This window comes from Haemorhous mexicanus, chromosome 6 (genome assembly GCF_027477595.1).
Source record: "Haemorhous mexicanus isolate bHaeMex1 chromosome 6, bHaeMex1.pri, whole genome shotgun sequence".
NCBI classification, from domain to species: Eukaryota; Metazoa; Chordata; class Aves; order Passeriformes; family Fringillidae; genus Haemorhous; species Haemorhous mexicanus.
In genome coordinates this window covers 55,294,819-55,438,997 of record NC_082346.1, presented here as the reverse complement: position 1 = coordinate 55,438,997, position 144,179 = coordinate 55,294,819, and the positions used below count along the sequence as shown (strand labels likewise).

General features: G+C 39.8%; 6 protein-coding genes and 1 non-coding gene across 22 annotated transcripts in view; 3 read left to right on the top strand and 4 right to left on the bottom strand.

Annotated features, from left to right (window-relative positions):
• TECPR2 (tectonin beta-propeller repeat containing 2) overlaps positions 1-24,298 on the bottom strand; it is a 42,847-nt gene extending 18,549 nt beyond the window's left edge. The window contains exons 1-17 of one of the 4 annotated variants that reach the window (XR_009487043.1): positions 23,789-23,955; positions 21,761-21,909; positions 18,425-18,709; positions 18,183-18,311; positions 17,644-17,775; positions 16,575-16,732; positions 15,162-15,474; positions 14,228-14,360; positions 12,491-12,922; positions 10,898-11,895; positions 9,328-9,511; positions 7,365-7,538; positions 5,042-5,222; positions 3,460-3,601; positions 1,996-2,236; positions 1,180-1,269; positions 139-372 (exon numbers count right to left, since the gene is read on the bottom strand). Coding sequence is in view for 3 of the 4 variants with exons in the window: in XM_059850356.1 (XP_059706339.1) it covers positions 139-372; positions 1,180-1,269; positions 1,996-2,236; positions 3,460-3,601; positions 5,042-5,222; positions 7,365-7,538; positions 9,328-9,511; positions 10,898-11,895; positions 12,491-12,922; positions 14,228-14,360; positions 15,162-15,474; positions 16,575-16,732; positions 17,644-17,775; positions 18,183-18,311; positions 18,425-18,658 (3,775 nt within the window). In the remaining variant the exon portion in view is untranslated. Of the gene's footprint in view, positions 1-138; positions 373-1,179; positions 1,270-1,995; positions 2,237-3,459; positions 3,602-5,041; positions 5,223-7,364; positions 7,539-9,327; positions 9,512-10,897; positions 11,896-12,490; positions 12,923-14,227; positions 14,361-15,161; positions 15,475-16,574; positions 16,733-17,643; positions 17,776-18,182; positions 18,312-18,424; positions 18,710-21,760; positions 21,910-23,788; positions 23,956-24,181 lie in introns of those variants that run through there. The other 3 variants (XM_059850356.1, XM_059850355.1, XM_059850357.1) reach the window with 3 other exon arrangements.
• Positions 24,230-42,624, top strand: CINP (cyclin dependent kinase 2 interacting protein). Of its 3 annotated transcripts, none has more exons than XR_009487046.1 (6): positions 24,230-24,348; positions 25,566-25,734; positions 26,934-27,060; positions 28,594-28,723; positions 30,189-30,466; positions 42,165-42,624. XR_009487046.1 is itself a non-coding variant. In XM_059850360.1 (5 exons), the coding sequence occupies exons 1-5, from the start codon at positions 24,342-24,344 to the stop codon at positions 30,389-30,391; spliced, it is 636 nt and encodes a 211-aa protein (XP_059706343.1). In that variant the 5' UTR covers positions 24,230-24,341; the 3' UTR covers positions 30,392-30,514. The 3 variants fall into 3 exon arrangements, 1 of the variants encoding a protein (XP_059706343.1); XR_009487045.1 differs by having other exon boundaries at positions 34,191-42,624; XM_059850360.1 differs by lacking the exon at positions 42,165-42,624 and having other exon boundaries at positions 30,189-30,514.
• ZNF839 (zinc finger protein 839) lies at positions 33,240-44,063 on the bottom strand. Of its 2 annotated transcripts, none has more exons than XM_059850358.1 (8): positions 43,480-44,063; positions 41,658-42,563; positions 39,664-39,915; positions 38,787-38,879; positions 38,283-38,435; positions 37,025-37,165; positions 36,225-36,363; positions 33,240-34,618 (listed from the first exon to the last, which is right to left on the bottom strand). In XM_059850358.1, the coding sequence occupies exons 1-8, from the start codon at positions 44,026-44,028 to the stop codon at positions 33,627-33,629; spliced, it is 3,225 nt and encodes a 1,074-aa protein (XP_059706341.1). In that variant the 5' UTR covers positions 44,029-44,063; the 3' UTR covers positions 33,240-33,626. The 2 variants fall into 2 exon arrangements, with proteins under 2 accessions (XP_059706341.1, XP_059706342.1); XM_059850359.1 differs by having other exon boundaries at positions 41,658-42,560.
• Positions 44,064-44,875: 812 nt separating this feature from the next.
• TRNAI-AAU (transfer RNA isoleucine (anticodon AAU)) lies at positions 44,876-44,949 on the bottom strand. The gene has a single exon. It is a non-coding gene; the product is annotated as a tRNA-Ile (tRNA).
• Positions 44,950-46,496: 1,547 nt separating this feature from the next.
• MOK (MOK protein kinase) lies at positions 46,497-67,018 on the top strand. Its single transcript, XM_059850354.1, is given in 8 exon segments — positions 46,497-46,902; positions 54,356-54,383; positions 57,790-57,843; positions 58,717-58,868; positions 58,870-58,887; positions 61,203-61,302; positions 61,745-61,930; positions 66,881-67,018. Coding segments are annotated over 7 exon segments (576 nt in total). The 5' UTR covers positions 46,497-46,855; the 3' UTR covers positions 61,922-61,930; positions 66,881-67,018.
• Positions 67,019-68,699: 1,681 nt separating this feature from the next.
• On the bottom strand, positions 68,700-114,649 carry WDR20 (WD repeat domain 20). 10 transcript variants are annotated; one of them, XR_009487041.1, is made up of 7 exons: positions 114,348-114,647; positions 86,868-87,050; positions 80,873-82,150; positions 79,067-79,133; positions 75,840-75,970; positions 74,458-74,543; positions 68,700-69,691 (listed from the first exon to the last, which is right to left on the bottom strand). XR_009487041.1 is itself a non-coding variant. In XM_059850350.1 (5 exons), exons 1-4 carry the CDS (start codon positions 114,594-114,596, stop codon positions 75,881-75,883), a joined length of 1,800 nt encoding a protein of 599 aa, XP_059706333.1. In that variant the 5' UTR covers positions 114,597-114,647; the 3' UTR covers positions 68,700-69,691; positions 75,840-75,880. The 10 variants fall into 10 exon arrangements, 4 of the variants coding, with proteins under 4 accessions (XP_059706333.1, XP_059706335.1, XP_059706334.1 ...); XR_009487037.1 differs by lacking the exon at positions 79,067-79,133 and having other exon boundaries at positions 114,348-114,648; XR_009487039.1 differs by having other exon boundaries at positions 79,067-82,150.
• Positions 114,650-134,614: 19,965 nt separating this feature from the next.
• On the top strand, positions 134,615-141,764 carry HSP90AA1 (heat shock protein 90 alpha family class A member 1). Its single transcript, XM_059850348.1, has 11 exons — positions 134,615-134,766; positions 136,367-136,525; positions 136,619-136,985; positions 137,430-137,563; positions 138,023-138,331; positions 138,901-139,066; positions 139,349-139,539; positions 139,670-139,817; positions 140,144-140,412; positions 140,533-140,866; positions 141,027-141,764. The coding sequence occupies exons 2-11, from the start codon at positions 136,367-136,369 to the stop codon at positions 141,134-141,136; spliced, it is 2,187 nt and encodes a 728-aa protein (XP_059706331.1). The 5' UTR covers positions 134,615-134,766; the 3' UTR covers positions 141,137-141,764.
• Positions 141,765-144,179: the final 2,415 nt, after the last annotated feature.

Genomic DNA, 144,179 nt, shown 5'->3' with positions numbered 1-144,179 from the left:
TATTTTACAATCACCTGCCAGTAGGCACTATTTAATCCAGTAAATGTTATATTCTACATCAGTAAACTTCTGGCTAAAAGATACTTCTGGAAAATGTGGTGTGCTTAAGAGACAGTCTACTCACTAAAAATGTCATACCTAGTTGAGAGAGATCCAGTTTTGTCCAATGCATCCCTGTTGGGCAGCTGGAGGAAAGTGTTCTGATAAATATCTGCCCGAGACTATCCAAGCCCCAAATGGCATCCTGGCAGGCAGAGTAGTGCACCATTTCAGCCTCTGGTGGCAGCTGCACCGTAGAAGGACGAAAATGAGGATTCTGATCACTGACACAAAACAGATCCTTGGTGCTTTGGCACAGCCACAAAAAGCTTCCTATGGAAAGGACACTTCTGTTATTAAAATAATTCCTAATCCACTCTGAGAAAGCTTACACATCTACTTTTTCTGGAAAAAAATTATCAATACATTTGAAGACAACACTAAAGCTTCTTGGCTATGCTCACAGGGTAAGGCTTTGAAGTACAAACACACATCCTAAGCCCTTATTTAGGCACTTAAATACTCCATTTCTCAAATAAAGGAAGTAGTAAGTGATATCATTTGAAGAAATGTTTCATTTGAAGGAACTAATAGAGAGAAGACACATGTAACAGTGCACTATCACCTCTCTTTATTCTTTGCTCTTTTATATCCTTGATAATAGCCTTTGAAAAGCAGCATTCTTTTTCAGCTCTAAACCACATTTTTGCCACTAAAGCCAGTGTACTTAGATAATGCACTGCAACCAGCAGCTCAATTCCCTGACAGGGTCTCACTTTTACTAATAATGGGCAATTTTGCTGCAATAACTGCACTGACAAGAGAAGCACTTGGTTACTACAGGCATTTCAGCAAAGCGTGCTCTGAAACTTCCAACTACAAATTCTGGCAATTCATGCTTTGGCAGTTTAGGAAGTTGCTGCTCCCAAGGACCACCCATTTCTCTGTTGGATGCTACTCCACACCAAAGGTGAGAGTGAATAATACGTTATTTTAATCTCCAGTAATTTTACAGTTAGATGCCTGCAAACAGAAAAGGCAACCAAAATCTGAAGTAATTCAGGATATTTAATTACTTACATCATTAATTCCACTCTTTAAAAATCAGATATTATACAGCTGCATTGCTGGTTTACCAACCTTCTTTAGATGAAGCTGGGGAAGCCAACACAAAAATCCATTTTGTGGCAGAAGCAGTACCACGAGGCACAATATTATTCCAATACGTGCCTTGAAAGAAAGAATGAGTGGCATTAGTAGGAAACACAGTTTTTTGTTAAAGTTTGTTATTTCAAATTTAGAAGAAATTCTATTGCAATCAATTATTAAATATATTTTTAGAAAAGATTTTCTATGAAAATCTTTCAAGATACTGTTGGGGGCAGGGGGAAGTCTCCTTCCAACACACAGAGAAAACTGTGAATGCAGAAGAGGATAAAGAAGAATATTAATGGTCTTCAACAGGGGTCCGGTTTGGTGATGAGGTATGTTAGATGTATTGTTAGAGTTTACCTAAACAAAGAAATGTACCAAGTAAGTATTCTATTTTGAGAACTGTAGCAAGAAAAATAAAGCAATGCCTCTATTAGCACTATAAAACCGTAACATTAATGTCTTGCACAGTCACACTGATCAGGAGCCAGACTCCACTGCGCGAGGTAAAATAGCTTCAGGAGCTTCAGATTGCCTTATCCCAGAGAAGAGACAAATGTAGGTGTTAAAAGCAGTAACTTGTGCACACTTCACTGGTTGATAAAGACTTTTCCATGAAAAATATTTCCCTTTAAAGGAGAAAGTATTTAAGACCAAATGCTAATGAATAATTTAATTTTTAAACAAGTTAAAGCTGCCCTGACTTGCCATGGGTAATTTCTGTAGTGACAGAGTTGTAGTTACTTATTTCCTTCTATTTAATAATCTTAACTTAAAAAAATTAAGATGCAAAAGCACACCAACCTACTAAGTTTCCCTTTGCTACATGGAATTCATTTTTGCCTGAAGAGATCCAGACTCCACTGCCATTGACTCCAAGGAGGCTGGGCTGACACTGAAGCTGCTGTGACCAAAATGCCATTCGAAGCTTGTCAGCCACCTTCTCCACAGGTGCCTGAGCTGCTGTTGCCACCGTGTGAGTTGCCTGGATTATGGTCTGGAACAGGCTGCACTGGTCAAACACTACATAATCAGTGATGCTTACCTGGGGGAAAAGAAAACAAAGTGCTCTTGATAATTAGTTAAGCTCTGGGGTGAACTGCACAATCTTTCACTAGAAAGTTTTTTGGAATTCAAAGTTTAGGAAGGGAAAAATAAACATGGTACGTTTTGAGTGACTGTCTTGCTAATAAGCCAAAATCAGTATTAAACCAGCTTACAACTCTTTTCTATCCAAAAATCCATTTAGAAATCTGCATTTTAAGATAGGCCTTTGTTTTAGGATGTGTCCCTCTAAAAAGATGCCAAACTCTGCACAGTAAGAGGTAAATTTTCAATTTCCTAAAGGAAGATAAACTTGCACAGTGTAGCAATTCAAACCACATGACAAAAACTTGAATGCAATACTCCTCTGCAACTACCTCATGGACATTTTAATTCACAGTGAAGAAGGAGGTCTAAACAAACAATTGCCCAAGTTCTGTCATGGACAACTAGGTTGGCAACACTCTGGGATACTCCTAGAAAGGAATGAAATTTCCAAGAGCACAAAAAGAGCAGCAGTTTGCCCATAACCTCAAAGCCAAGCTACTCATGATGCTCACATGCAAAAAAAGGGATTATACATGCACATAGACCAAAATTCTTGTAACTAAGGTAGCATGTTGACAAATTTTCTGTAAGACTGTTTTTGTACTCCCTTCTTCCCCACCCCTATCTCTGGAGAAAACAAGAAAAGCTGGAGGAACCAGAGGCAGGAATTCCAAATCAATACCAGACAATAATTACCAGGCAGTAAGTGAGTTGGTTTCACCCACACGAACTGTGGCTGGAGCAAGCAGCTCCACATCACTCAAAGAAACCTCAACTGAATGGAAAAATGTGAAACACATTCTTTTGCATGGTGAGTTATTATTTATCTTCTCTAGCTAGGGAAAAGGATGGGCACTAAAAGACAAGAGAAGAGGCTGCGTTCAGCAGCCAGACTTGATGCTCTGCCTCAACAGCATGTCCTATGACCTGGCAGAGCATTTCTTGTGTTCTTGAAAGCTTCTGCAATGCTGCTCTGAATGACCACAGGATGGTTTTCCTTCCCTCTTTACAGCGGACACAGAAAGGAGATTTCAGCCACAGCCACACAGAAGCTTTAACATACTGAATAAAGTGTACTATTAATTGAATTGTTTCTTAGAAACTTGTGGGAAAACAACACAAATAATCAACCCAAGGTAAAAGGCTAAACTGAAAGCAAAATAAAAAAATGCCTACTTGCCACCAATGGTTATCATCTCCTTGTGGTTTCTTTGAAACTATACCAGTCCTGAACCAGAGATTGCCATGGATATCCAAAGCCCATAACGTCTGCTGATCACCAAGGGTTATGCACACTGGTTCCAAAGCTTGCATTTCACTGGAAATGCAAACAAGTAAAAATATTAAAAACCTTAATACAAATTGATGTCAATGGTATTTTAAGGAAGCTGTTACAATGCTAATAGTTTAACATGGTTGAAACTCAGTGGGGCCAAGCTAAAAAACACATTTGATATTAAATTTTCAGTTATTCAGTACTTTATATTTTATTTGTTTAAGTAAAAAACATTCAACAACAACTACAACAAAGAACAGGAGTTCTTCAAAGATCACTCAAGATGTGAAACTTCGTTACATAACAATAAAACTAAACAAGCTCTATTTTGTTCAGTAAATAAGCAATCAAGAGCTGTGTTCTTTAGGGTTTTGATAAAACAGCTTCAAAAAAATCTATCTCCTCAACTTCCTTGACCTATTCTGAGAACAATAACTGCAGTTCAGGGACCACAAAGAGAAAACTCAACTTAACTATGTGGCAGAGATAAATGCTGAATTTAGGACTGTAAGTTTCCTGCATAAGTAAACGATTTTCAAGCTCAGAAAGTCAACAGGGTCAGGTGATCATATCAGACACTGAAAAGGTAGCAAACAATGCCAGTTCTTTCAGATAACCTTTCTTGATAATTTAAGAACAAACAGTCACTGCCTTCTGCAATTTTAACACAAAGCCCAAGAACATGAAATGTACCTAAGGTGTAGGTCAGCAGGTATTTTCATTAAACAAACTCATTAGAGTATGAGCAAATTTCACATTTGAACAAAGACACAGTAGTTTCTCAGACAGTTCAAGAGCCAAATACCAGGCTGGGAGGTAGCACCAGTTTCACAATAGGATATTCAGAAGATAAAATCTCCTGACAACAAGAACTTCAATTTCTTCCTAAACTTGCACCAGGCTGATGTCACAAGAGACACTAAATTTTACATCTCGAAGCCAGCAGTAGAGACTTAGTGCTTTTAACTTTACCACAAAGGAACTACCGTGGGCACAGGATGAACTACAAAGCTAAACACCAACTACACAAAGTATTTTTATAAAAATCTGGGGCTGGGGAGTGCTCGGGTAAAAAAAAAAAAAAAAAAAAAAAAAAAAAAAAAAAAAAAAAGGAAAAAACCACCTCAAAACCTGGAAAACTGGAGAGCTCCTTAAAACCATTATGTCACAGATTAAAGAAGGAATATTTAATAGAAAATCACATTGACAGACATTAGAGAGATATTTTAAAATTTTTTTCTCACTCTTTAAACCTGCTTCTGTTTATGACAATTCCTTTCATTACATAGCAGTCATGGATGGATGGATGGATGGATGGCTGGTAGGAAGGAAGTACAGACAGACAGCTAAAATAGACATATCCACACACACAGTGGTACACAGACACACAAGCTCAGGTAATACTTTTCCAAACATCAAGGAGCTCCAGCACAATTATTTGTGTCACTCAGGTTATGCCCAGCATGTCCCAGCAGTCATTACCTGACAATGTCACTCTTCCACTGCTCCCCCTCAGGACAGAAGCTGCGCACTCCCTCGCGGTAGAGCAGGGCGCGCTGCTCGCTCAGAGCCCACACCACATTATTCCTGGATGTGACCTGTGACAGTGGATAAGGGCAGTCAACCTTTACTGCTCGGGCACAAGGACGATCCACACTCAGGCCTAGAAATCAGAAAATGAGGATTGCTTTACAAACTTTGGCTTTTTGCAACAAAAAGGAAAGAGATAAAGCAACTCAATAAAAGAAAATGCAGAAGGGAATCTTCTTCACATGCTAACATTTGTCATTTGATCACAATTTCCTTGAGTTCTTTCTGTAAACTACTAATAATTTCCTCTAATATAGCTGATGTTATATTTTAAGAAATAAGACCCTGTACATCCTTCAACACCCTGCACAGTCCATGTCCAGTCCTGTCATTTCTGTTCCTTTTCTCCCTCTAGTGTCAGCACCAGGAATCTCCATTTATAAAACCTCTAATAGAGCTGACAGAAGCATCAAACAAAAAGCCAGTAATGGAAGAACTTTTGCCCAAAACATGCCAGGGAAAGAAGCAACCTGTTCTGAGTAGTGACAGCAGAGCAATTACAAAAGAGCATGCCACAGTGTGTAGTACTGAAAGGAGCAGAGAGGTTCTGGTAGACTTACAGGCAGTTTGCACATATTTCTGCATCTAATCTAGAGGAACATGTCTTCTTTACAACTACACTGAAGCTTGATTTACACATATGAAACTGCATGTGAAACATCTCAGTAAACACAGCTTTTGTTTCATCTCCTCATGCTGCCAAAACCCGTATGAACAGACTCATGTCTATAATATATTCTAGACTAACAAGAACACTCATTTCAAAACCTCTGAGCACACACTTTTGTTAAAAATGTTACACAAGACAGTGAAGGGAATGAAAAGATCTTGGAGAAACAATTTTCACTGGCTGCCTCGCATTAGGAAGACTCATGAACTGAGAATTTATTTTTTGCATCAAAAGACAAATTTGGAAGCCTAAGAACAGCAGAATGTAAGCTGATGTAATCAAACCAATCTCTCAAAGAGAAGGAAAATATTGATTCAAACCTCTACAGAGCCCTGTATTATTAGCATCCAAAATTTACTCTCCATCACCACTATGCATGCCTGCTGGCAGTATGCATGTGACCATGGGCAGGCCACTTGATTTCTCTAGGACTACTACACTTAACTAAAAAAAAAAATAAAAAAAAATTTAATACAGTGTCTTTGAACAGTGATGTGTACTTAAAACAGTTTTCTTAATCACAAAAAATTTTTGCATTGTGCTACAGTAACTAAAGCTAAAATGAAATTACTAGAGTGCCAAAATTAAATGAAAGGTAAATAAGAATTTTGATAGCCACTCAGACATGGTGCCCTGTTTGTATATGTCTTATACAGTTTGCCCTTAACCCAGTCCTCCTCTTCATTCATCAGTACAGTAATTCCTTCATCATGTTATTGGTAATTTTTCCTTAGAAACTCTGTGCAAGCCTCACATGCCTGGGAGTCCTTGGTACTTTTCTCCCTTAACTCTAACACTAGTACTACCATCCTTCATCCTAGCTGCTTGCATTTAGCCTGAATATTGTTTGCATAACACCTTCCAAATACATCCTCTTCTATTCACTGAAGAAATTAAAACTAAGGCCAGGACTTCAAAGTTGCCACTGCACTACCCCTTTTTCTAGTTTGTGCCTCATTGACATCCAGGAAGAAGGCAGCTGCAGATTCCTACTCCACAGCCCATTCTATTCCCCCATGGCTTTCCTTTCTCTATCACATAAAACACCATTTGTCTATACTTCCAAAACACTTCACCATCTTCTGTCTCAGAATACCTTCCTGTCATTATCAAGTGGTAACTCTTACCTTCTAGAGATCTGTGCTTTTCAAAACATAAACCTTCTACCTTTCCCTATTCTGCCCACTTAAGGCTGAGTTGTTCAGTGCACCATACCACTTTCAAAGCAAGGGTATTATTTTTATATTTTCTATAATCCCTTTCCATTTATCTCCATCCATCTTATATCTTCCCCATGCCATAAATTCTCTGTACTGCATGTACTCCACTTGGTACACACAAAACAAGTGGCCATGAACTTGCTTTTCCACTCTCCTAATTACACAAAATCTCACAACTGTTTCCAAGTGTTTCTCAAGATAAAAAGGTTTCCTTATGTCCTGGCTGTGGATAACAGTTTACAGCAAATTGCCATCGTCCCATAGACTTGAAATCTAATAATTTCAGCCCACAAAAATTCAAAGAGCCTGCAATTAATTCAGGTACCTGTTTGTAGATACAGATCTCCATTTGTTCTGATAATCCAGGCAGTGTCATCACTTAGAGCCACAAATACAGCCTGGGGTAAAGCCTCATACCAGTGCCGTTTTCCTTTTATCGTTACTTTTCCACAAGCAAAAGCTTTGTTAGTCTTTTGTTCAATCTTCCAGAGAAGAGTCCCTGTAAGAGAAGCAAAGAAAGAACATAATAGCACTCAGCAATTACTGCAACAGTCACAGGTGATGTGTCCTAGCTACAGCTAAACTAATAGGAGGGGAAAAGCAAATCAATAGCATTAGACAAAAATGCAAGTTTAAAAAGCCCTTACAACTTTTTTTTTAAGCAAGACCAGAACAGTAACTGACTTCTAATATATAATAATATCTTAAAAAAAGAAAACCAAATGGAGCTCCAAACTTAACTGCTGGCTTGTACCAGAACAGTACATTGTCATATTAATTTCCTTTGAATGATTCCACAAAGTTGCATTTAATTCTATTTTGACATGTTGTGGTTAACATGCTCCTGCATTAACACATCCATGGCAAACTGGGGATGCTAGAAACTCGCACAGATTCAGTGAAAAGCTGGGTGAATTCCTAGAACTGAAGGATAAGAAATGCAGAGGAACAACCTTTTTGCCCAGGCAATTTGAGCCACCAACAACTGCAGCCTGAAACTACCACAGGCAAATATGACACATGCCCATGCCTTTCACTTTTCTGCAGGGACCCTGCTGGACCACTTTTAAGGGTAAGACACTGGGCTGGATGAACCCACACTCTCACCTACTACAAGTACTCTCAAATTGTTTTGGCTACAGCAAAGCTCAGCTACAGATCAAACAGAATTTCTTTCTTCTTAAAACAGACAGCCAAGTCTTCCCCTACAGACAGAAGGGAAGACTGACGTGTGCTTTTAGAGATAACAGGGAAGAACAGTAGTGGCAAGGCAGGAGACAAGGAAATTAAAATGGCTGAGAAACTTTGTATTTTCACTCCAGTCCTGAAACAATCTGGAAGGCCAAAAGTGACACAAGCTTATAACCAAAACCTGCTTAATTTTAATCCAACAAAATTCTCATTCACAACCATCCAGAACAAATGCTTATGCAAATGTACGAAAACGTCAAAGTTTTTTTCTTCAGCATTTAAAAAGAAATCAAATCAACCAACCCACGCATACACCAAGCCAGTTCTACACTTACAAGAAAAAGAACTTTAAAACTGTGAATCACAGAATGGTTTGGGTGGGAAGGGATCTTAAAGATCATCCAGTTCCAACCCCCCTGCCAGGGCAGGGACACCTCTCACTTGACCAGATTGCTGAAGGCCTCATCCAGCCTGGCCTTGAACACTTCCAGGGATGGGGCATCGACAGTTTCTCTGGGCAACCTCTTCCTGTGCCTCACCACCCTCACAGCCAAGAACTTCTATAGTTCTGTAACAAAAACCAAGGTTTTGTATAGACAAGGAGCTCTTCTCTGCCTACCACTAAACTGCTACTTCTGAAGTTCACTTTAATCAGGCAAATAAATGCATGTTGAAAACCTCCCAATATGCAATGTGAACCTGCTAGAAAGACAGCCATTTAAACTAGAACATGGGATGCAGAGGTAGTGAAGATGCAGTCATATAACTATGACTATTTAAAAAAAGCAAACAAACAAAAAGAAATACAAATCAACACACCACTATCACATGAAACAAGCCCTAAACAACCAAGTTTCTGGAAGTAATTGATTTGAAAAAACAAACAAACAAACAGCCTATGTGGAAATTAAATATGCTCTCAATTATATATGTAATCTCACAAAGATGACAGGTTACATCTAATTAAATAATAACTGATACTTAAAAAAAAAAAAAAAAAAACCACAAAAACCAAACAACCAAAAAACCAAAGAAAATGCCCAAGTCTATCCAAGTTTTATATTTACAAGGCAACAGTGCAGCAGAAGCCAACCTACCTGAGGGGGAAACTGCCACTTGCTGGACTCCATCCTCAAACTTCTGCCAGCGCAGGCCGGCTGCAGGAAGGGCACTGCAGTACAGGCTGCCTCGGTAGTCCAGGCACCAAATGTATTTTTCTGAGACAACCAGGCTCAGGATGCCATATCCAGGGCCAGAGTATCCCATCCAGCTCTCTGCAAACTAAAAACTGTAGAGTCAGAACAGTGTCAGGTGTCTTCAAACTGCATAAGAAAATGGGTATAAAAGAAGAGCAGCTCCCACGTTTTGATTTTTAAAAAGCTAAACTAAAAGCTAAGTACTTAAGTACTTTAATCAATGAATAAATTTGTCTTGTGTAAAATGAAACTACATCTGTCACTGTTCTCTAAGGCTGTATGTGCACAATGAGACTGCTCAAACAACAGATTTAGAAAAAAAATAAACCCCTCCACCCTGTCATCCAGCTCCATAGGAGGAGGAATATATAACAATGTACAGTCTGCCTGTAGTTCAGGAAATTATTCATTGCCTAGGAAGTGATGAGCAAAGGGAACAAGACAGCTGAATATCCAACTCTGGTACTCTCTGCATGGTAGATGAGCTACGTCTTGCAGAAATCTGGTTTACAGCCTGCTCTCTTAAATTTTGATTGCTTGCATGAGGTGAACTCAAGCACTGCATACATTAGCAGGAGAGATTTCTGAATATGACAGAGTGTAAGAATACCATAACCTGAAACAAAAGTCTTCTGCACTTTGGGCTGCAGTTGTCAGTAAATAGGAGACCAACAACTTATAACTCAACTTTTATTTGGTTGATCTCAACACAAGGCTGTTACAGATCTAAAAGAAACAATTCCCCCACCCTACAAGAATTGTATTTCCTTCTTAAGACTTCTGCTAAAAGTCCCAGTGATTCTGGCAATTTTGCAGATTTTACAATTAACTTCAGTACTTCTTTTCTATAGTATCCATGAGGATTGCCCACAAATAACTATGAAGGAAAGAGGGATAAAAGAAGAAGCAAACTGTCAACATTTTAAACAGTACTAACTACTGCTGGCTAGGGGGCAAAGACTAATCCTTATTCTGAGTATTTAGAGGTAAAATAATCCTTAAGCAGAAGCCAGCCATGTGAGATAATTAGCATTAATTCTTCATGAAGTTAGCTGAATTTGGGAACAGCATCATGAAGAATTTGGACTACTGGAGATCCAAACAAGCAGCAGCCTTTGAGCATGACTGGGTTTTACTATTCACTCTTTAATGGATGGGTTTCTAACAGCATTTTTGTTGAGCTGGGAATAACACAGCCAGAACAGCTTCTTTGCATTGCAAGCACACATCACCCATTTTGAAATCAGATTCATCACATTTTTTAAGACTTACAACACATACTGTTGCTTGGCTTTGTATTTTACTTGTGTATTGAATCAAGTAAACAAAAAATTGCTCTCCTAAAGATGTAAAGGACAGTAATTGCAGGAACGTTTCTTTTGAAAAGCAGGAATTGCAGTTAACTGCAGGAATGTTTCTTTTTGCTTCTTTTTAAGGTTAAAGGTACTTTAATTAAACCAAAAAGAAATACCTGATCAGATTTTAACAGCACCATTTCATCTAGGCTTATCTTGGCTACATCCTGTGCACCAGGCACAGCACCAACTTCAGGCATGCTGGTCTCTGAGGATGAATATGGTAATCCATGTCCATAAATATCCTCTTCATCACTTGAGGCAGATTTTTCAGTCCTACTTTCATGAGTGTCTGCTACCCTTTCAGCAGTGCTAGTACTACATTTAGCTTTGATTGCACTTTCAAAATTCCACCCAGAAATGGAACAGTTATCTGAATGAACACTGTCAGCGATGTCACACTGGAGTGCAGAAGGGTCTGACAGAGCACTGTGGATTAGAGACAGCTGCTGTTGGTCTTCCTCACCAGTTTCATCACTTTCCTTTGGTGTCAGAGATGTCTGCACACCAAGTATACTGTCACATTCCAATAACATCTGGTCTGTAAGGTCTGGATCTTCAGAAGATTTTTCAGTATCCTGCAGCTTCATTTTAACCAAGTCTTCATCTATTTTACACAATGTTGAAAAATCCTGCTCCTCCTCCTCCTGGCTCAGCTTTCCAGGACAGCATTCATTGCCTGCAGAAACCACCTCACCATTACATTCACCACCAACACTGCTTGTCAAGTCTTCTGTGAGCATCAGAGGAGATGCAGATGTCAAAGTATCAATAACAGCTGAAGTACCCATGCCACTGTCACTGTTTGGAAGTTTCTGTAAATCAGCCACATCTCCATTTTCTTCATTAATTAGTACATTTGCTGACTCAGGAGACTGCAGGACACTGAAAGTTTCTGAACCGTTATCTTCTTGCAAGATTGTATGGGACTCCATGCTGAACATACTTTCCTGATCTGGAGATCCAGTACTCAAATGATCAATGCTGCCACTCATTATGCTGGAAGTCATGGAAAAGGAGTCTGCATTCAAGGAATGTGGACTGTCACCAGAAAGCTGACGCTCATAAATTGGTGTGCCTTCCAGAGAGCTGTGGTTTCTCCTTGTCCCACTTTCTGTTATCACACACACACATGAAAAAGAAGGAGAAAAGTAGTATTAAATCCCAGTGTCAAGCAAGAAATTAAAATATTTTTAGAACTGGAGGAAGAACAAAGCTAAATCTAAATTTTAACCATACTGATTTTTTTTCAACTTTAACATTAAATAATACATATAAAGCCAAAAAAAGTCTTAATACAGTAAACAATTAAAATAACTGAGTACTCACACTACTTCATGAAACTAAAGAGGATGTCTAAGAAAGACACTGCCAAATATTCTGAATAGGATGAATAGATATTACACAATTCCAACATAAATCTGGACACAGAGTCCACTGTATGGTCCCATTAACAAATACATTAGAACTCAAAGCATGTTTACAGAAAGCAAAACAAAAGAAATAAACTCCAAACAGATCTAAGAAGACTTTATCCATTTATCACTTTTAAAGGAGATTTTCATCTTAAACAGAAATGGCCCACCACAACCCCTCAGCCATTTCAGGAGCACAACACCACAGTATACAGGAAGCCTGCCCAACACAGACTCCTCCATATAATGTGCTCTCACACCGTGCAGTGTCAGGGAAAGCTCTGCTCCACCTACCCTGTTTCTTCTTTTTTTTCTTTTTCACCTTAATTGGCTTTACAATAAGTTCTTGATCAAAATCTTCAGAGCTGATGGTGCTGAACCGTTGTGAAGAAAGCTGGCCTTCCCTCTGAGCTTCTGGAAGTTGGTCTGCACACATCAGAAAGCTTGAGCCACTGTCCACAGAGTTCACAGAGCTGCTCCTGCTTCGTGATTCACTTACTACAGAGCAGCCCCTTCTCCTGACTTCATTGCTCAAGTCTCCCACTCTATCAAAACTTTTCTCGGATAGTGTTGGAGTTTCCAGATCATCTTTCACCAAAGAAGAAGTGCCATTTTTATCATCAGTAACTGATGGGGAAGTAACCATTTTTCTTTCTGTTTCCACTGAAGGGCTGGATGATACAGATGAAACTACTGATGATGGGGTCAGCAATTTAGGACTTGTATCTGTTAAAGAATTTGACAATTTTGAATTCATGTCTGAAATTGTCCAAGAGAAAAATAAAAGTATAAATAGTTCAAGTATAAATACTAGCATCAAATGAGTAGGGGCATAATTTTAGAGAGTATTGAATGAAAAGAATATTTATGCAAAAAAAAAAATCTAAGCAAACAACGTTTAAAAATAAATACCTGTGTGTTTGCATGCACACTATAAACTCCCTGCAAATTAATAAGAAAGCACCTCCTCCAAACCCTGTATCAAACTTCTATTAGAAAAATGCTGAATTTATGTTTTTGTAACAAGAACAGTACAGGTCTGCAGCTTGGAAGATCCAATTCTATCACACACTGAAGCACCATCCTATATCTTTAACTTCTTCATTCAAACATTCAGTAGCTTGAAAAAAAATCAAGGAAAATTATCAGATAAATCACTGTAGTGACTGGCAGAAAATACACTTCTAAAGGGTCCTTTCAAACTATACTTGAAAGTTGAAATTAAAATAATGAACAGTCTCTAGAAGTTTGTGAATAAAGACCTGCCTAAATTACTAAAGCTATTGCCAATATGCAATGACAAGAAAGTTAAGTTTTCCAGCACTGCATGAGACTTCATAGCACATTTATTAGCATTTTGCTAAAACAAAGCTAAGATGGAGCATTTAAATGTATTAGTAGCCCTTTTTACAGAGTTCTAGTAACATAAATGTTTAACTCAGATGGCAACAAGTATGAAACAGTCAAATTATTTTTGGAATTTTAGTGAGCATTCTTTGGATTTATTTGCCAATTCTTTCTTTTTCATTGCTAGGAAGGCTGAGATTTCCCCTGGAACGTGGCTGGTGACAGGCGGCACAGAATCAACGTATTCAGCTGCTGAGGCTGATCCTAAAGGGATAACCATGATCAGGAATCCAGACTGCTTCAGCATCATGGTTCAGGAATGAGCTCCCAAATGCACAGATGCCTCATTAGGTTAATGCTGATCCACTCTCAAAAAAGGCAAGCATATTTAATTTCTTAATGCCCCCATTCTCACTGCAGCCAAAAGAGAAGCTCAGATAAGCAGATAAACCAGATCTCTAAATACAACCTATCAGAACAGATGAGTAACTCTACAGGACCTGGCAGGTTTTTGTAACAATCTGAAGGGATTTGTCTGAGGTTTGATGTGTTTCAGCTTTGTTGGTTTTGGTTTTTTTGCTATTAAAAAAGTACAACAGGCACCATGTTGAATGAGGTACACATTAATTTCTACATACTAAACTTATTCATTTCTACATAGTAAGCTTACTAATTTATACAAACCTATTGATGACAGTCCTTCAGGTCTATTTGAAATTCTTATTATGTCTCTATCTCCCTTTAAGAGAAAAATCTCATTGTTGGTACAGGACACAGACACAATATCACCATATCCTTCCAAGCCACCAATCAAAGCCTGTAAAGAGTCAGCAGAGAAGGAAATAATTGGCATTAGATTAACACAGTGTTTGTACAACGTGGTACTCGTAAAAAAGCGTTCTCTGGATTTTAATCAACAAAAACAGTAGAGGCTAAAGATTTTTATCTTAGCAAAAAAAGAACACAGAAAAAAGAAACAGAAAAGAACTCTTTAATCATGATGCAGCTCCATTCTTATACTAATTTAAATTCCACAGATCCATTCCTTTTCCAACTAAAAGCAACTAAATATAACAACTTAAGCAATATACAATTTGGTGGCAGAAGAGTGCCACAGTATGAATATTTAATATCATTTAGACAAAAATATACTAGCTTGTGTCTGCATTCATATGCGTTTTTAAGACAACAAGATAGCTAACACTTCACTGTATACCAAATAAAAGGTAATACATCTTTTTAAAGACAGCAGCAGTGGTAGAAGAGAAAGAATAAATAGTTCCAGGCACATTTTACAGGCTTAAAATATCTTTCTGCACTAATTCCTAGACTGTAGGTTTCTATAAGTTTCACTAAGCATCAGAATGAATTATGATGTTAACACCTTAACTGAAAGCTTTAAATATATGTAATTTTCATAAACAACATAATGAGCTAGTTGTTGGGTATATCATTGCAATGACAGCTTGAGAGGGGAGACAATAAATATTCTTTTTTTGTTGCTTTAAATAGGGATTTAAATCACAGCCATAGAATGTATAACTAAAACAGAGTCTCATGGCATAGCATGAACAAAAACATGGAAGAAACTAAATATGCAGCCACAAGATTTATCTACCTGGTTCACAGTGTCCAGTAAATAGATGCTGTATTCGTTCCAGGTCAGCACCCATCCTTCTTGGAAAAAGCACGAGACAAGCCCAAGGTGTTTCTCTGGAGAGCTGTAACTTCCTCTGTCAGGTGGTTCTAAACGAGGATACAGTTCAAAAGTTTTTATTCCTCCAGCAAATACATCTTTCAATATGAATGTGGCCTGAACAGTCCCATGAACATCAGACTTCCACAGACGAAGCCCAGGTCTGGCAGCAAATAGTGTCAAGTCACTCTGTTTACACAGGCCAGGTATAAAACATGCTCCAAATTTGCCAGTGCTAAAATGCAAAAGAATTTATTTTAAAAGCTACATATACAACCTTGAAACAATTTAAAAACTAATGGCACAAATTCACAAATTATCAAAAGTCTTTGATTAAAATATCCAGTCAAACATCTGAAGTACAAATTTAGTTACAGTAAGACATGAGCTGTAATTCCAAATAACAAGTTTCCCCTCAGCTTTGAATGTCACACACTGCATCAACTGAGCAAGTTATATTACTCGTCCTAATAAGCTTCATAGCCTTAATAACACTCTGTCCATCTCAAAAAGATCCTACTATGCACTCTTCCTTCTCCCAGAATTTATAAAAAACAAGCAAGACATTACAAACTAATGCTAAGGAACTGGCAGCCTTTACTTGCAAGAAGCACAGAACAGACCTCAGCTGTTAAACCCTTCATTTCACAGAAACACCATTACTATCATCCAAGAAAACCCTTCACATATAAGATGGACCTTGGTATTCCTCTTACTATTCATATCCCTGAAAGATACATCATAAACCCTCCTTCAAGGGTAAATTTCCCCTCCTTAAGAGAAATAGTCAGTCATGCTGCTCTATGACTGGGTTCTCTTTTCCTCACTCAAGGGGGATTACATAAGAGATGTCAAAGCCATACAAGAGGGTCCTAGTCTTCAACTCAAATTTAAGTGCTTACCATACATTCTCCCTATTAATTCACTTCAGCACATAAGAAAAACAGGAATGATGACTTGCTTTTTGCATCAAATATTACATCACCCATTAGACAGACTAGATTACAATGCCTGCTCACTGCAAGTCACAGTAAACAAAGAGGGACTGCAGAGGAAGTTTGGCACTGTTTTCAGCTTAGAAAATGAAAAAACATCTTAAATATTTTTGCCTAAGAGTGCCTTGAAAATATAGTCGTGACACACTTGCAACCACATACTTTCTAGATAGTTATAATTGTCATTTCACATTCAATCACACACAGCTATGGTAACTAGCTTTTTATGAGCAGACTGCTGTGTTGTATTAATTTTACTGCCTAGATCACTCTGTCTGTAATTCACTTTGAAATGCAAGAATTAATAGATGAGCCTGCATCAGGATTTTATGAGGGTTACTTTTTTCTGGGCTGTGTTCCAACTTGGTTGACGGATTTCTCTTCTGTGTAAAAAAGCAGAGTCCGCTGCAAAGTAGAGACAAGCAGCACCTTCTGGTTGTAATCCAACTGGACAATCGAAGATGGCTCTTCCAATACAAGGCTGGAGTTGCAAATACCCTTTCAAAGATACACACACAAATCACAAGAGTCAAACCTTCCTAAAAATGCAAGGTGGTAACTAACACTTCAAAGAAATTTATAAGCCCAAGAGAAAAAAAGAAAACAAACAAAAAGCTTTTGAACTCCTGTTGCATGAAATTCACTTAATGAATATGGACTTAATTTACGTAGGCAAGAGGAGAGTGACACACTATGAAATGTAGTTTCTCTTGCAATACTAGCTAATACATTTCTCTTGAAATCAACAGAAACTTTAGGAACTTCAGGACACACTTTCTTCCTTCTTCCCCACTGCCAGCTCATGCCTTGCTGAGACAATCATTACTTCTGGTGATTTCTGTCAAACCAAATTGACAGTCACAAATAAATAAGATATTGTTTAAACTTTTCTCCCATTTAAAAATTCAAGTTAGCATTAATCTTCTTGACATCTCAGGTCTGTATTAACTAACCAGATGTGAGAAAAATTCCATTTACGGGTAACATGCCAGTCAGCCAGCACTACACCCAATTGTTACTTTCATTCTATGCTCTCGACTAAGATGCTGAACGATTCTGGGAGAAGTACTTCACCAATAGAGCCACATCAGTCAAAAATATCCCTTCCAAAAAAAAGTGAAAGTACTGGCTGAAAGCTGAAGAAAGATTTGATAGTTATTTCATGAAAACTGAGAAGGATCACTACTTCTTTTAAAATACACTGATTTTTAAAAAAGAAAAGGCAGTTCTGAAGGAAATCCAGTGGTTGCCTTGCTGGGTGTGCACACACTGGGCCAAGTGTAAACATACCAATAAAGCCATCCAACTAAACCCATAACACTGAGCAATTAAGTAACTGCTAAATATTTAAACACACAAGCATCCTTTCAGAAAGTGCAAATATGAATTAAGGTATAACAAATGCTCACCTGGTCTAGGTCTAGTGCAGAGTAGACAATCTTTCCTTTGTCATCTCCAGAGAATAATTTCATTCCATTGGGACTCCAAGCTAAAGCTGTAATGCTACTTTTGTGGATACCAGCAACATCAAATCTACGAAGCTGTGAAACAATAAAAAAGCAATAGAAGAATGAGCTGAAGAGAAGATGGATGCACAAAGCGTATTCAGTGACTCCTAACTGGTTTAACTGGAGATCAAGTACAAAAGTGCAGGCCCTTCTAAAGTTTATTCAGCACAGAAAACCCATAACAATCCAAAACTCTCCTCCACCAAAGAGATTAGCCAATCATTACACATGAGAAATCTCTCAGAAACATATTTGATTAAATACAGCTTTTGTAATGCAAAGCATGCTTTAATATTATTGTTTTAGAAGGTTAACATATTCACAGCTATTTCATCAGGCAAGACTGGCTGGGTGTAACTCTTACAAAGGATCACGGTAACACTCTACTAGAACTGGCTATACTAGAGCTCACAGAGATTTAGGCAAATGAAAATATTTACCTGTTTGTTCCTTCCAGGTAATGAAGACACAAGCTGGAAAACTGCAACCCGACCTGAGGCTGTGCCAACAGCAACGAGATCATCAAAACAACTTAACAGCTTTACAAAAGTTATAGATTCACACCTCCCCTGTTGAAACAAACCATACAAAGAACTCACAAGTTAATGAGACACCAACAGAGAGCTCAGTTCTGAGCAACTCAGCTTTATCAGAAGAGACAACAGTAAAAGTTAGTATTTACCTCAAAATTATATTTTTTCATCTGGTTTATATGTCTGCAGTAGAGATAAAGCATTCCAATGCTGCTCCCCACAGCAATGTAGTCTCCATTGGTATCAAGAGCTGTCAGGTAAACCACAATAGAGCGAAAGCCTTTCTGGATCTTTGTAGGAATGGCATTGAGGAGATAATACAAGGGACAAAATTCCTTAAATATAACTGGTGAAGCCACAGATGCCATAGCAAGGATTTGCATCAGCGATTTTAAGGCTGAAATAAACACATCTACATGACCACATAAGGAAATCTGAAAGACAAAAGCAAGAAACATGTCATTAACTTGTGTGGAGAGAGTAAAAGGGTAACAGCCACAATCTAGCAATAAAGAAGAAAAAATTCTCAGATTTTGCTTTGCATAAAGAAAAAGCAAGTTAAACTCTTGTAGTGAATGAAACCTATTCTTAGAAGAAACTTTTTTTTACTAAAAAGTGTATTCCTTAAGTTCAGCTAACACATAAGGATGTATGGTAACCACTAAATACGGGATAATCACTTTTTCTTGCATCTGTAAATTTGTCAAAGTTGAGTTGGAATGCAGTGTTTCTTTTCATCTGCCTAGTGAAAAAACCATAAGGACTCTGACACTGAACAATCCATGTGATGTATTTCTTCATCTTTCTGCAGCCTCTAGCCTCAATCCAACCAGTGCCCAAGAGCCTGGGATATTCTCTGTGCCAGACAGCACTGTAAGATCAAAGCAACAGACTAACATTTGGGCTCCACTCCTTAATGCCCCAAAGCCCAAGAAAAAACACAGCTGAGAAGCAGTTCAGCTAGAGCTACATCTGCTATACATTCAAATAGCAACCAAAAAATTAGAATAATGTGGGAAGAAAGGGGTGAGTAAAAACTTAAAAACTCCTATTTTGACAGACACAGGAAAATATTCATGTAGCAACTGAATTTAGAAAGATAAGGAGCAAACAGGAAAAAAGTACCATATGTCCAGGTTTCCTTTTATGGATAAGAAAATAATTTCATGCTTGTGAGCAATACTGTAAATATACTTTGGGGAGAATATCTATGAATACCAGAAACAAAGAGTCTGTTTGCCTTCTCCAAGGAAAACAACATAGTCAGAGCTCTTCACAGTAATAACATACTGGCACCTTCAGAAAAAGCTGATCATGAGCAACATAAAAATACTCAAAAAATTTAATTATACTCAGTAATTTTTCTCAGCACTACAGTCTTGACAAGAACATTTTGCAGCAGTAGCTGCTGCTTCTCCTCATGGGTGACTTTGAAACATGGAAAAGAAAAGAAGCCTTCACTCCTTGAGTTTTATTTTGCTATGAACAAGTGCAGTTAACAGAATGGTATAGAGTCTTGCAGTTTTCCAACACAAGGATGTTGGGTATCTGTAGACAGGAAAGTTTTCTATGGTTGTTTAAGATCTCAACACTTAAGATTTTCTTTAGCTTCAGCACAGTTAGAACTTCCTTAGAGAAATAAAAAAAAGAGATCTGCCAATTGAAGTTAGAAATGCTTCCAAATGCTCACAATTATTCTGTGAACTACTCCTACTTCAATTTGTGATATGTCCTACTGTGCCTTGTTTTTAATTCTCTAAGGATGGGAAATGTATTTTGTTTGGCAGCTTCACACATTGTTTGCAGTGTGTATCAACTAAACTAGAAAAAAAAAAAAAAAGGCTGTTCTAGTTTAATATCTCATTACTGTGAAAGGCTCTATTTCAGTTATTATGCAAGAGCATTCAGCACACACACTTTGGGCCCTGCAACACTTGCTGTCAATGTAAAATTGCACTAAGGCCACAGGGACTGTTTGCATGACATTGCCCATGCATGTCATAGACAAGACCACAGGAATAAAAACTGGTTTAGTTTATATTTTATCTGCTACAAAAACTGCTAATAGCTACACTAGCACCAATTGTTAGAAGTTCCTAATTGTGGTAAATTTTACTGCTTGCTAGAGTTTAGAAATTAATTCCATTCTCCTCCAATGTTTACAACCTGTCCTGATGTATTTAATATCATCAAGACCAGCTGATACATCGGTCCAAACTATTGCTGAATGAAGAGCTCCTTTTAGAGATATTTACTAAGTTAACAGATAACCTTAGCACATCATGACACTTCCACAATATTTTCACAAACCATCTATTTCCTATCCTATATTTTAAGTCTCCTACCCCTTCCTTAAGCATTTTCTGCTTTCTATCTACAGTCAACTAAATATAAAAAGAATCTACTGTTAAAGTCTCATTTGCTGTTCTAAATGTGTTGTTTTGCCACTTTAGTAATTTTACTAGTCAATGGTCTTTTTTTCTTTTCCCTAATAAAATAAAATCCGGTCTTTGTCTTGAGTCTCACATTTTCTAATCTTCCTCTATCTAACCTCAACTTCTACCACCTCAACTTCTACCCAGCTGCTGCATCATAGATTTGACATATTTTGGGTTTTAAGTCCCCTTTGTGACTCTTGCAATTTACATCTGTCAGCATCCAAAGCTGCTCTTGTAGCTGGAACCACCTCACACTCCTCAGTTACCAGAGGACTTTCCAAGCCCCCAGAATTCATCCTCTTAAGTCTCCACCACTTATTCTTCCAGCTAAACTAAACCACTAAAAACAGAGTAACTGATTACCAGCTATGGAAATATGCAAATTTTTATTATCCAGAAAAAGACTTTTCTTTATTCCTCTACCCTATCTGCTACCTGATGCATATTTTGGAAGTTTACATTTAATTTTAAAAAAGAGAAAAAAGGAAAGTTTTATAGAGTCTTTTCTTCCCAACCACAAAAAACATGGGAGGAATTATTTCTTGTCACATACTAAGATAAATTTAAAAACTCTGCTGTTAGGTAAGGGCTCTCACTCTTCGTAAAATTTATATACAATCTCTGATGGCAAAGTAATCAAAAAAAACCTTAAGATTTTCTTCTCTATAACCCATTCACCCTGTACAATCGAAAAAAAGGAAAAATTTATCAATGAACTATAATTTCTTGACATTGCACACAAATTAGTTTCATCTTGAGCCGTTTACAGACTAACAAAACACTTTGAATGTGTAAAAACATGTAAGTGAAAACTCAAAACCATACTTTTATTAAAAATACTACTAATATTAGGTAATTTTATCTACACTAACCAAATGTATAAGGGACTAGAAGACCTTCCATACGGCCTATACATTCAAAACAGCTGCACAAATGCCACAATTCTCTACTTTTGAGCCTGAAGTCTTTAATATCCCTCTAACAACAGCTGTGTATCACATGCAGTCTGTAACAGCTTTAGGATTAATTATTATCTGTTTTTCCTACCTCATTAATCAAAGGCAAACAGCAGATACAATCTATTTTCTCAGGCAGATTTTGGAAGTGGATGCATGTGTTCAGTCTGTGTCAGCCACAGTTATTCTGAAGTACATAACAGTCATATAGGGCAAAGCAGCTTGTGCTAAGCAGCTGTCCTGCAGAGACAGAGTGGAGAAAAATACCACATCAAAAACAATCACCAGAGTCCTTCCTTCTCAACTCTCAGACTTCACAAGTTCTTAAATACTGCATTCAAGGCCATGCTTTGAAAAGCAGCTTTTTAATTTTTTTTTTCCCTGGTCTTAGAAAGAGGAATAAGGCTCAATGCTGCCTAACAGAGGCAACTAAAGTGAGAGATAATCCTGTGGTTCAGCAGACAGGCAGCACCCAAAGGTTCATTGCCAGGATATGCCCCAGACTGACTGCAGGAAACTAAAGCTGTCACTGCATCTCTCTGAGCCCCAGGGTCCTGTTTGTACTAGAGGGACAACAGCTCCATTTTTTTTCAAGTCTTTGACATTAAAATTTACATTTAAGTTCTTCAGAGCACAAACAAATTCCCATATGACCACAGCTAAACACAACAGTCTCTGTTCTCAGCTAGAACCTGCCAACTAAAGAGAAAAGCAGTTTTCTTTTCTAATACTTCTCACAAATTCAGCCCCAGAGCAGGATGCCCCACTGTCCCATCTCCAGAGCTTTTCACAGCACAATGCTGCAGAGCAGAGAACACAAACACACACCCTGTCAAAGGACCTCTGCTTCACATGCCCTGCACACAGGTCATGGTTATCTGATTAACACACACTTGGCTTTACACAACCCATTACATGTTGCATTTTTGGCTTGTGAGAAACAGAGCTCACTCTCTGAAATTTTAAAAGTTTAATAAGGGATAAAAGGGACAATATCCAGCACTGGGGTGTTTGGCAATATGCCCAAAACACACAATTAGCTTAAAACAGTGTTCTTATATACTGTTACATTACAGGGGATACATAAATACTCATAAGAGTTTACACATACTCAAACATTCCTGTGAGTTTAGGAACTCTTTTGCTTGGTTTTAACCTTTAACTTGTCTGCATGCCATCTTGTAGATTAAATCAATATATTTTATTTCTTCTTGAGGCTCCATTCTATTGTTTTGACACTTCCTAATAACCAGAGAATCAGTAGCAAATTTTTTCTCTTGGTGTCCTGGTTCTTGTCACTATTATCTTATCATTCAGATAAGATGGTCCACAAATGTGAGAAACAACATAGCTATTTCACACCATTATCTGAGCTAGTTACACAAGTAAAAGATTTTAGCATTATATAGTTTTTATTTTAGTATTATGTTAAAGCCTAAGATATATACTGATCACACTATTATTTATATAAGCAACACAGTACATGCATAAATTGACAGGTTATATTATACCAAAAAAAGCAGTTAAAAGGAATTACAAATTGTACTATATCAGAATCTTTGTGATCAATAACTTGCAAAAGCGAATATATAAATGCAAAAGCGAATAACTACATTTGTCATTTATAACATGGCTCATGGTTTATTTTTTTTCTCTGTGACATAATAAAAAATAAATAACAAAACAAAAAATCTAGATAAAGGATGCAGAAAGGGTAGAAAAGGGGAACCTGCAATCACTGCACATCCTTATAGAGATGGGAAAATTGAGCTGATGGTCTTGTGACACCCTATGAAACCTACACACAATTCTGGAATGGTTTGGGTTAGAAGAGACCCTAAAGACCATCCAGCTCCAACTCTCCTGCCATGGGCAGAGACACCTTTCACCAGCCCAGGCTGCTCTGAGCTCCCTCCGAGCTCGCCATGAACACTTCCAAGGATGGAGTACCCACAGTTTTTCTGGGCAACCTGTTTCAGTGTCTCGCTACTGTCATAGTGAAAAATTTATTCCTAGTAACTAACATAAACCTGCCCTTCTTTCACTGTGAAGCCGTTCCCCCTCGTCTTAAACTCCTCTCCTCAAATGGAATTCTTAAACATATTCTACTGAAACATACTCAGATGTTTCAAACCGCTCCTTCCCAACAGGTGTCTTCTCGCACCAGTGTGGCTGCAGCCCCTGCCAGAGAAGGACAGAGCCCGTGGCTCCCGGCCGGACACCCACGGGGCTGCCTCGCCTTCTCGCCGGCTTTACCTCGGCTTATGCCGGATTTACCACCCAGACACAGAGCCCCGGCAAGGGGAGGGCGACGCAGCCCCTCCGGGTAACGCAGCGGTCGAGCCCCCGCCGGAGCCCGCCCCGAGCCCCCTCACCGAGCGCCGCCCGGGAGCGCCGCCCGCAACAGGCGCCCGCAGGCGGCAGGCCCCGCTGGCGGCGCCCGGGGAGGGGAGCGGGACCGGGCCGGCCCTGAGGCGTCCCTCCGGCTCCGCGGGAACGCGGCTGCACTCACCGCTCCGGGGCGCGGGCTGCGGTTCGGGGAGGGCGGCAGGGAGCGGAGACGCCGAGCCCCGAGGCAGCGGAGCGGCGGCGGCCCCGGTGCCTGCGCCGCTCGGGGGCCGGGCTGGGCGGGGCCGGACGTGAGCGCACTTCCGCGGGGCGGCGGGGTCGCCATGGCGGGTGAGTGAGGGGGGAGCCGCAGGGAGCGAACGCGGGAGTAGCAGGGGACGGCCAGAGGCGGGGTCCCGGTGTTTTCTCAGCAAACTAAGGAGGTTTAAAGTGCCCGTGGTGTTCTGCTAGCCCGCCGGGCTGCTGCTGTCACAGCCCTGTGTGCACCGTGTCTAGCACCTCGCTCGTGTGGAACGGAGGGCCCCATTTTTTTTACCACGTCTCTGTATAAATATCTAAAGGGTGGGTGTCAAGAGAATTGAGCCAGGCTCTTCTCGGCGGTGCCAGCCAACAGGACAAGAGGTAATGGGCAGAAACTGATGCACAGGAATGATGAACATGAGGAAGAACTTCACTGTGCAGTGACCGAGCCCTGGAACAGATGAGCCAGAGAGGCTGTGGAGTCCCCTTCCCTGGAGATATCCGATATCCCTGGAGAACCGTCTGGACGCAATCCTGTGCCGTGTGCTCTGGGATGGCCCTGCTTGAGCAGGGAGGTTGGACCAGCTGACCCACTGGGGCCACTCCCAAACTGACCCATTCTGTGATTTTGTGTGGACTATATGTATCTTTCGATGTCATGAACTCTTTTTCAGGAAACTCTGTGGATAAAAGTTGAAGCCAGCAAACATTCAGGCAGGGCATTTGGCTTGGCTTTGAGCCCTGCTTTGGCTGCCAAGGCAGGGCGTGAGGTGCAAAGGTGGGGCTGCTTTGTGTGATCAGAGGAGGAGCAGAGGCTTCTTACAGCTGTCTGCCCTCCAAGGAGATACCATGAAACGAGGGCTTTGTGCTCGGCAATAAAGCACTCACCACCTTCAGCAGGACTCAGCCTTTCCCCAAACTCTAGGAGCTCACATGTTGCTGTGAATTAATTCTGACATTCATGGCCTGAGCACTGCGTACATGCCATTGCTGCTGTGATTTCTCTCTGTCATGCACTGCATTAGCAACTGACTGTCATTTGATGTCAGAAGACTGCCAAATCTGCCAGTGCTACAAAGCCACTGCTGTCCGTGCTGCAACTGCACAGCTCAGAACGTGCTTCCACTCTTTTAATAACATGGTTTTCTTGCAAATAGCAAGAGATGAGGAATTAGATTTCATGACCAAAGACAGTTAATGTAAATTCCATTTTGTTTTAATCAATATTTACCGCACAAATAGCTGATGGACACTGATTTGTTTCTATATGCTTTAAATGGCTTTAATATCTTTATTTTCTCATACAGCAAAAAGTCCTCCTGATAGTACTCCAAGAAGGCCTGTTTTATCTGTTAGTGCAAGAAAAATTAAAGATAATGCAGCAGACTGGCATAATTTAATGATGAAATGGGAGAGACTGAATGATAATGGATTTACTGCAGCAAACAAAATAGTCAACATGAAGATCAATGAGCAGTAAGTATGCTAATACACACGAATAAAGATAGCATAAAGATTGCTTTTATTGAGAGATTAATCTGCTTTCTTCACTAGAAAGTTCTTTTGGGGGATGGGAAAAGAGCCTGTCACGGTGGATAAGCTAGCTCTTAGGTCAAACTCAGCAGTTTCATTTTTTTGGTTATATAAACTATTTACATTCAAATAGTGTCTCATATAGTAATGATATTTGCAAGAAATGGGAAATGTTTATTTTACATAGTCAAGTGTAACATATTTTAAATACTTTCATAATGTACTAAGTTAAAATCTAATTCTATAATCTCAGCCTATGTGAGTTCCTTTATTCTCTCACATGTTTTATAGTGAGGCGTCAAAAAACTCAAGTCAAAAGTTCAGAAGACTTTAAGGAACAATCAGTGATTTGTACAGACAGAAAGTTTTAACTTTTTGGTGATAGCTTGAAACAAAACCAACAAAGAATCAACAAAAATACCACACCACAACCACCATTAAAAAAAACCCACAGAAAAACTGAAAAGAGCCCCACTTTGGTAGAGCTTTTATTTTCATGCTGTAATGAAAAAACCTTAACTAACAGGGCTGTGAGCAGCTTCTCCAGATTCCTGACAGCTGAAGAGAGTTTGTCTGACAGGGTTCTGACAGGTACAAGCTGAGGAATATTTTCCTGTAATGGTGCCAGATGTTGCTTTTGCTCTTTAGCAGCTCTCTCTCTCCAGTCTAAGTTTACAACTGGTGTGGGAAAGTCTGCCAGACAGGGCAGGTGTCTGCACACTGGCTGCTCTGGGGTCACAGATAAATGTCTTGGCTCAAATTTGCACAAAGGTGAGCTTGTGGTGAGGTGTCAGATTGTCCTGTGCAGCAGCTGAAGCCTGGGCATACCTTGTTGGTGATGGGAGGACAACCTCCAGCACAGGGGCAAGGTAAAGAGGGAAAAGGTGTTATCTTAACACCTGCAAACGTTTTTTCAAGCACGTGTTCTAAGGTACAGTGGTTCTGTTTTTCTCTGAAGATTGTGGTACTAGCCCCATTCGCCCACATAGCCAGCTATGCTTTGTGCTGTTTTTATGTTTTAATTCTCATGAACAGCCTGTGAGTGAGAGATTTTGTAGGGTCAAACCACAAAGATTTTAAATCTGCACTGCTCAAGTAAACCTATATGTAGTTGTTTACGCTGCCTCATGTTTCTGTTTTAGATTTCAAGACAACAAACTGGAGATAGCATGTGATAACAGTGCCACAGAACCTGAAAAGTCCACCCCAAAATACAATGAAGAGCTAGACAATTGCTGTGCAGAATTACTTGAGACCTTAAAGCATATGGTAATACTCATTTTTCAGACTGTAAATATGAATCAATTCCAAGTGTGCTCAAGTAACAAGGAAATGTCCTGAAGTATTTATTGTAGGCAGAAAATTGGGATTTTCATTCATATTTCTTTGGCTTCAAATCTAAATAAGTATAAATCCAGAGTGCACCATTTATTTGATTGATTGGTAAACTTCAAAGTTGGTTTTATATCTTCTGTCAGCTTATAGTTTTACTCCTCCCTTTATAAAGTGATGTGGAAACATAGCGTACAAAGAATGCATTCCAAAGCTGCACCTGTTTTCTGTTTCTCATCCTGGATATTCCCTCTGTTTAGAACAAAAGAAACAGCAAAGCATAAAGCAGTGCTCTACCTGCCACCATATCCTTGCAGCTGTCTTTGATCAGACATAATGCAGTCGTATTTTTAGCCTTCCTACCTGTATTTGCTGTACAGATCTTCTCTGGAGAGTGGAGTAAGATAATTATGTAACCCAATACTTTTTCTCGATACCTTGCTAGGAATTGATGTCACCTGTCAGTTTGACAGGAAGCAAACATTTTTTTTTTTCTGCCAGATACTGTAATTCAAAATTCTTATTAAAAATAACTTTTACAGCCTTTTGCCAAAGTGGAGGCCCATTAAAAGAATTGTAGATCTATTTTTTTTTTATACACAGGATACAGACCTCCAGTATTTAGAAAAAGCAAGAAACTGGCTAGATTTCCTTCAGATTTTTTTCTATGACGAAAATGTTTGGGAATTTTTTTTTTCCTTCATGTGCTCTTGTATTCAGACTACAAATGCATTGATAAAGTTTTTACTCTTCCTGAGAAACAGGAGCCTAAGCAGTCAGTGTTATATTGGATACTAAACATAGCTACTATGACCTAATTTATTTTTCATTTCTTAGGAGTTTATACGAGCTTACAGGTTCATAGATGTGTCTGTGGTTTAGCTGCCTGATGTAAAGATACTGCCTGCAAGCTTCATTGTGGTGTAAATATTCATACCCAAATGCACAAAGTCAGATGAACATGAAGGAAGTGGATGGAATGACCTATTTTTTGAAGCAAGCTGTTGGATCACCCTAGATATATTGTCAGTAGTAGCTTGAGCTGCTTTTCTCACCTGCTGCCGATCTTTTGAAATTAAAGTCATCTTGATATGGTAATGTACAAAAAGATCTTGATAGGGCTTTTGCTATACCGGTGTGATGTTATTCCCCAGTGCTAAATTAGCCTCCTACAGGTAGCTTCTGTGTTGCTGAGGTGAAAAAGTGAGAGGGCTTTAGTATACTTCTACATGTGGGAAACAAAAGAATGTCCAAAACAGAGTCATATCTGCAGTGTTCAAAATTTCCAGGTATCTCACATTAACTGTATAGATTCCAGTTTTGATTCCTGTCTGGAGTTAAAAAAATGTGAGTTAGAAATATCAATATTAAATAGCCTTCATAAATAGTGTGTTTTCAAAAAATACTTAAGATTATGGTAGCCTAATATTCCTGAGATATTCATTATCATTCCTTGTTCATCATTTTCAGACAAAAATACAACTGAAAATGGAAAAGCTTACTTCAACTACTAAAGCAATCTGTGACTTGGAAACATTCCACCATGGAGCTGGGAATTGCAAGGCTCCCTTCTTTCATACATGGCCCACACCATATTTCTGTAAGTAAAATATTGATTATCTTAGCTAATTACATTGTGTCATCTGTGTCATCCAATTTATGACTGAAAAATAAGCCCTCTTATCTGGATGTCTTGCCTGAGAGGGAGAGAGTGCTGTCTCCTTTACAATTGACTAATCAATAAACACATGAATGCATCACTTGGTTTAAGGTTACTGCTGATGACTGCCAAGCATTGTCTGACATGCAACAATTACAGCATAGAACAAAATTTGTCAGCAGCTTACAGTGTCCAAGCTGCAACAGCCACATCCTCTGCAGGCAGAGATGAATTTGCAGCTTGCTGGTATTAAACTGCAGGCTTAACTACTTGACTTGTTACTTGACATTGAAATTAAGTCCTTGAATGCAAAAGCAAGCTATACCTCAGTTAATTCTCAAGCAGCCAAAGAAAAATACCTCTGATCTCAGTGTCAACCAAGACAAGTAAAGAAATGTTACACTCTACTGTTAATATTAATTCTTTTAGCGTTCACTTGATGGCAAAAGGTGTACTGCCTCCCAGCTGGCATTACCCCAGTTTTAAAATTGTCTGAATTGAAGAAAAACCTGACTGCATGGAAACCAACTGCCTTCTTTGTGAAAATCATACCTCTGTGAAGCTCTGCCTCTTAATTCAATACAGCAGTTTAGCAGGAATCTTAATGTATTAGTTTCTGCCAGCCTCAAAGAATAAGAATGACAAAGACAACTGCTGTCAAAACACCTATTGTGACTGAACCATTTAGTGATGCTGTCTACTCCATGAAAGACTAAATCATTCTGAAGGCAGTGATAGTTCAGACTAAGTTAGAAGCACAAGATCAGTCTCTCTTTAAAAATACTTTGTGTGATTATTTTTTAGGAATTCAAACAGTGAAAGATTACAGATGCATTTTAACCCCCCTACCGGTTTTACTAACATAACTAGTAACAGGTTTTACAATAAATGCTTCAGTTTTGGTCTGTTGGAGTTTTTTTACTGTTGCTTTTCACTATTGGTATTACTTATTGGTGATCATGCATTGCTGAAGTGCTTCACAGCATGTGAGGGCATCCTTAAGATTAGCTAAAATCAAGAGCGACTCTAAAATGTGAAGTTTGTATTTCAGGATAGCATTACCAAGTTTTAAAATTAAATTTCAGTTATTTGAGGAATAGCTGTAACTGATTATTTTACAGTGGGTGCTGAGAACCAATACCACTGCTTATTCTGTAATTAAATGTGGACTCATGTCAAAATCAGCAGTGTGTAAAATACATCCCAAAGCTGAGGAAATTGTTTAGCATTTTATATTCTAATGTAAAAACATCATTAATGCTGTAAAAATAAGATGGCTAAATTTGGGAAATAGCTTATGTAAGGTAGGGTTTTTTATGAACCACGTATTACAAGTATAATTTAGCTTTTAGAGAATTGCTGAAATGTTCTGGTCAATGTGCTTGGTTTTTCAATCAAATTTCAGATGAGGTTTCTCTGAAGCTATCTGAAATGTACAAGAAGGAGCTACAACTCAAGCAAACAATTGTACAAGACATTGCTCATTCTGCTGACCAGGATCTGATGATGGTGTATTTGTCGTCGTGGCTCTACCAGCCTTACATTGAGAACAGCAGCATGCTGCTGCTCGAAGCCATGCTGCTGGAAACAGGACACAGGCAGTGCTAGAATTCCAAAGGTTACATGGCTGGCTTCTAGTGATGCTTATATGAAACTGAACTGGCATATTGAAAGGCTTACCAAGTAAGTTGATTTTTTGTAAAACTTATTAAAACTATTTTTCTCTATTCATATTCCTTACTTTGTCTCAGCTGATACTCCTTTTTCTGTGTGGGACAATCTCGTTCTGGTTGTTTTTATCTGTTTTAAGGGCAACACATAGGCTACAGGTAGGAAGCTAAGTCCTCTGTACTCAGAGTTAAGCACTGCTTGGTAGTCTGGGGGATTCAATGCATTTAGAATCTACAGCAAAAAATGTTACTTCCTCCCAAGTCTGGATAGCCTAAAGTACCTACACAGTCCCTTTTGCCAAGAAATTGATCACTTCTTGACCGTCCACGGGGTTGTTTTTTTTTTTTTGCATGAATTAACAAAGCTAATGTTTCTGTACTTGATTTATAAGTACAAAAAGGAGGAAAGGAAAGCACAAAAAGAATCCAAAAGGATCCACATAGTTTGGTATGTGATTTTGAAATGCTGCTGCAGACAATAGTATAAATTCTGGTTTGGTTTTGATTCTGGTGGTGTTGGGTAAATCACCCTCAAAGAGTCATCAAGCCTGAACCAGCACCCAGGGAAGGTTTAGTACAACTCAGCACTCTACAGTCATTATATAATAAGATCTTGTCCCTTTTAATTTATTTTAACTTTTTTTTTTCCTTTGGTAAGAGATATTTCATGAAAGCATCTGTGAATAAAACAAAACCTGCTTTAGTCAAGGCTGTTTCGCCTTGACTAAAGGCATCTTGTTTGCTCCCTGTCATAGGGCTCAGTGAGTTTTTCCTTGGGTTACTGGCACTGATGTCAAGTGGTTTTGGTTTGAAAGTGTGTCTGTCCGTCTGTACTGATAAGAAAAGCAAGGTCACTTACCTAATTAGCTCCAGGCTGAAACCTTGGGCTTAGTAATGCAAATACATCAGTTTCCTGAAGTAACAGGACAGACAGACATGACAGACTTTTTCAACAAAAGTTGTCTTGAAAAGTTGTTCTGTTGAACAATGAGGTTGTTTCTGGCAGCTAATAAGAGTTCTATTCTCAGCCCACAATTCCAGCATCTAAAAAGAAATTCTGCTGTAGCTCAAGGAGAATAAAGTTAGGAACACCTCTGTTGGGTTTTGTTATTTTTTCAGTGGAAGTGTTCCACTTAGTTTAACAGCCACCTTAATTCATCTGAGTTGGGCCAGACCTGTGTCACTATGGAAACATCTCAGTACTTCAGAAATATTTTCCAAGGAGAAAAGATTGATTCACATATAGAACTGTTCTTTTAAGATGAGAGTAGGTGTATTATATTTCCCAGCATGTGCAAATTGATAGGGAAGGCAAAATTGAAGCAAGTTTTCATTTTCTCCCCAGGTGGAAATTGTGGTTTGTTCTCATTTCTTAAGAGGAAAAAGGCTCTTCAGGAAGGGGTCTTCATATTCACAGACCCTCTTGCTTATTGGCTTTTGTTGGGCATTGGAAGATTACTGCAAAATGATTGCAGAGATGTTTTGTCATTCTAGCTCTAAGCAGTTGATTGTTATATTTGTAGCTCTCAAATATAATTATTAGACAGTCAGTACAAAAGAGTATCATAAGGAATTGCTCACTGCAGTGAAAGACTTTGAAAGACCAGCAGAACTTTGTTTTGTATGCTACCTTCACTTACAAGGTAGGTCTGTAGCCTCTGGCAATTACCACCTCCTAAAAAAATAGGAGGGAAAAAACCCCAAAACAAATAGTAACTCATTAATAATTCATTAATGTACAGTATCTTTCACAACTACTCATAAAAGGCAACGTTTTGGATAATCAAATTCATCTACTACTTAAGCAACCACAAAAAAACCCACCAAACAAAAAAGCCTACTATGTTTAAAGGGACATAGTAGGGCAGTGTATTTAATCTGTAAATTGTCTTCTGTTTAGATTCATTTTTAGTGTTTTTTTAGTGGTAACAATACCATGAAAAAAAAAAAAAAATCAGTATTCATACTCAATTTAAGAACAATTCTCCTGTCCTTGGCAGATTTGTCTGATTGTCCCAGTAGTTGCATCTATTCAGCAATGAGGTGATACACACATTTTAAGGATATGTTTCCACTTTTCAGTAATGTCTCCTCATTTAATGCTGTTCTTTTTCACCTGCTAAACTTCTTGAAAGAAAAGACAGTGCCCTGGACAAGATGCTGGTAGGAGGTCTCCACAAAAATATAATCTGATCCAAGGATCATATTGAAAGTATGACAAAAATTCAAGTAATTTGCCAAGTTTTCTCCCTGCCTCCAGCAACAGTCCCTTTGTATTGTGATTAAACAGTACAAGGTAGCGTGGAGTTACTGGAAAGGTCAAAGTGTAGAACTCAAAGGATGCATCATCTGAAAGGGGAAAAAAATTGTAATACCACTCTAACAAAAATAGCCATGACAGACTAAAGCAAAAAAAGAATTTGGTACCTCATTAAGAAAAATTAGATCCCTACTGATGCACTTTCCCATTTATGTCTACATAACAGCAATTTTTAAAGGTATGGCTGAACATTAGACAAGCAACTTAAATACATTTCCAACTGTTCAGTACAAATCAGATCTTGTTTGAGGCTATTTTTGTCTCAACTCAGTGAATGCTTATTTCAGTAAGGATCAGCTAGGCTGTCACATTATTCCCAGAATGCACAAGTTTGTGGATTATACTTAAACCTGCTCATTTTTCCAGGCAGATTTATGTGCATCAAGTCTGGATGCTAATGAATATTCAAGACAGCTTTTAAAAAGCACAATAACAGTGTTTTGTAATCTCAGTGGCACAGAAAATGCACATTTTTAATATAGCTTTTATTTTACCCATATACAGCTTGCCAGTACACAGCACATCACTGCTGAACAGCAGTACAACTTACTGCATTTTTAGATGGCTAGAGAGAAGAGGAATTACGTAACAAAAAGGAACAGTGCAAGTTTTAGGGTTGACAAGATTTCCACTTTCCACCCATCCCCAACATATAAAGCAAATAGAACAATGTTAATTCTAGAATTTTTGGTTGCAATGCTGCTAAATTTATATAAACATAAGTTATAAAAAGTACAGGGCATAGAAACAGTTTACAAATAAGTTAAATTTCAATTATCTCAGTATTCACATTAGAAAAATATACATTTTATAATCAGTCTGTTCCAGAAGAAAGCTTATAAGGTTTTCTAATTTATGGCTCCAATTCACTTTGTGAGAGCAAAATATCTTCACTTTGGCCACCTGCTTCCATTGCCAGTAGTGCTTCCACTGTTTCCAAAGGTATCCCTTCGGGTGTGCGAATGTGCATTGTAGTACCGTTGGAATCAGTCACAATGACGATGCCTTCTGCCTGAGACAAAACAGCAGTGTCTGGATGAGACAAGATAAGCCCATCTGAAGTCTGAATAAAAATCTGTTCGTGTCCCTGAGACAAAAAATCATGGCTCTCATCAGAAATCTCAAAAGCTACAGTTTCATCTACAGTAACTGTATTTGCCAGCTCGTGTGCTTCCTCTGTCCCACAAGAATATTCACTCTCGTGTTTGAAAGCATTTTCCTGGTTCCCATGAGCAGACAGGGAGGCTCCCTGGCCAGCGTTCTGGTGTGACTCAGCCTGAGCACTCTGGGGGTAGTTTATTGGCACAACGTTTGTTGAAAAAGCCTTCTCAAGTTCCTGTATCTCATCAGTCATATCAGCATTATGGAGTTGCTCAGAACGTTCTTTAATTGCAAAATTCGGGTTTTCTTCTTGCAGTTGATGATATTTTGGACTGTGGCAATTTCCTGCACTCGTTGGTAGGCCAGTGCTCTGCCTGGCCCCTGCCTGCTCCATCAGGGAGCTGCGGAGCTCAGGAGCTGCCGGTGCCCCTGCCGCGCTCCCGCTCACAAAGCGCGCCTGAACCAGCCCGGCTGAGCCAACTGCTCCCACAGGCAGCACCACTTCAGAGTGCAGCAGAGATCCTTCACCTGCCACACCTGCTCCCTGCATCCCTGCAGGCTGGGGATACTCTATCCTCATTTCCACTGTTTGGGAGAAGGTACCTGAATTTTCACCATCAATTCGAACTCCTGAATCAGCAAGTGAATTATGTTCCTCTGCTGTCTTTAATGTACTTCCAGTTGTACAGCAAGTGATATGCCTGTCTTCTGAAAGCAGGATTTCTCCATTTAATGGATTAAAACCTGAAAAGGAGGAAGAAATATTATTATTATTATACATGTCAAAAACCCTATATTTCAGCAAAAATTTTGGAGGAAAAGCTAGACTACTTCTCTGCTTTGCTTCCCCCAAATTAGCAAACCTGAAGCACATTACAGGAGTTTCACAGAACTTCCCACTGAGAAAGTCACTATAAAAATATTCAAGGAATTTTTGAATAGTGATAGTTTATCAAGTACTTCTGTATTAAGAGACCTTACATTTAGAGGCAGCATTTTTCTGTTCATCCTGAAAACAACCTGGGCTCAAAGGCAAACTCAATTTTCTTCCATCTGTCATGCAGCTAGTAACATTAAAAGATAAAGACTTTACCAGGCACAAACTTGTGAGCTGCTCACCCTGATCACTTTTAGTAAGTTGAGGGAAGCGTTTAAACTTCCATTTAAATTTCTACTCCTAATCAAGCTCATCCTGAACTCTGATATGTCATCAGGTTGCTACATATTAATTAGCTGTGCTAAGAGCCCCAGCAACACTTTTGTCCTGTGCCAGCAAAGGTCAAAACCACAAGAAATGCAGTGTTCTACCAGTTACTTGACCTGGACCTGACCAGGCTGCCAAACCCTGAAAGTAGTTGGACAATAACTTCTAAGCTGCAGTAGTATGAGCTGTCAGTCTTTATTATTAAAGGTCAAAATTAACAAGTAAGTTGGTTTGGTTTTGGGGTTTTTTGTTATGAAAGATACCACTGCACAAAAAAGAGACTTAAGACTGCAGAGAGGACTATTTTTAACATTTTGCACTGTAGACTAGCAAACACCCTACTAGCAGGTGCAAACAAAATGTAATTTTAAAAATTCATAGCCCAGAAGAAAATCATAGTGCAGCAAGAAGCAAGCATGGTCATGCAGAGAGCCTTTCAGAAAAAGAAAATCTAATGGAGGGAAACAAAAATAACCATTTGACTGAAAGACATACAAAGGGCAAAAGCAAAGGCACTTAGCAACACCAACACAAGGTATTTACAAAGTGGATGGTACTGACAGACATATCTTACCAGAGATTTACTTTCCTTTCACTATTGCCCTGCTAATCTGAAGGGCAGCAGGATGAAACATGAAGAATGAATAAAAACAGAGGCAACCACCTGAAGACTGTGGTGCCAAATGGTGCCTCAATTCCAATACAAGATGTATTCCAGTGATTGATACAGAACAGCCTACACCAGCTCTCCCTTTCCCCCAGGTTCCACAAAGCTCTGGTAATTCTGCTATGGTAGCTGGCTGGGGCCAGGAGGAAAGATGTGCACTCTGCTTCCTCTGCTCTCCCACAGCTGCCACATAGTTGTGCACTCAGAGGGACAGGACAGACAGGAAGCACACAGCAGAGGACACTACTATGCTCATAAGTACTATCAATCACTGATTATCATGTATGCAGCACTACTACTGTCTGCATCATCTGTAACTTTTCCCTCCTCATGAGACCTTTCCACTTAAACAACTGCTTTTGAAGGACCTGGGCAGCAAGTTAAGAGATGAAACTGTAAGACAAAAACCACAGTAGCTTGAAGAACAAAGATTTGTTCAGTTCCTCCATGAACAGAACTGGAAAATCTGAAGAAGTTACCATCTTTTCCAAACAGTGTACACAAATTCCCACTCCTTTCTTTCACTTCATCTTGACTGGCATAAGCATTGTTCACATTTTCTGTTACATCTTCTAACTTGGTCCTTTTGGCTGGTGGCAACAGTTCTTCCCCTGAGCCCTGTCAATACAAGAGATGATTAACTGCAGCCCGTAACAGTTGACAATACTGGAAAAGAAAACTGTGGGAACATCATGGCAGTGAACTGATGAACCTTGAAAACAGGATTTACACTAAAGGTCTTCCTAAGAGGTAAGGATTTAAACACAGCCCTTACACTTCACCAAAACTCCAAGGGGACAAAACACAGCTCTCTGCTACAGCTATAAACAAGACTGAAGCTCATCAACTGACTTGTCAGAAAGAAATAACCTGTTTTCATGCCCCTCTACCCAATTAGCATATCAATCACTTCTCCAGTGTCTGAACCTGCTGTAGATTAGGCCATTTCCTCTAACACAGGCTGGAATTTGTGGAGTTTCCAGTTACCAGCACCTCAATTAAGTTCTTTTGTCCCTGTATCAAACACCTGTGAGTCTTTGATACTCTGTCCTGAATGCTACCAAGGGTCTTACCAAAGCCCATACTTAGTGTGCTAGTTTATATGCCCTGCTATGATAAGACAGCAGAGAGTATTTTCAGTATTTCTGAACACCACAAAAGCCTTACTTTAACATGACTCAGATAATACCAGCATGATTTTGTAAGTAATAATTATGTATTTTTAAAAGTTTTAATTGGTCTTAGTTTCACTGTTAATTTTCACAAAGGTGTTCCATACCTCAGCTAACCGTTTTTGTCCCAGTATGTCCACAGGCACTTGCTCACTAACCATTTTAATTACACATTGTGAGTAAGAGTCTGCACCTTGCATCTTCTGTTCTCCATTGAGCATTTCTGTGATTCCTAGAGATTCAGCAACCTTCAGAAACAGTTATAAAGAAAAAAGTAAAAGTTAGCTTCTCAGATCTGAATACATACATGCTGAAATAGATTCGTTTTCTTAAAACTGAACTAGAACTACATCATGACTAGTCTGACAATCACCTCAGCTCAATGTAAGTATTTAGACTCCCATGTTTTCTACCAGCCTTCACACTGACACATGACCTTCATCTGAAGGTGACTGTTAACAGGCAAACTTGAAAGAATTATGGTTATGTATAGAATCCAGGGACAGTTACTCAGAGCAGTGTTTAATAAAGATTATTGAGACTCTCCACCATATAAAAAACATTTAAGTTTTCTGTTTAGAGTATGTCTACATAGTTAAGGATTTTCCCACCTCCTCACATTCCATTCCTGTGCTTAATCCTTACATAGTGTGCTATCATCCAGCTTCTCAAGACTAAGTTGTTCTGGGGTTTGGTTTGGTCTGGTTCTTTTTTAAAGAGCATCATTCTGTATTAAGAATGTACATGAACACAGGAAAGAAACAAGAAACAGGTTCATCTGTCTTTCCAGATACAGCTCCATAAACAATGAATCTGGAGTCACTGAAATAACAGTTTGCAATTTTATTAGTGTAGTCACTACCTTTCATGTTTATTAATGTGACTGTGAACTGCATAGATGCATTCAGTTTGCCCTCATTTTGCAATTAAATTTTTACTTACCTCTTTAAATCAAGGTCACTCATTTTAAATATAGACCCTCCCCTCCCTTCCTGATCAAACATCAGGATGTACTTTGATTAGTGGTTAATGCTAAATAAACCTTGCAGTAACATGCAGCTTCATAGTACTCTAGATATGCAAGGCAGGTATCAGCACTGCTAGAAATGTTTTTTATCTTTCTAGTTGTATCCACTGACATAAACTAGAATTAAAGTTTTATTATGGATTTCTTTTTCTTCTTGCTAAGTTGTTGGACTTTTCACAATAATGTCTATTTTTGCTAATTAAAAATCTTGTTGTTTTCAAATAAATTTACTTGCACGAGGAAATTAATTATCAGAGAAAATTAAAAATGCAAGGCATCTAAAATAAAACAAGCAAACAAACCATCCAATCATAGTTCCAAACAAAGTGCTTTATTACCTTAGCATCTTTTATTTCAACAGGCTGTTGGCAATTCACAGAATCAGAATTACTGAGGTGATCATAAGCCATTTTCTTTACCATGTTATGCAAATCTTCAAACTCCCTATACACATCTGGAAAGTAAGCTTTGGCTGGATGTCCTTTTTCCACCTAGGAATAAGAGGGGAATAAAAAAGGGCTTGTTTCTCCCTCTCCTATACTTAAAAAAAAAGATTAAATTAAAATCTGTCAATTTTCTTCTGTTCGACATTTTAAAATAGAAACATTCAAGTCAAAAGACTATGGAATATTCAAAATGCCACTGAACCAGGCAGCAAAAAGCAAGGCTTTGAGTTGAGACCTACCAGAGTTTTGCCTCTGTGAGACTGAAGTGATGTATGGAACATCTATATGCTGCACAATATTAATTTAGGAAATTCAATTATGTCTCTAAAGGAATCTTTTATGCATACTAATGGACATGTCCCTAAAATAATATAATATTTCTATGTAAAAACTCACCTTCATCAAGAGGAATTCATACACTGTAACTAGCTTTGTAAGACGTGGGAGAGCCAGCTCCATTAAGTCTTCATTATCGCATTGTTGTATTAGCTGTCAAAAGCCAGAATGAGATTATTAGGAAAAGCAGCCAACACATTGTGCACCCCATTTTCAGAACATAAAATATCACTACTTTTTTTTTTTTTTTTAAGATATGCTGTATGTTTAGGCAGCATTAAGAATAGATGTAAACTAACTCCAAAATGGGGTAAGTTACAAAACCTCAGAATAGTTACTAGTCATGTACAGACAAAATTCAGTCCCACAGATGTTGCCAATTCATAGAAAGAACAGCAACCTCGGTAGCTTTAGTAGCCATAAAGGATCTATAACACACAGAAAACAACAAGTTGTGTTACTTGGATTTTAATCCCCATTCTATCCTCCCCCAAGGCCTTCTTTGTTGGTTTGTTTTGGTTTTTTGGGGTTCTTTTCATTATTTTCTTTTACTGTGTTGGAGGAGATCCGAGTAGTAGCTAGTAACTTTCCTTCTCCAGAAAAAGGGTAACAAGAATATATCTACATGTCAGAAGTCCCTTTCCAAACCCAGTCCCCATTTTCCCTTTTCCCAGTCTTCTGCTGGAAGTATTTTTTTCTTAAAAGACAGCGTTTTCTTCTTAGAAGCCATCTAAGGCTTTCATCCTGTCCATACATGAGGATGCAAAAAAAAAAAAACAAAACAAACAAACAAAAAAAAAACCAAAAAAAAAAAACCCAACCTTTTTTAAAAATGATTCATTGAAAATAAGTGATTAATAAAAAAATGGGTGGTGGGGGGGTGGGAACTGGGGCAGGGTAAAAATACTTGCAAAGTAATTGCAGAAGAGAACCATACCTCTTTTAACCTAGCTTTTCTTCTGAATACATTGTGTTCTGCTGACACACTACTAAGTGACTTTGAAGGGGACTGACCAGGTCTGCTAAGCCTTCCAGAACACCTGGATCTTCCACCCATCCTGGGTCGACCACGTCTCTTTGGTCGTCTGGGTCTTCCAGGTCCTTTCGGGGTTACAGGTCCCCTGCGTCCTGAACTGGTTTCATTTGGTTGTTCTGCCAGCAAGTGTCTGCTTTCCTCACACTCTGATGCCTTAATTAAAAGGAAAAGTGTTTATTCACCATTTTAAACAGTTTTGAGGAAGACAGTTTTAAAATTAACTTTGCAATCTATGCAAACAACAAATAGCACATTAAAAATGCAAAGCTAGATACAAGCATAACTTGCAAAGAAAGTTGTGGAATAAATCCAACACACAAGTAAGACTACTACTTTTGCATCACATATATTCCATTATTAGCAAAGTTAGCATTTCTGAACCACAAGATATACAAAATAAAAAGATTAAATAAACATAATAAAAGAGGTGGTTTAAGTGGGTTAAATACATTAAATATTTTTGAAGTAAAATATATCCCCTTTAGATAAAGAGGTTGTAGAAATAAAACTTAATTAGCAGTAAAACATACTCAAAGAATAATTTGAGTTTCGTTGTAACTATGTCAAAGCATGAAGACTTTATAAGAAAGGCAAAACATCTGACACCATGAACAGTGACAAGGCCAGTAATTAAATTCCAAAATGTACTGCCCAGTTACCACATTTCAAAATCCCATTTTCCCTAGGAACACAGGTAGGAAGCAGCTTCTGTTATAAGATCATACAGAAAGTCAAAGTACCTTTTATATGTTTAAGTTATGATGATCATTTCAGTGTAAAACTTTTTAACTGTTCGAAGCAGTGACTTCTTACATAAGCATCTTCCCTTTCCAAGATAGAATTTCTAAGAATGTTCCAGATCTTTCAAGAAATTAATTTATAATAGTACTGAGTTACATCAGGCTTCTTTGCATAATCTGTACCTTTGCATCCCAACATTCAGTAACTCCCTACTATTTTACTGATTAGGAAAGCTCTATAAATGGCAAATTTATGTCAGTTCTATCCAGGGATTAAATTACTAAATTAGTTCTATATTCGACACAGGATTAGGGGTTGAGCATGGGGATCTTGATTGGCTTCCTGTCTGTATCAAACTACAATAATTCAGAGAGCAGACTTCAGTACTCTGCAATTTTCTTTTTCCAGAGATGATAACTGAGTGTAGAGGATGAGGGAAGATTTGTTTGCTGTACATTTTCACTTTCCTGAGAACAACTTCACAATTACAAAGTCAAGTAATAAATGTGACATCCCTCCACCTAAACAAGTACTTTTTCCTAACCAGCAGCCGAATCAGCTCTTGCTGCAAAATATTAAGAGTCATTTCAATATTAAAAGAGAAACTTTTCTTTGAAGTGACCAGCTTAAAACATCACAGGAATAAATTTGCCGCTGAGGCAGCTTCCACCCTAGAGACTCAAATTTCACCAGTGTCTGGTGTGCAGGGTTTCAAAGCCTCACTTTGAAAACCTGCTCTAGGAAAAGTTGCAGTTCACTGTTGTGTTCCAAATAAGAGCTTTTTCTGTGATGACAATATTTCAGCAATGGAAAATGAGAGCAGATGATGTGTTGCTGTCATGCTAAAGGCTGTAACTGAACAAGTTTTCTTATCCAAATGCAGAGAAGAATGTCATTTACGCAGACAAGGTGGAAACGGTATGTCAGAAACGGTAAGAAATGAACACTCAGTGAACATTTAGTTGCATGTGTCTGTGCAAGAGTACTATTGCTGCAGCACTGCAAGAGACAATTTGATTTTTAAAGTACTTCAATGGGAAATTTGCTTAATGTAGTCTATCAGTGGATATTTCTGAGCAGTACAAGACTGTGCAGCTATAGAACTGCCATTCTACTTTCCACAGAATTGACAAATTTTCTAAGTAACACTTTACCTGTTCTCCAGCCTTTGAATCAACAGTTTCTTCCAGACTGGTAGCTAGTGCTTTTTCATGACTTAAAGTGACAGCAATTGAATCCAAATGTGCTGGACTCATCATTTCCTCTTCCACAAATATACTTCCATTAGGCTTATTTAGAGGTATTTTCTGAGGTGAAGGCTCCGGTTGTCCATGGTCTGGGTTAAGTTTATAATGTCTTGCTAATCCTCCTTTTCCTATGTAAGATTTTTCACAAGTCTGACATTTAAACGTTTTGGGTTTCAGATTATAATTTGAAGAACTGAATAATGCATCCTTTCCCTTCACCTTTCCTTCTTCATCATCTTCTATACTCAGCTCAGAGTAGTCATCAGAATCAGACTGATGACCATCAGCCAAATCCTCCATTTTAATGAATTTATAATCTTTAGCTTTGTATTTGGGAGGGCGTGAAATCCGTCCAGAACGAGTTTTCACCTTCAAGGATTTCTTTAACTTGTCATCCTTTTGCTTTTTTTCAAGGCTTTGTGTACTTGCTGAACTGGCTGCAGCCACGGTAGGTTTTGGAGACCTTGAAGCTGATGCTGTGGCACAAGAAGCCCTCTGTCCATTCACCATTTTAGATGGGGGAATCTTGTCCCCAGACACTGACCCGTGAGATGGTAAAGGCCTCTGCATAAGCAACTGAACCGGAGACTCAGAAGAACTATGCAGGAGTAGCTGCTGCTGCTCAGTTCCTGAAACAGGCTGTATCCTAATTATCTGAGGATTAATAATGCCAACTCCTGGTATGCTAGATTTCCTACCAACTGGCTGACTCAGCGTTATAGTTTTGGACTGGATGGGTGCCAATGATGTCATTGGCCCTTCAGTTTCCTTCATCTGTCCTGGCTGAACTTGGACACAAATGGCTTCCAGCTGCTTTTGTGGAAAAAAGGAAGAGTTGCAATTACACAAATACAGTATTAATAAAAAAGTACAATACTTTTTGAGATAATACACACATTCCCTTAAAGCAAAGCATGAAGAAACTGCTGCACATCATTAACTTTCCATCTTAATGCATCAAAGCAGATTCCCTTCCTTCAAGCTACGGGTTTTCCTGCACATTTTCTGCTGTGACTGTGGTTACACTAAAGCATGTAAAGTTTGCTCTGAGGCCATGTCACAGCTTTGTTTCTTGCTAGCAGGCCTGTCTGGAGTAGCAGAGTCAATGCCATCACCAAGGCGCGTTCATAACCTTCAGCAAACCTCATGCATGGGAAAACTACAGTCTGCTACATGACACAGGCCAAATACCCAGTCCAGCACATAGTATAATGTGTGTTCAGTTCACAAAAACTTTGTGGTGATGATTCACAGAATCAGATGCTACTGTTCTCTCCCTCACAGTTTCTCTGCCTCATCCAAATTTCTGCTTCAGTTCAAATCAATCACTTCACAACCTACACCCCAAAGGTGGGTTGAAAGCCCAGAGACTGTCACCTGCAAGAGGCATGCAGTAACTTCCTGGCTATCACCACTTAAGCACTAAGAAACAGCTCTTCTAAGCTGTTCTGGGCTGCACGTGTTGTCAGACCGAAATACTGACCACAGCAGCTATTAGCTACGGATTTTATTAGCTATTCAAACACGGATTTTCCTAAACCACATTGAAAGCTGTGCCTTTGAGCTATGGGAGTGAAGTCTACACCCGAGGGCACGTGTGACTGAGGAGAACGGCCAAAAAAAAAAAAAAAAAAAAAAAATTTATTAGAAAGGATTAAACCCGCCGGAGCCGTGGCTTTCATCACCAACGGAGCGCCGCAGCCTCCCTCCCCCCAGCCCCCGGGGTTACCTTCTGCGGGAGGAGGCGGGCGGCAGCGGCCCTGCCCTGCTGCAGGGCGACCTGCTGGGCCACGCTCTGAAGCTGCCGGGCGGCGTTCTGCATGATGTCGCCCGCGGGGCAGGGCTGCGGCGGGGACGCGGCGGCCGCCGCCGGCTTCAGCTGCTCCTGGGCCTTGCTCACTTGCTCGATGACCCGCCGGAGCTCCGCGGGGGCCAGCGGCGCGGCGGCGGGACGGGGCGGTGCGGGTGGCCCCGGGCTCTCCAGCAGCCGCTCCAGTAGCCGCCGCTGCTCGCCGGCGCTCAGCCCCGCTCCCTCCGCCGCGCTCCCGTCCGCTCGCAGGTACAGCACGGTGCCGCTCGCCACCCCCCCGCTGGCTTCCAGTGCGGCCAAGCTCTGCACCAGCTCCTCCGTCACCGCCAGCAGCTCCGTGCCACCGCCGCCGCCCTCCTCTCGCCCTGCCACCGCACCGGGGGGTGCCCCGCGGATCCCGGGGGGCTCGTCCTCAGCGGGCGGAGGGGGCGGCAGCGCCCCGGCGCCCCCCGCCCCGGGAGCCGCCATCTTGGCAGGCGCGGGCGGGCGGGCGCCGCATCGGCGGCTGCCCCCGGCGGTGTCGGCAGCGCGGGCGATGCGCGGGGCACCGGCAGCGGGGCCAATGGCGCCCCCGGCAGCGCCCGCCGCGCCCCCCGGGGCGGGGCCGCCCGGCGCCGACGGCGGCTCGCGCGGGCAAAAACCGGCGGAGGTGCGCTTGGAGCTCCTGGCTCCGGTGGGGCTGGACGCGGGACCCGCAGGCGGAGTTATCGTGAGTTGGGTTTGCCTGCTGTTCAAGCTGAGTCTGTACCGAGTCGCAGTACAAACAAGAGGGACATGGAGCTCCTAGAGCCGGTAGAGTGGAGGGCAGTGAGGGATAGTTGAGGGACCGGAGTGTCTGTCTTACGAGAAAAGGATGAGGGGGTCGCGCCTTTCCAGTCTCGAAAAGAGACGAGTCAGAGGTGACCTCGTGTCTGTGTACAAACGCCTAAAGGGGCTTGTGCCAAGAGAATGGATCCACGCTCTTCTCGGAGGTGCCAACATCTGGCATACGAGACAACTGCTGCACAGAAAGTTCCACCTAAACATGCGGAAGAAGTTAACTGTGCAGGTCACCAAGCACTGGAACAGGTTGCTCAGAGATATTGTGCAGTCTTCCTCAACTGGAGATATCCCAGAACGGTTTGGACGGCAGAAAAGAGCCCGAAGGGGTCACCCGAGCACGCTGTAGGCGACCCCACACACACCCAACCCCACCACCCGGCCGTATCCTTGTGCAGAGATCACGCCGTGTCTCACCACAACCATAAGGCGGGGGGAAATCGCTGAGACAAATCGGAGAGACGAAAAAAGACGAGAGAGAAAAGGGTAGTCCTTGTGGCCCGTACGGGGATCGAACCCGCGACCTTGGCGTTATTAGCACCACGCTCTAACCAACTGAGCTAACCGGCCACCTGATATCAGTGGTCACTTGTAGGAGTAATAAAGACAAGGCTGTCGCCCGTGGCGCTATTCCTTCAGCCGGAGTAGTAAAGGCAACGGACTGGGCAAGGAACATCCTGCGTATGGAAACACACGCTTAACTCCTCAGCAAAACTAAAAGCAAATCGGAAAACTTTTCCCTGCCTATAGAGAGATGCAGCGCCTGGTACGAAACAACCGTAACGCGGGATCACGGACAACTTCGCCTCTAAGTTAATAGGCTAATACTTCAAGTTTACTAAGATAGGATTCCAGTTTCTTTTGATTAAAATATTTGAACATTCTTTAAAAACATTTACTATTCTGTTTAACGCACTACTAGGATCTTGGTTTTCACGGACAAAAAGTTCACCTTTTCCTGGTGTTTTGATTTTTTACAACATATGCTGCATAGAAAAGAATTTTTCTGCTCACCTTTGAAGCCTACGTTAAAGCACAGGATGTCTGTTTAGCAAGAGACAAACACCGGGAGATGGGGACAGGGAGGGCATGAGACAACTCTCCAAAATGCAGGTTTTTGGAGACAGCTCGGTGAGAACACAGCCCCGAGTCTCTTCCCGGGCTCTTCTCGCTGCCGGGCTGGCGGTACGGCAGCTCTCCCCATCCCGCAGTAGCGCGCAGGATCCGCCAGGGATCAGGCCATCACCGGGGATGAATCCGAGCCCGCCGGGGCGCTGCTCCGGCCACGGGAGGCTTTACAGCAGACAGGGCCCGCCGCTGGATTTATGGAGCACGTCTCTTGTCCCAAGGGCTCCCCTCCTTAACCCCTCACCCGCAGGCGGCTCAGCCCCGCCATCCCCGGGAAGTCGAGACGCCAATCGACACCTCGAGGCGAGGTATTTCGGGTTTTATTCTAGTTTGCGCAAAGCTGGGAGCTGGGTGGTATCCCACCAAAGTCTAGCCCAGTGCTATACCTTTTAACAAACAAAGGTACCAGCATTCCTCGGTTACCATCTACGTAAGTTTTCTATTAATTAATATTCAAACCACTATTTGGTAGTAGCATCTCGCTTCTCATGCTTATTAGTCCCTTCTGGGTAGGTGGCCAGTGGGTTGCGATCTCGCACTGCCAAAATTACGTTTCCCCCAGTTACTGCTCCATTCTCCTGACTTCAGACTTCAGTCCTGGTGGCTCTCGTCCAGGCAGCCCGTTCACCTTGGGATTGTCTTCCCTTTTTCTTAAAAAAAAAAAAAAAAAAAAAAAAAAAAAAAAAAAAAAAAAAAAAAAAAAATTATCCGAGGGTGCGACATCCAGAATTCTCCCGCACCTGGGCGCGCACCTGGCGGGCAGGGGCGGGGCGCTGGCACGCCGTGCACAGTGCGCATGCGCGCCCCGCGGCCGTGCCGTGCGCAGAGGGCCGCGGCGCGGGGCCGGCGCGTGCGCGGTTGCCGGGGCGACTGGAACACAATATGGCGGCCTGAGGGGAGCGCCCGGAGCGGGGCCGGGCCGGGCCGGGTCCGGCCGCTCATCCGCCAACCCTGGCACCTGCGGGACGGCGCGGCAGGCACAGTAAGAGGGCACGGGGGAAGGCCTCGGGCCCTTTCTAATGGGTGGTGAGGGCCCAGGCCCTCCAGGGAGGCTGGCGGTCACCGAGGGGGCCGTGGTCTTAGGGAGCACCAGCGCCGAGGGGGCTGTGGGTGCTTCTGCAGCCCCTGGAAACGCCGAACCTGCGGCCCCTGGGCAGCTCCCGGGTCTCGCATAGCAAACGCTGGTCTCTGCGTCCCACTCCTCCGCAGCAGGGAGCGAATAGGTCTTTCTCTGGGCTCCTGCGGGGCATCACCCCGGCTGCTGGTCTCTCCGAGTGCTTTCTCAGGAACTGCCAAGTTTTCCTGGTTCGTCACGCCTTGCCTTCCATTGCTTAGCATCCTTCACATCATGCCGTGTCACACCCTGCATATCTGGCGTGTCTCTAAGTGCAGTAAGTACGTACCATGGCCTTGAAGCTCAACTTCATTTCTGCTTCCTTCATTTCTTTGGTTATTTCTTCCCAAGTGTATCAATGTCATACTTAAACATCATAGCTTTTTCTTCCTCACTATCTTGGCATTTTTATAACAAAGTGTCTGCTTTAGATTTTTATAATATCCTCTTTTGACTACTGTAGTGCTGTCTTTTGTGTCATTTTGTATTGAATTCTTTAATTCTAAATTATTATTAATTTTCCACACTCTCTAGTTACAATGATTGGGTGTTGTCTTTGAGTTCCATCACTTGCCCATAATTTATATTTAGATTGTTCCTTATTTCCTGCGTTCTCTAGCCTCTTGCACATTAAACTCTTGTTCTTTTGAATAATTTGTGGCTACTTTTTTGGGGTGTTGGATGAGTTCATGTTGCTGCAACTTATTCTTCCCAACCTTTATTTCCCTTTCCACTAACAATTCTAAGCTTGAACATCTGTGTGTGCTGAAACAGAGGGGAGGGAGGGAGGGGAGAGGTTAGTTCACATCTGTGGTTACAGATGCATGAAAAAACTACCCAGTGATCAGGTCTCTTTTATTCTTTAGTGTTCTATGTAATTGGAACACTTCCTTTAATTTATCCTCCAAGCTTTCAGTCTTACAATGTTCTTAAAAATTTTAACCTTTCTTTCAGTCTTCATCTTTGACTACAACAAATTCAGGTAATCCTAACGCTAGTAAGTTTTGGTTTGTAGCTGTACAAATTTTCATAGCTTAAAGTTGCTCTGACCTGGCCATTTTTGTTCAGCATGTGTTTGAAGCCTTCTGTTTTGGTGGGTTCTTTTCGTCTTTATGAGGATGGTGCTGAAGTGGATTTTTAAGAATCTCCAGAAATCTTGGCTTGTGAATGCAAAATTAAAATTTGTTAGTACACCTGAAGTCTAAATTTTATTTCTTCTTATTCTATATAAACTTCTGTGCTGTTGTTCTTGCAATGTCTGATTTTCTTTCAGTTGCTCATAAAACAATGACTAACTTATCACGTGATCATTATAATTTTGTCCCTAGGAAAAAAACCTGCTTATCTTACTGACCTGTTTTGTTCAGAGTTTACACATTGACTTTATTCATCAAAGAGGCATTTTAAATAATGCCATTTTCATTCCTAATTCCACCCTTTATACAGTCAGTTAAAATTATTCAGGCCTTTGCTTCATTCTTTTAACTGAGTGGCTCTCATAAGTGCCAGGTGAAAGCCTCAGTTGTTGGTTATGTGTGGGGTATTTATTTTGTCTACAGAGCTCCCTGTTGTGAAAGAATTACAATAACAAGTTTTACAGGCTTATGTGGAAAAGATCTTCAGTACTGTAAGAATATTCTAAAATGTGTAAAGGATTAAGTCCTTTCACCATATCAGAATTCTGCAATTTAAAATCTAAACAACTCAATTTATTTTGAGCTCTCCACTCTCATCTGGACTTCTCTTTTATGTGTAAAATACACTTATAGAAGAAAATACATAAACATAAACAAATAGTATAAACATATACTATCTGACTTGTTTAAATACCTGAAGATATTTTCAATAAATTTGCTCAATAATGCTTTCCCTGCATTTCCCTGCCCAATGCCAGAGAATCAATTACTTGCATTTAAGGAAAAAAAAAATACAGAATGGCCATTTATTAGAATAAAAGAGTAAATCAACAAGTAACTAACTTTTTTTTGTGTCTTTCTTGTGTCTATTTTGGCCCCAGGGCTGGCTCTGACATTATAAGAACATGTAACAGAGCCAATGTGTTTGTGACTGGTTGGAGGGTATCAATTGCTACCAAAAAAATGCATTTACACTGAATCCTGAGGGAGTGGCATTTAAGTAGTCTGAATTTACAATCTCCATCTTATATTTAGCAATTTAGATATGAAATTAAAATTTAAGGTGGGGATAGAGAACATGGTGATTTTTCCTGACAAGATGTTATTTCTTTAGTCTCAGTTAGTGAAGGCTGAGGGTCAACTCACATGAAGCACTAACTGCCCACTTACCAAATTACAGCCAAAACAATTAAACTGTCTGTGGTCTCCTCCCATGTTGGATTCTGTTAGAGATTGGCTCCTTTACCCACCATGATTTTCAAATTCAGTTTGTGCTTTTAAAATAGCTCTACATGTAAATTGTCTCTATTGAGTGTATGAGATGGTGTGGTTTATTTTAAATTACTCTGCTATTTCCAATTTTTCAAATGTAGATGGCCCAGTTAGTTTGTTTATGATGCAGCATGATTGATAATGATCAGAAAACAGAAGCAGCAGATGATAAAAATGAGAAGAGCACCTGACAATTCTCATCTAAGTGCTGCTACTGTATTGAAGAAAGAGGGGTTGCAAGGGGAAGGTTTCTAATAATGAAAATACAAGTATTTGGTTCACAAGGAAAGAAAACACTTTTTTATTATTTGGGTTTCTTTTTTTTAAAACTGAAGCAAGTATAAAAGCTGGGGAGATCAAAAGAGAATAAGAAACACAAATTGATTGTTAGTTGGAAGACAGCATTAGAATGTCCCTGCCTAAGTAACTTTTCCCTCTGCAAAATTTCTTGGCAGGCTTTCTCCATTTTAAGGCTGTGTTTATACTTGTAAATTAAACATATCTGGAAATCTTGGACACAGAGAGCAGCTGGCATGAAATAGCCCTCATCTCTGCTAGTAAATTCTCTTATCTTCCAAAACAAGGCAGTAGGACAGAAACTGCTTGAGAACTGACCTTAGAAGGAGTCCTGACACCAGGCGGGGAAGGTGCCTCACAAAGTGCTGATTGTCACAGGCCAAATCCCTGCCAGGTACTGTTGTCACAGTAACTAATAACAGGCAGCTGCAGTTTACTGCTATCACAAAGCTTGAGACTCCCAGTTATTCTGACACCCATAAAGGGCTTAGTCTGATAAAAGAGGTTTTCTGCCCTGCCTCCCTCAAAATGACTAGATTTGCATCTTTCTTGAATAATAAGACCCATGTCAAAAGCAATAGCAGCATAAAGCTAACCAGAATTGGATTTTGCTCAGGTGAAATTACTGAAAAAATTACCAAGGATAGAATCTGTAGGTGCTAAAAATAAAAGGAAATAGGAGGATGAGGTGGGTGAAGGGAACTAGGCACTGGGATTGGTAAGGAGCAGTTAATCACAAAGCTAAAGGAGGAAAGAAAAAAGTCAATTCTGATGGAAATTAGGAGACCTGAAAATTAATATAAATAAAACTTATTTTGATAACCCATATCTGCTTCATCCCTTAAAGTTCTGCAGAATTAGAATTGACTGATTTTTCACATCTTTGTATTTGAAGCATTTAATTATCAAAGCCAAACATTACATTTGGCCCAGTGCAAATCTCATATCTGAATTTAATATGGGAATAAAGCTTTAAAATCAGAAACTGCTTTGCTTAAAATAAAATATTACAAAAAAAAAAACAAACAAACCAAACAATACCTCCACAAAAAACCCCAACAAATAACCCCCATGTTGGAACAATGATTCCATGATACACTTGCTTTCCAAGATAATTTTGTTTTCAGTACATTGTAAATAAAGGGAGAGTTTTGTTTTGGTGAAAGAAGCAAAGAATAAATTCAAATGTGAGTTGCTAATATGCTGCAGCATAAAAAAAGGTAGGAAGGTCTGTGTGAAGAGGCATCATGTCTCTGAGCAAGGAAGTGGTAGTTTATTGTCTAAGAATTATTGTCTTCTACTTTCTGGAATATATATTTCTGTAACCTGGGCAGCAAAACTTCATTTGCTGTTTTTCATTTTATTTTCTCTCAACTTGCATGTTTACAAAATACCTCTTTTATTTGAAAGTTTTCCATTAGTCAGCATTTAACAAGTAAAGTAAGGATTGATACACAGTCTTCATAATAATTTCAAACATACTGAAACAGTGTATTTTTGTTTTTAAAATACCAGTTGCTAAGATAAGGAGAGGGAATATTTTCTGATGTTCTGGAGAAAGTGAGCCTTAGGGAAGGAAAGTACTATGCAAGTAAACACATGAAGCAACATTTTGAAAGGTATGCATAATTAATCATGGAAATTCTACAGAAAATCATGTTTAAATTCAGTGAGGGAACACAAAATTAAGACTAAGTGAAGCTTTTTAAGTACACATGAATTAAAAAGGTTTGCATGTGATACAGAAAGGGAACTCTGCCTTCCTGTTTGGCACTGGGGGGTTATTTCCTTGGGTACTCTAATTGATGTCACCCACTGTATTACATGGTGCCTGGCCTCTGGGTCGAGGGTGAAATGATGAATGAGGAGTAAATAGTTGATTTCTGCCTTGCCAAATGCACTAAATATACTTGTGCTATTTTTCTTTTTTCTGTAAATAATAATTGGAGGAAATATGTCAGTCCTCTTCTTGGGTAATACTTTTTTCAGCCTCTTTAAGTACTGTTGTAATGCAGGTTAAAAGCAGTGCATTTTTCCATAGTCAATGTATAGCATTAGTTCTCCTTCATATTTGCATTTATATTTACATCCATCATCCAGATGTGATATGGTCACAAAATAGGTTCTTTTTATCAGTAAGGAAAACAGAGGAGAGGGCTGTGTGTATGTAGACATAGACTTGACATTGTCCTCCAAGTATATAAGTGCCAACCAGTGCCTCTTGGGTTACTGATTTTATATCCTCAGTTAAATATATCAAGTTCCTAATGAAATCACTGGGAATGACTCATTTGTACATACAAAGTGAAATGGGACATTTTGCTCTTAGGTGAGATTTCAAAATGTAACTCAGAGCTTCAAAGAATATCAGTTAAAAAAAAAGAAATATCTTCAAGTAATGTGGGTTCTGATTCTTTGTTACATTTGTAGAGATCTGTTGGTCCATTTATACACTACCTACAACTGACAGAATTGTCCACTTTATGATTAAAACAGGATTTAAACTGTTATTTAATTATATTTAGTATTTAAACTATCTGCTTAACTGTATCTAGGGCAGACGTATACAACTCAGTGGCAGGGCACTGCAGACTCTGTCATCTTTTCATCTAAAATATCTTTTAGGCCTTTAACCCTTTGATAAATTGACAAATTCTTTTGATGAAGTGAACTCTTTCAACAACAGATAATAGTACTATTTTAAAGAGAACCTGCCCATACATGGTATTCTCATTTCAAAGTGGAAAATATTGTTTTGGTGTTTAGCTGTACGTCTGACTGGGAAAAGACGTATGTCCTGCTCTGATCCATTCAATAGTGTGCAAAGCTCTTTGTTTCCTGCTTCCTCCCCAGAGTTTCTGTAGCATGGGTTTTTTGTTTATTAAAGCTTAGGAGGGCAATGAAATCATATACACAATAATTGAATAGTGTCTATTTTTCATGTAAGAAGTTTCCATCAAAACTTAATTTTAAATGTTAAATTTGGCAATGCATCCCACTGAGCAATGTTTGGAATGTATGCTACAGCAGCACAGAGTAAACAGTATCATCCATACTCTTATGCAACACAAAATTCCTGCTGGGAGCTCCTTGGTATGGTAACTGGTGTCTGGGGCAAAACACATTACTACTTTTCTTCTTGGGGTAAGCCCAGCTACTGCAGGCTGCAGGAAGGAATAAAGCCATTTACTAATTACTGATCTGCTCAATAAAGGAACAGGAAGGAAACAATTTATCAGGCCCTGCATTTGAAAGTTCAGTGACAGACTAAAGTTCTGACAGCCTCATGGCAGGGGAAAAAGTCAGCTATAAATCCAGTCCTTGGCTGCAAGACAGTCTTCCTCTTTTCTGTTTAATTCAACTTTAGTCTAGAACAAGTGAATAATCTGAGATAAATACAAGCACTAAGGAGGCTGACTCTACATCCTACTATCTTTATGTTTACATTAAGTTGTTTTGTATGCATGGTGCATTGATTTCTTTCTTCTTTATTCCTGTATTTGAACACTATCCAGTAACTTTTGGGTCTAGAGAAAACCTGTAGATTCTTAACCAGCTTTTTGAGTTTGAAAAATCTGGGTTTTTTGAGTTTGAAAAATCTGAAGTCCATGTCTGCTTTTGTTAGGAAAATCTGATGTAGCTCTTGATTTTTGTGTCTCTTTTCCAACAGACTAAAATATTTTAACATCACTATTAAAATGAAAATCTAAATATATGTTAAGCATAGTTAAATTTCACCTCATCATATGTAAGATTTGCTGGTGATTTCAACCCACATCCCATATCCAGTTAGTGCTTTAACTGTACTCTGTGGCTCAGTACTCTGGTTAGGCACACTCAGAGCTTATCTGCTGAAATAGCCTCTGGTACTTAAGGATCTTGGCTTGACTTATCAGTTTGAGCTAGGGATCAAAGCACACTATTTTGCAGTATCATTTCACAGGCAACTTTACAGACACCCCTGTGCAAGTAGTTGAAGTTTAGGTCTCAGAATTAGGCAGTAGCTGAGCTATGCTTTTGGAGAGAGGTGTCAGTGATAAAGTTGGATTCCTTGCCTCATTAAGCACTTCAGTGTCTTCTGGGGACATGTTCTGTCTCCCAGAGTGATCACGTTTTATGACAGCATTTACTCCATTACTGCATGGTACATTTCATCACTGTGCAACAGCAGACATATCCTTCATTATTCAAATACTTGACACAAAACTTGTTGACTGCTCTGAAACATTTTTTCTTGCCCTTCAGGCTGTCTTACTTCTCTGTTCAAGGCTGTACAAGTAGTACACTGTTATTGCCAGTCCGTTTTCTGCAGATACACGGGAAGGTGCTAATCGTGTCAGCAGCTTGGCTTTCTGCAATCCTCAGCCTCAGCTGCTGTGCTGTTAACTAAGGGTAATCCAGCTGGCCAGCCAGCTTGCTGAGCTCCTGCAAGCTGAACTGCAGATTGTACCCTCAGCCTTTTACTGGCTGGGTTAATACAACATTGCAGAGGAGATGGACCGTGATGCAATTATCTTACAAGAAAACTGAAGACCTAAAGATGTCTGCCTCTGCAGGGCAGTGAAATGGAAAATAAAGCGTCAGATGTATTACATCATGATTATACTTTAAATTGCTGTTGTCAGCAAAATAGTGATTCCAGCCAGATACTCATTGCCGTGCAATAGAACACTACTGGAGTTCTAAGTAGAAAGTATTTTCACATATAGTGCAGTGGCTTCCCTCTCTTTTGTTCTAAGCTTGTATCAGTTAATTTACTGGACATTTTTTGATACTGAACAGTGTGATATGCCCAGAAAACATGCCTTCAAAAAGTTTCATTGAATAAATCAGTTGACTTCTGCAGTGGGTGCTTTGGATAGCATAAACTAAAACTATGATACCTCAGATGTAAGTTTAAAAACTTCCATGAAACAGCATCAATTAAAAATGAACATGTCAATTTTAATACTTAGTTTTTTCTACACTGTTGACAAATCAATGTTCAAGTTTTATTTCTAGCTTAAAATCTCCTTATTTGTTTCTGCAGAGATGAATACCCTGGCTCCCTTTCACTGGTATGTGAATTTATGGCTGTGACTATTTATGAGCTGATAAAAGGTATGTAGCATATGCTTAAGAAACATAAACTCTCCTTGTGTAGATCACAAAGTGGAATTAATTATTTTTCACTGGGTTGTTCACTGTGACAGATTATAGAACTCACAGGGAATCTTGTGCTGTACTGCTTTACCCTTTATTTCTTGCCAGTGGAATATACCAAGTTGTTTAAAGCATGGGTAGATGCAGTCCATAGCCATCTATTCTACAGTCAAATAACCTTGACTGCAAAACACAAAATAATTGCTTTATGTTACAAAAAATAAAATTTAAACAGATTCTTTGTTAGGTCAGGGCTATTGTGAGGTATTAAGAAAATTATTCCCATTTGTTTCAAAACTATTGAATCAATGAATAAGGATTTGTTTCAAAACTATTGAATCAATGAATAAGGATTTTTAGTTTTTATACCTAGTAAAAAGGTATAAATTTTCACTAAGTTTTCTTTATAAAATAACATTGTTCCTTCATACCTCCTATATTTAAAAATTCTGGAGCTGTTTGTCAAAGCAGGTCAGAGATCATAAAGCTTAAAGAAGAGTTCCTCCAAAAAAATTGAGAACAAAAGCTGATTTAAAACCAGTTCTTATATAAACAGTAAAGAATTGGATACAGCAAATGAAGGGACTTACAATTCATGAGTAAAAAGAGGATTTTTAAAAATGAAAAATTAAGAATTTGTAATGTCTTAACACTTGGGAGTTTAATTTAAATAACTGAACATGTGTCATTCAGTGTACTACAATAAAGACTCGCTCCTGAACATTACATTGGTGACACTGACTACTCAGATCTCTAAGAAAAGGAGTAACTCTGTTTCTGACCTAGATAAGAATGTGAGATTAAAATTGATTTATTTGCTGATTGCTGACGTAGATATTAGTGTGTACTAGTTTTAATAAGACATTTTGGGGTTTGCTATATTTAGCATGGTATTCAGATGGAAATGAGAATCATCATTTCAGTATGTTCTGATTTTTTTTACTATTTAAAAATACAAGTTCTTTTAAAGTTTTCCAGAAGATGATTGTTTTAACACCACTTAGTTGTAGTAAATCCTTTTCTACGCCATGGTGAATCAGTTCAAAATGAAATCTCTGTTCAATAGTAATCTGAAACGCTGCAGTTAGGGATTATCTGAACATTCATCTGGATTTACCTGAACTTCTCTAAATTGCTGATTCTTCTTTATGGTCTGAATTTTGAGTCTGGACTGTATTTACCATGATACAGTGCCTTTTTTTTAATGTTGTATAAGGTAGTGGCACATGGGATCGAGCTTGTCAAACCATAGAGTATAATAGGAAAGTGAACTGAAGTGGACTGAGAATGAATTTTTAATTTGACAAGGGGTATGGAGACACTTCTGTAATTAGGAGGACAGTTTGCTGTAATGCTACTAATGTGGAAAGCTGATAGTTTTGTGTTTTTTCCTTTAAAAAACTAGAGATCCATGTTACTTCAATCAAGCCTATTTGTCTTTACACAAAGTCATAATTGTCTTGCTATTAATTTATAGCAGAAGCATTTAATAACTGAAAAACAGTCTTGCCCTTTATTTAATCAACAGCAGTTTGGTAATTTAAAACAATGAAAAAAGTGGCTGAGAGAGAGGTGTGGAGGATCTCTCAAGAGAAATGACAGAAGCCTCAAGTGCCACTGCCTTAGGATTCACTGCACCATTACTGCCAAATAAGGTTTCTCCAGTGATAAATCTGGAAGTAGAAGAGCATCTGCTCCAGATTTTTCTAGTGACATGTAATGAAAAAGCAATTGAGCGTGATTTCTTTTTACAAAGGCCCAATTCCTTAAATAAGAATAATAATCTAAATTGATTTGAATAGCTGCATTTTATAATATCTTTTCCACTATAAATGACAAAAGTCCTGATGTTGAAAGCACCATTTATCTCTATGGGGGCACTACTACAACAATTCCCGATGTAAATGGTACTCTGTTCCAAGTGCTTTGTGATCTAATCCTGCTCAGTGGATTATGTGGCTGCCTGGAGGAGCACTGTAATCAGCTGGGAACACAAGTCTGGCTCTGGGGCTCTGGCCTCAATGAGTTACTGTCCTGATAATCTCCCTCCTCCTCCCAGCCAATTACTCATACTACTGTCATCACGCAGATCAGTACCTGCTTTGTTTTTCAAAAATGTGATCATTTCTGCCTCCCTTGATGGCATTGCAGCGTTACATAAAGGCATTACAGCAAGATTAAAAGGCCTTTGGAACCTATAAAAGAAAAAAGCTGAGCAGTTACTGAATGGCTCTGAAAAATAGATAAATTTTATAACTGTAGTTATTGCCTAACAGCAACAGCAAGCTAAACAACATAGGTTAGCCTTGAATTTGCAATTCAGATGTGAATCTGAGTCTTTTAACCGTTGTGGTAACTTGAGGTGATTGATACAAATCTTTAACCTGAAGGACAATTACTTTGAGTAGAGAGGAAATGAGATATTTAGAAGTGAAATATTGCAGTTCTGCTAGAACTTGGGGAAGTAGATACTGCAAGTAATACATGCAGTAAAAACTAAGGCATCTTACAGAATATTGAATTGACAATTGTTAGTTGAGCTATTCTGGTGCATACTGAAATATAAATTATGTCAGAAGTCGAGTGGAAAATGAATTACAAAGCTACCTAGAGATGACATATAAAAGTAGTATAATTGAGAAAGGTGATATCAATGCACCTCTGGAAGCTGAAGACTATGATATTTGTATTCTATTTGCTCTTCACGAAAAAGGATTCACACAACTTGAAATTTTATTCTAGGAAGGAGAAAGCCATTGCCTTAAAAAAAAAAGAAAAAACAGGAACAACATGTAACAGATATGCAAATCTCTAGGTTGTATATATAGGTCAAAGACCTGGTTCAGCAACAGCTTTACAGCAAATGTAGCATACTTTTATTTCAGGGTCTTCTCTAGGCAGAAACAGAATTGTCTGGGGCAGCCGCCAACTGCTGCAGGGAGAGAAAAGGCCATGGCCCAGATAAGTCTTTGCCTGCAGCAGAGCCCTGGGAGGCAGCAGGCAGCCAGAGCTGCTGCCAGCACCCTAAAGGAGGTGCAGGAAGCTCTTCTGGGAGGGGATGGCCCTTGCAATCCTCTGGTAGCCCTGGTGAGAGCAGAAGCAGAAAGCCTGGCCTCTCCTTCCTGGACTTGCCCATTCCCCATTCCCACATCTGTAGCTATTGTCTCACCATGATGGCAAAATTTAATTTTTTACTATTATGTTGATAAGTGTGAAAAAAGTGCTGGTTTCTTTAAGTATTTTTTGTTTTTACAAATAACTGGAAGCACTGATAATGTTTATCTTTTTACTGAATTCTTCTCTCTGCTGTGTTTGTATTAGTACAGAAATGGGATATTTCAGAGCGATGGGCAACAAGAAAACATAATAATAAAGGTAATGTGAGGGTATTTAACTAAAAGTGAAGGATATAAGTATTTTTCTCTTTACCCTGAGAAGGTAATGTTTATTCATGAACAAAAGTACAGTTTTTTAAGAAATATATAGACAGTTACTATATTCCTGATCTAGGGGAATAAACAAACAATTTTGTTACTGGCTAAAAACTGAAATGACTGAGTTGCTTTACACCCTGTATGTGTTCCCTCCAAGCTAAAAACCTGTTCTTTATCCTCTGTTAATATATATTTTCATTTCTGTGTTAATCTAGACACAGGAAATAGGGTTCAGTTTTGCAGCTCTTTCTTTCTACATTCAATTCCTACTTTTAGTGGAAGTTATACAAACAAAAGAGAGCAGAAGATAGTGGCTTTCAGAAGATTTAATTGTAACCATCTCTCTTTACAGTTCAGAAAGTTATTTTGCTAATGTTTAAAAAGCAAGGATTTTTAAATTCGGTTTATGAAATTTTATTTTCTAAAGATAAATTTTTGAGTCATAGAAGTGTACAGGAGAAGCCAAAGCCACAGTTCTTCTGTTTAGCCACTGCTAAACAGAAGAACTCTAATAACTTAATCTAGATGTCCTGTTTAGCTGCCTTTCCTTCTGTGATAGTCCCTATGCTCTTAGACCTTTCTTTTCATGATGTACATAACAGTATTTGAATTACATCCTATGGACACAGATATCTTCATGCCTGGACCCTACTTACTGTTTTAATGCAGCTTTACTGCTGTGATACTACCCCTGGATTTTGGAAAGTTTCTTCTTAAAGTCATCTGTGATTTCTTTTACAATGACTATTTTACAGACATTGCTTGAATATTTTACTGTTTGTAATCTGTGGAAATACTTTATTTATTTTTGCAGCAGAACACCCTGAAGTTAAGAGATTTTGGATCTTGTAGGAGTATCTATTCTCAGCAGGCACACAGTACCTCCCTACACTGGTACTGAGCACCTGAATGTTTGCTTACAAAAGGGCTCTGTAGTTACAAAATTGGCATGTGGAGTCCTGGCTGTTTTCTATGAAATCACAAGGTACTGTGCTCAGTAGAGCGTTTTGCTTATCATTAATCAAGATAATCAAAGGTAAATAACTCAAATTAGGAGCATGTGGTTTGGATAATGTGATCTTCGTTTCCATGGATTTGTAGAAGAAGCTTCTGTGCTTAGTGTGCAGGGTTCATGAGGCAGTAATCCCGTCTGGTCTGGCACTCTCTTCACCCTGTGGCAGGTTAGTAATAAAGCAGTTCAAGAGAACACAGCACAAACAAAAGTGATTTACAAAGGAACATTTTTGAACATTTTTCCCCAGTCGCTTAGTATTTAGTAAAAACGTATTTTCTCTGCTTTATCTCTGTGTAGAGTATGGCTCATTTCTTCTCATGAACATCACAAACTATCCTCAGTCTTGTTAATGCACTTAATGGTAACATTTTTCTCACATTTTTTGGACTTTCTAATACTTTCTGCAAAAACAGAGGAGATTAGAGAATACACTTTCTCTGATTTACAAATTTGATTTACAGTATAGTGTATCTAAGACCCCTGTGCTCTTAAGATCTTGTGTGCTGGTATATTTTGAAGTCAGGTTCTGATGAAGGAAGGGTTCAGGAAAAACAAAGTCTTTTAAGATTTTTGGTGATGATGAAACTATAACTCAAAAAATTTGACACTGGTCTTCAAGAAAAAAGCAAAAATACCCACCATGAGTATTTCTCCAATATCTTTGTGCCCTAGCAACAGCAGCAGTTCTTTATTCTCCTCCCACACTGCTGTCTCTGATATGCAACCAGGACTGATAACATTTGCTTTGCTTCTTTCCTCCTCCACATGGCAAGTGCAGCTGCTGCCATCACCATCACATTAAATGACAACCATTATGCTTTGCCTGCTAACTTGTAGAAACATTTCTACTTCTCCAGCCAGAAAACTGTTAAAAGAAAAATCCCAAATGTGGCAGTACTCTTGCAAAGTAAATTGGTACCAAAAGCTTTAAGAATGCCTCATTTTTTCATTTCAGCTTGAATCAGCTGGGCTTTGTAGCTTTGTAAGAAAATTACATGCTGCAAACTTAAGTTTTCTTAGGGAAAAAACCAAACCTGAAAGATATTTCCATGTAGTCTCAGCTTAATGTAAAAAAATTTCACTCTTTACAACCACTGAACGTTTTCAGAGACCTCACAGGTGTGTTCAGAGAGGAAGGAGGGATGTTTATTGGAAATTAATGAATTACAAAGGATACAGTCTTGCCAAACAAAAGGCAGTTATGGACAGGTTTGTTTCTTTTTTCAGTGCCTCCTGCATTTGTTGCTGTTGAGTGGTTGCATAAGCCTTTATGCTTTACAGCATATTGTGTAAGAACTTTTAGTCTTTTATTCAGCCATGCTGATCTTTGAAATCTTGTTTCCCTTTCTGTTCCCTATAAATCATAATTCCTGGATCACACTTTTCAGTGGCTTGCACAGTTGTTCTTGAATTTGTTACAGTTTTACATTTGACAACAGCACATTTTTTAGTTCACACAGAAGCTAGTCCCAGCTGCATTGATGCAGCTGCACAATGTGAATCAGATCTTTTTTCTCCTTCCTCTAAGCTTTATGAAGACACCTGGAGCAGTGTGTAGCCAGCTGTTTAATTGAATTTGCAAACAGTTAAAAAGAAGTTTCTCGTGTCTACAAAGGGCCTGAGTGTTTTGCTTTCAAGAGTTATGTGGTGCTACTGAAGTGTTTCTTGAATTATAAGCCCAAAGAAAAAAGCAACAAGTGCAGGAAATGTTACTGGACCCGACTAAAGTCAGATTGCTCTAATATGATAACAGTGTTTTCAAGGACTCTGTGCAAGTTTTATATTAACTGAGGATCAAGCTCAGGAATGCAGTTCAAATTACCATCTTTCCAGTATTGCTGCTTGCAAAGAACCTGTGTGTTAGGAATGGAGTGTTATAAACACATTTCTACATGCATACACAGCAAGAGGGACTGCTTGGTTCTGCTGACTTAAAATGAGGAGAACACATTGTCTTCTAGGATCTGCCACTTTACTAGAAGCAAACACAATCCCAGATCCATTGCCCTTCACCACAAGGGATAATCTCTTTACATATTTTTCCCCAAACCAGCAGGAGAGGGCAGCTACAGATTTCTGTTTAATAACCCAAGCTACTCCTTCAATGCAAACCAGCAGCTTTGTTGCTCTGCTGCTCATGTTATCCTCCAGCTGTTGAGAGGTATTAAACTGTCCACAAATGAATAATTCTAACATGTTATCTTCCTCACAAAAAAGGGGTTTTTTAATCAAAAGTGATAGTTCAACTGTTTTGTCTAGTACTAATACCATCTCTTACCTTGCAGTTTCCAGCCTCTCTTTCTTGGATATAATGAGCTGGACCACATCTCAAAAATCCATGAAGTGATAGGCACTCCTGGTAACAAAACTCCCAAAGTTCAGGCAGTAAGTATGCATTCCCATAGCTACTAATCTCACTGTTTCAATATCCACAATAGAGCCCTACAGCTGTGTGCAATTTCTGCTCAGGGAACCACCACAAAAACCTAAATTTGTTGTGCTGACACAAGAGCAGTGTCTGCTGTCCCTACCCAGAGACGGTCACCCATTCATGAACCTTACAGGCAGAGCAGAGGAAATCTGAGCCTGTCTTCATCTTATCTGGCCTTTTATTTCCATAGTATCTTTAAGGTCAGTGACATAATTTTTTAGGAAAGAAAAGGGTTTTGTTCAAGTACTACTTACTTTTCCCTAATGAATGATTACCTAAATCAGGTGAATTCTTTTCAGTAAGTTGTAATCCTCTCTGAATATGCATGATTAAATGTTTTTCTCAGCTTGCTTAACACAGGTCAAGAATTTTGATTTTTGAATCCTCTCTTTAAAGAAAGGAAAAGGAAAGTCTTCTCTTGTGCACAACTTGCCTTTTAAAGGTTTCCATTTCCTCTGTGCAATCATAAAATATGAGCCCAGTGAGAGAACTGCTGCCCATCAAACCTTACAGCACCCTTATTTTCAAGAACTCTGGCAAGTGACTTCAAATCACTCCAGTTTTGAAGACTAAAGTCAAAAGGTGAGGGGAGCATTGTGTCCATGTTTCAAGAGGAGTGAAATTAAATTTGTTTCCAGTGCTAGTCCTTGTCTTGTCAACCATTAACATAATTCAGTCAACGTAGTTCTTTGCATTGAGTCCAAAGCTTACCTAAAACACTACTGATGCTTGTCTCTATTCTTTTTGCCCCCACCTTTTTAAGACAGCCAATACGTGAGCTTTAACCATGCACAGAAAATCAAGAGTAGTAGTAAATACGTCAGGGCAAGTACCTCAGGATTTGTGGCAAATTTCAAAGGCAAGTCCAAGACAGGTAGTATTTAAGTGGAAGAACTGTCAGCCCATTTAGAGAAAGTAATTTGTAGCACTGAGCTTGTTAGCTAGAAACAAATGTTTTACTTAAGCTGATTACTTGGGTTTATTCTGTCTGCCTAAACACAGATCTTTATTTGGTCTGATGCAGTTCCCCCTCCCCCCAAATCCCTGACATACACGAGTTAGAATTTAGAAGCTCTCATACCTCATAATCCCCTCGGTAGATTCTTGTTAGAGTTACTGTTACTTAAAGGGTCAGCTCCACCTTTATTTTCAAATATCATCCTGTTTTTGATGGCTGCTTTGAGTTAAAAAGTTTTCCAGATGAAGTGTGGCAGAGACAGGAATTATGCTTTTGCCTTTTCAGGGCTTCAGTCTACATTTTGAGTAAATAAAAACATTTTTTAAAAAAAACTTAATTATTATGTATATAGATGATATCAGGGAAAATTCTAAACATGTATTCGACATGAAATAATAAATAATGAAATTCTGATTAAAAATTTTGGCCAACTAAAACTTTGTTTATATATCAGCTATATAAAAAATACTCTATGTATTCACTTGCTGTATCAACGAGGTGGAAGTTAGTACCACATGAAAAACTTCCAAATACAGGTTTTTCTCAAAAAAACCCTCAAAAACTTCCACAAAGTAGCAAAGAACAATTATAAATTATTTTCTGCTGTACATTCAGCTTTGAAAGCATGAACTCTCCTTCTACAGGAGAAGCCACTTCCCACAAATTTAGTTCTGGGATTCATCAGTGTAGGTTTTCTATGAAGTTCCTTTAGGCAAGATTTCAAGAAACATCAAGTAAGGCAAGTAATTTTTCAAAAGGAATGAGGTGAAGTTGTAATTGGCTAAGGGTTTTTTAATTTCTGATTATTTGGGGTTTCTCTTCTAATTGTGTTCCCTAAGATGTTCAGAAAGAAATTGAATCTTGTTTATTTATTTTAAAAGCATTCTTTCAGGAAAGTCTAGGGAAAAAACCAAATCAACAACATGGCCCTCCGCTGGGAGAATTACCAAAATTAATTCTTCTGGAGTGGCCAAATTGATTTCCTTTCCTACTCCTACACTGCATTCAGTTGTCTGGGAACCTAAGGAAGGTGGTGGAACCCCTGTGTTCCAGTCTGTCAGATTTACTGGATCAGATATTGAGGTGTAGACTCTCACTTGCCCACTGAAGCACATTTGAAACTTCTGTTGTTTCTTCAACAGTCTGAGAAACAGAAGGCACTTCAGTCTTCCCTGAAACATTTCCATTTGTTTTCTATAGAAGGAGTAGAAGTGAGGCAAAGCCTGGCTATGCAGTGAGAGAGACCCAGTCATGCTTCTGTTGTTAGAGATCTAACAAGAACAGCAGTGCCTGATTTTGTCTTGCTCTGACAATTTATAGGAAAACCCCACAAGGTTTGAGGGCTGGTTTCCTACCATTTTGATATTATGTTCCTGAAGGGGGTCAATGTTTAATTAAAGCATTGTTCTGGCAGAGCACAGAGAGTGTTCTGCATTGAACTTCCTCAGTACTTGTTCCTTTTAGAACCTGGTGGAGGAGGAGGTTGGTTAAAAATAACATGAAAGGATTCTTTGAGTTCAAGTATTAGGAATGGAATGCTATCTACAGAATTTAAGTTTTCAAATTGTATTACAAATGACAGCTAACTGCTGTATTTTTTTTTTTTTTTTTTTAGATTTAATGGTTTGGGGTTTTTTTCAGTTAGCTCTGGAAATTATTCCTCTCCTGTACTCAGTAACTTCTACCTCAGGTTTTACTGAGAATGTGCAAATTGTGCAATCATACGAGATACTTGATTTTGATGCAGTTTCTGTAACTGCTGAATATTTTTATGTAACTATAATCTAATTCAAAGCTAAACCAAATTTTTAGCTGATTCAAAAGCAAGTAAAACTTAGTCATAGTTTGCTCCAAGCCATTGATCTTAACATTAATCAAAAGTCTTAACAGGGACTGGTATTGCAGCCAGTTGCTTCAAAGAGCAGTAAAAGCACATGGCTGATAATGCTTCAGAAATCTGGCACACAGATCACCAGCAACAATTTAACAGAATATTTCCTATTATTAAGTAGGGTGAGAGTTAAAAGGCAACATTCTTATCTTACTAGGAAAGAATCTTTATTCCAAATTGATACCATTGATTTTTAAATTTCTGAGATCTAAAAACTTGCATTAAATAATTTGCAATACTTAAATTTGGTGATGTGTTGGAGAACGTTAGTTAGAAAACAAAAGTCTGTGCAAGTCATACTTGGCTGGGGGTTAAAAATCTTCTCCCTACTAAGTGTGCATGCAAGACAGGTTTGGCAAATAACCTTTTTGGAGGTTTTAACAGTTATAAAAGTTACTCTGCTCATAACTGGGAAGTGATCATCATTTTTTTCTGGAACCAACACTGGGCTCTGGTGCTGCTGCTAAAAAACCCAGCCATGAGCAGGAGGCAAAGTACATTTTGTGTGAGAGGTACTGCTGCAGGGAGGCACCATGGAAAATGGGGCACTGGGAGGAGCACATCACATCTAAGTGTCACTTAGCCAACCCTTAGGCATCAACCTGAGATTTGTGCTCTAGATCCAAACTATCTGTGTATTCTAACCAATTAAGATACACAATGCAGTAAAATACAGGTTAACATAAAGATCTTGTAAGAGTAAAAATTAAGCCTGTTACATTCTCACCTCTCCTTCTGAGACTCCACAGGGCTGTGCATTTGTGAAAATAATTATTCTTCTCACCCATTTGAGCTCTTCCAGTAAGCAGGCTTTTTGCTGTGGTTTGTTGATTGGCTGCTTGTTTTTGTAAGAAGAGGCATCTCAACACTTGTAGGGTTCTGTTGTGACTGGATTAGATCCTAATCCTTGTTCAGATCAACTCTGGACAACTTTGAGCATGCCCAAATTCCACATTGTAGCTTTTCTGTGTGGACAAGCTCATGAGACTCAAGTTCTTTATGAATCCTTTTGACATTTACTGCTTAAAAGCACTTGTCTAACTTATGTTTGTCTTCATGTTTAGAAGATGGTATTATTATAACATACTATACTAGGATCAATGTGACATTTGTAAGGAGATTCTTGAAAATGTGAAAATAGTCACAGGGTAAATGTGGTGCAGACTGTGGGAGTTTTTGATATTGATTCAAATTTGACTATCCAAGTTAAATATCCTGCACCTGCATCATGTACCATTGCTCAATTTATGTAATTTCTTCATAGCAGACTTTCAGAATCTCAACAGCAAGAATGGAAAAACATCCCAGCCTTGGCAAGAATTTGTATAGAGTAAGACTAAAGCATTTGAACCAGGCTCTGCAGGGAAATCTCTACTGCTGCTACTTGCACTAGGTGTGCCAAAGGAAGAGCAGATTTCTGTTACTAGGACTGAACAAATACATGAGCTGAGTTTTAGTGGAGGAAGTGCTTTACACCAGTAGAGTGAGAACACTGTAACAAGGGGAAACAGCAGAACACAATGGTACAGCTAACTGCTCCTTGTCATTTTGTTGAAAACTCTTACTGCATGGATGCTGCTTTCCTCCAGATCCAAGCAAAAAGTGGATGAACTGTGTGGAGATACTGTGTTCAGTGGATACTGAACACAGTATCTCCAAGTGCAGTGAAGGTATGTAAAACTACAGTGAGTGGCTGAGGTTTCCTGCCCTGTTACATTTCAGCGAATCATCTCCCCACATCTGTATGCTTTCATGTTAGCAGCTCATACTGATAGAACAGAGAACTTCAACAAGGAGGCAATACATTATTTGTCTGAATACTTACCATAGGGATTTTTTATAGACAGACAGACAGATAGGTGTGTGAAAGGTATGATGCTGCACTTAGAAAATGAAATTAAGGACTGTAGGTCTATATAGGCAGACAACACAGTGCAACAGTAACCTCCAAGTTTTTACCTTTGGAACACTGAGCAAAAGGTGCCATGAGCTTATCCACTGTTTTTTCCAGAAAGGAAGATGGCGAGTTGCTCAGTGCTGATATATTTGGAGTTGAGCATAATGAGTAGCATTAAAACTGATGGTCTAAAAATAGGTAACCAACTGGATCCAAGGGAGCTTACTCTCCACTGTTGTTATTTTCTTACAAAAAAAGAGGACAAATCCTACTACCCACATTTGATGGATTGTTCTGACTCAGATCTCCCTTACCTAGCACTATTCAGGAGGTCAAAGCTCAGATTATCAAAACTATATTCCTGAGGGGGGATATATTTATTGTATTTGTTGCCTTCCATAATCAGTTTCTGGAAGCCTCAAATCACAGATGCTGAAGTATTTTGACTAAAAAATATAAAATTCCATCAAACTGTGTTTGCACAAGGTACCTTTCTGATTTCAAAGGTGTTATTGCCACTGTTTGCTTTCCACATTAATATATCAGGTAAGTGATTATTCATACACCAAGAAAAAGATGAAGTCAGAATCTTTGTAAGTTTTTACCTGGAAAAAAGGGCTACCAGAATAACATCTTGTGTATTATCCCATTCTGTGTATCTGGGGCTATCCAACTGTTGTAATGAGAATGACAATTTCATGTTCAAGAGATCATTTTTGCTATAAAATTGCAAATCTGAAGTGAAGAACCATATTGGAATTTTTCTTCATTTTTTTATACTTTCAGGTGGATCTTACTCAGTTTGGCACATACAGTACTTCAAGGATATTGATTTCCTAACAAGTTCCTTGCTGTTAAACCTCTGGAGACAACTTACACTTCTCTGGCTAATGGATGAATAGGCAAACTTGAGTTTTCCCACCTGCTTTATAGTTAAAATACACCCAAACTTTAAACCACAAACTGGCAAGTACAGTTCCTACCCTCATTATTCCAGCTAAAATTCCATACTGAGATTATCTGTGTTCTGCTCACTTTTATTTTTTTAATGTAGTAGGAAAAATATTTTTATTAAAAGCTGTATCTGCAGTAGAGGTCCTAAGTTCCTTCCAGGTAAGTTATTAGTATCCTGTTTCTTAATAAAATAATTTTCTTCCATATGGAATAGTGTGTGGTATGGGCAATTCAAGCTTCTAGATGATTGCCCTAATAGTAAAGAAGAGGCTGAAAAAAGAAAACCCACACACATTCCTTGTGTGCTGCTGGACTATGATTTGTGGCAGGGACATACCCTGCCAACACAGATGTGAGTAGCTGCTGTTGTTCCCCTGATGTTGGATATTGCAATTCTTTGCCTACTGGTTTTGTATTTTTCCAGCTGAAGGAAAAAAAGTCTTTTAAAATGTTACTGCATATTTTTTCAACTATTTCATTTTGACTCAGACCATATGAAGCACTTATCTAGAAGAAGTCTACGGGGAGATAACTACACTAGTTTTCAGTGATGAGGTTTATCTGTATTTTAACAGTTAAACCCACTATGTTAATAAAACAAAACTTCTGAAAAATAATCCTGCTCAGTTTCAGTATTTTCCCTATTCCTTGTATTTTAGAAGAAGACAGATAAGAATTGTAAAGCACAGCTACATCTTGAATAAAGTAGGGAACTAATTCCCAGCTTATAAACGGATCTGGCATTTCTCTACACACTGGCTGCATTGCAAGGATGAGACTTAGTTACAAGCTACTGCAGTTGCTTCTCCCCAAATGTTCATTCATTTCCTGAAAACAAATCACTTTTCATGCCAGAAAATCTTAAGTTTGCTTGTAATTAAAAAATCTTAAGTTTGCTTGTAATTAAAAATATTCTACGCAGCTTTATTGTTGGAGAGCAGGAACGGCATTGGGCATTAACTCGTGCCCGTGGATACAGTATGTACAACCTCAGGCAAGTTCATGGTTCTGGGCAAGCAGCCTCTGTTCTACTCTGCCTGCAGAGTTCTGCAAATCCCAGTTGTGAACGTTGCTGCATAAGAAAAAGGGAAGCATATGATGGATACTTCTATTCTCTGTCAGTCTGGGGCTGGACATGGAGGATTAGTCTTTGCAAGAACTACTGAAAACAAGTTAAGTGGTGTGTTGGCTGATTAAAAATGACAAGTGTTTAGACAAGCAGCATTAACTTCTGCAAATCCATGGATATGTCTATCCACACCACACTTATCAGTTTAAGACCGCTGAATTATAAATGAGATGCCTGATGTAAGACAAATGAGTCTCAGAAATGCTACTCCAATATGTTAGCCCAGTTTCTGATTGACAAGTCAGAAAGTGTGTACAGCTACTACTGTGGGATCTTCCACTTCCCAACTCCAAATGCACGGGACTACCTGATAACAAAATCCTTACCCCATGAAGTTGCCTGTCTGTGAAGTTGCTGCTGTATGATGTATTTAAACTGCAGGATGTGTTTGGAGAGAAGGCATTAAGAACAAGAACAGAGCAATCATATTTCACTCTCCTAATTGTAATTCAATTCTATTAAATATGAAGCAATGTTCCAGGTAGGATATTTTTGAAAGGAATTTGTTCTACAAAGTTTAGGTAGTATTTCTGTACCAAACATTTAATTCAGCAAAGAATTGGTTACATCAAAAGTGATTGGATTTGAACAGAAAGTAAACAAAAATGCATATTCAAGATAGTTTAATATGTATTTTCTGAATTAGAAATATCACTTTCTTAAATGAATGAGAATTTCTAGTGTAATGATCCATTACTCCCATCCCCCATCACTGAATTACATTATTTATACATATAATACAGAGCCGATTGCAGTTGGAAACAACAATATTAAAATAAATGTTTAATAGATACAAAGGATCTTTTCTCCACAACATAGTTTTTCTGGTGTCTGGACACCAATTTTAAAGTAATTCTCTATAAGCATTAAACTATTTAAGTGCAAAACAATTTTGTTTTAAAAAAATCTATGATTGCAGCATCCATCTTCCTGAAAAACATTTTGAAGCCAGAAAGTAATGACTTTCATTTTCCATGAGTGCATTCCAGGCTGTCTTCTAGCCATCTCTGGTTAAAAAAATCAGTGCAAAATAAACAATGGTGAAGTACTAGTTTAACCATTGAACTTACTTGAATTTAAGAAACATATCTTATTTTACACTATATATATATATATATTTATATCTTTTATTTATATATTTATAGAGAGATTAAATTACACTGGACTTGAAAAGTATAAAGAAAACAAAAACGTTACTACTTTTTCCTGCAATATTAAAGGAAGCTTTTTGCTTTTTCTCCAATGCAAACTCTTCCTTGGGTGAGCAGCCTAGCAGGATCAGCTGTAGTGAGAACTCCTTACATTTGTCCTTTGCAAGTCACTATGTGATTCACATAATTCCATGTTTACACTCTGCCACATTACAATTTGTGACGCTCTTTGCCTGAAGAACAGCTCGTGGTTCCACTGTCATTACTTCTTGTCCTGCGTTCAGAGATTTGCTAGCAGTAGTGTGATGGCTATACTACAGTTCCACTTGGAGAATTGGCCTGGTTTTGGGATGACAATAAACCCTGCAAACAAAGCAGTTTACATTAATCCAGCAAGAGAACCTGTCATGAATTTTATAAAGTTCTTAACCTGAACCTACAATGAGTACAGTTGATTTTTACCAACACTTGCTTATACTCCAGACATCAGCACCTTCTCTCCTACAAAGGCTCTAAGCCACCACGATCTCAGCCAAGCAGCGCACAAAGAGCTCTCAGACAGGAAGAAATGTGTGCATTTATGACACGGAATGGATCTGATCCCAGCATTTGGTTTAATCTACCTTGCACTTGGAGTCATAGTGAACTGTGAAACTTTAAAAATCATGCACCAAAAAAATGATCAGCATTTTACTGGGGTGGTGTCAAAAAAACCTATTCCAATACCAATATGTTTGACACCTGACCCGATACAGGGAAACACTCCTTCTCTTGAGTATTACAAGGTTTGAATAGAAAAATAGATTGTCTAACCAAATATTTGTTTTGGTAATTTTAAAACAGAATGAAACACTGACAAGAGTTCAGTAGAGATTTCCTATTACAATTTAAGTTCACACTCAGGAAAACTTGGTACCAGCTCTTCTAACTACCCTGCCATTCAAATCAAGAGACTTATTTCACACGCAGCCCCACGACTGCACTGTGCCACTCACCACACAGAGGCTGCTGCTCTGGATTAAAGCAACTACACCTTACAGATTAAACCTATGGGTACCAATGGACAGACTCCATTTCAGATTTATGCATAGTAGCCACTTTTTAATAATTCACATAAAATAACTTTATCAGGCTTATTTAGGAAAAGCTTATTGTCAAAATACAATTTATCCTTATAAGGTCATTAGTTAGTTCTACTGAGTGCCAGCAGGCCAAGGAGCATGCTGGCAGCTGGAAGCACACCAGCAAGTATCCCCATGCAACTCCTCACCTTGTAGGAATGATAAATGCACTTTCAGCAACTCCTCTAAGCAGCTCCCAGCTTATGTTCTTACCTCAAAATTAAGATCCCGGGACTCAGATCCATCAAACTAGACAAGATCAGGCAGCAATTAGCATACAGATAGAAGACAGAATTATGTCACTTCTTCAGAATCTACAGGAGCTCTTTCAAACTTGGATCCAAGAACTGAGAAGTCATGATGATGGAAGTAAACCCTGACCTCAGAAGAGGGGGAAAGAGGGGAAAGAGGGCCAGACTGACTGGATTCAAGTCACCAAATTTCTGTTTAAACCAAAGCCCTTCTTTTTAACAAAAAAAAAAAAAAATCTGATCATTTCAGACATGTCATGAACCTGAGTAGTTTGCAGGATTTCTGGCAGACTGTATTTGCATATGGTCCATATGACATTTATATGTAACAAAGCACATGGAACTTAAACTTGGTGCCTTCCGTAGACCTCACCTGAAAGAACCTGAGCACTTTTATTTGTTTATTTGTTTATGCAGGGAATATCTGATTCAAACACTGTTGAGGTAGACTGAAGTGGGTTGTTCTTTATAGTTGACATTCAGGATGTGCAAAGATCCTGCATATTTCATGAGAACAAAAAGTTTCCTAATTATTACTTATGAACTAGATGGTGAAAGAAGACAGAACTTTAGAGCAAACAAGCCACTGAAACACTTCTGAAATTTTTACCAGGGAAGTTTTGTTGGAAAGTGACAAGGTTGAATCATAATTCACTAGTTCAATACTAAAGCATTCTTCACAAGTCTATTAAATCCAGCAGCAACTGGAAGGTCTTTCTTGTCAGAAGATTACATCCACTAAGCAACTTTGAAGTACCCTGGAAAAAGACGTCCAAAGGTATTATTTTCAGTCTTAATTAAATCAGCAATCCAAACTTTTCATATGCAAATATGTGCTTTATAAGCACACAGGAAGCTCTAGGGATGGCATAACGTCAAGTCTTTTTCAACAGGCTCATAACCACCCTATACAGGAGAAATAAGCCCTATTCTAGCATTGGATTTACATTGTAATGCAACCAATTCTTGGGAAACAAAATGAAGTTATTTTCCTAGGATTCCTCTAGAAACTGGCAGCACATACTGAAATTCAGTGTGTTGCCTTATTCCCTGTGAACTACCAGGCACTCTAGAATGCAAGTTCCAAGACTAGGAACAAGGAGTCAGTCCTGGTTACACCTCATAGGTGGTGAATGCTCCCTGCTTTGAAGAGCAGCAGCTCAGTGCAGATGGCTTTCAATGAGTACTAGGAATTCCTTGTATTTCAGTCCTTGCTCTGAAGTAATTCTGCAGCTCTGAGCAGGCAAGCCACAGGAACACCGAAGTGGAAATAACCTCAAGACCAATATCCTTGTGCTTCTGCAGATGGAACAAATGTATGCAAGTACTGCCTTAAAACTTGGACTAGGCTATGATGCCATTCAGAAATTCACTCCCAAGGGAGAGACCAGAAAGTTTGAGAGTTCTTTCAAGTACTTGATTTCAGAAGACATCTTAAATGTTCATACAAGAAAAGCAAAGAGTATGAATTTGTTCTTTAGGCACATAAGTTTCACCAAAGGTGATGAGTTCTCAGTGGGTCCTGATTAAAACAAAAATTCTACAGCATTTTGCCATTGTACCAGAGCCTTCCTAGCAAGGCTATTCACCAGGTTGTGTTCAGTGTAACACAGGAGATAGAGGAAAACAACTTAAGCAAGTGAGGGCTCAATTAAAGTTACTGCTTTGATACAAAAGTTCACAGTACATCTCATATGTGATACAAAGGGTGTGGGATTGGAACAGTTGTACTTGTATTCTCTGGAAGAATATGATGGGTAAGGTAATGAAAAAATATAAAAAGCTCCTGCCTGTAAAGAAAGAAGAAAGCCATTAGAGTGTAGTGCTTTCTGTGATGGAACCACCCAGTCTATCAGGTGGGAAAAGATGAAACAAAAGCTGCAGCAACTTATTAGAGCAACAGCCAAGCCAGCCTGTTTAACAGCTGTGACAGGAAACATGGAAGAGCAGAGCCACAACAGCTGCAGCTCTGCTGCATAGTGCAGCAGCTTCAGGCTTGAGGACAAACGGATCCCACTGAGCAAGCAGCAGGAACAAATTAAGACACTGCTCAAAGTTTTGTAAATAAATGTAGTGTTTTATTAGCAGTAGTATTTTGTCAGCATATGAGTCTAGCAGGCTTGGGAAATGGAAGAGTTATGAGATCCAAGACTGGAATTTAGTAAAGCAACATTCATCCCAACCCAGAGAGATAGCTGCTGTCATCTTAATGGGACACTCCACAGCTGAGCAATGCAGCTCTCAGAGGACGGGGTCATTTTTCCTAAGTCAGTTAGCGCTGTGAGTATTGAACACAGGCTGCTTCAGCTCTAGCTGCAAGGGCTATCCTGTTTATCCATGCATTCTCTGACTTCCTGAAACATACAGGACTTTGCACATCTGGCAAAAATACGCTGGCATGGGTAGGGGTGGAAAGCCATAACAAATACAATCAGGAAGGCCATTTGCACCCAAGGCTCAGCACTCATTTGCTGGGGTCTGTTCACTGCAGCAGCACAAACACAAACCCTCCTCCCCATTCATGGGATTGTGAGGAGAGGGGTGAGTGTATTTTTAAAAATTCCACATACAATCCAGACAAAAGTCTGGGGCTTTTTTCCAAAGACATGAAACAATGTTTCACAAGAGAAACTAATTCTATGAAAGATCAGCATGTGATTGCTGAAAAAAACAAAAAAAACAAACAAACAAAAAAAAACCAAAACAAAAAAAACCACCAAACCAGGAAGATACTGCAATATTAAGTAAAATAGTCAACAGTAGCCACAGGAGTGTTAATATTTTCTTAATTTAAATTAAAAGATGTTTAATTGGAGCCAAAGGTGCAATCAAAAGCAGTTCCACTAATCTAGATAATAAACAGCAAGTTTGGACATGCAAGCAGGATCCAGAAAGTGCATGTCTCCTTCAGGGAAACAGCTCCACTGGCACTCAGAACATGCTGGATGTTAAACTGCTCATCTTTGTACTTTCTGGTTTGAAATTGAAAGGTAGAAAAAATAAAGGAAAGGATCCAACATAACAAGTAATCAAATGTAAAAAAAGAAGTCTCATAGTACACTTCACTAATGCAATTAAACCAATTAAAATATGGCTGAATTAACAAATGCCCATGCAAGAATGGTACTGGTTTGTTAAACCATTTCTACTATTGCCAGTATGTAAAATAATGGGAAATTATTATTTGAAAAATACTCCAGGAGTAGTTTATTCTTGTCCAGAACCGTGACATTCCTGAAGTAATTAGGGTTACTACATAACTGGAGTTACAAAGTAATCTGGACTGAAGCTTTGCTTGAGAAAAGAGCCCATGGTCCATTACGGTGTTTGAGCAATAATACACCAAAACCAAAGTGAGATTTCTCACATTTGTTTAAAATTCTGTAGTTAAATTAGCTGAACTGGTTTTAAGACTTGCATGAACAAAATCTTCAAGTTCTTTATCCAAAGAATAAGTGTTTAACAGCAAAAGTTTCTGAACTGCATATACTCACTAAATCACATATTAATCTCTAATGGAGTAATAAAATTAATAAAAATGCTCAGGAAAGCACATGCTGTTCATTCACATAACATGCTTCAGAGAAATATTTTGTATGGGATTTAGGGGGATACAGCAAAGCTGATGCCTGTCTTTACACAGTTTGTGTGTTCACTAAATGGGCTTTTAAATTTGTATTCCATTTGCCTTTTTTTCCTCTGTTCCTCTGATAACATTACACAAAAGTATAAATACATAAACCATTTGACACCAGACCTTATAAAAGACTGTAGCACCTTTAGGGTTTCACTTGCAACTTCTCTTCTGTGTATATAAAGGAGTTTTTCTCTTAACAGAGGTCACTGTCAACAAAAAAAACCAAATTCAAGGCTTGTAGGAAACCATCAGTAACTAAAAATCTGTCCAGTGGTACTAGGTGAATGGAAGATTGTGCAGGTCCAAGAGGGGGAAAAAAAAAAAAAAAAAAAAAAAAAAAAAAAAAAAAAAAAAAAAAAAAAACTAAGATGCAACTACTTGGGTGCTTGAAAATGCAAAAAGTCTTTAGCCAGCAGAAATCTGAGCTGGGCTCAAAAAATAGGACCTTAAGCTTTAATCAAGCAGTAAGGGCTCACAGGTTTATAAACTGTTGTTTCCCTACTTTCCTAAACTACAAAAGTCAGTAAGGTGTAAAATTTTCAGTTTAGAAAATAATGAAATTGAGATACACCAGGGAAAACCTCAGGGAAAAGCATATGACTTAAGGCAACCCCACGTGAGTTGACCGTAAAGGGACTGTGGTCTTAGCAGAAGAAAGGAGCCAAATGAGTTTGATAAGGTTGAGCAGCACCTACCTAAAATCCAGCTTCAAAACCCAGAAGATAACATTATCTTAAAAGTTATTTCCTTGAGAAGTTTGTGCAATATTATTAAAGACAAGCAAAATGACACCTTCATGTTTCAAGACATATTTTGCCAAATACCTTCTCTGACCACAAAACCTGTGGAAGCCGGGTTTTGTTTCAGGCTCACACTGACTACTGAGAAACTGGTTTGACCAACCAGTTCTTGAATCATTTGATATAACTGGATGTTCCAGAAGCATTCAAGCAGATTTCATTTTTTCTTTCACTAGCTCCTGTTCTTAAATATGCATCAATGTTCTATGTATAGACCATCACAATGGTCAATCAATACCTTGGAAGTACCACAAAGTTCTCAAGTTTACATAGATGACTGCCTCAGCTTTAGTCTACAGAGTATTTTTGCATAAGAGACCAGCGAGTCCTCCCTGTCAGACTGGACCCAAAGTAACTCACTTTTACACTGAAATTCCTCAAAAATGCCTCTGAAACACTTCAGTAAATAGCATGGGCTTGGCTTTTCCTTTGTTACCAAAGAATCACCGCTGCAAAGGTGAGACAGTGCCTAACCCCTCAAAAGGAAGGGCAACATCTGAAATCATCACCTAAATTTGCTCCAAGAAATTTTGCAGTCAAAGCTTTAGGCTAGTTTATTTTAGTTCAGATGAGTTTCGTTCTAGACTATTTTTTTCTAGACAGAAAATGCTTCAATCATCTGCATGAGCCATATCCTCGGGGCTGTAAATTCAGCAATCATTAGGTAAACACCAAGATCTAAAGCTGGAATAAAGAACATACCCTGCACCAGAGTCCACAGAGGAAAGAGCTCCTGTAGAGTCCTAGAAGGAATGACGACACTCTGCCCCAGCTCCTACCGGACAGGTGTGCAGAGAGAATCTAGAGACAGCCATGTCTGTGTTCTGCTGAATCTGAGTTTAAACAAGTTTGAAAAGTGGTTTGGTAAGTATTCTGTTTAATGTTACTCTAGTCCTAAAAAAAAAATAGCTACCTTGAGTCATGACCTTATCAGCAAGCTTTAAACATCAAAACATCTGCATAGTCTTGAGATGAAACATTTTCTCAGAGCAAGTTACAGATGCGATCAACTTCTTACTTTAAAGCATGGCAAGTTAACAGTTTCATTGTGGCCATTTGTTCAGCACAGTGTGAGAGCATAAGACCACCTAAGCACTGCAAGATAAATTAAAACTCAAATGTGGAAAGGACTATTGAAAGTTATCTACATTTACAGTTCAATCACACATTTTTATTTAACATCAGTATACAGAGGACAACCCCAGCAAGTTATTTTGTAATGTCAAGTATTTAGTAAAGTTCTTCAGCTGTAACAGTGACAATAGAACAGCTAAAAATAAGCAGTATGAAACAAACATGATCTTCTTAAAATTATAAATATACCAACAATACTTCTTAAAGCTTAATTATTGCAACAGTTAAATTAACAATAGTTCATGTTAGAAAGGCTCTATGAAATTTATTCAAGTTGTCAAGAAATTAGATGGAAGTGTAAAAAGGAAATACATATGAATTTTACTTTTGATTTTCACTAAAGGTAGTCAATACAATTTTGTACAGTATCACCTAACATGTCAATCTTTAACAAACTCCAGTATACAGAATCATAAAATGCAGAAAAAATAGTTTAATCTTTACACGTAAATTGACAGTAAATTAACTGACACAAATTTTATTATTGTAACATAAGCAGGCCAGCATTTTAAATATTAATTTAGTAGTTTTATGTTGTTAAAGGGGCAGACATATACAGTCATTCCAAGTACATACTCAGATTTTAAGAGGTGATAATTCAGAACATGGGTTTTCTAGAAAGTGTTTAGTAAAAGTCATGTTATTTCCTAATCCAGACATCCTCATCATAAAGCCTTTACAGGGTTATGATCTCTCCTGGCTTTACTGGAGCCACTTGTCACACCTCCTCACACACGCACACACACATACCTTGCTATAAATATCTCACCAGTGTACTCTAGGTTTAATTCACCCTGATAATGTGGGTATGACATGTGCAACTTTGCTATTGTGCACATTACAGAAAGCTTCAAATTTTAGCATGGTAACCTGAAGTTGTATAGCTGTGTTTCAGTTTAACTATAATCATCCCTGAAGTTTATACAGATACCGTATCACGTTGAAAGAAATCTATTTGATAGTACTTAAATACCAGCAATTGAACTTCAATTGTAATGATGAAATGCTCCTTTCCACTGAGGAAGAATTAGTATGTATAGCTGCTCATCTCACTCAAATATAGTACATGAATGTTTAAGTACTTTCACTAAAACAGAAGTCATACTAAAACATGATACTGTACTACAATTGTAGTTAACTAGAAAATTCAAGGATGTTATAATTTAAGTCTAAGTTCTCCTGTACAATAAGTCAAATAAATAAATTCCATGTGCATTTGTTTTACAAAGTGGTAGGATGTTTCTCTTGCTAGGTTATACACTGCCATTTCACCTGGTGCTTCTGGCCAATCTTACCTCGAGCTTTCTGACACAGGGAACTCACCAGCAGCTTTCACTCCCATAAAATGGAGTCACTGTACAGACAGTGAACAGTCAGTTCTGAAGCCCAAGACAGAAATCATGTAAATAGTTACTCTGACCACTGAGTTCAGAGAACACTTATTTTGCATATCCAAGTACCACTTTGGGGTTTTGTGGGTTGCTTTTGTTGGGGTTTTTTAATTGCTTCTGCAGATCCTGTAATTCAGTCTGATGCAGCTATAAAGATAGCACAATAAAGTTTCCTTTTGTTCCTTCCAAATTCTGTTTCTATATTTCCAGATTAATCCAACAGTTCGGCAATCCCGTTTAGGTTTCCCATCAGGGCCTGGCAAACACGGGTGAGAGACGACAGCTAATTGTCACCATGTTGAGAAGAAAAGCTCTTACTCTTGTTATGGCAACCTATTTTTCTGACCACCCTGAACCTTCTTTCACAGAAACCAGCTCACCAAAAAAAAAAAAAATAAAGAAAAAAAAAAATTGAAACTAATGAACCTGAGCCTCATCCAACTTGTTTCTAATTGAATTTTTCCACTTCACTTCACTGACTGGGAGTTGGCAGAGCAGTTCTGGAAGTGCAGTGCAAGAACGGTACATCCCGTGAGAAAGCTCAAGGTATGATTTTGTACACACCGAAGCAGTAATTTGGAAAGTTTATAAACAAACTGTCAGGACAATGTCAGCACTGTACAGACTATCAACTATCACAGGGAGCATGGCTGAACAGACACTTCTGGATTTATTTTCCACTCAGGGCAGCACAAGCCCAACCAGAAAAATAAACAGAATTTGTCATACACTGTCAAATTATCCAGCACATGTTTTGATGGCTGTTGGAAATGAGAGGGAGAGGTAGCACTGGCTCAATGGAAATTACATTAGACACTGCAAGCCTCCTTTGCTTTTCCATCCAATTCTTTCTTTAGGCTGGCAGTGGCATCAATTTAATGAAGGCCTTCTGAGGCAATGATGGAAGCAGCAGCAAGATTCAGAGGCTTTTACTCTATAGAGTTGGCAGACAAAAAAGTGACAGAGCTTTAAGATCACTTGGGGAGCCATATGTCAAAGGAAGACTAGAAATAGCAACTTTAAACCCCAATTTAATGGGACATCCTAGGACAAAACAGCTGCTGAAACAGAAATGATGGTATATAACCCAGTAAGAAAGACATCACCATGAGTGTTTTATACTTTGACAATTCTCATTAAATAAAATTAAGTGCTTTCCTATAAACAAAAAGGATGCTCATAATGTCCTTCTGGCACAAGTATTTTCCTAACAAAGCCCTGTAAACATGCCACCAAAATTTAGTTTTTACCAGCAGAGTGAGCTCACTAGAAATGCAAGTGAAATCAGAAAAACAAATTAATTCGTAAATTTCTAAGTAAATACATCCTAAAGAATATGGCATTTACATCAGTGTGCAATATATTAATTTTGAAAGTGATAACTTCAGCATGAAAATTACTTACCTGTAGTTAAAGTTTCCCATATTGGCCAAAACATAAATCCTGATTTTTGGTACTGCATACTTTATCTCTGAAATATTTGAAATGTCATATTCCAAATCAAAGTCAATACACAAAAATATTTAAGTTATACTCAGTCTAACAAAACCCACCTCAGCCACTGAAAAATAAATGTGACAGTGTAGTGTTTAATAGTATTCAAAGGAGCTTTAGAACAAAAGGAAAATGTAGCTCACAATAAGAATCTGAGGCACTGCTGTAATTAACAAGATATGAAGTGCACTGAGTCACAAAAGTATAATTGCTTTAACACTTTCATTTTGAACAAACATTTTAAATAGTTTAGTGTTTTAAGGGAGTGTTGGTTTTTTCTTTTTTAAATTAATGCTGGATTTGTAGTTCTTAGGCAAAAAATACTTTTAGGTAACACCCTCCTCCCTTCTCCCATAAAGGGGTTTTCAATTTTAGGTTTTAGATTTAATCTTTAAATATGCATTAAGATGCAGAACAGACACAGATTTTTACGCATACGAATGTTGTGACCAATTTGATAAGATCTCAAAAAAGCCTACATTATACAAACAATTTTAAGAAAAATAATTGAGTTTTACTTGCAAGTTTATAGTAATGAAGATGTGGTATCTAAATATATACAGTACCTCTACTTCAGAAGTCAGATTTATGAACCAAATGGTTAAAATCTAACAAACAACAGATTTTCATTTAAGTTGCTCAACATGGCATTATTCAGGTATTACCAGATCATTTCTCTTACTTCAGGTGATAGTCTACATCCCCTTTCAGAAATTTTCACAAAAATAATGTTTCTTTTTCTCAGATCAACTCTGAAAATGTTTTCATAGCTGTATTCCTTTAAACAGTTGCTGGCAAGCAGAGCTATTGTAGCACAAAGTACTTTTTAATGTAAGAATCACCACATTTAGCTTCAGTCAAAATTTAGCTATCTATACATCGGACAGAAGAAAAATAAAATATTATAGGTGTTCAAGTGCATCAACAACAAGAGTGAAAACTAGTAATAGACTAATGTAGGTTCAGCTGATGGAACAGGTGCTATCAAAAACACGAGCTTGTAGTGGTTGAACTGCCTTAACAAACCTGACAGGAACAGAACACTGAAACTACTGAGAGAAAGCTTGCAGGATTTTCCCTAACTTAAATACATAAATCAAAACCTGGCTATAATTAGAGTTCCTTGTTAATACTGATTCACAATTTAAGAGCATAAACTACAGTCAGTACAGGGCTCACAAATCTGTGCATAAAATGGCTGATGTTTTAATAAGAAGTGGTTTCACATTAATGGCAGGCCACCACAGAAAAGAATGGAGGAATAAAACACTTTGGTTTTCACTTTTTCAGAGGCTCACGTTTCTCATTAGACTTAGAAGCAGCAGCTTTTCATAAGCTACTCTCATTGGGAGTGCTTATTTTTTAGAAAACATTAGAAGGATTATGATTATTTTAGTGTTTGACAGGTTTTACTTCAATTTTTACATAAATAGCTTTCACCATATTGTGGTTATGCTTAAGTATAAGAACACTGATCAATAGTTTAGATGCACAGTATTTATTTCTTCTGCTGGAAGGCAACTATATTTAATAATTGTATCCAAGACACTTCAAATCATTCAGAAATATGGCATGCAGTATCCAAAAGTATGGCTCTGAGGATATTTTTTTACATTAAGCATAAAGAAATTTTATATTCAACATTCATTATATTTCAAGAAAACTATCTATTCAGAGTTCTAGCTCTTTGATGCAGCATTAAGGATTAAAACTTACCACTTTACCAGGCCTTGCCCATGTGCAAATAAATCCCTCCTGACAAGCAGTGACTATACAGTCTTCAAGAAAAATTAACACAGTCAGTCTTTCATGTGCTATCTTTTTACAGATAAGAGGCTCTAACAAGGGAACATCTTCCATTCGGGGACAGAGAGGTGTTCCCAAAGTTTTAGCTGGGTCCGTTTTGGTTTTAGTAACTAGGTTCAGTTTGTCACTGCTCTTGCTAGATATATGTCCCATGCTATGGTTTCTCTTGTGATCTTTTTCATGGTGTCTTTCCTTCCGATCGTGTAGCGATAAGGTTGCAAATTTACTAACGCCAGAAGCAATGGCACCATCCATGACACTGCTTTTACTGCCAGCATTTGAGACTGCAGAGTGTGGAAGGCTGTTTGACCGTGGAAGAGGAGGGGGTACAGAGTTTCCAGGTGTTGTGATACTGTTTCCATTACTTCCTGGGTTAGTTCCACCACTTCCTGCAGGTGGACTTGTGGCATTCATGACATTTGTATGTGTCCTTGCTCTTGAGAGAGGTTGGTGGGGGAAGAGGATATCTTCTGTAAGATCCCATAAACAGAGCTGTGTGTCCTGGCCTACCGAACCAAATCTATACGTAACACTTACTGGACGACTGTCTGTAGAGTTCCTTTTGGATAGTCTAGATTGCGTGCTATTTGCTCGATCTCTGCCAAAATGAAGGTCTTGGAAATCCTCATCGCTTCCGCTAAATTCCATCGGGTCACTCTCTTCTACACTAGTGGTATATGGATCAAACGCAACGACACTGACCCACGATTTGTGTCCGTGGCCTCGCGCTATGACTCGACAGTCCACGAAAGACCAAACTGTCACCAAGTCATCCTCTCCACCTGTCACTATGTATTTCCCATCGGGGCTCCAACACGCACACAGCAGTCCTCCAAAGTAGCTTTTCATTGTACCATGCAATTCCACCGAATCAAAGTTAAACACGCGAAGAAAACCATCCTGGCTCACACACGCCAAGAACTTCCCATCAGGGGAAAAGGCAAATTCATTCAGGGCACCCTCACCTACTGTCCATTTAAGCAGAGGGTTTCTTGTGGATTTACTCTTGCAAGTGTGCACTGCAAAACTCTCTCCTTGTTTAAGTAGCTGGTAGTGCGGGGCTGTGGTACCACAAGTGTGCTCCACGTTATACAAGTACATATTGCCACTGGAATGAGCTACTAGGAAAAGGCTTTCCGAACCTGGCACCCATTTTACACAGGTTACTCGGGACTTGTCTATTAGTCTCTGTGAAAAACAAAGAAGATACACATCAGAAACTCTGAAAATTAAATTTTCCATGATTAACTGTAAATCTGAGCTTTCTGAGGGATGAGGAACAATGCTTAAATAAAGTGAACTTAACTTTCTAGGAACTATGTTAATTACTGTATTTGCTAAAACTTATCAGGCAGTGAAGAGTAAATTATTTTCAGACAAAGTACTTTCAAAGGTTATTATTATGGTCCAGTCACATTCCACAAAGATCATACTTCAGTTGAGCCAATCTGTTATGAATCTAAAGGCAGTGCTCTTTGGTTTACTTTTCCCTGTAGGTTGAAGAGCATGAGAAGGACACAAGAAAACACTGAATAAACTAAAGGGGAAAAAAGTAGTTACTCATCTGAATTATACAGCAAACAGGTTACAAATCAACAACAGTAAATTTAGGCTCTGATTTTATAACAAAACCCAACCTCTGAAAAAAAAACCTACCAGCTTTTAATGATTCAGGGAGCAAAGGCTGCAAGGCTGTATACACAGTGGCCCTGTTATCATGTGGCTGCAAAGTCAGTAGGTGAATGCACGGGCTGGGTGAATTCACAAGGCACCACCAACTTTTCACCTTGGAACCCCAACCTCAAATTGTTTTTCTTTCAATAGCCAAAGACCTGTCAATATCCTGTTACCATTTGATTAAGCACTTTCCTTTAAAACAAGATGTTTTAATAGAGTTCATCATTGCAAAAGATGAATGTTTGTTTAATGTGTGTTTAATGCACACACATTAAACAAACATTCCTGGTCATAATGTCTTCAAGTGCTCTAAGAACTGAGAGGTGAAGTCTGACTCCTTTGACTACTGTAGTTCTGGTGGACTTCCACAACTTACCATGTTGTCCATGTAACCACTCAGCTGTAACTTGCAGACAAGTAATTCTCTACAAGCACTTTCAAGATTTGTATTTGGCACATTGATTGAAAGCAGAAAGAAGAGCTGAGCTACACAAAAGACAAGAGTGCAAATATAAAGAGCCCAAGGAATACCAGAACAAGTTGCAAAAGCCCTAAAAACAAAGAAGAAAGAAGAATCTCCCCCAAACCTTGCTATGCTGTTTATCACACAAACATCAAAACCACCAAATCAAAAAAACATCAAACTAATGGATAATACATCCACTGTTATCTGTTGTGGAACTGTCACTGGAAAGCAGCATTTGGCCATTTTAGATTACACTTCTGCTGCTGTCAACCTCAGTATAAAACCAGAAAGTCTCTCTCCTGTAAATTCTCAAACAGCCATGGTATATTTGAGAGCTGAGACATGTAACTAAACACAGCAAAGTTCCTTCAAATGGAGTAGCTTTAAAATAATAGAGTCTATGATTCTGTTGTGATATTTTAACTAGTCTGTCATATCCATGATATATATCAATGAACCTATCTCAATAATGTGGCATCAGAAACATTAAAGAGAAAGTTACCTGGCACACACTAGGAGAACATGGGCAGGGAACACCAGCCCAGCTGGTTTCCTGTAGGCACCAATCTTCTCATTGCCAGTATGGCAACGAAAGCAAAATTTCTTGCTCTCTACTAAAGCAGCTCAATCTGACATACAACCTTTACTTGTAAGAGCACCTGCTCAACTTTTATACCAAAAATGGCACTTCATGTCTATAACCACGTTGGCCTACATGATCCTAAATACTGCAGAGAAACTCTGATCTTTACTTCAAGGAGGCTGTGAAAAACAGATTACAATTTGCAATGAGAACAGATCAGCTCAGGAAGAGAAGATACAGACAGACTTTAATCTGACATGTACAAGTGACCACAATGCATCCCCTTCTCAAGATACAAACTCTGAAGTTATGACTTTCAGGAGTTTTAAAAGCTTTCAGCTGTGTTCACAAAGTTCTGCAGCACAAGAAAGCCAGACCTGCAGTCAGCAGGAGCAGCAGATGCATTACAAGAATGGTCTGAATACAGTATCAGCACATCAGTGAGGGGTGTGAGATAAAGAGCTTATGTTCAGTTTGATGGAAGAAGCTTCACTCACCAGGCAGAAACACTTATCAAGATTATCTTGGTCGTGTTTTGAAGAACTTGAAGGGACAAAATTACGGACACAGGCCAGTAATGACTGAAAAATCTGAGGCAGTCAAAGAATATGCATTGAGGTCTTACACAGCTTTGGCAACAAAGATACAGGACAAGTTTATTAGGAAAAAAATGCAGCTCAAGGCTTCAGTTTAAATTAAAAAAGGATTAAAAAGTAAGACGAGAAAGCACTGGCTAATTTGATAACAACCAATTACTGCCTGGAAACAACTGAATCTGTGAAGTATATTTGACTGGTTTGGGCAGTAAGAAAATATCACTGGTTTAATTTTGACACAGCTGGAAGAAATACCACTGTGGCTACAGATGGATTTATGCAGGCAGCCACAAGCTGCACAGTATCTATCACTCACCTCAGCCTTTCAAGTCCCTATCATCCTCTACATCAACAGAATTTTAAAAAAATTAGTAACAAGTTAAGACAATGCTTTGGCTATTGCATTTTATGTTCAACATAGCCTATCATAACAGGTTGATTTATTTCATGTATCATATACCTTCTGATTGCTATTCTGATAGGCAAAGCAGAGCTCTGGGCTACCCGAAGCACCAAATTTCTCACAGGACAGGTGGTGAATTCTGTTACCTCCAGCATGAGGGCTGGAGCTGTAGAACAACGTTCACATTCATTCAGACCACCTTATGCCTACAGTTATTCCTAAAGACTATCTAAACTCAAAATATATTCAAAATCCAATAGGCACGTTCATCTTGAAGCAAATGAACTGGTTCAAACATCAGTGCTCACTAATTTTTCTCTGAAAGGGGCTTTAAATACAAGCCAGAATTTACAAAAACATCTAGGGCAAACTTCAATACTGTAATTGACAGAATAAAAATATATTTCAGTTTCAGAGCTGGTTGTAACTGCAGATAAGGTCAGTATGGGAAACAAGAATTTGTCATTTAACTGTAGCCTACTGTATGGAGTTTTGGTAGCACTGAGCAAATCCTTAAATTAGCTTGGTAGAAGAGAGATCAGCTCATTTAGATTTCCACCAAACTGTCAAAGGCCACATTTCCATCACACTGGAGTAATCTGACAATAGCACTGACAAAAAGCAATATTGGCTGATTTGTGGCTTCAGTGCTTCCAACAGTTGGGGAATACCACAGGAGCTATTCAGCCTGCAACACAGCTCGGCACTGTAGCCACCAGACAGTAAACACCATCAAGGCCTGGATACGTGCACTGGGCCTTGATATAACCATTCCACCAGAAGTTTTTCTCAAAGGAACTATAGCTCAGCTACAGGAGTGGGAACTACTCTGTGATATGAAACCAGCTGCTTAGAGTATGTCTGCTACCCTTCTTAATACTTACAATATTATTGTACAAGAATAAATAAGACACTTTTGGATGGGTGGGTGGGGGTGGTAGGACAATGCTAAAATTAACAATTCAACTACTTATACAGAGGTTTTTACCAACAGACAAAAGGTTCATTAAAAGATTCTCCAGCACTATTTCCCACTCAACACAAGCAGAGGCAGAGCAGTTGGGACAAGGCCAGGTAGGAAGAAAAACGCCCCTCTTCTGATCTACATGTTGCTACTTTTAGAAAGCTGAGGAGGAATTAGATCTAATTATAAAACATCCCCAGTGAGAACAATACTTCAATCTTCTTTGCACAAGGAAGGAGGAAGGCAACACATCTCTCTGAGGCGGGAAAGGTATACTTTGAAAGCTGAGCAAGGCTTAACTTCATCCGTAAAGTTTGAATCCAGATGTGAAATTTCAAAAAAGAAGAACAAAGAAACAAAACCAACCAAGAGACCTGCAAACCTCTCTACAGAACTGAATTAAAACAAAAAAGGAGCAGAAGAACAATGTCCAAAAGAAAGTTACCTCCCCCAAACCACCCAAATTCCCAGAGCTTATCCTCTGCAGAAAATGCTGTCACAAGCCAACCCAGTTACCAGACTTCTTTCCTTATTAGCATCTGGACACTCACTCCTCTAAGAATGTCAATGCTACCAGATACTCAGAGGCAGTGGTTCTGTAACTTGGCATTAGTGCTCCCCATAGTACTCCTTCTATCTTTCCTTACTGCAGCAACAGAAAAAGCAGATGGAGAGTTTCCTTCTGAACATCACATGGCCAAGACATCATAAACCCTCAGCATTTCTGTGCACTCAGCTTTACAGCCTACTCTTATCCAAGGAAACCTTTAGGAATATAGGCAGTTTCTGTTGTAATGCCCCAACCATAAAAATGTGTATTTTTAACTTATTTTGACTATAAAATATGAGTTAAATAGAGGCTTAAATTGTTCTTCTTCATTAGCAATCAGAAGCCTCAGAAACAACTGAATTCAGAGCACACGCAGCAATATTTAGATTTGTAGACCTTATTTCCATCTGTAAACTGTCCTCAACTCTAGTTACAGTATTACCCAAACTAGAAAATGCTAATTTTTAATCTTAAACTCCACAAGATGCCTTAATCTTTTCACAATAAATAACATTATTATGTAAGTACTCCAAGCTGAAAAACAAAGGCAGTGACTAAACAATAAGCTACACAGGCAAATGGAGCCACATCTACTGAACTTTGAAAATCTAGGCACTTCAATATCACAGATACATGGCATGCAACAATATTAAGATTTCTACTTACTTCCTCATTAAATAATTTGCTAGTTTCTTTTTTAATAGGGTCTATAAGTTGGACCTGGCCTGCAGAGAAGCCCACTAGAAGAGACACACTTTCTGCTGTGGCTGTTAAATGATTGAAGTCGTGGCATGTAGGCTGTGTTCCTTTGTATATCCTTTTGTCTATTGGTTTACTCAAGTCCGCAGCCTGCAAAGAGAGCAAACAGAATTCAGACAGTTTATCACAGTATGTGCACATAACCACATCTGTTTGAAAACAATGCTCATACCACACTACAATTTATGCAGTCACAAAACCCCACTTTAAAAAGGAGCTCTGCATTTATGAGACCTCCAAGATCTTATGAAAATGCTTCTCTCTTTATATTAGGCAAGTGTACAAACTACTCCTGCCCTTGCCTTTGCACCTACAGCACATGACAAACCAATGACAAGCACTCCGTAGCACGAAGGCTCCTGTGAGTCCTCAAGATACCAGAAGGCTTCTCCTGCCACAAGAGCCATCACAGAGACAAGGTATCTTCTACTTTTCTAGTAGCACTTTCCCAGTATTGAGTACAACCAATTTTGCATTAAAAATACCATATTTTCAATCACACAACTCTGGAACTGTAAGTCTATCCTTTAACAACAGGCAAACAAATGATATTGTTCTCCATAATCACAAAAAATTATCAACCAGCTCCAAAGAGAGCATTTTCTAAGAACAGTGATTCAAGATACTGATCCTGTGATTATAAAATACATTTTACACCACTGAGCTACAAAGTAATTTGCTTCTGAAAACAAAACCCAAATATAGCTCAGACAAAATAAGTGCTAACAAAACTGAGGAATTTCAATATAAACAAATTAAGATCTAGCACTAAGTGTCTTAAGAATCAAAAGGAACAGAAAAGCAATTTAAAATGCTCCCTCACTTGTGTCACCCGTGTTTATCCCCATATCACTTCTGAACAGACAACAGATCTTTCATCATCCAGAGATTAAACCCCACACATTTAATATGCAAGATCATACATCAGGTTCAACCTTGTTTTTTAACCTCCCTATTTACTAGGTTCAGAGTCTGTAATTAGAAAGCTGCAGATACTCAATATTACAGGCCTCAGATGTAGCTGTGATTTGGGGCTCAGATTCTAATTTTGATATATACTTTTTCAGTTATTTAGTCAGAGGAAATCAGGCCAGCAATAAAAGAGAAAGTAAACAAGCTTCACATAAAACAGAACTGCTCCAGAGCATTAAACCTTGGAGGACAAGGACTGAAGAGTAGCACATCTTTGGTATTCAGAGCTACACAGACAGAAACTAGACCTGTCAGTAGGGAAAAATCCTAACCAGCTACACAGGTGAGCCATTTCCAAGGCAAATTTAACTACAGGATATGCATGACAAGCACTTATACACAACAATATTAAAGCTGCACTTACGTTTTGCAGCATATATTATAAACCAGTTTAATCAGGTGTACGGTCTCCTAGTTAAAAACTCCAAAAGGAGATTATGTATTACAATTTTTACAGTCAGCAGACTAAAAGGTTATTCCTCAGAGTACAGAGATCCATTTTAAGCTAAAAGAGAATATTACCAATACCTCTTCAAGGAGAAATTAAATAGAATACTAGTTCTACTGGGAGATGGCAGAATAATGTGCATGCCTGCCACAGAGCATTCACCAGCTCACAGGCTGATGTCAATCTGTGATTTGAAGTTGAAAGATCAAATCCTAAAGGCCTTGCAGTTATGTCTTAGACTGTGTAACATTCCCTTGTCCTGTATCTCTAAAAGCAAGTGATGTCAAGAGAGAACTCTCAGAATTGGGGTCACATTTCTACCTGGAAGAGCAAGCTACACAAACACATAGCCATACCTCAAATAAAGCAGAATTAAAGCAAACCAATGAGACTCAAAGTTCTCTCCTCTGGACACAAGTTGCAGCAGGACTCAATGCTAAGAACAAAGATCCATTCTAAAGTAAAAATTACTTGGCCTGAATCATACTAAATGAGCAGAGAAGCACAGACCGTCCCAGCCAGCAGAGGATACAAGCATTACCACCTTCTTCTGAATCCTCATTGTCCCTTTAAGCAGCAAAGAATCAATAAATAGGTGGCTAAGTTCAGAGCCAGCAACACCTTGCTCTTTTGTCTGGGTGAGGTTTTACATCACTAGCTTTTGTTTTTGTTGTCCAACAACTTTGGTGTGACAAGTTCCCCATCGCGTGAAATTGTGTGGTAACAGACCTAGCAACACATGAAATTCTGATAAATCTAAGCACAGACTTCACTGTGCTTATTCTAGCTGTTCTCTGGGAACCAGATGGCAGTGAGAATCAGTCTGAACTTAAATGAAGTATAAATAAACTAATTCAACCCAGAATTAACCAGGCTTCTACTGACAGGGATGCCTCGCCTTTTATTTACATGCAGCCACTGCTTTCAGTTACAGCACAGTTGTCTCATGGAGGTAAGTCAAATCTACAAGCACTAAAGTGCTGCTTTGGTCTACATCTCTCTTAACTGAAAGAGAGTAGAATCAATGGGCACAGCAGCTAGGAGACATTTTCTTTATTTCTGCATTAAGGTTGCTATTGGATTTTGCTAAGAACAAGAAAAGTGCTTACTCATAAAATTCAATTGCGCATGGAAGTCAGCTTTTCATTACCTCACCACTAAATCCATTTGTTATTTTGTGAAAGATGTGATTCTCAGAGAAGAGCTTTTACATGAGATTTTGTCCATTAAAAATTGTCAAATCCTAGGATCTGACACTCTTTACTGATCAAGGTGATATGAACTGCCCCCCGCTTAGAAGTAGTGATGTACTTTGAAAAAACCCAGAAAAACCTTGGGATTAAGTGTTGCCAGGCATGGAGATTAAAAGCACACCCTCCCCACGGCAGCTGGCAGCAAGCTATTTGCACACTTCCTGTCCCAATGCTTTTAAAATTTTCTTCTGAAAAACACTCAGCACTATCCCAGACTGTCCACTCTGAGAAACTCCCTCCATAGTGGATGATTCATGATGAGAGCAACACTTTCGGTAATCACAACTGAAAGCAGAATGGGGCAGCTGATGCAAGGCAAGGAATATCAAGACCATCCTTATCTGTGCAAGCTTTGAAGAACATCTCAGTTAATCAAGGCTCTGGGACTGGCACCTTGACCAGCTGATACCTGTGCTATAAGTCTGTTCCTTCCAACATACAGAGGTTCTGGACCCCCCGGGCAAAGAGACAAGGAGTAACAGTTTTTGGGCAACAACAGGAACCTCACACACCTGCATAAAGCCAGTGACACAGCTGAACAAAATTGCTGTACCTTGGGCATCAACAGCTCCCAAGTCCTGTCTCTGAGGAGATTAAAACTCTTACCTTAAGAGAACCTCACACTTGCTCACAGAAGAAAAACTGAACATATAGGTTTGCATGATGAATTCATACTCTAGAAATAAAACACGAACCATGTAACTGTTAGGGGGACTTCTTATTTATTAAAGTCTCACAGCACACTGTTTTAATAAAACTATTCCCACTCTGCTGGGGAGGGAAGGAAGAAAAAAGAAATCTAACAGTCTAACAGTAGCCCATTCACCCTGGACTCATGACTTCAGTAGAAGGGCAGTCAAATGGAACATATTAATCACAACTTTAACTACATAAACATTAAAAAAAAAAAGGCAGAAAAAACCCAACAAAAAACAGTTGCCTTGGTCTGAAGCAAATTTTAAGTATTCAGATTCTGATGGCTGAAATGCCTGATTAGGATGCACATCAGTAACTTTAGTTCTGTAGCTGTGTGTAATTCTAAGGTCAAAGCCAAAGATTAATATCTATCCAAGATTTATTTTATTGATCCAAGACTTAGAGCTTTCATAATAAGATTGCCTAAACAGTGAATCACATTATTTTAAGTCACTGTTTAATCACACTCCTTGACAGATGTTATTTTTTCCTAACTTATATTTGCAGCTTTCTGCAAATTTTACTTGAATGAAATGTGTCATACATGATACAATTCTTTCCAAGCTGAAAACATTGCCAAGATATTAAGTTAACTATTTTATTAATTTATTCCAGGTTATTTCAATTGTATTCATGAAATGGCTTCCATTAAATACTTAATAGTATTTAATATCACATTTGCCAGGAGACTGGCTTTCAATGGGTCATATCTCTAAGTGAGATTGAGACAGAATAGTGAAGCATTTAATAAAAATTTTACTGCCAAAAAATCCTCTTAAGAAAATCTCTCTTGTCCAGAGAATTAATTGATCTTGAACAGCAGATTACAGATTGGCTATGTATGTACAGCTCTAGTGCACAATAAAAGAGAAGACACACAAGAACCAAGACAATATATTTTTGAAAACAATTTCCTCAGTATTTCTGGAGCTTGGAATTTGTAACTGCCTACCTGTAACTTGCTATCTCTTCCACACCTTGCTATCCAGGGATTTAATGGTCCCTGGTCTAGAAACAGAATGATTTGAGAAAGCTGTGCTTAATATGCTTATTGTGTTATAATACTGTACAGGTAACAGAAGAAATCAATTCTTAGAATTATTACTAAGGGATTTTCTTTGAACTACACAGATGCTCTTTAAAACTTGGCAGAAAAAAGAGGCAAGGCAACCCTCGCTGGAGACCTCTGCTTTAACACAACCTCCTGTGAATAGGACAGAACCCTCCATGACTTCCTCACTGCACTAGCAAGGACAGGGAACACTAAACTTGTTTATTCTTCCTCCATGTCTGCGCTGGTCTCCTCCTTCCTGCAGAGCTAGCCAAAGGACAGGGACCACTGGGGAACACAAGAAAGCAGAGCTACCCCAGGCACTTCTGTAGAATTTTCTGGCCAACTGCATTCCTTGTTTCTGTACACAAGTTTCTGACAGAAATACCAGCGTCAATACTTCACACTCTCCTTTATTAACACAGGAGCAGACTTCGAGAATTTTTGGTTTTATAGCCCAAACAAAGATCACTTAATATTAGCAACAGAATAATTTGTAGTTACATCACTGTTGCTTCAAGCTGATCTGATCTCACAGCTGACCCTGCTTGGGGCAGGTTAGACTGGAGACTCTCAGAGGTTCCTTCCCACCTGAATAGCCCTGGAATCCTAAGCTTAGGATCAACCAAAGCAGCAGCAACAGGGCCACTCCCAGCTTACTTAACAGGTCTGGTTTGCATCACAAAGGAAATTCAGGAAGCAAAAAAACTCCAGGAACAAGTTGGTAGTCTTTCCCTGTAAAGACCGTTGATGTAGGGCAAAAGTTCTGCTTAGTTTATATAAAATACACAACAGAAAGTCCAGGCAACACTTCCTGCAAGTACAAAGTCCTAACAAAACACTCTTCAGTGCAGCTGACAGTGCCACAGCCAGTCAGTAGCAAACTGGCTGCTACAAATACAACTGCACGTAAGCTGACAGACTGCTGATTTGGCTTTCTCGGCAGAAAGTTTAAAGTCTGGCAAGAACTCACATCATCCCTTCAGATCCAGCATCCCCTTCAGGTACACAAACCTTTCAGGCAGTGTACAGGTCAACACATGTTCACTTCAGAAGCCCCCCAAAAAACTTAAAATAGTTTAAAAGCTTCTCAGCTTTCACTTAGAAACCAAAGAGAAAAAAAGAAAAAAAAAAGGGTAAAAATTCTCATTAGGATTCAATAAAAAGCCAATAGATAATCACCATTTGTAAAGCTGCCCTATTTATAGCCACACTAGGTTTCTTAAATAAATGAGAGCTGCTTTTCCCATACCTGAGTGATGTGCTTAGTTTCAAGGATTGCATAATAGGTGTTGTGTGTGTACACATACTAGTTTTAAATGTCTCCTGAGCCTTGCAAAGCCATTAATGCTAAGGAAATTTTAGGTCTCTACATTGCATTCAACATACTTGCTTTATATTAAAGTCACATTTCTAAACTTCAATAAAAATTTTATTTTTAGTTTTCCATTTCAAATTTGGCTGATCTTCCAACTCCTTGAACTGAAGTATCAATAGCTTGCTACTCACTATACTGTTCCTCATAAATGGGTTCCTGTATCTTTGCAGAAGGTTTTTTATAAGTTACAAAGCACTTCATTAAATGCTGAACAGGAACACTTAAGGCATGTGACAGTTTCTAGGATACTCTGTAAGAACAGCTCTTCTAGTAAAACAGGGACACCAAGTAATTTTATTTAACCTAATTTTTTTTTTAAGTGTTCCACACAATTCATCCATAACAAAGTCTTAAAGATCAATTTTGTACAAAGCCGCTTGCAAATTTGGGAAGCTACTTGATATTCTTCTCCCTTCTAGATTTAATTCCCACTTGGGGCCATACAAGACATACATGACTTTTGAAAGGAGAAAAACATTACTTAACAAGATTTAAGCATTTATTCATACAGCAGACAACTGTGACCACCTACATTTAGAGAAAAGCTCTAGACCAGATAACTGGACATAAATCCATATTTAGGCAGAGATCAGTGCAGCTTTCTGAAGGATCCAATAAAATAATCATATTCTGTTTCCAGAAGAATTACTCTAAGCACTCAAACAGAGCAAAGAGCACGCACTGGTTTGAAATAAATCTGTGTCATATTAACTGAACCGATGGTTATATAATTGACAAGATCAAGAAAGTAGATGTGAACACCATAAAGAACACACATAAAGGACTGTTTGATTTACAGCTTATCATAACAATGTTAACTCCATTTTAGTAAGGCCATAAAACAAAACATTTCTGTGGTTACAGTATAGATCAGCACATTCTTTTGAAAGTTGTCTAAGGTGAAAGCACCAGAGTATCAATAACCCTAGAAAAAGTAGATATTTTTATTTCTAAGAAGTGTTCAAAACCTCAGAACAGCAGACTCAAAAATTGTTTGCAAGACCCCCTTCACTTCACAGGTGTATACAGCATCAACTTACTCTTCATTTATAAGACTGAGCAAAGGGCACTAAAACAGTACAAGAGTACAAACACATTTGAATTACTGCAGGCCAGGGAGGCTAAGGGAAGTTGAACAAGGTTTTGAACCCCTCCACACAAAAATTCCTCTGTCTTCTGAGGACAGAATGCTGTTGCTGCCTCCACCCATCATAAGTCAAGAGAGGTCTGAAGTCCCTGAAACTGTTCCTTTAGAAACTTAAAGGATCTTCAGTTCAAGGTGTTATTCACTTGGTTCAATTTTCACCCATGCTGACACTGCTTCTTTAGAGTGGAAGACCAAAACACACAACTTGTGACAGCGCTGTTCCAAGAGCCAGGTGAGACCCAAATTGTTCTAATGAACTGACCATGGCACAGCTCTCCAGAGCACGTCCTGGTCAGTCCTGACAAGGTCTGAGAGCTTAGCACCTCCAAGAGAAACCCAACAGCCTGCCCACAGAGTTGACCAGAAGCACTTCAAGCAACTCCAGCATCTTCAGCTGCACTACAATCAAACCACTAAAGCTTCAGGCAAGTGACAGGACACTGTAACTTTTCAAAAGGTGTTTGTTTCTCCATATTTAACAAAATCAATCTTTTATTACACTTGCAGAAGAAAACCTGCTCCCCTTGCTCACTAAAAGCACTTGAATTACACAGTTTGCACAACACTGCTTTACTACGAGACAAAAAGAATATATAAGCTTTAACTTCTCCCGAGCCTCTAAACAATCCCTCAGAGACCCACACTGAAGAAGAGCTAACAAAAGGTATTCCACAGTTCCTTTTGCAAAGCTCCCCTCATCATGGGTGCCAGTTAATGACATGATCAACTCAGATAAAAAATGAGACTATGACTCCAGTGTTCTGCGTTTGGTCACACTAAATCTGTAAACCAGCTAATTAAACAACTCTGAATAAAGTCACTGTATCACACATTCCCAACAGACACGAACTGAATTAGATGTTCTATTCTGGTTTAAGCAATTACTTGCCTTTTTTTTATTAGGAAGAAGAGAGAAGCAGCTCTGATATCAGCATTATTGTCTCTTCCCAGTGCCTGGTCTGCAGAACTTTGGCTCTACTGTAACTTAGCCTGCTGGATAAAAACCTCTCAGCAGAACCCTGATTCAGAATCACGTATGTTGTGCATGTGATGCAGACACCTTCCTCCTCTTCTCCCCCTACTCAGCTCTTTTTAAGAACATATGTAAGAAAGAGATCTCACTGTGCAGTTTTAAGTCCCAAATAATGATCTCTCGGGGTATTTATAAACCATTGGTGATAGGTCACATTTTTACACTGATTTCCCCCTCATTGGCTTAACAATTTAAGTCATAGAACAGACATACTTCATAATCATGGACTCCAAACTGGACTTTTTTTGCCAGGACTTTTTACTCCTGTATAATTTCTTCAACAGTGCACAGGTATAAGTTCCAGAAGTTAACTCACGAAGTCAGCTGCATTAATGGATTATTTTCCATCCTAGATTTCTTTCATGAAGCCATTTATAATGCAAATATGGAAGTTCAATAACACTTACAGGATTTTTTTTTTGCATTAACTACGGTACAGAATTGAAAAAACTGTCAGATTTTAACTCCAACTTCCTGTTCATTATTCACTTATTTGACTGAAGCAAGGTATCCTGATGAGTTAATATGTGGGAAAAAGGTGTAATTTCTGAATTTTGTTTCCTTCTGATTTTACTGAACACCACCTTGTTCCCAAAAAGATACTATGATGTCTACTATTCCTCATATACACAGCACTTCTATTAATTACTAGAGTAAGCAGTCCTGTCCTCAGTATTTACACAAAAGTTTTGAGATGTCAGAATTTTCACCACTTCTCTGAATACCTCTGTAATAATATATTTTTATAGACCTATAAGAAGAGCTGGACCTACTGATTTATACAGTGCTGTATGATTTATTAAATTCTTGTTTCTAATATTCTTCTCCATTCCATTTCTTAAAGAAAGAAATATTTATTAGAACTCAAGTACTAATCAATTAGGGCAATCAACAACATCAATCCACTCTTCTTGTGCAGTAGCTCCAAACTGACTCAAGTATTTTCCTCCACTGTGTGCCACCAAGAGATTAGTGGGAACACATACTGCTGCTCACTCAAGTATCCTAACTGCATCTCCCAAGTTTCTTACAGTTGCCTCTTGCCAGTTAGTCAGTCAAATCAGTCCATCTTCAACTTCTGCTGCTCTTCCTCTTTCACTTCTTTTCCTGAAGTTACAGATACACCACATAACTATAAATTATCATGCTAAACTTAGTGGGATTAAACATTTTATTTAGTGTGCCTAATCAGTGTCACAATTCTTCTCTTCCTGTGGCTTCTAAATTCTTACTTTCCTTTGAGTTAAGCCCTAGTATAATCTTCCAGATGTTTTCACATTCCACTTTTGTTTTAATTAAAAAGTGCTCAGTAAGTCCTTTTTAAAGAGGTCAGCAAAAAGCAGACTAACCTGTAATTCAATATAACAGCTACTGTTCACAATCAGAACTCCTGAACAGCATTTCATAAACTGTTTGTTCCATCACCTCCAACATTTCACGTTCCAGTAACAACAACAGCAAGCCTCCCTTCCCAAGAGACCATGAGCTATAAAGACAGAGGCAAATTCATCATAGTTTCTCAGTAATAACCTAAACTACTTTCCCTGAGCCTCCAACTGCCTACCATAATCTCCAATCCATGTTATGCAATGCATAAAGTGATGAGGTAGAGTCACATGTTAGGGTAGGTGCTCATGATCACAGTGCCCAATGCCAGCTCTAACCTTGATCTTCAGGAAATCTTTAAAAGTAGTGTCTCCCTCAAGCCACAGACTGGCTTTCTGTGTAACAGCTTCCCTTCAGTGGATGAGACTTTGGAGAAGATACATGGAACTATACATACTATTTACATTCAGAATGAGAAAAATAACTGCATGATTTGCATGTGACCACACCTATGGAAAACTGTACAGCAAGTCACATGCAAAAGGATCAGATTTGCCACAACATCCTGACAGGACTACAATACCAAATACTGTGTTCACAGTAAGCTGATTACACAGGGAACCTATCAAACTGAAAATCACCCCATTAAAATACTCACATAAAGACCTTGGTTACAGGTAGCAAGCCTTAAGACAAACAGCTGTGGGAAAGTGAATTAAATATGGCAAGAACTTTAATATACACAAGTAATTAAAGGATATATATGCAGTCAGGAACACAAACCACGAAATACACAGAGAGCATACATATATACACAGCATACATATGTGATCTAACATACATATAATCACTAACACAGACAAATTTTAGAGAGACAAGACTGAGTCATCTGTGAAACAAGGCATTGCACACTGAAAATATGTCAACCTTGATTACAGTACTTAAGTAATTCAATTCCTCTGTCTCCAAGAGGCTACTCTATTCACTCAATGCCCTTACAGTTAGAGGGCAAGCCAACAAAGAATCTCACTCTTCCCTGCTTGTGAATATTGCCTCCTTTGTGCAAAACTCTGGACTGGCAATTAAGATCTGCTTAATAAAATAGGATTTTAAAACTGTATTCCTTGGGAACCAGACTCTAACAAACTATAAACAAGTATATTTGCTCTCCAAAGTGATTATTTCAGTTTACAAGTTTTCTTTTGTGTATCTTTGTTTCCAAACTTTGGCATGAATTTCCTACTGTGTTTGCCATGGTAACCAAGCAGCCTGAGCCTCTGCTTGAAATTCCATTTAACTGTTTAGCATTGCATATTGATCAAGATACATTAACATCCTTAAGCACCCCAAAGAGTGAAGCAGCCATTCTCATATTGAAGAACCACCTTGTATCACAAACCTCAAAGGATTTTTGCTGTTGTTTAAAATGGCAGGGTAGCAATGAAACTTCTTTGCCAATGATGTATGTAAAAAGCTACCAGATAAAGAAAATGAACTCCGATGTGAGGAAAGGAGTACACTCAATTTATAAGGAACTACATTAGAACAGCAGTCTCTATCTGACACTATCTTCTCCCCACTGAAAGAAGAGTTTGCATTCATGTCAGAAAGGAGAATTTGCTCCAGGAGTACATTTGAATGAGAAAGACTGTTTTCTGCATTAAAGCTTGTTCCCCTGGTGGAAAACTGCAAGAGGGGCCAGGTAACTGGCTAACTTGATTAACACTAACAGGGCAAAGCCAAAGCACAGTTGCATGCTTCTTTTAGTTTCCATTTTGAACAAAGATCTTTCTTCAAACATTTCTCTGTAACACAGGATCATGAGAAAACATCTGTTTTAAGCACAAGAATCTTATCCAATTCCTACAAAACCTGCCAAATACTTCAGCATAGTAACATTTATATAAAAGTAAGTAAACAGATTAGGAAAACCTGAGAAAACAGGCTTACTGCTCATATTTTTCCGTCTCACTACACCATATGATTTTTGAATAAAATAAAAAAAAAGCTGGCTGGTCACCGGTTAAAATCTCATCCTTTACTCTGCTCATGGTTTAAGACAGAACGAAATAGTTCTGACCTTCATGTCTGTTGTATAAATGGAGACTCAGAATATAGAAAACCCCCTCCAAAAATACAAAATCGCCTCCTAAAGCTTCCCCACAAAACGACTGAGATACTCTAGCATCCATTTATTTACCATTAAAAATCTCCTGCTCTTTCCGTGATATCTGCCAAGTGAGCTTTACATCCACTTTTTTCATTGAACATTGCTGCATCCAGCTCCTCAGTCTCTTACTGTCCTTTCCTCTCCTGATCTGAAAGCCAGTAAGGTGGCCTCACTGGGTACCACATAGAGAGTTGGATTTGTATCACTAAAAATAAATTGCCTTCATTCACTCTCTTCATCTGGCTCAGCCCTAAGAAGCTTCTAGGGGAAACATTCTGCCTCTTGTTAAAACCTATTCAGTACTTCCCTTAGGGTCACAGTATTTTCATTCTGCAGTTCAACTATTAGTAATTGCTTGCAGCAAGACTAGTCAAAAAGCAGGATAATTCCAAATTAATAGTAAATTTTGCATGATTGGGATTTGTGGAAGATCTGGTAATGTTCCATACATCCAGGGAAGGTTTTGTATTATTTATTCTCTCCCTTTTTTCCTCTCTTTCTTATAGTGTGATGAAAATTACATTTAGTGACTTATTATTTTGCTCAGAAAATTAAAATCACACACCTCTTTCTCCAGTTTTACATTAGACACCATCCTCTTTTAGTAGCAGGAGTTAAAAATCACCTTCAACACAAGCAACCAGAATTTCTTGCAATATTAAAGCCATCTTCTCAATGCCTAGTACAATGGCACTAAAGACCTTCTTTATTTCTGTTGTAAACCTCGTTTGATACATCTCTGAATTGCATTTATGTCCTTCAGCCTTCAACAGCTGTATCACAAGCTGGCTCAGCTTGTAATCAACACTACGCTCGGTGTATCATCTTCTCAAAGTTTTATTGCTGAAGCAAAAATTCCCTAAGGATTTCTTCAATAAATTTGCACTTCATCTATGGCTGTGGTATCAGCTTGTTTCTCCTTATAAAGCAACTCTGATTATGAACAGTGATGTGTCCCAAAGTCATTATGAGCACCATGTACTTGCTCTTGCTTCTCTGCATCACTGTCATCAATTCAATTATTTCCAAATCCCTCCTAGAAGACCTCAACTTGAAGGTCTCTTCCCAATGGTTGTCTCAGATATAAAGAACTTAGCTTGTCATTCTCTCAATATTTTGTAACAGAAATTCCAAGTTCTAAAATTCCCTCATTTTTAATATCTAATATATGGATCTGAATTTCCACTTCCTTCAAAGACATGAACTTAGTAAGTTACAACTCTCCTTTACTACCAAAGTGTTAGACTACAAAGGCGGAGTGCCTGAACTTCAGATAAAGCTGGCTATATACACACCTTATACATTAATGTTTTCCCACCACAGGGAGACATTTTACTTTCAGCAAAACAAAAAAGAATTCCTAACACAGAAGTCTACAATGTAAGAATTACAAAAGCTAAAACTGAAAGGGGATTTGTTGTTGTTGTTGTGGTGGGGTATGTGTTGAATTGCACTCCTGCATGTTTTTCTCTATCTGAATACAATCCAGGATAAGCCTTGCAAAAATACCTGTCTGTCACTCAGCCAAAGGCAGTCAGAAGGTTTTTAGCAGAAATTTTCACTGTTAGGAATAGAGTGAATTAAAAAGCAACTGATTTCAGAATAGCACAGAGCATTCCAAATATTCACAGGCACTAAATAAAGTTCATGCTGGAACACTACTTATGGACTGTCACAAGCTATGTGAAGAACACATCACCTTCTGTAAAGGCTGGAAGGCATTGAAACACACATTTTAGTCTCTTCACTTTTGAGGAACTGAGAAAGTGAAGTGTACTGTAACAATTATCTCTTTCCTTAACTACACATCATAATTAAGTTCTGCAAGTCTCACTTAATATTTATGCTTAGTTAACTATAATTCAGTTCTCAACAGTTACAATTTAGTACCTTATAAGAGATTCATAGCTCAAAAGTAAAGAAGTAATAGTTACCTTTCTGATCTCCTTCTTGCTCCTTATTCTCCAGTGGATCCCTTTATTTCCTCCTACAGTCTAGTCACACTGTGCCTACACTTATAATCAGTCTTTCTCACCTGTTTTTAACACTGAGTGAGGCATAATTCAGTTGAGCTTAACAGAGATAAGAATATATGTACTAGATGTACAAAACAAATTAAAATAAGGAAAATGGGTATGTAAATATTAAAGGGATTCCAAGTAAAACCACACATTCTGGCACAATTCAGCAGCTGTTCTCATTTGGTTCACACACTCAGTTGCAATATTTATTAAACACTTAGTAAGTTACTTTCACTGCAAAATTGTTTAAATTGGCCCAGCTCTGCAAGCAAAACTGGTTAAAAAACCATACCTGTTAAAGACAACACTTATTTAAATTAGAGCTGGCAGACTGCTTTTAGATGGCACCCAAAACATGGAACAAACTGGAAACATTGCATGACTTACTGGCATAGTCATCTCTGAGTTGATCACCTCCTCCCCATGCACACACACAAAAGTTACCTGACCTGTTGGACCAGTGTTCTAGTCAGTCACTCATTCAAAGCCATTACTTTCACTTTATTTTGAATCCTATTTTTTTCTTTTCTAAAACAATGGTATGGTTCTGTTACAACACTGGAAAAATGCACTTGTGCAATACAACAACAGCAAACATTGAGGCTGACTGACAAAAGCAAAAACTGCTTTTGTTTTTTCTTTCACGAGATCAGACATCTGAGGTGTATTTAAAACACTTATCACAAAACTGAGTCCTGTTAAAAAAACAAGACTGCTGTAGCTTCATCACTTAAGTTGTAAAATTTAATCTCTAACTTTAGAAAGATCAAAATTTAGTAACACTTAAAAGTTGGCTTTATGTGCGTTCTACAGCAAAAAACCCCAAACACCTGCAGTCCCTAGATAAAGCCCTAATGTTTTCCGATTTTAAGAATGAAGATTAAAGTAGAATATTCCTCTTTAACGGTATTCAGAAGTATTGAAACCAAAAAACAGAGACTTTAAACACAAAAAGAACAAATTAAAAAAAAACACACCTGGCTGATTCAGGGAATCAGCATTACAACTTATCTAAATTTATTTACTTGACATTTGAAAGCTATTCTATGATCACCATTATTATTAAATTAGACTAGGTTTAGTTTCATGTAGACTTGTCAACAGGCAGAAGTGAAATAGGAATTCATACTGCCTAACAATATATTTGATATAACTCCATTCATTATACTAATAACATACAGGCAAATAGTCGCAGGTTGAGTTTCCACCAGTCTACCACACTGCTATCTACCTCAAAGTTTCTTCATTTCTTCTTCAGCTCATTAGAGGAAAAGTTATTTCTTTATGAAGGAAAAAAAAATTAAAAGGCAAGAGCAGCAAAAGCTGAGGATTATCCGTTGCTATAATAACACAATGTTTTAGTCCAACAGTGTAAACCCAGTGCTTGAAGAAAAAATTATCTGGTAAGGAAAGCAGTCTGAATAATTGTACCCTGCATTGCCCTGTTGCTATAGAAACTTATTTCACTGTAGCAGTTAATTGCTAATCAATTTATAATTTTTCATTACAAAGCTCAATAGAAGTCAAATGGAACACTGTCACATCTGTCCAGCAAGTCTAAATTATGTCTCTTCTGGCTACTGTTGGATTTTGCAAGCCCTACAGGAATGCTGGACATTTTTTATACAGAGTTTTTATCAATAATTCCATCATGTTGCAGCATGTTAAGAAAATATTACTAGAACAAAGCCCTAATTACTTTAGTACTAAAAATAAGATGGAACTAGCTCTTATCCTAAGAGCACCAGAACAGTCCCACAGAAGTTACATGAATAAAATACTGCACAAATGTATAACCTGTGCTCCAAAACCAGGATGAGGCCCATTGGTTTATGCTTTTTGTGGTCACATACAGTAACAGACAGATGAAATAACATATTTGCTCTAAGTGTTGTCCTGCAGTTGCTAATTCGCAATCTTCCTTCTGGGGCTGAAGACATTTCATTATAAGACAGCCCAATAAGACGAAAAGTGTTGCAAAACAAACACAGCTACTAGCAAACAAGTACCAAGGACCAAATCCCTAAAACAAATATAGTGAACTCTGATTTTCCACAAGCCCATGTGTACAAGTTCTAGGATATCACCCAGTGTGAAAAGCAGAATCGTCCTTCAGAATTTTTAGAACAAAAGGCAATATGTTCCAAATTCAGGCATCGCTTTCTCAATAAAAATATTTAAGTAATAATAAGTGTTGGCAGTTTCACTGGTATAGATATTATGTGAAAAAAACCCACAACCTTTTGGCTGCTATTAATAATTTTCTTTAAAAATTACCATCAAAGGGCTAAAAGTATTCCACATACCAAATGGTCACACAACGCTGTCTCTTTCATCAGGGTGATTTTTGTCTCAAGCGTAGGAGGGAGTGATCAGACTGAATATTGTCACCGAGAGACCTCACAGACACAGTGCTGAGTGCCCACCTGTCAGGCCTTTTGCTAAAGGTCCTCCCAGGAGACTCTGAGGACACCCAACACAGCCCAGCTATTGAATCATCCCACCCACTGATATGGGCATACTAACACCAGGCATACTAGGGATCTCTGCTGTCAAATATAATCGTACCTTTAACCACCACTGATGTTCCCACACTGTCCAAATCTAAACTCTCCTTTGTATCAACCTGCACTGCAAGTGCCACAGCTGCAAGGTACCTACTAACGAGGGGAGACAGAAAATGAAGAAAGGGTTCCCAGATGAGTGAAGAGAAAGCATTGCAAAAGCTGTTTCTAGGCTCCTACGACTGAGCTTCTCCAGGCCCTGATCCTACCAGCCTTTGACTCTCTCTTATGTACACACAATGCTTCCATCAGTTTAGGACTAACAAAACACAACACACAGATTAACCAGATCAATGCCAGCCCAACATGTTTTTGCAGAAAGTGTGCGGTGAGTTGACCCTGGCTGGATGCCAACACCCACCAAAGATGCCTTATCACTCCCCTCCCCAACTGGACAGAGGAGAAAACAATACAGTGAAAGGTTCGTGAGCTAAAGACTGGAAAAGATCACCCACCTATTATCGTCATGGGCAAAACAGACTTGACCTGGGGAAATTAACTGAATTTATTGCTAAGAAAATCAGAGCAGAATAATGAGAAGTAAAAACAAACCTTAAAACTACCTTCTCCCCACTCCTCCCTTCTTCCTAGATCTACCTCCTCCCCAGCAGCACAGGGAGACAGGGAATGGGGGCTGCAGTCAGTTTGTCACAGGTTGCTCCTGCCACTGCTCTGAGAGGAGTCCTCCCCCTGCCGCAAAGTGGGGTCCCTCCCACAGGACAGAGTTCTCCACGAACCTTTCCTATCTGAGTCCTTCAGGCACAGCCTACTCCAGTATGAGTCCCAAGTCCTACCTGGTCCATACGGGCTCCTCCCTCCACAGGTCCACAGGTCCCTGCCAGGAACCTGCTGCAGCCTGGGCCTCCCTGCAGGTTCACAGCCTCCTCTCAGGGATCCACCTGCTCTGATGTGGGTCTGCTCCACAGGTTGCAGGTGGATCCTTGCATCCCTGTGGGCCTCCATGGGCTGCAGGAGCACAGCCTCTCTCACCATGGGGACAGGGGAACCTCAGCTCTGACAACTGGAGCACCTCCTGCCCTCCTTCTGCAGTGACCTTGGTGTCTGCAGAGCTGATCCTCTCACATGTTCTCACCCTGCTCTTCTCCGGCTGCAAATACTTCTGCACAATAACTTTTCTCTCATTAAATATACTACCACAGAGGTGTTACTACCACTCCTGAAGGGCTCAGCCTTGGCCAGCAGCAGGTCCATCTTGGGCTTCCCACAGCAGCTTCCAACAGAAGCCCCCCAGAGCCTGGCCATGCCAAGCCAGTACAAGGTGTTACCTATTGTTCACAGGGAACAGAGACATCAGAGTGCAGCACGTAGAGCACTGAGCAAGCCGCCACTGGACTGCTACAGTAGTTCATTGGTAACCAGTACTCTGTCACTCTAAAAATGAGAAGTATGGATCACCTTGAGCATCACTGAAAGCATCTTAACCTGGGCATTTGTTTGAGTTCTTTGAACAGTTGTTTGCCCCATCTTTCTGATTTAGAAGTGCTAACATGTGCCCACGCTTAACTATCCCAGTTCCATCTAGAGAATTTACAGAGGCAGCATTTTGGCTGAAACACAGAACTACACTTGAACAGTCACTTCACTGGCACAGAAGCTATTCTGCCAACGCTGTTAGATCAGAAACATCACCTGGAACAGCATCTTAAAACTCTGAAGGTGTTAGCAAACAGCTCATGACACACAGACCGAAGTTATTCTGTACAAGGGATCACAGCTCCACTACTGAAGGCAGAAGAGAACACCCCATGTGTTAAAGTGATGTGAATGTAACTGGACAGTTGCCTTTAGAAGGGAGGGAGCATAAGTTCACACTGAAGTAACAGCAAGACATTTTCTGAAGTCACCTGTTGAGATATACAGCACATGCTATTAAATAGCAATAATTCTGTAGTCAATACAAGCAACTTTTACAAGCTGCACCCTGTATTTCTGAAATTCTTCTTTAGAAAAAAAACTCCTGGATCAATATATCACACTGATCAGGTACAGGTAAAAAAAAAAAATTATTTAGTTATTTATGGACAGTAAATAATAATTCAAACTGACACAAAATGACAATGCAAAGTGGGCTGCAAAACAAGTAAGAAATACAGCATTTGGCAGTAGGTGATATCAAATTTCAAAAGTGGTATTGCCTAATCATGCAGCTATTCCTGTCCTCATAAATTACTATTTTAAAGACAGACCCTCTTGACACCTTGTTCAAACAGGTAGCTATTGAAGGTCTCTGGCCCACTCTTTTACTAAAAAGGCTAAAGAAAAGCAACCTTTAAAAATACTTTCATTTAAAAATGAAGTCTGAAAATTAAATCAAACTGTTTGCTATTCTGTAGGAAAGGCAAAAATCAAAAGAAAAATGCACACTAAGCTTACTTCACCTATGGCTTCACAATACAGTATTAAGTTGATGTTAAGAGAGAGTATTTTCCATTCAAACCACTAAAATATGCAAATCCAAACATCTAGACTATAATTTAAATCTTAATAATGTGACATAAAAAACAAATAATTGCACAATTATTCTTCTATATTACTGACATTTATCAATAGAAAACCAGAAAAATCAAGACAACAAAAGTAATTCTTTACAACTTGTGCCAAAATTTCATTTCAATAATAGCTTCAAACACGTATCACAGTCATGCTCTAATACCAATCTCAAATATCAAGAAAACCTGCACAAAACCTTCTACAAGTCTTAAAAGAACCATGCCAAAAATCCTTAAAAATAAACTGCCACAGTTAAAATAGGATGAGACTACAACTTTTAGGATTCTGTATTTGTTATGGTTACATTTGAAAGTTAGGAAAAGGAAACATTTATGTTACTCAGATTCACAGAGTTATCCCTGTCACTGTAGGCCTGGGCAGGCCAAAGTGTCCTTAAGGCATTGTTCAAGTAGTTTCTTTCACCAGACTCGTGGGTTTTTAACACACAGTTCAATGTATATTGGTATCCATTCTCTCTCCTGCTGTCATTGCTCCCGCTTTCTTTAGCTGAAAGGGAGAATTAAAACCATAAACTCGAGTCCTCTCCAACTTTCACATCATATCACTTCCCTGAAAAAAAAAAATCTAAACCTTCTGCTAAATAATATTTTTTAATTATTAGGAAACTGGGGATAATGACATTTGTTCATAACATGCAATGTTTTCTCCCTACACCAGCAGCATGCTCCGAAGCTAAATTTCTTGCTTAGACTAATATTTTGTCTGACATAGTACTTCACAATCTCTAGTAGTACCAAAATTACACACTATTAGACCCACAACTTCTTAATACAGTCACCTTCCAATCCCACATGGAGTTAAAAAGTAGTAATAAGAAATTAGAAATATTTTTTTACCATTACAGCCACATGTAAACATTATTATTAACTCATGAAATTAAAGAACAAATATATCTGGTAAACCAAAACTGAAATCAATTTGCAGAAAGTATCTATTAGAGATCTATCATTCCATTATGAACAGCTGGACTGAATAATGCACGAGAAATCCCAACACAAGTTACAACACTGCCACTGGAAAGGTTTCAACTGCAGCAGCTGGTGGTCCTGCCCACAAAGACCAGGGGGCTGCATCCAGTGCACCAACAGCTGCTCAGCAGGAGCCAAACAGGCAACAGCAGCTGCTTTCAGTTACAAGGGGCAAGAAATGGGTGGGAAGTAGATGATAAAAAATGCACTGTCTATTCACTTGGGCCTAGAAGTGGAGTGAGGTAAGGAAGGAAAAATACTCTATTTCCCAGAAAGACACAACCAAATATTATTACTTAGAGTATAGCACATTTAATGTTACTGTTTCTTTTCCTTAAGCCTTCTAAGAGGACAGATAATGGAAATATTAGGCACTATTTTGCACTAAATGGCACCACTTTCAAACAATAATTTGTCCAAGTGTGTCAACTCATAGTCATGACAACTGGATAGCAAATGGCCTTTCCATACACATCCTTCACAAGAAAGTAATTCAGATGGGTCCCTTTAGCCAGAAAACTGCAATAATACTTGAAACTAGGGCATTAAATTTGATTCTAGAATGTCAAACAAGACAATTATGGCTGGCAATCCTCTCAGAGGTGGGTCTAGGCAGCCTTTAATTAGAGTTTGAGGCACCTTCAATGTACATTTTAACTATTAACAGTTAACTATTTAAGTGTTTTGCAGACTCACAGATGTATAATGCAAATGTATAATGCAAACTCCTTGTAATTTAAGCACATAGCACAACACTTCTATAAATATTCTGACAAAGCTGCCCCATAAAACTTTCCACAGGCACCTAAGTATTTGTTACAAATGACCCCTCTTTGCATCTGTGAAGCATTATGACTAAAATTTTGTCAATTTGCAAAGAATAAGTGCCACAATTATTGGCTTTATGCTAAATTAATTTCCCCAACTGAATTCAACTAAGTGCAGTATTACCACAAATGCACTTCAATACAAAACAAAAACCTCCAAAATTATAACTGCTGTGGCAAAAAAACCCCAACCAAAGACACACACAAAAACTCACTGCCTATAAAATACTGCATCCCAACGTGGGGCTTTGGCCAGCACAGCCCAGCATTCGCTGTCAAACATGCCAGCCAAACAAGGAGTCATAGACAAATGAACTCTTACCTCAGAGAGCAATCCTTCAGCCAGCACAGTACAAGAGCCCACTCAAGTCACACAGTTGTGATATGGGCTTGAAGCACAGACTAGGACAAGAAAAAGCACTACAGACTAATATCACTTCCTACATAAAAATCATCTTGCAAGCTCTGTCAACCATAGATATTTCATCTTCCTCCAGAGCAAGAAACATTTAACAGTGTAACTGTCATTTTAAAGCAGCTTTTTAGTCTTTTTATCTTACTCTAACCAGTCCTAGTTGCTCTGTATAAGCCTCATAACAAAATTACACTGAAAGCTACCTACACATCTGTAATCTACATTAACTCTTCACTGTTTCCTTCAGCAGTGTTGTTGAAAAAAAAAAGGCATTACTAAAAATTCTACCCTTCAGGAAAGATTACAGGAGTACTTTGTAACATGTCTGTCAGTCCCCAGTACATCTAGAATTAGGAATAGTACCTATCTACATCACAAAACTCAAAGTGGTAAATAGATCCACCCATTAAATACTGAAACAAATTTCCAAGAGGCTCTCAAATACCTTCACAACCGCAGATCAAGAGCTAAAGTATTGCTGATCTAGCCACAATACCTCCGTGAGACTGGCTAGTCCAGAACCAATAGAACAACTATTACCCAACACAAAGAGAAGAAAAAAACTCGGCAGGAAATAAAAGGATTTCTTGAAAAAAGAAATCTGCAACACCCTTTTAAAGAAGGACAGAATAGAGTCACATCCAACGCACCTGAGAAATGTGAAACATAAGCAGCAAATCCAACACATGGATTTTAAGTTCTAAGAGAGATTTTCATTAATAGATGAGAGTACAAATCAAATTTGTGAGTAACATCAAGACTGGAAGGATTTGTTGCATTATGCAGCACAGAACTGGAAAAAAAAGCACTCTAATAATCTTAATAGAACAAAATGCTACATGGCATTTATAAACATCCACAAAAATCAAGGCATGGATAAAAATGGAGAAAAGCAGCAATATGATAAGAAACAATCCAAGTGAGTCATCACTATAAGGAGGATTCAAAAATGTCAACACTATTCAATATGTTAGCAAGAATATTAGAAGACAGACACAGCAAGCAACAATTCTCCCTTGCTCTGCACTGAAGTCACAGCACAAGGTCTAGGTCTACTTTAAGTACCACTAATAAAGAAGCCAACAGAGGAGAACAATGAAACATTTGCAACTCATGATCTGAGAAGAATGGTTTAAAGAGTTGGATTTATTTAGCTTAGGAAAACTGAGTGGACAAATTAACAAGTTTTTAAATATGCAAAAGCCAAAGGCAATAGTCAACTGTCCTCAATGTCCACTCTGAATAACTGCATTCAGCCTGGTTTGCTTTCCTTTTTTTCCCTGAAGGAGAAGTTTAGTCAGATATCCGAGGAAGAAGAAAGAAAACACCAAAAATCGTTATTGAAAGAAACTGTGGAATTCTCATTACTGCAAGTGTAAGAACCAGTCACTAAGATGAAGATATACTTCTCTCTGCTACAGACCTACTGTATCTTCCAAGATCCTTACAAACCTCAGCACTTTTATAGCTCATATATGCTTTTAAAATGTGCATGGTTTTCAGAGGCCTGACACAGCTTAGTGATCAGTATAAGTATACAGCAATATAAATTCACATTCCCACATCCTGAGAAAATGTGATGGTTTTCTCCACACATTGCAACTTCCAACCTAGAACTGCCTGATACTGCTCTTCTCAGAGCAATATATTAAGCACAGTGACAAATGCCACCCATTACCATTCTGTCATTGCAACAAGTTCCCAGGTAACAGTCTATAGAATGAAAGTCACCACCAAGGATAACACTCCTCAACTGCACAACAAATCAAGTCAGACACAAAAAAAAAAAGTAATTTTGAGAACTGCAAAGGAAGGAATCCTATACATCAGTCTTTTTACTGATAAGCAAGGACTACCAGTATGCCAACTCTCAATAAAAGAAGTTGAGATATGAGATGATTTTCATCCTAGTACAAATATAATTTCCAAGACACTTGCTCAAGGAAAGCTTAAAAAGACAGTAAAAAAATTCTGCCCTCCATGGCTCCAGCAATCTGTGCTTATCACCTATGTATGTTTCTAATCCAACACTACTGCAACATACTGCAATATTCCAAAGTCATTAACACACTGCTACTTTAGGTAGCTGCAAGAAAAAAGTCAAACTAAAGGCAAAGCCTTTTCTTGCAGCAAGTTGATTTCAAGAAATTAAACAACCAATGTTAAGAAAGTCTGCCATACATTACCAAAGAGTATATAGCCAGAATTTAACTACAATGCAAAAGGTTTTCTGTCCTGTAATAAGCTAAACTATGCATTCAAATTTCATAACCTGCCAATATATTACGTAAAAATTAAGACTGTGCCCCGTGCAACACTATTGCTAATGTGTACCTGCATTGCAATGACAGCTGCAGATTACCCTGCCCAGAAACTTTTACAACATATAGAGAACAAAACATCATCACACACACAACTTCTATAAGGAAAATGCACAAGCTTTCTAGTAGGAAGGGAAAAGGACTTGTTAGTTAATGTCAGCAGCAGTCTGGAAAGCCTTGCCTTGTCAGTCATTCCTAAGGCAAGGAAGATGATATAGCACTCTCTTTTTCCAGCCTAATGAATCAACTAATAAATCATTTTGCAAAGCTAGCCACAAACCGTATTTAAGTCCTTCAAGACTGTCTTAGAAACAAAAATCAAGTAACAGCCCTCACTCCTGGTTAGGGGCTGTAGGAAAAAACAACCCACCACGAACGTCAGAGCATCATAATTTGAACAATTTTTGAATTATTACACTATAATCTCACTCCATGAAGAAGGAAATGCCTAAAATAACAGGAAAAGCTTCCTTTAACACCTATAAGTCTCTTAATCAAAATCAAGTCAAGAATCCCTCAGGAATTGATAATTTCAGAACTGACTTAAGGCTGAAGCAGAGGCTTTACTCAGGGGAGACCTCCAAGGCAGTGGATCGAAGCAGATAGTCCAGGTCACTGAAGGGGGTTGAGCCCCTCCAACCCTTTCCTTGCTGTCACTGTACCCATCAACCCCAAGATGACACAGTTCCACTCACCAAATCAAGAGGAAATCTGCCCAGAAAAACTGCAAGTACTTTCTGCTGCTGGTTTAGCAAGCTGAACTAGCTCAACCAGAGGCTTAGCACTGCAAAAGACAAGGAGATAGGAGCACAGTGCCAAGAGGATCCTATACTGCCAGTCTATCATTTACAGCTGTCACTAGATCAGTTGAGTTCATGAAAATTTACCCCTTCTGGTTAATAAGAGATCACTGCACACATCTAACCCGAAAGCCGAAGTAAAGGAGGACTGAAAGGGAAAGTCCATTGACACTCAGTGCAGTCAAGAACAATTACATACTTATCTAAGTAAACCAACCACATCTCATTCTGTCACAGTTTAACTTCTTCCTAAACTACAGGTCCATGTCTTTTTTTTTTTTTTTTTTAAGTGGATCCAAATCAGAAAACAGGAGTTTTCTGGAAGTCTGTATTGCTTTATAAACACAAAGAGAGCTGCAACGTGTCATAATGGTTTATGGTTTTAGTTTTCTTATAAAATAGTAAAAACTCAGCTTCCTTCATAAAGAGGTAAAGAATGAAGCTTGGAGAAAGTACCTTTTTGCTTTGAGAAGTCTCTAGAGACAGTCTCAAATGCTGTCCAAAACTCTTCTCTCTCTACCAAACCCTTAGGATTGGAGTACAAATAAACAACCTCCACACCACTGTCCTGGATGCCAGATCTAACTTCTCCACCAAATGCCTTGGAAGGATCAAGGTTACCTGGAAACATCTTTCTTTATGTAAGTTAAATCTCCTAAGACAACACACACATCAGCAGTTCATGTAAAAAGGTGACTTACAAACCAGATATAGCAGACACAAAGCATTTAGGATTCAAGAGAAACTGAAAGAAGAAAGATTAGCATTACTGATGTCAGGAAATATCCTTCCAAGTGGTATCTTTGCCTCAATATTAGGTTATTTATTGTTAAGTGTCATTCATGGCTTAAGTGTTACTCTTCCTTAATGTGTACTGATCTGCAACGGATTACTGATGCAAGAATTATCTCAATACCCAACAGACATGGTCACTTAAAATACAGTCCTGGTGATTCTTCCACTCATTTTAGGAAAAATATAGCATTTGCCCATCAAGAAAAGAAGTCTTAAAGATATCCTTAAAAAAGGGAGGAAAAGAAAAAAATAAAAAGACAAAATCACAGTTAGCGGATATATTCACACAGCACAGCTTCATTAAATTCAACTCAAAACTCCAATATGACTTAGCCAGAATGAAAATCATGATCTTAAAGTAACCAGGGAAAATTTTTAAGGGATACATAAATAATTATGAACTAACAGCTAAAACTGAAGTTATCAGCACCTGTATTATGCCAAGAAGCACAAATAGGTTGGTCTTAAACAGATCAAATCCCTCTCCCCATCCTGCTCCGAGGAATAGGAAGGAACACAGAATGTGAGAGGCTGCCCAGTTTAAGGCAGAACTACATCCTGTCCATTTAGGTAACAATAGCTCTCTCCCCTTTACGATAGCTACAAGATAGAACTTCTGATTCTGAAAAGTTCACATGATCAGTTGACAGGCTGTCAGCCTGTTCCTGTTTCACTTTTGTACATAGACAAAACAGTTACTTCCAACTGAAGCTCCAAAATAAATTCCAAAGCAGCAAGTATTGCGGATTTAAGTCAGACCATCTTCCTATTTCATTTAATGCATCTTCCTTAGACTGAGTCAATCTATTTCAGCTCTTTCTTTAGGGTCACTTCACAAAAGTATTATACATACAGAATATACAGTATTATCTTACATAGTTAATACTGTAAAAGGTCATTGAGATTAATTCTGTCCTAACAATGTGTATGTTTTATTCTATTCAGAGAAAAAAGTGTTTCACACTGTCACAGGTATAAATGCCTCAGAGCTCCTGAGTTCACAAACTCAAATTTCTCAGTTATTGTATACCATACCAGTTTTTAGCATCTAAAAAGATATCCAAATACCCAGCTCAAGAAGACTTTTGTAATTTCAAATAATTATTCCATTCCTTATTGTCAACGAAGTTCCAGCATTTAGATTTTTATTTTTCAGAAGTGTGGCAAGAGATGACTAAGAGAACTTGCAAGAATCACATGTGCCATTACTAAACTACATCAAGACCTGCTCTGTGAGCTAAGGGAGAGAATTCTGCAGCTACTTTGCATGGAAAAAAAAAACATAGCAAGACCCAAACACTGCAACAATTTAGGATATAGATTTTCAGAGATACTGCTCCTCAGGATACCTTGTAAAGACAGCAACTGGTTGTAAGTAGGGAATACTGTTTGATACCAAATACTCCTTGAATGCTTAAAGAACCCATTGTCCAAGCACTATTTGAAACATACATAGATTATTAAAATTCATTAAAGAGTGAAACTAAATACACACAGACACACTTTCACATATAATTATACAAGACATATCAGATCTGTTAGGTCACAGTCAACAAACAACCAGGTAGACTTTAAACTCCTGCTGGTGCCGACATTTTACAGAAAGTAGGAGTGCTGGGGGCACTGCCCAGGACACAGCAGATTCAGGCATAATCCCTTCCTCATCCAAGAGCTTCCTGCACAGCCTCGTGCACAGCTTTACATCCCATGCTGAATGGTGAGCTAAAAGCAGGAAGATTTCAAGGTACTCACATGATGGCAGCTGAGACGCGAGCATGTAAAATAACGAACGCCCACTATTTGAAACAAAACAGAAAGCTGACATTCATTATATTTGTGTTTACATCTATGAGGAGTGACATGTGTTCACCTAGCACAGCAAATTCCGAATTGTTCTCTGAATCCCATAAAATCAAGGGTTTGTTCATAAATATGGTGACCTGAGAGATCAAAAGCATGCACTGTTCTGCATCCAATAATGACAAGCAAGGAGTCTCTCTCTCAAGTACATCAATCTTTCTTTTCTGGAAAAGCAACTTTCGCTCTGTCAATTATCTGATATTTAAGACTCATCTCACTGCACCGCTCCCATTTAGAAACAATTCTAAAACCAACCCACACTTCCAAGTCATAGCAAAGGCCTAAAGCAGCACGGAATGCTTTAGCCATGCAACCAAAGCTAGGAAGATCCTGGCAGCAGGGATTTGACACCACCATAATCACAGCAGGCATTAGTGTGTCCAGCAAATTCTGACCTGAAGCAGCAGGTGAAGGAGGCCTAAGGAGAGAATGCCCACCCTCATTCCCGCACAAGGAGGGCCCAAGCGATCGCATCCTTGCCCAAGGCCCACACACACAACTCCCGCCGATAACAACGTATCTGGAGCAGCCCCGAGGACCGACCCGGCGCCGATGCCCTCACACCGCTCTCTCCCCAAGCCTGCCCTCCCCCTCCCCAGCCGCTACCTGGTTAACAGGGAGATTGGCTGGAGCCGAGGAGCCGCCGGCCCCACGGCCGCGGGGAGGGGAGACAGCGAGGGAGGGGCGGCCCGGCCTCGGTCCCCCGCCCCCGGCGCGGCCCCGCGGCCCCGGGGCTCCCGCACCCCGGCGGGCGGGCGGCGCGGAGCCCCCGCCAGTCCCCGCCCCATCCCGGCGGGGGAGCCCCGGTACCTTGCGGACCCCCTTGTAGATGTAGAAGTAGAGCTCCCGGCCCACATTGAAGCAGAGCCGGTCCCCGTTGCCGCTCTGGTCGTTGACGTTGACGAAGGAGACGCGGACGGGGTTAGAGCCCTGCGAGTTGAAGGGCACGCGGTTAGGCCGGCTGTACTCCGAGTGGCTCAGCAGCTTGTACAGCCCCTCCCGGGTGGTGAACTGGGTCTTAATCTCGTTCATCTCCTTCCCACCTCCCTCCGCCGCCATCTTGGAAAGGAGCGCTCATCCTGCCCCAGTGCCCGGATGTGCCGACACTGCGCAGCCGCCGGCGCGCGCGCGGCCCCTGCGCGCGGGGGCGACACGAGGAGGCGGGGCCGGCGGGGCCTGTTTACCGCGCGACTGCGCGCGCGCCGGGCCCGCGCGTCCGCGGGGCGTGGAAAGGGGCGTGGCTTGTGGGCTAGGGCGGGGCCTGAGGCGGGAGGCGCGGCGTGGCCCAGGGGCCAGGCCTGGGGGGTCACCGCGCTCGGCCTCACTGCACGGCGGGGTCATCCCGCAGCATTCCCGCTGTAGCGCTCCTGGATGTCTCCAGTGAGCGGGACTCCTCAACCTCTCTGGGCATCCTGTCCCAGGAAACGGTCACTGCACAGTAAAGAAGTTTTTCCTCATGTTCGCGTGGAACTTCTGTGCATCAGTTTCTGCCCGTGGGACCACCGAGAAGGGCCTGGCTCCATCCTCTGACACCCGTCCTGTAGATATTTATACACATTGATGAGGTCTCCTTTCAGTCAGCTTTTCTCAAGGCGGGACAGGCCCAGCTCTGTCAGCCTTTCCACCTAAGAGAGATGCTCTAGTCCTTTAATTATTTTTGTAGCTCTCCACTGGACCCAGCCAGGAGCTCCAGTTCTCCCTTGTGCTGCAGAGCCCAGAGCTGGACCCGGCCATGCAGATGTGGCCTCAGCAGGGTCACCCAGAATGGTGGCTCCACAAGCAGCCGCTCTGGGGATGGGAGAGAGGGGGAGGAGGGGATCACAACCTGGGGCTTTGTATGTCTACAGGGACCTGCCACCTAAGGATGTGGCATCTGTGCCAGCACAGCTTGGGGTGGGGTGATCCCTGCTGCTGGAAGTGCCAGATCAATCAGGAGGTGTCCATGTGCAGCGCTGGTTTTGGGGCAATGGCTCCCAGCCCCCACTCACATCACAGGGAGGCATCACAGCCCTGGCCATCTTCACTGGCTCGTTTGCCATGGCCCTGGCCAGCTTTGCCCACAGGGGACTTCCAGTGCCTGGAGCCTGGTGAGGTTCCTGCTGTGAGAGTCTGACAGTTTAGGGACAGCAAATCCAGGTGTGCAGCTGTACTTTGACACTTCATGCCAAGCTCGGGTGCCCCTGATGGAGATGGTACCTCCATCACTCCAGCTCTCCACCAGCCTCCAACCTGCTGCAGGCAGAGCCAGGCCTGGGAGTTGGCCTGAGGTGAGAACCTGAAAAACTGGTTATCAAATCACTCACCTCATTGTTCTGATCATCCTGCAGCCATACAGCCAGCTGTGTTGCATGGTGAACCAGATCAATATCAGATGGAGGTGGCACAGGGTTGGGAAGGATTGCATTCACTGGGCAAGGAGGCAGGACTGTTTCTTTTGACAGCAGTTTCAGCTTTAAGAGTTTGTCTGACTACAGCCTCATGACTGACTCAAACTGATTTAAGACTGATCTCCAGCTGGAAAGAAAAGATTTTGGCCCCTCCTCTACAGGTATTTCCATTACTTGCCTTGCATCAGTTCTAGTAATCATGCAACAAAAGGCTGAGTCAGATCCACCTGAAAATTAACTCACACACAGAAATTATGCGTTCTCAGGTAGCAAAGTGTTGATCAGCAGCCAGGTTGATTCAACTTACCACAAAACTGCTGGAGCCAAAATAAGGAAGGAGCTGGGAATGTGGGAATAGGGGAAGATAAGCAGCGCAGAATTAGAACATCTTAAGCTAACAATAAAAAACCCACACTTTCAAGGTATAGTTTCCTGCTGTAGCTGTGTGGCTCTTATGTGACTGCTACCAAAGGCATTGTCCTGCTCTCTTCTTTCTGGACCATGACTATCTGCTGCTACTCCTTCCTGTACCAGCCACAATGCTCATGAGGAGCCATTTCTGAAAGGTGAATGGACAGACAATTAAACTCCTTGCAAATGTGAAATGAATATGGTTAAACAAAAAACACAAACTGCTTAAGGGACTGGACAGCAGGACTTTCCTGCTTTCCATTACATCAGCTCAGCTGAAGAAGTCCACTCAGCCTTCCAGACTGCAGGGGGTTAAAGGGATTTAGTTTCAAGTCAATTTAATTCAAAGAGATTTTGTTTGTAGCTGAATACTGTCTTGCTGCTGACCATCAAAATATTAGTAAAAGATAGCTGAGAGACACAAAACAGCCAAGGATCTCCAGAACAGAGTATGTATCTGAGTGAGTACTGAACAAGTACAGATGATTAGACTTCTAAAAGGCCTGGTATTGAAGACTTGCTTGAAATTCTTAAGATTAAGCCAATCAATAATGACCAATAGATCTTGTCAGCTTATCAGCCAGTCCTGCCAGATGGTATTGATGACCTCCTAAAAGCACATAAAGTAGGTAAGCAGCCCTGCATTTTTTAAATCATGTTAAGAGTGATTGTTTCATAAAGAAATTTCATTAAAGGACTTACAGAGAGAAGGAGTATTTTCTTTCACCAAAGAATCACCAAAGAAGAGCAGGAGCAGCAAGGATCTCTAAATAGTAATATTCAAAAGAGATAAGGATGTAACAACAACAACAAAATTTAAAAAAAAAAAAAAAAGCGTTGCTCCAAGCAGGCATACTCAGTATGTCTTATTCATTACCCACTGACAAGACAGGATAGATCACTCTGAAGAAGAAAGCAGGCAACTTTGGTAGAGGGACTGTGTGGAATGCAAATCACACTGAAACCACAGCAGGCCATCTGTCACTGATGGAATGAGTGTGATCCAAAGAATAAACAAAGTTAACAAGTACCTGGTTATCAGCAGTACATGATGGTGCAGAAAGTCAAAGAATTGATGTAGTGTTTAACATTTACAAGAAACATCAATAAAAGCTGCTGAGAGATTTCACAGAGAATCCAAGACAAATATTCATTTGAAAAACACAGCTGCAAGTCACATGAACACTATTGTACAACCCCATCAACAATGCTCATCAAATACTAGGAGAAAAAGAGATTACAGAGATAAGTCTTATGAAAAAAACTCCCTGTACCACTTGAAAATTCTTCTGTTTCAAGCTAACCAAGGATGATAGTTCTGAAATGATCTCATGAGGACACCCCAAATGAATTGTTTTGTATGCACCACACAACCAATAAACTGAAGTCAGTCACAATCACTGCTGTATTGTGCCTTTACCTTTTGCAAATTGTTTTGGCAAATTGGAAAACAGACATGAGCAAAATTCACTAACAGTAATAAAATAGTGTGTTCCTTTGAGATTGCTTTATGCAGGGCATAAATTGGTCCTGCAACTCTTCAGAATGTAATATTTATAGTGCTTTTACTGGACATGAAGAACCTGCAATGCAAGTACAGTTATGAACAAAACTTTCCTGTGTTTGAATTTGAATGCTTTCTGTTACTTCCCAAAAAGTGCAGCAATTGGTATTAGCTCTCAGCTTTCCTGAGACAAAAAAAAAAGAGGAATGTGATTACACCCATACTGCATCAGGCAAACTGTCTATTCCAGCATGCACTGCAGATTATGCTGCAGAAATCAGGAGACCATCTCTGCACTGTCTGTCAGCTACAGCAGGTCTGTCAAGTCCTTCTGGGACTTCTGATGTGCAAAACAATTTAGGCATTTAGTGTGACTGGCTTAAGAGCCAAGAGAGCCCAAAGGTCTGCAATGTGTCAAATTTTAACAGCTTTTGAATGTGTGTTACTAACAGGTGCACAGACATATAAGGAACACATCTGAACTAGGCAAAAGTTGGTGCTGGTGGGGGGATGGCATGAAAGTTCCATTTAATATGGGGAGAAGAAAAAGGAAATGTATTTCCAATTACTTACATGGTCTTTAAAGTATATTTAACTTGCTTTCATCATGAGAAATTATTGTTTCTGGCATAGTTTCATAGCTGCTTATTGGCATTAGGAATCTCTTCTTAACCACTGCATACATCTAACATTAAATATGTGAGGTAATGCATTATGTATTACAAAGTGGAAGAGTGTTACAAGGAAATTTCTGCTCTCCTAGAACACATTACATGTTGTTTATACTTGTATGTCTTCACAGAGGAGCAAGAGCATGTGAAACATTTTGTTTTCATAGTGTGGGGGTTAATTACTGAGAAACAAATGGGTACTCTTAAAAGCAGACATTTGGATTGAAGGAGGCAAGGTAAAATGAGTCTGCTTTATAGCTGGTATAGGATGATGGGTGAACTCTGCTGTTGTCTTTGGAAAACTTCATTCTGCTGTTTGCAATCAGGTCTCTGTGAGTGGTCTCCTGGAAAGAGTACCTTGCCTCCATAGCCAGGAGTGCTGTTCTTGTCAACAACAGTTATTATCTTGGAACTGTAGTTCTCCTGGAAATTATGGTCTCTGAAGATAAGACTGTGATATTGAATTTAATTTAAATTCTACAGAAAGCCAGAGAGTTTGGTTTGATATACCTACAAATAACTTGTGTTTCTAAGCTGCACTGCAGCATTATGTACATCTCACAACTCCCTTAATAGGGAAGACATATTGTCCATGTATACAGTACTGCTGTAATCAGCTGAGGAATGACAGCCTGTGAATAAATAAGGTCTGATTGTTGGTGAGCAGCAGCAGCTCAGTTTCTCACAAAACTGGAATTTCTAGATAGTGTGAGAATGCAGTGCCATTGAGAAAGCCAAGGACACTCCTAAAGTGCAGTCTGCAATAGACCCTTGAATGTTTGTAATTCAAGAAACAATAGATTCAGCAAATATGCTTCAAAATTACTTTCTCTTTCATCAGAACTGGCTGTTTCACTCAGCTGGTTTTCATTGGGAAGCTTGTGGTTATCGAGTTACAATAATGCATGGTTTGTTATTGATGAGTCTTGCAGGTCAGCCAAGCAACCTGCAAAAGTGAGTTAACAGTCATTCATGCAAGAAAAGTGGCTGCCAGTGTGTGATTCAGGAGCCCTAAGCAGAACAAGAAATAAGGAAAGCTGAGAAAGGTGTCCTTGGAAAGAGAAGCATTACCAGCATTAAAAAAAAAAAAAAAAAAAAAAAGAACAACAAAACTGTTTGAGTTTTAAAGGTGATTCAGGAGCCTCTGAACATTTTGAACATAAGACAGGTATGTGCATGTGTATCTTAAGTTTTGCCAGGTTCTTCAGTCTCCCCCAGGTCATCTATCTAGCTGATGGTGAGATCTTTCTCTGTTGCTTTGGTGAATTACACAAAGAGGAACTGAGAACTTGTTAGCACATTCTTCATTCCTTTATCACCTTTCTCACATCTCAGAGGTTGCAGAGAGCTTCAGAAAAAGCATGGCTATCTGCTTTCTGTCCAGTCATAGGAGGAGAATCTCCATCAGTGTCACAAGCATAATTTCATTTCCATGGCTGGAATCACTGTCTCCAAATTGTTTTAGATGAAGCATTGAAGCTTTAGATAAATGATCATCTAATGGGAATTTTTATGAGTTTTTCCATAAGCTCACTGAAGCATGGGAGCTCTGGATTCTGCACAGCACTGGGTGTTCATTTAGTGCTGGTTGAATCATTGCACATTTAAAGAAAGGAGAGCTTATTTCTCTGAATTATGTGCTGGCTCCATTCTGGTCATCATTATGTGCTGGCTTCATTATGGTCATGTGGTCACTGACTTTCATTTGCAAGTCTAAAAGGGCATAAGTTAAATTCACATGGCTTTTCCATCCATCTGGTGTCCAGAACTTACTCATATATAGGAAGATTATGTACAACCTTTTAGATAAAATTTACCAGTACAGTATTCTCCATCAAAGTGGGGAAAGCTTTGTTATGATTGGGGTCCTTTTATCTACAAGATAGGCTGAGGAGAAAGGGTATTTATTATTATGACATATGTACTCTTACATCGTTACCTTATGTACCTTATCATTTCATCACATACAAAATTTAATTCATCATAAAAAAATTAGCACTCAGGTTTTCAGCAGCCTAAGTGCCTGTCTAAATGGAAGCCTGACATTCTCCATGCCTAATGAGACTTGTTCAGTTTCTCTCTCCTCACTTTCTCTTGCTGCATACATAAAGCAAGGAATGGTAATTCTAAAGAAAGGTGTGATTTAGAAGATTACCTGTGTAGAGTAGGCTTTTGGGTCCCTGCTTTTCTGGTTTATCTGAAACTATCATCATTATGCAGCTTGTACAATGGTGTTCTTATATAACAAGCACTTCTCAGTAATCATGTAATCAAGTATGTACATTCCTGTGACATTCCTTGTCTTTAGCCTCCATCTTTCTAAGGCCAAGTGCTAGGTATAACAAGATTTATGTCATTCTCCAATAGCTGATCTGTTGGTTGAGCTAAATCCTATCTGAAGTCTGTTTGTTCACTGTCATTTTTCTTTTCATGAGTAGGTATAACAAGCCAAAATCAAATGTAGGGTAGATGCATATTAAATCTTCATGTATTTTCCTCGTTTTCAGTAGTAAAAATGATGGAATTGCTTCTTATAGGCATGGTAAAATACAGAGAGCACCAGTCTAACATCTTTCACAGGCAATTTCTTTCAATTTTCAAATACTAACTTCCTGATTCAGTGATTTGACACAGATGAGGACATTTGATATATGCACTGGCATAGAGGTATTTACACTTTTTTTTTAATCAGTTAACTAAAACTCTACTGTGGTGTCTAAATATGTTGAATCTCTACAGGAAAATAAATCTGGGGATGGACTTATGTGACAGGATCAGTCTCTGCATCAGTATACCAAACGAGAAGGGAAAGCTCTGCACATTTATAAAGAAACTGATTTTTACAACTTTCACTTATTTAAACATAGATAAAAGCATAATAATTAGGAATTGATCTCAACATAAACCTTCAACTTTTATATATGTGGTTTTATAGTTGTTTAGAGTTTTCAAAAAGTTAAAAATAAGCAAGCCTGATCCAACTAACAGATTTCTTGAGACAGCTATTGATTTGTGGTGTGGCAGAGAATGATTGAATAGTTAAACATATGATTCATGGAAAATTAATTTAAGAAAGTATCTATTAAAAATAATGGGCTCATTGAAGGGGTTAACTTAAAAAAAAGAAACCAAACAACTTTTACAAGGTTAAAACCCCTGTGCTTTATATACAAATATATATTGCTCTCCCTACCTATCTCTAGATATTTGTTCAATATGACTCCTATAGAGAATATTTATATTTGCTGTATTAGCCCCATCTGGTGAGTTCTAACAGCATTGCAAACTGGACAGACCTGATGCTGCACTCCCATGTCCCAGCTCTTAGGTGGGTGGCATGGAGACCCCTGTACTGCTCCCTTTGCCCACTGCACAGGGCACAAACACCCAGGAGGAATCCTCATTAGCATGGCAGTACCATGATTCATGAGCTTCTCTTTTGCTTTAATGGATTCATCTCCCAAGTCAGGGTGTTACTCTGTTTGCATCCAGAAACATGCACAGCCCATCAGTGCACCTGAGTCACCCCCATTCCCAGGAAATCTGCCATTTCTGATCCTTGGTGCTGTTCCAGCCAAGGTCATGTATGCCAGGGCTGAGCCAACTGTTCCCTTAGAGACTTTACCTTTCAGTGTTTTTTCTGGGAGGGCTGTGGTCCACTTTCTGTAATTGCAAAGGGATGTCACCCATCAATTAGTTCACTTCAGAGCAGCTGTTAGTGGACACAGTAATGGGCAACCTGCTCCAGGTGGCCCTGCTTGAGCAGAGAGAGATGAGGTGACCTCCAGAAGGTCCTCCCAACCTCAAACACTCCATCATCCTGAAAGTTTACCCTTAACATTATCATTTATTTTTGTGCAATATCAATATGAATCAACACTGTTTTGAGTAGGAGGCATTTTACTTACCTTCTGTAAAAATAAATTTTTATAAAATTCTTTTGAAGTGCAGGATCATGATGTTAGTTTCTAAACAGGAAATGAGGAGGCTGCTTGCCTCTAGTACATGGGTTAGCAAACCCTGTCAGCCTTTGATATATGGTGGGTCAGAATAAGACACTCTCCATGGCTCCCTTGACTTGCTCCATGCCTAAGGAGTCTTGCTCAGTTTCTCTCTACTCTCCTTCTGCTGCATGTCTAAACCAAGAGATGGGCTGATTTTTATTTTTTTTTTTTTTCATTTTATTTTTTGGTGGCTTGAAGTTTACCTACACTAATTCTGTAGAAAGATGAGTGATGACAATGATTCTTTTACTGCCAGACTTAGCTGATGGAGATTAGTTGCTCTTCTAATGTAAGCTGAAATGTGGCTACAGGCTGTTTCTTTCCATCACTTCCCTTTGGAAAATTCAAACATAATCTCATCATAGTATTTCCAGTCAGTTTAAATTAAAATTTATTCTGTTTCTTCTGTCTACTTTCCTTCCACAGCTGTGACAGGAAAGAACTGGGGCAAAATAAAAACAGCTAGTAGCCAGACACAAGGGCCTTGTGGTCTTTTTTCATGAGAAGTGAATAAAGGGGATTGTTTTAGAAGAACTTAAATAGGAACAGGAAATAATAGCCTTTCTTAAGGTACAAATCCACATCTTTAGGTGGTTTCAGATTTGGTTTCTGTTAAATGATTAAGAGAAGGGACTTTACACTGTAACATGTCCCTTCAACAAAATGTGTTTCCTTGCAGTGTTATTCTCACTTGAAGGGACTATTAACAAATCTGTGTTAGCCTCACCATTATATCAACTAAGACAGTATCTCCCATTCCCCAGAGAACTTCCAAGCTTATTATTAAATTAAAGAGTTACCTCAGAATATTCCTGTTGAGGTAGTGTTTCAGTTAAAGGAGAGTGAAAATCTTGTGTTTGTTATTTTGTCATAACTGCAAAATTTTATCTCTGGGATGTCCCAGAATGTACAACCAAACTCAATTTGTTAAAATAAATAAAATCCTGTGATGACTTTTCTTACTTAATAATACAATCTAACATGACTATATTAAAAAGCTTATGGATTTTCTCTTGATTAAACAATTATTCATCCTATGTTATCTTAAGTAAGAAGTCAGGGAAAAGTGAAAAATCTAATATGTATAACGGATTATTAACGATACAGCTGAAACAATAATTCAATTTCTCTGCCCTATGCTCTCAAGACAAATTATTTCTATTTTTTCAGTTTAAGAACATATGTGCCACTGTCAAGTGTATGTGTGGATATACATGCAATGAGGTTTCAACTCTGTGTATCCTTACTAACACTGAGTCTGTGCAAACTGAAGATCAGCCCATGGAGGAAGAGGACTCTTGCCTTCCAGGTTGAAATAACTGCTCATCAACACTTTCCATTCCAGAAAGAAAAACTTTCTGAGGGAGGCTGTTAGCAAATCATTGGTTGCAAGTAATTTGGCTATTAATGTGACTCAGCCAGTAAAACACTGCCTGGATTCTTAACTGTAACCCTGAGAATGCTCAAGCCTTCTGTTGTGATCCCTGGACAGAATGAAACTTGAGGCTGTGACTGACCTTAACAAGCTGGATTCTGGGAATGATGGGCCTGACAAGCACCATTGCACTTTGACCATCATGGATTCAGGCACAGGATGACCAAAGCTGATCCCATGAAAACTGTGAGGTCCAGCAGAGGACCTTCTATAGAAACATGGCTTGTGCTGGTGTCTCTGGGAATGGTCAGTTTGGGGTCAGCTTCTTCTTTGCCTCCCTGATCGCAAACGTGACCGTGGTCACAAAGCACAGACAGGCAATAGGAGAGTCACCTTCATTCCAGACTTCTTGCTGTCATTGACAATGGTAAATGTTTGTCAACAGAATTCACTGCTCTCTGTCTCATGGCTGGGGAGAGTGAAGTGAACACCGTGAACAGTGAACAAGAACAGAGTGGGAGCACAGGTGCACAATCTGATGGCACAGGATCTCTACCTTTAGCAGCAAATTTCCCTGGCTGGGTAATAATCATTGGCTGAACTTTGTGCTGCAGAGAATGAATGTGCATCACACAATACAGCACCACTGCTGTGTTTCCTTTCTAGTATGTGTAACATTTTCAGAGAAAGGTCAAACTTAATGAATTTCTGCTTTATAGACTCCCTCTTGCAGTTCACATGTATTGCTGTGCTCCATGAGGGCTTTGAAAGCTGGGGGAAATACACATTGAAATGGTATAATTGTTTTAGTTGTTCCATTTGTTGGAGCACAGAACAGGTATAGAACACCAGCTCAGCATTATCAGGTAGTCAGTGATGATTAAGAATTTATTACAATTGTATTAACTCTTAATTTCAGAAAAAGGATGCTATTTGTCCATTTGTGCTGTCACTAAAACACATGTATTTCCTTCATGGGGAACCACATGACTGTAAAACAAAGATTATCCTATATCTGAAGGAAGACCAAAGAGAATACTTAGGAAAAAGGCAAATCAAAGAAATTGTGAAGAAGCATTCTCAATTCATCAGCTATCCAATTACACTCTTTGTAAGTGCCTTGTTTGAGATGCTAATTGTACATGCTTTGAAACACTAGCTGCATACCTAATGTCCTTGCATCATTCCCAGATGCTACTAGTGCAATATTAACTAAGATGGCTCTGTACTGCCAGAATTAACATTTGCAAGAAGGACTCTTTATTGTGTGATAATTTCTAGGTTTGCTTTCCTAATGAGCTCTGAAAGAGTACTGACTATGTAGGACAGAGTTATACCATGTATCAGTCTAGATGCTGAGCTTCTCATCCACCGACCCAGAGGAAATCTTATAAAGATAACATTTATCTTAGTGAATTTAGTAAGGCACAGTACAAGATTTTCTTAAAATCTGGACTACTTGGCAATGAAAATATGTGCTTCTAGCTGAAGATCATAATTATTCAGGTGAAGCAATAAGCTCTGATTATACATTCCATATTGATATATACTAAAGCCATGCTTTTGGGGCCAAAGAAATCTCCTGACTTATTTAGATATGCTTCTGAAAGAGGCCTGGTTGGCAGTGACTAACTAGTAATTCTGGATTTTAAGCCAGACTTATTATGGCTCTAGTTCCAAAAGTGAGAACAGATGAGCAGAAGGCAATTTAGAGAGGTACTTTCTAAAGGTACTTTGAATGCCAGGTGCATCAGTATTATTTAATGAATTAATTCTACAAAACTGCCAAGCAGAGTTGGAAATACATCTCATATGACCCGTAATTATGTTTATTCATACAAACCCAAGGACATGCAGGGAAGTTCATCAAGATGGAAATAACATGCAAATTAAATAATGTATTAGGAATGTGACTTGCAGAGGTTTCTAGAAAAAGAATGCCCCCCCTGTAATTTTCTGTCTTGAACTAGGAAGAAGGAGGCCAAGCCATCATGGTTATTCTTAGTATAAATTCAGAACTGTATTTCTGTTAGATGAAACAAACTCAAACAGTTCTACAGAACCAAAACCAACAGAGATATTTCACTTGGAACAAATGTTCTGAGGAAACACAATTTTAGGTAAGTCATTAGAAAGAGCAGCTATGCCCTAAGGAAGAAAAGCCGAAAAATCCCTTCTTTTACTGTCCCAATCCTTTGATGCCTGTTCCTGCAACTTAACTTTGTAGATCTACTGTGAAGACAGCCAAAACAAGAAACTGAAAATGCATTATGTCATAATATTTTTATAGTTTTGTTTTATAATAAAGAACTTGACTGGTTAGAGTGAATTTGCTGATTTTATTTTAAACACTAGACATTTAAAAAGCAACTTGAATTTGACAAAATAAAAGTACTTTCCTCTTTCAGATATATCTAATCCAAATAAACTAGAGATGAAGAAATCCTGGGCTGTCAGCATCTGAAACAGTTTTAAATTTGTCAATCACAGGAGTGATTGCAACTCCCACAGTGCTGAAAGACCCATTCTGGAGGGGTTTTCTTCCTTGTTTTGTGTTGTCAGTGATGTGGGGGGAATAGGCAGAGGTATCTCCTGGCAAGTGTTAACCAGCACCCCTCTGTTTAGGAAATAACCTGGTGACTTCTAGTAGCTGGTGTCTGTCCTACTTTCACAGAATAGAGCAGCTGCATTATACTGACCTGCATATTAACTGGCTAAGAATACCCTCAGCTCAGCTGACTGCAAAGCAGGATTTCAGCATAAAGAGCCAAGTTACATCAGAAGATTTGCCTCAGTATGGCAGCAAGCATCTCCTTGAAAGAGATGAAACCCGATTTTCCCCTCTAATTCACTATGCCTGGTTCCTGTAGCCCACAGATAAATTTGTAATGATTAATCAAGTACTTACACAGCTCTTGACAAAATTTCTCAAAGTACCTACTCGCAGTCAGCTTTAATCAGAATATCTTACTGCTACTATTCTTTTTTTCCAGCATTCTTTTGTGGAGAGGAAGCTGGGATTCAGAGTTTTCCAGTTTTTTCACACAAAATAAATCTTTTGATCTGTCTGACACAGCAAGAAAATAACATTAAACTGTGCCTAAGCAAAGTGTTCATCACAGATAGCTATTAAGCCTTAATCTGTGATTATCTGAAAGCACTCCATAATTTTAGTATCCTTTTTTTTTATTCCATCAATATCTTGGTAATAAAATGGAAATACTGTCTGGAACATGAAAAAAAAAAAGGGTTTATCCAGAATATATGGACAAATTTTAATTAATTTCTTGCTTTTTTTTTTTAGAAGTATAGAGCGTCAAATTAAGGAGCATATCCTGTTCAAAATACTAGAGAAATCAACCTCATTGACATCTATTTTAAATGCTCACAATCTCCCATCCTGAAAAATGTGAATCCTGAGCTTGTAGATTTTTAAAATTTCTATGACCTCTAAAACCTTTACTGAAACATGCTTCATGATGAAATTCAAAGCATCTAGGTGTGTAGCAGACTCATAATATAGCACACAGCATATAATGAATTCTGAATAGCTGACTTCAAATATTTTTTCACAGACATTGCAGCACAGCACAATTATGAAGGTGACAATAATAAAATTTTTTCCAAGTTTTCCTTGACCTTCAGAAGGAAAGAAGACAGCAAGTTTGTACACAGCTCTTTGGACTGTGGGGTGTTCTGCCTGGACACCTCTTTGGCCTTGGCCAAGGCCTCTTACACATCTTTTTCACAGAATTACTTTCATACTGGTCACATCCAAGGTAACTTGGCTGTGTGACACCAGAGCTACTTTTGAGATGTAATTCACACTTAATAACTAAGTCTGCCATGCAAATTCTTTCTAGAATGAGGTTTATCAAATTAGCACCAATTTAAGCAGTTGTTCGGCAAGATTCTTCAACTCTTTCCATTTCTGTGCCCTCTTTAAAGTAGAATGATTGAGGTTATTGCATACTCAGTATCCTCAATAAAAATGTGTAATTGATTTTCTTTAACCTAGTTCACCCTGATTCCAGGTATCACTGCTTAGTAAACCTACTTTCTCAGCTTTACACAACTAAAATTCCATTTCACAACTGAATCTGAAAGTGTGATCTCCATACCAGATTGCTTTCTCTTTCCCTGATTTCTAAGGTAAACCTGTCTATGAAGGACTTTTTCTCTTTGTTTCTAGGGAATGTGCTTATAAAAAAGTAGATGCTTTGGAAGTGTTCCTGAACTATGAAGGCCTTTCCAACAATTTTTCTTCTTCCTTTTGCTAAAGTCAGCAGAGCAATTTGATCTCAAAGATATCTTCTTTATAGAAAATCTACCTAATGCCAAAATACATGATCTTTCTTATCTGCTTAAAACCCAGGACTAGAACTTGCCTTTTGTGCCTCTATTTAAAATGAATTGAAAATTTATTCCTTACTATCAACTCTTCTTTCATGTCATAATCACCTAACTCAACTTTGAAAAGTTGCCTGTTGTCAGTAATTTGCAAAATCAATACTATTGCATTAAGAATGTTAGTGAAGTACAGAACATCCTTTGTGACATAATTACCAACAGTATCCCAGATTTAGAAGGTGGCTTGAAGGAGAGTTCTGTCTCCAAATCTATCAGGCACACAAAATAAGGTATGTAAGTGCTCCATACATGCCTACACTTGATAATAAATATGCAGCAGTGCTCAGCTGTTTTAGATACTAAACCCCAACCCTTACTGTTATACTGAATTTAACTCCTAGAACTTGAGTAGGTACAGGGAAAAAAGTGTCAGGTTTATTTCCGTGGTCACTGATACTGGGGCTCTATTAAGTTATTTTTTTAACCATGTAACTTTACCATCACTATTGTTTTTAACATCTTCATGGGAAATCTAGAGTTTTGTTTGTCTAGGGACTTTTTAGTCAAACCTTCTGCTGTCTGGAAGGGCTTTTTTTCCAAGCTTCTTGTCCTTCTGAATTAGGATCTAATGAAACTTTTGGCTATGAATAGAACAAAGCTCTTAACTATGGTTAATAAAAGTTATAGCTGCCACCATACCTCTTGTTCTCCCTCCAAAGTTAACAGTTTTATGTAACTGTTCCTGATTTAAGGGAGCTCTGATGGGCATGACATTCTCCTGTCACTCTCCAAGCCACGTAACTGTGTCCTGGATTTTTGGTCCCTTCCTAGAAAGAGACTGCACACACTTCCACAAACAGGTACCACAGTCATCTCAAAATGCTCTTAGAACAAGGAGCAGAACCAGAGCGTGAAAGAAACACTTTAAACTTGGTGGAAGACAAAGTGTCTTGTATAGCTCAGCTGGCATAGGTATGATGTCTGATTTGTACATGTAACTTCAGCTACAAAGTACAAAATTATGCATTTATTCTGGGAAAGTGTAAAACATTATATAAGGTCAAAAACTATAAAGAAAATATGATTTTTTCCAGTCATAAGGGAATATTAAGATGAGGAAAAATTGAAAATATCAAATTTGAGTTTTTATAAGGTTAACCTATTAATTTTGTAACAAACACCACATAAAGTAATTTGTTATAAGACTGAGCAATTATTCTGGGACCTTATTAATGTCCCATGAATCCCATGAATCCAGGCCTTTCCATGCTCATTCTCTCAGCTTTCCTATGCATCTCAGCTTTCAATGTCTATAGAAATATATTATATATATTTTATATATATAAAATATAAATTATAATTGGCATTTGTTAGTAGTGGAATTGTTGACTTTAGCTATAACAAATATATTGTTGTTCAACAGTAAGTCCCTTTAGAATTCCTTCTGAGAGAAATGACTGACAGTTTTCACAGTCTCTGACACATACTTCAAAAACCATAAACTTTTAGGAAAAAAGAACGTGTACACACAGCCCACGGTCCATGCAATTATTGCTGCCACCTGCAGTTCTTCAGTACAACTACATTGTATGAGATCGATTTTGTTCTTTGCCTCTTCAGTAGCTTCTTCACCAGAAAAATATTTATTCTAAGTGACTATCGATCCTATTTCTACAATGAATCACCTTTTTTTGTGACCTACAGATCTTATGATCACTTCAGCTTCCAGCAAGCAATGAGAAAGCACAAAAGAACACAGCCTGGGAAATAGTTTTAAGAAAACATGAAGCTTTGCTCAGACAGATATCCATTCCCAGCTTTACATTTCATTATGATAACACAGATTTTACATGCATAATTCCATGTGTTAAAGCAAACTAGACATATATTACCAGATCTTTATACTTACATCATTCTTCTGAAATCTACTGTTAAGCAGTTTCAGTTGATGCTGTTTTGTTTTCCTTCAGTAAACCCTGAAGCATTGAGATAACATGACAAAACTGTCTCAGAACTCAAACAAAATTAATTTTAAAGCAATGCTATAAAAGCATTAAGGCTACAACACCAAACACTCAGAAGTTAAGTTAAATGCTGGAATTCAAATTCTCTATGCAAACGTTTTTTAATTTCTTTGTGGCTTATAAAAAACAAAAAAATCTTCAGCAACACAGAAAAAGCCCTTGATTGAATTAAGAATAAACCCCAGTTTTTCCTGTGTCTTATTTCAACACTTTGAACATTAAACACCTTCAGCTTTTACTTTGTTCTTTTTAAATATTGTAACATTCACATAGCAAGGAGTTCTATGAAATTGTGTAATTAAAGATTCTATGAGAATGCAAATGTATAGAGAGACCAAGTGTGGGACTAATCCTTAGGAAACCAGGAAATGCACAACGGAGACTTTGTGGTAAGGAGTGTCCTGTTGGTGAGTCGGGGTCAGCTGTCCCAGCTGTGTCCCCTCACAGCTCCTTGTGCCCCCCAGCCTCCTTGCTGGGGGTCAGTGTGAGGAGCAGAAAAGGCCTTGATAATGTCCAAACACTGCTCAGCAATAACATAAACATCTCTGGGGTATCAACATTGTTTGCAGCACAAATTCAAAATACAACTCCATGCTGGCTGCTATGAAGAAAATTAACTCTACCCCAATGAAAACCAGCACAATCTCTTCGTTGAAAAATTGATCTATCTTGCTCAGAATTTCCTCCAAAATTAACTCTGACACGAACCAAGTTAGGAACCTTTTTTTTTCTTGCCTAAAAGTGAAGCAATACAAAACTGGGACCAGTTAAATTAGAGTAACCATAGGAACAAAATGTCTATATTTGCTAGCCCTCACTGCATAACAGAACAAAAAGAATACAGGTTATTCACAAGTCATGAAGAAAATATGTGTTTTACACAGTCACAGAGGAACTTGGATTAAGCAGAGCTGGGAAAACTTAGACGGTTTGGTATGAGATTACATTCTCCCAGTGCACTTGTCAAACAACTTTGACAAAAGAAATCAGACTGCTTTTGAAAGCTGAATAACACAACCACAAAAGAGAAAACAGAATGATGTGACTGGAGACTAGACAGTATAAAGGCATGTGATCCTGCAGACCTATGCAAAACCTTCCATAGGTCTTCACATGCTTAAAATGACATATAACCCTAAGTCTGAATCACTGGGCCAACATTGAGAGATTAGAAGAGAAAATACTTTTTCAAACATCTTGATTATTATTAAAGTGGCAACCTTAAAATTCTAGACACCTCAAAAGGAGAGCACACAAGCAAATTTAGCAGGATATTGCAGGATAAAATGCTTGGACACATTTCCATATATTGCAATATTTCAGCCATTTTCTGAAGTACAGAAGTTACTTTGGTGCAAATACATGTTAGAAAGCATTTCCATCAATGGAATCTGAATGTAAGAGGGTTTCAGCCTAAAAGGCACATCCTATAGTATTTACACAATACCATGACTATTTTTTAATCTAAGAAAAAACATAAAAGTTACCTCATTATGCCTGAGTGTAACTGCCACACCTTATTAAGGCAGTGGTAAAATACCATTAGGCTGCTTTATGGAAGCAGACAAGCAAAGCAGCTGTCAGATCACTGAAATCACAGTCACTGTGCAAAGAAAGGAACCTGCTGTACTCAGGAAAGCATTTTGGTGCACAGGCACTTCGTATAGGCATAAGTGTCTGAGAGAAAGGAAGAGAAATGCATTGAGAAGCACCCCAAAATCCAACTTGAAGACAGGACAGAAAACAACCAGCCAAAGTAAGTAGCAAGAAGGTGACCCAGACGTACGTGCAGAACTTTCAAGGCTGAGCACTGGCTGAAATCCAACTTTTTCAGTGGCTTAGAATGGTGAGCAAATAATCTCACCCTTACAGTCTGATTTCTCCTGTGGGCTGAGCAGCAGCTCATTTATACACCCTTTTATGTTGTCGACACCACGATTAATTTTTCCACCTAATTAACTAACCTGCAGGATCCTGTATTTTGGCCAACTGCTTGGGTCAGAGCTGGAGCACCAGGATTGAGAAGGGCAGAGTCCTCTAAGGCATTGCACTACTACAGGTACTGCAGAAACTGCAGCAAGACAAGCTATAATTTTAATTCCTCAGTGTTCCTACATGTTTTACATGTGTACTTAATAGATCTTGTCAAAATGCTGAAAAACTCTCTGAAAACAGAATGCTACAAAAAAATCAAGCCAGTGGACCCCAATTCAATCAGATTTGCTTGTCGGGGTTAAAACTGCAGGATAACCAATGCAAAGGACATGAAGTTCAGCATGAGGATTTTTGATTAAATGTGTTAATGGATCTAAGTATTGCAATATTAATTCATGCTAGCCAGTCTATTTCAGACACTCAACTTGGAGAAGGGCAGGTTAGGCAACTTAAACTTCAATTCCCCAAAGCCAGTCAGATGTTGAACTAGATAGAAGTCTGGGGTACATCTAAGAGCCAAAAGAAAATGGAAGGAAGTTGCACCTGAGATAAATTTTTGCAACAGAAACAACATTCTTTTTATTCCTCAAATAAATAACCATTCTTTAAAGCAAGGAGATATGGCTAAATTCATGCTTACATCAGTGCATAATTTTAACATGTAGTTTCTCTGGGTATTTATATCCTCGAAAGTGGATCAGCTCCAAGAAGAAAGTTTTAGAAGTCTGGTCTGGAACACATGGGATGCAGATCATTCTCCTGAGATGTGGAAGATCTGCATTTAACTCCCTGCTCCCAATCAGGTCATTCAGGATATAAAAATACCCGCCCTGCTAAATGCTGCAATCACAGATCTGCTTGGTATAATGAGATGTGTACATATCAAAGCCTTTATGCAGGATATGTAAATGTATGTATAAAGGTGTCTCTTGCGGTGCCCTTTGAACATCAACCGAGATTTCCCAGATGAACTGGCAAAGGCCAAGTTCAGGCTCACAATCCCAGCGGGTTTCAGGCTTTGGGCTGTTACAAACCCAACAGCACTGGCCTACGCCTCATGTCTACTATTAGCACTTAAATCCTTAAGTAACTGCATAGCTATGTAGGTCTGCTGAGCTGCTTGGCTTTGGTCCCACGGCTCTTTTTACCCTGTGCAAGTGCACAGACCGAGAGGCAGAATTTAGTTAACTCGCAGACTTATACCTGCTGCGTGAGAACGGGTGCTGTTTTCCCTGAGCAGGCGAAACGCGTTACCACAGCATCCCTAAGCTGTGATTCACCCGGCTACACCCGGCAGCGCGGCCGGATCCCGCCCGGCGAGTAGGGCAGGGGGAACAGTGCCGCCCTCCCGCAGCCCCTGGTCCCAGCCGAGGGGACGGACGGCAGCAGCTGCACAGCCACACACCTCCACCTGCGCACACACAGAGGCACACAGCTGCACACCCGCACTCCTGCACAGCCATGCACCTTAAATCCTTAAGTAACTTAAATCCTTGAGCTTGCACAACTGCAGCAGCGTACCTGAGCATCCGCACACCTTCACTTCCGCACGGCCGCACTCCATCCGGCACTCTCCCACCCTCACACACCTGCACCCCGCACACCTGAGCACCCTCACACACCCGCACCCTCACTCTCCCACCCCTCACACACCTGCACAGCCGCACTCCATCCGGCACGGTACCTGCACCCTCACTCTCCCACCCTCACACAGCTGCACCCCGCACACCTGAGCACCCTCATACACCTGCACCGTCACTCTCCCACCCTTACACACCTGCACCCCGTCCACCTGAGCACCCTCACACACCTGCGCCGTCACTCTCCCACCCTCACACACCTGTACCCCGCACTCCCGCACAGCCGCAAGCCGGCGCACCGGCCACGCAGCAGAGACAGGGGTTCAGCACGGTGAGACAGAGACTGACCGCCGCCCCACACCCCAGCCCTGGGCCGCCCCCGCAGGAGTCGGGGGGCACCCCGAGTTTTCCAGGCCCTTCCCTGCCGCTCGGCGGGGCGGGGGAGAATGGGAGAAGATGAGGCGGGAGGGGAGAGACCCCGGCCCCGCCCCCGCCCCCTTCTAGGACGTTCGGAGCGGGGCTCGGCAGCGAGTGACGTCATCCGGCACTCGCGCAACAGCCCCGGGCCCCGCCCCTTCGGCACCGCCCCGCGAGGCTCCCGCACATGCGCCCGCCTCCTTCCTGCTTTCCCCCTCCCCCCGGAGTCCCGGCCGAGCCAATCGCTGGGGGCGCAGCGGGGCGGGGCGCGGGGAGAGCGCGGGCTCGCGCCCATTCAGCAGCCGGCCCCGCGGCGCCTGTCGCGGACGGCTGCGATTGGCTGCGAGCGGCACGGCCCCGCCCCTCGGCCGGCTTGTTCCGCCCCCGCCTCGCGGCCCCCTCCCCGCGCCCCCCCGCGCCGGCGGTGAAGGTTCCCGATGGTTCTGGAAGGAGGCGGATCCCGCCGTATATAAATCGGGCGGGCTGTGGGGAGCGCGCACTAGAGAGGGTACAGCGGAGCGAGCGGGCTGTGTTACAGCGTCAGTGAAGAGAGCAGCACCCCCCTGCCAAGGTGAGCGGTGGGGGCAGCAGCCGGCCCTTGCTGGCGGTGGATCGATGTAGGGAGCGTTTTCTGACCGAGCCCCGGGGCTCGGTGGCTGGGGTCGCGGAGCTCGTGTTCGGAGTTGCGTGGGAGGTGGGGGTGGGGTGTGCTGTAGCAGCCGCGTGGCGTTGGACATGCTTTTCTCTGTACTTCTCTAGATCCTGGGAAAGGTGATTGGGGCTTACAGTCTGGGTATGGCTGAAAGGGAGACTGGGGTTGATGATTCTGAACCCAGCTTATTAAACTTGCGTTCTTATAAGAACAGCGGTGGAGGTGGGGAAACCGAGCAGCTCCTTGGGGGGGTTCCGGTATGGCAGCGGAGCGGCGGGCGGTCAGGGAAGGCGCTGTTCTTGTCCCGGGCTGCAGCTGCAGCGCCCCCTCCGCCTCGCAGCGTGCGCGGGAGGGCTGTAGGAGGCTGACCCGAGTCCGCTTCGGTGCGGAGGTATCGGGTGGCCGGAGAGATTCGCTCTCAATGAATGGGCCCCCAGCCACGAGCGTGCAAAGGTCTGGGGGGGGGGGGGGGGTGGGCGCTAAACTGGGAAAGCGGCGGGGGCGAGAGGGGGAAAGGAGGGGGGAAGGGAGTCAGGAGCAGGAGAAAAGGAGTGGCAGAGATGGCGGAAGAAATAGGTGGCAGAGGCTGAAAGAACGTGTACTATGGAGGGAGGGAACGGGGGCTAGGGGAAAGGAGCAGAGTGCCAGGAGGGAAGGGAGCGGGGGGTGAGGGAAGGCGAGAGTGGGGGCGGTAGGAATGAAGGAGCGGGAGAAAAGCGGGATGGAGGAGGGAAAGAAAGGGGGCTGGGGAGAATGCGGTGTGAAGGGACAGGCGGGCAGGAGCGGGAGCAAGGAGATGAGGCCAGGAGCGGGTTCGGGGGCTGCTGCGCTCAGCAGCGCTTTGGGGGGGTGGGGAATGCGCGCTCGGCGCGGGCGGGAGGCGGGGGCAGGCAGGGAAGGCTCTGGCAGTTTCTAGAACGTCTCGCGGTTCCGGCGGGCGCCGCCAGGGGGCGCTGCGCTGCCGCTCCCGCCCGCGGGCTCGGGGCGCGGTCCCGGTGCGGGCGGGGGGGCCGGGGCCGCCTCGCGGCGGGGGCTGGGCCTGCGCCCCGCGGCTCCGGCCCGCCCGGTGCCCTCCGCTCTGCAGCCATCGGAGCGGCGTTGTGGTTGGACTTCTCTCTCTCGAGTGAAATCCGCCGCCCCTGAGGTTTGGCTCCCGCAAGGGGGGGCAAACGGACAGCTATGTCCGGTGAAGGACGAGTATTTATTAACGCAAATATTTGTCCAGAGAAGCGAGTCCGGCTGAGCAGTGTTGGTTTCTAAGTCAGAGGTGAGGATAGCTGTGTATTCAAAGTAATAGGAGGGTGCGGCACGTCTTGTCATTTATTTTCTGCATGTCTTTTGAGTAGTTACTAGCTGTAAATAAGGAATGGAAAGGGCTTTTTTATGTGCGTGTTCCTATGGTGCTGAAACCACGTGGTTAAAAAACTTTTTCTCAGAATGCTATTGTCACTGCCTGTAAGAGGATATGTTAGGTAAGCTGTTCCAGATGGAATTTCAACTCCTCCCTCTCCTTTCACAGATGCCGGAAGCTGTGCAAACTCAGGACCAACCAATGGAGGAGGAGGTGGAGACCTTTGCCTTTCAGGCTGAGATTGCTCAGTTGATGTCTCTGATCATCAACACTTTCTACTCCAATAAGGAAATCTTCCTCCGTGAGCTGATCTCCAATTCCTCAGATGTAAGTTCCAAAAGTAGTCTGGTTTATTCTGAGAATTACTGAAATACTCTAGAAGTAGTCAGGCAATATTAAAGCGTGTCTTTCCTCTTATAGGCTCTGGATAAGATTAGGTATGAAAGCTTGACTGACCCAAGCAAGCTGGATTCTGGGAAAGAGCTGAAAATTAACCTGATTCCAAACAAGCATGATCGCACTCTAACCATTGTGGATACTGGCATTGGGATGACCAAAGCTGACCTGGTCAACAACCTTGGTACCATTGCCAAGTCTGGCACCAAGGCTTTCATGGAAGCCCTGCAGGCAGGTGCTGATATCTCCATGATTGGTCAGTTTGGTGTTGGCTTCTACTCTGCCTACCTGGTTGCTGAGAAGGTGACAGTGATCACCAAGCACAACGATGATGAGCAGTATGCTTGGGAGTCCTCAGCTGGAGGGTCCTTCACTGTCAGACTGGATAACGGTGAGTGTTTCTGCTCAATGACCTCTTTTAAAGAGGTTTGGCAATGGTGTATAGTCTGCCTTGGAAAAGAAAGTAACATGTTACATCAGGCATAGGTCCAGGTCTTACCTTGTCATTTCAGTTGGTGTAATTTGATATGTATGGAATGCCCGGGTAAGTGGTGCATTAAGCTTTCAAAGTTGACACATGGAAAAGTATTTGTAAGACCTCAACAACTTTTTATGCAGAGTCTTTAAAGACCCTGAACAGAGGAGTAGACATCTTCTGAAGCTTGTTTGAAATACATGCAGTAAACTTAAAAAAGCCTAACCTACGCTGTTTTTATACAGAGTACTTAGGTTTTGTTAAGGTGAAAAAATAGCTGATAGAGCAGTGTGGTTTTTAAAGAGTTAATCATTGAAGCTTCTTGCTACAGTAAAGTAAAACATGTAAACTCCATTCTAGGTGAACCTCTGGGCCGTGGAACCAAAGTCATCCTGCATCTTAAAGAAGATCAGACTGAATACCTGGAGGAGCGGCGAATCAAGGAAATTGTGAAGAAGCACTCTCAGTTCATTGGCTACCCCATTACACTCTTTGTATGTACCTTGGTTAAAATGCTAAATAAGTATTTTCAGTTTCACAAGAGGGAGTTCATGTAAGAAGGAGCAGTTAATCTTTATTTGGTTAGTTTCACTTCTCTTAGGTGCTAAATGAAGGAAGCTCTGGGGAAATGTAGTTCTGTTACTTAAAATTGTATTGCACAGGACTATGTTTAAAAAAAAATGTTTTCCAAGCCACTAGTATCTGTTTCCAGACAGTTAATGTTAGGAGTCATTCAGTGTAATCAAACGGAGCAGTAAGAACTTGGCTCGTAGCATGTGGAAACACCCACTTGTGTCAGCACCCAGATTGAGAGTCCTTGGAGTGTGTGGGAGGGAGACCTTGATACCATGTTCTTGAAGTTTGCTGGCTTCCTGAGGCTGAAGGGGTGCTTTAGAACTGTTACTTAGTAAATTTACAGCTTTTGCAATTCAAGTACTGATACTGTTTTGTAGGTGGAAAAGGAGCGTGATAAGGAGGTGAGTGATGATGAGGCTGAGGAAAAGGAAGAGGAAAAAGAAGATAAGGAGGAAAAGACAGAAGATAAACCAGAGATTGAGGATGTTGGTTCTGATGAAGAAGAAGAGAAGAAGGATGGAGATAAGAAAAAGAAGAAGAAGATTAAGGAGAAGTACATTGATCAGGAGGAGCTCAACAAGACCAAGCCCATTTGGACCAGGAATCCAGATGACATAACCAATGAGGAATATGGGGAATTCTACAAGAGTCTGACTAATGACTGGGAAGACCACCTGGCTGTCAAAGTAAGTTTTTCTCTTAAACTCAGCTATGGTTGCTATATCTGTAGATACATAGACTATAGCATACAGCACTGAAGGTGGAAGGTTGCTTAACATGCTGCTAAATCAATCCATTGTGCATTGATGTTCATTATCTGGATTAAACCTGCAGCCAAGGAAGTGCAGATGCCTTCCCAGTTAATAGCTTAGTCACCCTGTCTAATTGAACTTAAGACTAGGTTACATATAAAAACTGAATAGGTTGTAATTTGTCATTGAAAAGGTTTTGTGCCTTTTGTTTGATGAGAGGGAGTGGAGAGGGAGTGCTAAAAAACACATTTGCTTTCAAAATCTCAGTATACTGTGTAAGGAGCTGAATGTGTTCTGAATTGGTCTGCAGATCTCAAAATGTAACGCTAAATTCAGTGTGGCTGTTTGAGGACAGGCTTGTTTCCTGACCAGTGTTGCAGCTGCTCTGTAATCTAATCTCCAGTGGGTTGCTTTTTGTGCTCTGCATTTGGAGAGCTGTTATAAGTGGATATCACACTAGAACCAGGCAAATTGACTAAAATGATCATCTTGTTCTCTCACAGCACTTCTCTGTGGAAGGGCAGCTGGAATTCAGGGCTCTCCTGTTTGTCCCACGGCGTGCACCCTTTGATCTGTTTGAAAACAGGAAGAAGAAGAACAACATCAAACTGTATGTGCGCAGAGTTTTCATCATGGACAACTGTGAGGAACTGATCCCTGAATATCTGAGTGAGTATAATTCTGCAGAAAGTGTTCCTGAAAAGTTGGAAAAACTGCTTAGTTATCCTGTAGTTTTCTTTTTTATGTAAAGAAATTTGGAAGTAAAGAAATTCGGAAGGGAGAGAATTTCAGTTCTAAACAGCTGTTAAACAGTTAAAAGTATTGCTTAGTACACGTTTATTGGAATTCTGTAGAAACAAATTGATAATTTCTAGTGGGCAGGGACGCATGCAGGTAGAGTGACTGGTAATATTTGTTTGAGACTAACAAAGATAATTCTGTTGTTTGCAGATTTCATGAGAGGTGTGGTAGACTCTGAGGATTTACCTCTGAATATTTCTCGTGAAATGCTGCAACAAAGCAAGATCCTGAAAGTGATCCGGAAGAACTTGGTGAAGAAGTGCTTGGAACTTTTCACTGAGCTGGCTGAGGACAAGGAGAACTACAAGAAGTTCTATGAGCAGTTCTCCAAGAACATCAAGGTTTGTAGTCTTTCTGCTGAACACTGCTGATATTTGTAGTTGCAGATTTTTGTTGTGCCTGAGCTACTAAACATAGTTCAGTATTTATCTGAAGGAATCACTTAGTGATTTTTCTTCTTGCTTTTTGTAGCTTGGCATCCACGAGGACTCGCAGAACCGCAAGAAGCTCTCAGAATTGCTGAGGTACTACACATCTGCATCTGGTGATGAGATGGTTTCTCTGAAGGATTACTGCACTCGGATGAAGGAAAACCAGAAACACGTCTACTACATTACTGGTGAGTTGGGACCTGAAAGGCCAACACTGAAGGTTTCTCTTCTGAGGGCTTTATAAATGCTGGTACAGGGTTCCCTTGCTTGGCAGGAATGGGGAACATTTTTTACCTGGGATTCCAGGAAATAAAAATTTGCTTCCAAATCAGTTTAGAGTATTAAATGCTAGAGTGTCAGTTTAAACAGCTTGGAGCATATTTTGGGCTGTTGGTGCCCCTTTTTCCCTGTTGTTGGGACATGAAGCACCAGAGCTGTTGCATAGGCTCTGCAGAAGCTGAACAAGCTGCTGTTAGTGCTGAGGGAGGATCATCTGTGGTGGTGTTTGTTGCAGGTGAGACAAAGGATCAGGTGGCCAACTCTGCTTTTGTGGAGCGTCTCCGCAAACATGGGCTGGAAGTGATCTACATGATTGAGCCTATTGATGAATACTGTGTGCAGCAGCTGAAGGAATTTGAAGGCAAGACCCTGGTTTCTGTAACAAAAGAGGGTCTGGAGCTCCCAGAAGATGAGGAAGAGAAAAAGAAACAGGAGGAGAAGAAAGCAAAGTTTGAAAATCTTTGCAAGATAATGAAAGATATCCTTGAAAAGAAAGTAGAAAAGGTAAAAGTAGTGCTTGGTTTATTTGTGTGTTTAAGTCAATGTGAAATTAATTTAGGGTAAATCAGTTGTACTTGCTGAAATGTTTAAATTGCGAACTTCGGCTTTGTATTCCCTGTGCAGGTTGTTGTGTCCAATCGTTTAGTTACTTCTCCGTGCTGCATTGTAACAAGCACGTATGGCTGGACTGCCAACATGGAGAGGATCATGAAAGCGCAGGCGTTAAGGGACAACTCCACAATGGGATACATGGCAGCAAAGAAACACCTGGAGATCAATCCTGATCATTCCATCATTGAAACACTGAGGCAGAAAGCAGAGGCTGATAAGAATGACAAGTCTGTGAAGGATCTTGTCATCTTGCTGTATGAGACAGCACTGCTGTCCTCTGGCTTCAGCTTAGAAGACCCTCAGACACATGCCAACCGCATTTATAGAATGATCAAACTTGGGCTGGGTGAGTTACCAAATCTGTCCTGGCTCCTGTGAACTTGGGGTGTATTGTGTTGGTCCTGCTTGGTAGTGTGGAAAATGAGCCCTCAGGTGGCTGAAGTACTGTGGAGATGAAAGGTTTGAGTTGTGCTGTCAGCATTAATGGGTGTGTGTTTCCTGCACAGGCATCGATGAAGATGACACTGCTGCAGAAGAAGCCAGTCCAGCAGTCACTGAGGAGATGCCACCTCTTGAGGGAGATGATGACACATCACGCATGGAGGAGGTGGATTAAAGGAGTTTACAGGAACTCATGAATGTTTCCTTGGCTAATATGAATAAGTTATATTTTGTATATTATGAATGTTACCTGCCAAAAAAATCTTTGACACTTTGTCTGCATTCCCTCTGTATATTTATTTTCGAAGATGTTATACCTTTATTTTTGTTACATTGCTTTTTCAGCTGATGTGAGATAAAAATGCCATTGAGGGAATATTTTCTTTAACACTGTACAACCCTAAACAGGCAAGTAAGGAGTAGTTATTTTTGTCTGTATTAGCTGGTTGCAGGTGGCAGGGTTTTTGACTTATTCTTAATTGCCAGAAATGTGGAAAGTAATGAAGATGGGAAGACATCAGGGTGTTCAAGTTTGTTTAGTGTTACACAGCTCTTCAATTCTTGTCTAACATACAGTACCTAGTAACTAGGTATCTAGGAGAGCTGAATCTCTTGGGGAAGCTTTAATCCTTCTGCTCCTAACAAGGTCTTGATGTTTAAAGTTGTTTTTTTATACTGTTCAAGGATTCTGGATTGCACTCTACCATAGAATAGAATCCACTGTAAATCTCTATTGTGACTTATGCAACTCTGCATGTACAGTTCAAACCTAGAACTGTAAGAATAAAAGTGTTAAGAATTGAGCTGTGTCACTGACTTGTCTGTTTGCACTGAAACAAAATTGCTGTGCCCATGCCCATATGAGCTGCTGCTCTGGATCCTGAGCTCCAGCTGCTGCCCACAATGTATAATGAATAGGGTGTGCTTGGTGATCCTACTACACAGCCAGTGCCTCTCCAGAGCAGGAAGGGTCTATGGAAAAGTCATCTGCTCTGAGTGGGGTATAATTCATGGGGTGGTGCAGCAATTGTTCAGAAGTCTGGGTGGAGCTGCAGCCCTGTTCCATGCTACTGCTGGGAGGTGATCAAGAACTTTTACCTGAGAAGTTGCCAGTAACATTACAGACCCTGCCTGGGACCTAGGTGGTGGTGCTGAATTCTGTATTCCTTGGCATTTGTCTTGGAATAGCCAAGAGAAATTGCATTCTTTGTAAGCAGCTCCATTCAGCAGTTTGCCCTTGGTGCTGCTTGGGTGCCCTTTAGCTGACTTTAGGAGATTGTGTTTGGTACAATGTCTTATTCAATTAACTGCTTTGGGAGGAGGGGTTAAGGGCAAATTCTGACAAGCTCGCCCTGCAGGTTTCCTGTGTCCGTTTGTTTTTCTCCATGATGCAGAAGTTCCCAGTATAAAATAACTCACATACATACTTTACAATAGCGTGTTGGTGTTCTGGTCCTAAGTGCGTTTCACAGGTACCTAAACCCGGTTTCATGGAAACCAATTCAAAATGAGTTGGACAAGTGGTTTGTGAGGAGATCTTTATGACAGAGCAACACTCAGGGTGGGGAGGGGCTGACCCCTGTTTTGGGGATGCACTGCAACCTGAGGAATTAAGCTGGTGTCCCTATATGTCAGCTCAATAGACTGAGGTGATCACAAAGCTTCAAATATGAATTTGGTATCAAAGATGAGAAACAAGGATGGGCATGAAAATTATTTGCTTCAATGCTGCTTACACGATTGCTGAAGGCTGAGCATGTATAACAAGCGGGGCATTTGTCTTTAACACCTCATATTCTGTATCATGACATGAAATGTTCAAAATCATTTCACATTGAAAGTTAACAATCAATTCACATTAAGAGTCTGCAGAAGAGACCAGTGCCTGCATGTTAGTGAAAGCAGCACTGTCAAAGCAAGGACATCATTTCCTCGGGCAGTGAGGCAGGAGCTGTGGTTCCCCCGCAGCCCTGCATGGGGACTCTGAGGTGTGCTTTGATCTCAGGTGTCCTGTCCCTCACAGGAGCTGTTTGCTCAGCCTGGCTGAGCTGTTGGTGTGTTCCATCACCACCCCTCCATGATGGATGTGCTGCTGCTGCTCCAACAAACATGGCATCAAGCCAGATGCAGAAAGGGAGTTAGGGTTTCTAGTGTGTGCCCCACTACTGAATTCCAGTTTGGTGTGTGGGTGACAGAAGCAATGATCAGGAGGAAAAGGCTTCCTTCTTTGATGTTCAGCCTTGGAGGTTATCAGAAGAGCAGGCTTCAGCAAGCTTTCCTTACTGCTTCAAGACCTCAGTGTTAAAAAATAGGATTCCATAGTATCAAAACTAAGGGAGATTTTAAGGTATATGTGACTTGTGACTGAAATCTATTCGACAAGATCTTCCATAATGTGTAAAAAATGGCAAAAATATCTTCCAGTTAGTAACACTGGGATTTAAAATTTACAGTGATAATGCTAAAGATATTTTCACTTGGTCATTGATGGCACAAGTCTTAACCTCTCTTGAAAACTAATTTATCTCTAAGACAATAATTCAGGTGAAACTTGCATGTTATCCCCAGTATTTCTTGCCCTCGGAACGTGTTAGGTGTTTCTGAGTCATTCCCTGCATTGCACTGAGCAGCCACACCATAAGAAACCTGGACCTAAGGGAAATCAGAGCTTGCTGGGGCTGGCACAAGTTCTGTGCAGGGCCAAGAGTGACGAGGAGAGGCAGAGTACTGGAAAATGACGGGAATGAGCCCTGGAGCAAGCATTGCCGCACCCCTGGAACCCTCGGGCCACCCCCTCGTTCCCACTGCAGCCACAGGGCTCAGCGATGGCATCACCTGTGTGCCCTGGCAGGGGGACACCCAGGTCTCCCTTGGGATGCTGCTGTGTGGCTGTCACTGCTGCCTGGCCCTGCCCAGAAGGGCACAGGTGTGCTGCCGGGGCCTCGGGCTGAGCTCTCCCTTGCAGCCACCGTTCCACCTGCAGCCCCTCACGGACCAAGCAGTCCCTGGAGCCCAGGGCCTTGCTGCTAACAAGAATCTGTAGCTAATTTTGGGCAGCCTTTTGTGGGAGTAACGATTCCCAGCCCTGTATTTGGGTGGAGCATGGTGGTCATTTGTGCTCATTGAGCTCAGCTGGAGCTGCAGGCACTAGCATAGCCTCCTCAGCTCCCACTTCAGTGTGGGAGGTGCTGTGGGGTGGGTGAGTGGGATTCTTGGTT

Coding starts and splice junctions, on each gene's coding strand:
- CINP (XM_059850360.1), top strand. Junction 25,735..26,933: donor AACATGAAGATCAATGAGCA/GTAAGTATGCTA, acceptor TTTCTGTTTTAG/ATTTCAAGACAACAAACTGG. Junction 28,724..30,188: donor ATGGCCCACACCATATTTCT/GTAAGTAAAATA, acceptor ATCAAATTTCAG/ATGAGGTTTCTCTGAAGCTA.
- ZNF839 (XM_059850358.1), bottom strand. CDS start 44,028: ATGGCGGCTCCCGGGGCGGGGGGCGCCGGGGCGCTGCCGCCCCCTCCG. Junction 38,880..39,663: donor GAAAAGCTAGGTTAAAAGAG/GTATGGTTCTCT, acceptor GGCTTTTGACAG/CTAATACAACAATGCGATAA. Junction 36,364..37,024: donor GACAAAAACGGTTAGCTGAG/GTATGGAACACC, acceptor TTGTATTGACAG/GGCTCAGGGGAAGAACTGTT.
- WDR20 (XM_059850350.1), bottom strand. CDS start 114,596: ATGGCGGCGGAGGGAGGTGGGAAGGAGATGAACGAGATTAAGACCCAG. Junction 87,051..114,347: donor TCTACAAGGGGGTCCGCAAG/GTACCGGGGCTC, acceptor CTCTCTTTGCAG/GCTGCGGACTTGAGTAAACC. Junction 82,151..86,867: donor GCAAATTATTTAATGAGGAA/GTAAGTAGAAAT, acceptor TGTTTTTCACAG/AGACTAATAGACAAGTCCCG.
- HSP90AA1 (XM_059850348.1), top strand. CDS start 136,367: ATGCCGGAAGCTGTGCAAACTCAGGACCAACCAATGGAGGAGGAGGTG. Junction 137,564..138,022: donor GCTACCCCATTACACTCTTT/GTATGTACCTTG, acceptor ACTGTTTTGTAG/GTGGAAAAGGAGCGTGATAA. Junction 140,413..140,532: donor TTGAAAAGAAAGTAGAAAAG/GTAAAAGTAGTG, acceptor TTCCCTGTGCAG/GTTGTTGTGTCCAATCGTTT.